The sequence below is a fragment of the Amphibalanus amphitrite genome, unplaced genomic scaffold, assembly GCF_019059575.1.
Source record: "Amphibalanus amphitrite isolate SeventyFive unplaced genomic scaffold, NRLGWU_Aamphi_draft 000387F_arrow, whole genome shotgun sequence".
NCBI lineage: Eukaryota > Metazoa > Arthropoda > Thecostraca > Balanomorpha > Balanidae > Amphibalanus > Amphibalanus amphitrite.
Window position 1 is genome coordinate 152,554 of NW_024881881.1, and position 107,908 is coordinate 260,461.

Here is a 107,908-nt window from a genome sequence, read left to right on the forward strand (position 1 = left end):
GTGGAGGTGGCAAACGCCCAGTAGACGTGTGGGCGGGCCCATGAACGTCCAGTAGCCAAGGCAATTAGCGTCCGTTATACCAGCAGCTACTTCTGGCGGATTTCACAGTAACCATCCGTTCAATAGGTCAATGAGTCATTAGCCTAGCTACGGGACGATAAGTAGCGGTGTACCAACTCAGTATCCGAGCCACCGAGACAATCTGTACCAATATGTACCAGTAGCTGAGTTGCCAATCCGACTCCCCCAGTCACGACGGTCGCCGGGTCATCGGTAACACCGGGATATCACCGCAGCGTGCCGGTAGTTTCCAAACCTATGGTGTCGGTGTTGGGGTAACGATCAGCCGCGCCCTGTCTGATCGCCCGGTGTGGTTCCACGGTCGCCTGTCTGTGGTCTGGTGCGGGGCGGGGCGGGGTCACGGTGGGACTAGGGTGGGGTTTGGGAGCATGACTGGGACGGATCAGGGATGGATTGGGCCGGGTAATTGTCGGACGAGGAAGGGGTGATATTATTGATGATTGTGACAAAGGAAGAAATAAATGGCTATGCTATGCTCGTACTGGTACACGGAAAAAAATATTTACTCCGCGAGAGATTTACATACTCCTTTTTTTGAAAACTCCTTTTGATGGTGTTCATATACCATTCATTTTGGAGTATTTCATGGCGAGGAAGAGTAATAAAAGTACCTCACTTTATCTGTCGGAGTAAAGGAAAGAGATTGGGATTTCATTTACTCCCCATGCATAACCGCTTGGAGTATACAAACCCGGTCGGAGTTTTGTTACTCTGCTGTGACAGTTCGAATAAGCTTGGAAGTACGCAATGCAGAGTAATTCACCGCAAAGGGAGTTAACGAAGAACAGAGAGGACAGTCAAAAGAAAAGAAGAGTAACTGAACTCCAAAAAAAGACCTGTAACTCCTCTTGAAAGAGTTTTGCCGCCATCGCGGCACTGATGCACGTGCGTCATTCGACGCCATTTTCAAGGCAGCAGTCGGTTGGCAGTTGCGCCTACAGTGAACATGCCGGTGGTGGTGTCAGTGGACTGTCAGTGGATTGTGAGAGTTTTCGGCGGAGAGCGGTGCAGGAAAAGGTGGGAGTGGTGACGATACGCTCGGAGACGACGCTCTCGCAGCAGCAACTATCATCTCACTGCATATAACTGACAGGATTTTCGAGCTCACAATTCAGGCAAGTCCCTTCTCGCTGCGACTTTGGAGATGCGTTCAACAGTTATATTTGCTTCGTGACATATTAAAACCAGAAGCTACTGCAGTGGAGGCTGTTTTTTTTTCTTTGCCCAAAATATTGACGTCCAGTACCTATGCCGGCTCTTCCCGGAATCATTCTTTTTCGGTAGCTATACACTTTTGGCAAAACTAGAGAATGCAATGAACGACATCACTGCTTGTTCCTCTTTGTCGTAGACTTGCCATGGCAGAATATACAAGGGTTAAAAACGAAAATTAATAAAATATTTACAGTTTTTGGAAACTCGGGGTAATGGTTTACATGTTCCGGTTTTTTGTTCTATTTTGCTCCTTCTTTGAAAAATAATCTGAGTACCTGAATGTCATTGGTTATCTGCGCTGCATAGATCCATGCCCCATATTCAGTGTAGCCTTTTCATAAGGTAATTTATACTTTAACCCTCGCCGGCACAGGCCATTTTGCGTCCTTCGACGGCACAAGGGGGTACGACCTCCCTGGCGTTTGGCCCCTGATAGAGCTAGAGCTTCGCGGAAAAAAACGAGCGTGCTGCCCTTGACGAGAGGAAGCCGATGATACCCAATTTTGAGGTCCTAGGTCATCGGTTGACCTTCTAGGTCAGGTCAATGACCCAAAGGTCGGGAAAATCGGGACCTGCAAGAACATCGTAAAGGGTGGCTGAGCTGTTTTTTTTTTTCGGGGCGCTGATCACGAATATCATGTTGGTTTTGATCACAGATGATGTCTTTATGCATGTAGGCCAGGTCAGGTCAGGTCAGGTCAGGTCAGGTCAACCAGTAAGGGTGCTGCCGGGTATTTGTAGTAGGTGTCAACCGCCTCTGACAGCCTCGTAACATGTTACGAAGGCACGAAAACTACTTTGTAAATGTTCAAATGGTTTTTAACCGAGGTCACCAAAGGTCAATGACCTGACCTGACCTTCTGGTGACCTTGACACCCATCCTAATCCATGAGACCAACATCATATCACATGTTTGAACGCTTGAAACCACGAAAAGACTGTAAACGCGCTGCTAATGCGAGCCGGCGTACGCCGAATCGCGATTCTGGCCAAACATGGTCTTGGAAAATAGGCCACAGGTCAAAGGTCATTTGGGTCAGGGTCATGAAATTATCGAGGTAGGTGTAAAATTGATTAACACGAGGGTACTGAAAGTGTCGTCGCAATCGGCCGCTTTTTGCGCGAGTTATTTGCGAAAAACCTGCCCCCCCCCCCCCCCCTTGTGCCGGCGAGGGCTAAACAATGAAACTAGTTTTAATGAAAGGCATATGAAAAAATAAGTGTATGTACATTGTACAATGTACATAAATTGCTTTATTAGAATAGGCCTATCTCAATTATTTTCCGAAAATTACCCGCCACATCAAAAGACAAATGCACTCAAGCGTGAATTCCGGAATTGAAATGTTTATGAAAATGTTAGTTATATAAAATGTTATACGGAAATGTTAAAAAGCTCAAGTTATCAATTGCAAAGGTTGAGCGCAGAGCAGAGCAAACATCACTCCTCGCCCAATGCAGTGACCTAATAATTGCATCAAATTTCATCAGATGTTGGGAATGTCCCTAGCTCCTAGACAAAGTTTCTTAGAAACCCATTGACCCCACCTATGCAGACTTAAAATATTGTCTTTTTTAGTCACAACGGAACATCTTCCATTGCAGATAATGCTGGCAAGCATGGTTGGCAAACACGCTCGGAAGCCCGTTGCACGACGAGGAATACGTTGGATAAACGAATAGTGTCCAACGCGTGGTTGTCTATTCATCCAGCACAACCCTCACGGAGACAGTGTGTGCAATGCACACTGTGCAATGTGCATGGATGCTAAGCCACAGTGTGCATATTGTATAACCTAAACCCTCCCCGGACCTACCGGTTTTCTGCATGCACCCAGGTCGAGGGGCGAATCCCCTTCCCATTTCTTTCCAACTTGAGCTTTAGAGGCTCACGGAAAAAAGGAGCATGTGTGCCGTCGCGAGAGGCAGCAACTAATACCGATTTTAACCCGCCCTGACCGGGGAGGGCGTTCGGACACCCCCCCCCCCCCCGTGGTTTTCGCAGATACCTCACAAATGGCTGCGTGGAGCCACCGTCTTCTTTGGCACACCTGCTCATGAATCTTTTCCCACAAATGTTGTTAAAATTTCAGATCCAGGTCGCCAAAGGTCAGGTCACCAGGCCACTTCAAGTGACCTCACCGCAGAAAGAATGCTCGTAGTAGCGACACCGACTGAATGATTGTATTGCAATTTTCGGCGATTGATAAAAGTAAAAGAATCTATAAAATATACCTATGTCTCAGAACTTTGATATCGATGACCTAATGCCAGGGCAATTTTGCGCAATCTCCATTATAAGTGAATGGGAGAAAATTGCAATGCGCATCTTTTGGACGAACGTCGCTCTAAACACTCTCTAACATCGATTGAGAGACATGCTAGAGCGGTAAAAAACCTCAGATGTGTTCAGCTTGACGAAAAGAATCGACCGATATGCAGCATGACCTTTTCCGGTCAAGTCATGACCTTGACCTTAAGTAAAATTTTCAAAATTACCCCTCAAGGTCAAATTATAGTTCATTCGATGCGTTTTGACAAGAGGAATATGATGCTGCCAACAGCAATGTCGTGACTCTATTGAGTCAAAAGTGATTACAGAAATACACTATTGTTTTCGTAAAACGGTTATTTGTTGAGTTCTTTTTTCTCTCTAGAGGCTAAACTGTTAACCTGAGGTCACATCTGAGGACACATAACGAAAGAGCGTTAAAATGGCTATCGGACGCGCCTTTCCGCGGTGCTGCGGCTCTTTTTGGTTCCCAAGTTATGCGCCGGTTTTAATAAACTATTGAAAGAGGCAAAATTTGACCTTTGATGACCTCTGGTGACCTGATCTTTGACATGATCTAAAAATGACATAATTATTTTCTTCATTATTTTTGACTATCGAAGTGCCATTTACCGCGTGTCGCTAGATGACCCAAGAGCCGAGTTAGACTGGGGCGCGAAAACGCCGTCCCCCCCCCCCCCCAGCACTCCACGGAAAACTCGCACCACCAGCACGGCGCTCGATATGTGTGTTTAGAATCACACCCCTATGACCGTGTTACAGTGTTATGGAGAGTCTCACATCTCAATTGTTTCTGCACAAAAATGTGTTAATTTTTTAACCCTCGCCCTGGCAGGGCATTTTTCATAACACGGCCTGGCAGGGGGGGGGGGTCGCATCGACCCCCCCCCCTTGCGATTGCCTCCTATTGGCACCTAGGAACACCAAATTTGGTAGGTAGGTGGGCCCCCTGGAGTTCTCGCTCCTGTGCAAATTTGGTTGCTCTAGGTCAATATTTAGGGGGGTTTTGGGGGTATATGTACGTGTAAAATTTTCGCTAAAACAGGTCAAACGTTTTCGCTTCTAACTTTTTATCTAATTAACCCTATTAGTGGCAGGGGGGGGGGGTTGTTTTTATCCACCCCTCAGGTTTTTCGGGAATATCTCCAAAACCGCTGGAGCTACGATGCTGAAATTTTCTGACTTTTCCTAAAACTAAATTGGGCACATTCCCTGAAAATTTCAAGTTCATAACTTTACCAGGGGCGGCTCCAGAGCACTGGGAATTGGGGGGTCCTTTTCGTGAAGCGAGTCATTTGGTCGAAACTCACGATGCTGCACCAGTTTTACGAACAGTGAATGAAAGGTATCATGTGATAACATATACAAAGTTATTGTGCATCCTCTTTTGACACGTTTTTGCTATAATAGGCGGATCCAGGCGTCCAAAAAGGGGGGTTATTTTTTACCTCCCAACATAGGTGCCCTGACACCGCCTATGCATGACCAATACAATTTTAGTCGTTCTCTCATAAGAAAATTGTAACATAACAAGACCATTGCCACCCTTTTTAGAAACAGTACCAACAAAAACCTTATTTACTATACTTTTTGTGTACCCCCAATCTCAATGATCTGTATCCGCCTATGATTTTTGAAAATGCATTATTTTAGGATCCACGTGAATTCCTGGTTCATTCTCTATCGATCGGCAAAAGTTGCGTTAAGATTGGTTCAGAAACCTGGCCGTGATAAACAGTCTAAAATGTATCTGCAATTTGCCCGTTTTTACCCCCCTCTACCCCCCTATTGACATTTTTTAATTTTATTTTTTTTAGAAATGTAGATCTCGTTGAGCCAAATCGAATGCCGTTTGAATTTTGAAAATCGGCCGGTTAGATCTCGAGATATCAAGGGGGGGTCGTAAACAGCCCCCCCCTGCCACTAATATGGGGTAGCCAGGAGCCTGCCACTAATAGGGTTAATATAGAACAAAAACAAAAGCACCAGTGAACTCAGCACGTCAAGGCGCGTCGAATGATGTATTTTTTTGCTTGCTTAGGTGTACTTACAATATTAAGCACATCCTAAGTACAACTTAAGTCTTAAGAATGGTCGAAATGCTTTATGTTGCATATCATTCGACTCGGCTGTTCAAGAGGAACAGAATGGTACCATTTTGAAAGCTTTATCTTTATTATGTGACAAGTTATCGGCACAAACGTCAGTTGACCTCATTTGACCTGACCCTTGGATAAGTACACGAAACAAAGAAGCACCAAGTGACATAATGTTAAGTACTGTGGTTTCAAAGCACCAAAGTGATAGAACGAAGCGGATATCTTCAGTATTTTCCGAATTGAACATTTTCCCATAGTCTTAACATTACGACGTAATGACCTCTAACTGACCTCAGGTCAGTGACATAAAAACCGAACAATAGGTATGTTATACAACTCGGTGAACTTAGTACAGCCTGAAAGTTTGAAGGAAATCAGTCCAAAACTGTGAGTTGGACAGGTGCATAAACAAATTGAAATTTGACCATGACCTTGTACCGGTTGTTCTGACCTGGTGACTTGACCCAAGGTCACCCGGACCTGAAATTTTCAGGTCATATGTATAAAAAGGTTGCCTTATAGGCAGTGCCAAATTTGGCGGCGCTGCGCGCCGCCATTTTTACGCTATCTTTGAAAAACCTTAGGGGGATGGGGTCGCATCGACCCCCCTGCCAGGGCGAGGGTTAACATCTATGATAGCTGCTTCGTTCACCATTGCTGTACTTGCTGGACGCTGCTATACTGGATGATACTGGATGCTGCTGCAGATTTTCTGTAAACCAGTGGCAAATCCTTGTGGCTCCTGGCCCTCTTGTGCTAAATTTGCTGTTACATGCATGATTTGGTTGACGAGAATACAGAAGAAATATTGTTTATAATCCAGTGTTTTTGTTGGATATGCTCGAGTTTTTTATTCGTCTGCTGGTTATTTATTACACTATAGATTAACTCTGTTTCCGAAATGCGCGAAAGAAATCAGACTGGTTCTTATTTCAGCCTCACAACACACTGCACGTCATAGCATCATAGTAACATTTTTGCAATGATAACGTTATAAATGATCCATATTTGTTAAAATTCCAGCTGGAAACGCTCTGATTATGTCAGTTGGGGCTTGTGCAATGTGCGTCCTGCCCAAAATTAGGAGTGACTCAACCCGTATATTTGGGGTGACATCACACCCTTTTTGGAAAACTCCAGAATGTTAACTTTATCTACTCTAATATAAGTACTGTATTTGGGATGAGTACCTTTTTGGGAGTTTTGGAACCACTTAGCTTGTCTCGTTTTCGGTGTGACATTACTCCACAGACAAATTTAAAAGAGTTTTACTTGCAGAACAGGAGTAGTGGAACTCCCTTTTACGATCATAACTCCGGAATAAGGAGTAGTTATTAAGGAGTTTTATTACTCCTCTTAGGTTCCACTACTCCCTATTATTTTTCACTCCCTAAAAAGGAGTTTCAGTTGCGTTTTACAAGGGAGTTTCAAAACACCAAGAGAGTAATGAATCGCCTTTTGATAGTTTTAGGGAGTTATGGATAGAACTCCAAAATAGGGCGAATATCTACTCTAATATAGGTACTGTATTTGGGACGTCAGAACCCCACGTAGGGGAGTAAATATTTTTTTCCGTGTAGTGATATAAACGAAACCGCTGTATAAGTCACAACATATATGGCATATATCTCTTTTCTAACGAGGGCATATCGTCTCTTGCATAAATTGACCCACCAACGACCGAGATGTTAAGAATATACGTTAATTGCTGTCGTGGATGATTATTACGATCCTCAAAGACGCACTTGGAGCGTAACCGCTTGCAACAGCAGCAGCACCAGCAGCAATAGAGCCCTGTTGATCCGACGGGTGCATCGCTCTCCGACACTGGCGCACAATGGGCTCATTCAGAAGTTGGTCTGTGATTGGCGCTGGAGATGTGGGGTGAGGCTGCGGCGACCGCTCTCGGTTGCAGTCGTGCAGTGCAGCGCTCTCTGAAGTGGCTGACTGTTCGGCGATCGGAAGTGGCGAGTTGTTTAGACGAGGAATGGCTAGAAGAGTCTTGTTGCTTCGCGGTGGTATGGTACCCAGTTTAAAGTCAAACCATTTAGACTAAAGTGTGCGTCAATGACATTTTAGAATTGGTATCTTTAGCACCGACCACAAGGCCTTCAGCAGATAACACTTGATTTATCTTCCAGTCTCGCTCACAAAATACCCAGTTTCAACTGAGAGCTTCAACTTCAAGCTAGCCCGAGTCCTTAACACCAACACCTTACACCACGCCCTTAGCCCTGCGCTAAGCACCTTGTTCGGCGCACACGGTGGATGACGCACGCCGTGACGCGGCTCGGCCCCCTCGTTACTTCACTCCCTTTCGTGTTACACAGCCGTCGTGTCGGTGTTAGGTGACCTGTTGCAGACCAGAAGACCGAGAAATGAGGCTGCTGACTGCAACACTGAATCCCGAGAAGAGCCGAGAAGCCAGTTCGGTGGTCGCGCTGTGACTAATGGTTCGATATTTCACATTTGTGGCTAGGATTTTGCAAAGGTTGGCTTCCAGGGTGATCTGACATAGTAATGGCATTATGGCTGAACTATTTCGGTGAGCTCATCTATGTTGATGTAGCTCTGTATAATTGTAAAATGATGCCGATATGGTTGAAATGATGGCTGTGAAGAAGAGCATTTAATGTTTTGCCCTAATAAGTGTCCTTTGAGACTGTCTAAAACGCCTGCATTGTTACTTCCCGCCATCTCTTGTACGGGCCTCAGCTTCGCAACCATAGTAGTTACTACCAGTCCCCACTTAAGCGCTGGAGAAATGGCACAACACGGCCTTTGCAGCATGCTATTCTGGACCGTCGACAGTGTTTGCTGCTGCATTACGCTGTTTGAACAAGGATTCAGACACTGTGGCATTGAGTGGAGGGCATTTCGTGGCCGAACTCAAACAACTCATACTAGGGTATGTCAGTATTACGATCTCACGACTAGGTTAGGTTGTTGGACTGATGTCCGTCTGGTTTATGTCACTCATCGTCTTTGTTCGTCATTTATGATGTCAAACAAGCTGAACTGACAGCTCCAGTATTTACGTGTATAGTGTCTGAAATTGTTCTCAGTGGTTGGAAAGTGTAAGGGCTCCGAGACCGTGCAAGCTATATTTCTTCAATGGATGTCAGGGCGTGCAGGGACATTTTGTGCACAAAGTGCAGTTTTCGTCTGCTGCAGTAATCCGTGTGCAGCTAGCAGTGCTTTACCAACGCCTGTGCCATCAGTTCAAGGTCCCAAAACTACATTTTTGCCCTCCACGGGCCACTAATTTTTCCATATCCAGCCGCCCTACCTATCCAGGTTTCTGTCCAACCTTTCTGCCTCGCTGTCTCCTCTCCTCTCCCTTTCCCATCACACTGAAGTGGCGGTAAGCGACAGCACCACTCCACCACACCCTCGATTCTCCCTCACGTTGATATCTCGTCTCCGTCCACCGCTGTCGCCGCCACGTCCCGCCGAGCCAGAAATCATTGGTTGGAGGCGGCGCGGCCGGCAGATGGACAGCCGTAAGTGGTCCGCTTCTGTCGCCCACTCGGGCGCAGCGATCCTCCCTGGGGGGAGGCTCGGCGCGAGTGGCTTGGCGGTAAATAGGCGACGGCCGTGCCGCCCACGTCATCCGCGTCTGGGTCCGACGCCAGCCAGCGTCTCTGCCAGCGTCTGTGCCAGTGGCCAACGCCCCTGCCCTGCCCGGGGGTGTGGCCAGTGCCCCTGCCCAGCGCGGCTGCACGTCTAGCCTTTGAGACGTGGCTGTGGCCAGCGTCTAGTACGAGCATGCCCTTCCCCAGCCCGTGGCGGAGGCCAGCGCCTGTGGCTAGCCAGCGCCCCTGCCCCGTGACTTCGACCAGCGCGTATGACCAGCGTCTTGACCATGACAACCACCTGTCACCAGCACATCCACGCCCGCTGGCCCGCCCCTGGCGCCCGCCCTCCTCCGGACCATCCTGTCGACGGCGACTCCGTCCAGGAGTGCGTCTGTTGGGTTGGTATCGATCCAGGTGTGATCAGGGGATAAATGGCCGACCGGGCCGGCCCCCCAGGGAGTTACCGGGGTCACGGGGCACTGCCTATTGAGCTGGGGGACTGGCGAGTCGGAGGGTGGACTCGGCGCCGCACGATGCTGGTTGGTTGTTGGTTTTGGACGCTAGTGGGTGTTGGAAAATAACGGCAACTTTAATTTATGGAAGCGTCATGCAATCCGGTATGCTACCGCGCATAGTTGTTATAAAATCAAATTTCAAAGTTGCGTGGTCAATTTCATAATTTTGCTATGTCAACTTTGCATGGTCAACTTACGACCTTTACTTGAAAGATGGTATATTTCTCTTGTTCGCTTACTTCTCTAGATACATGCATATTGTAGGTCTTTTTAAGAGCTGGTAGCTTCATGCATGGCTCATGGCTTGGTTCTTTGGCTTTTTCTGTCTGATTAGACTCATTTCCTTACTGACTGTCGTTTTTGAAACGTCACTGTTCCAGATATCTTCATGACCTGCAGAATGCCAACTTTAAGTCGGCAAAGTAACAAAATAATGGAGGCATCCCTTATATAAGGTCACGGAACACAATTATGCAGGTTAGCCTCTGGGGCAATTGCCTCTTCCTCGGCAGGTCGCAGGGGTGCTCGATGTTACCAACGAGGTCATGGGGCTCGAGCGTCGCTTCTGATTAGGTCACGCGAGTTGGAGGGAGGCGACCAACTTCGTAAGTGGACCCCTGGGACGACGAGAGTTGTTCCGCTGTTACTCGGGAAGCAGGTTGTTCGGATGGCCTTCGTCACCTGAGTGCAGAGGGATCTTTGTCATGGCTACTGGCAATTTTTAGCAGCGTGAGAATTCCTGCAGAGGGAATTTTGTATTTACCCATTACTGACCGGGGAATGTAAGGTTCCAGATGCGGTACTGGGTAACTAGCTGTGTATTAGGTATACATTCTGCTCTAGGTTGAGACATTAATCGTTTTGTTTGATTTCGATGCCTGTTGCTTCCTATTGCTCCGAGGCTGCTTCCAAGGAATATGCGACGTTGGAACGTTGTAACTCCGTGGAGGCACTCTCTAAAGACGCAGTTCAAGTATTGACCGTGCTCTGTGTCGCAATACTTCAACGGATTCCACCCTCGCGGTCTACGGCTCGTTTTTAACATAAACGTCATCCTACCGCGATAGGCGTTATCACAAGTGTATTCGCGGCCATTGGGGCGACGTAAGAAAAGAAGAAAACAACTGGCCCCAAGAACTTTAAATTATCAGTTAGCATGCACCTTTTCCTTGATGTATAGAGAATTTACCATTGATTGTTAAAGAAAATTGCATTTAAAATCTTCCATTTATGCGTTTTTCATCGTTTGCACAATATGTGCTTTTACTAAGCTAGAAACACTAATTAGAAATAGTTCCCGCATCATCGTCAAGAACAATAGGGAAGGCTTGAAGTGAATACAATAATCTAAACGGTTTTATAATATATGTGAAGACACTTCTTAAATTGCCTGTAAAAATATTGAAGGCAGAAGTTCAACTTTTTCACAAGACGGATGTCTATAAACCGATTTAACGTGTGACAACTCAGCCGGTATTTCGTCGCCTACAGCCCAGCTTTCCCTAGTGACCGATAGAGGCGCTGCTATCGATGTCCGCCCGTGCCGCCTAACGGATCTCTGTCCTTACTGCCACGGAGCTATCAGCTACCACCGTCGCTGCTACCGTCGCTACCGTCGATGCTGCTACCCGTAGAGCTACCGTCGGTACCGCTGCCCATGTCACACGGCCAGTCGATAGCTCCTTAACGGTACTGCCGCGTCCATTAGCTGGCCATTATCGGGTCTCTGTGCCGGCCTTCTGTCTTGTTGTATCGTATCGGACTGCCGTAGGCGGGAGCTCTGTGTGTCTGTCAATGTCGGCTGTTTCAACGTCTTCTATGCGGCGACGGGAGTCTATGGGGAGAATTAATGACGTCAGTTCGACCGACGCTAGTGGCGGCTGGCGAACGACCCCAGTTGCATCCATCCCCGCAGAAATTCTGCTGTTTGGGGAAAGAGGGAGGAGGGAGGACTGGACGACAAGCTGGCTGTTGATGATAGTTTTCGCCTCCAGTGACCGCATTTTGCGTCGCTATTTCCCGTAATGCGCTGGTGACCGTGCCGAGGTCGCATATTACCCTAAGTTTTCTGTTTTTTGTTCGGTCTTCGGTCGATTAGTTGCCCGTATGCGTGACGTATGCGCATTTCTTACCATCGCAACCCGACAACATTAGTGCATGCGTAATGACGGTTGGTCGCTCTTTGTGCCTTTGTTCTGTCCTTTCAGTTTGAGCTGGGGAGGGCTCGGAGGGAGGGGAGGATCAGTATCGATTGGACCGTCAGGGACACCGCCGAGCGTCGGCTGAGCTCTGCAGGGGCATCGCGACCGGGAGGAAACTTATCCAATTTAGATTATATTTATGCGTTGTTTACATTTAGTCACCTGCCTACCTGCGCCGATGGCCTCTGAAGTTCGGGCGCATATTCCGCCCCATTACATCTGCATATTGCGTTCTTTTCGTGGCTCGCTTACGTCTTTATTCAGTCCGATGTCGTTTGTCTTCCGTTTCTATTCCACCCGTAATCCGTTCTCCTGGAGCAACCGGTGGCGTCTCCGTCTCCGTCTCCGTCTCTGTCGAGTCAGCGGCCGCACCTGCGATCGGGCCATTTCTCACACGGTCCTCCGGCCGCGCGGGGATCGTGTCTCCATTCCCTAGCGTCGCCGACCGAATGGCTCGCTGCCGCCGGTGATAGGCGGTGAGCTGAGGACTCGCTGAATAGAAAGGAGCCGCCGCGACGGTTTGCGCCGCGACGTCAATGAACACCTCTCAATTTCCGTTCGGCGCGAACTGATGGGGTTCTGGGAGCGCTGAATGGAACGGAGATGGAAAATCGGCCGTCAAATCCGGCAGCTCGCTGGCCCGAGTGATCGGGTAACCCGTTTTGAAATTGATTCCCTTTGACACTAAGCCTTATAGATGAGCGGAACGCAAGTGAATCGAGGGATTCATTTACCTATGCGTTTCTCCTCACGCCAAGTAAAGCTATGTTGGGCTGTGGGGTGCTCGAACAAGCTATTCACGGTGTCTGAAGCATGGCATAAGCTCTCGGCTTATGTTTTCTGTGAAGGTAAGTACCCAGATTAGCACTATCTCGAGTACTGATATCGACCAATGCCCACGTGGTGCCTGTGAAATGCTGTGTTTAGCGTGTCCTGGGCTTACTATCTTGGAGAGCTACGTAGAGAGGCCATATGACACTGTCACGTGGTCATGTGACACGTGACACTGACAGGTCACGTGGTGATGGTTTTGCCTTTTTACAGTGCTGTAGTTTTACTACAGTTTTACAAAACTGTAGTGCTTTGCAGTTTTCAAGGCGTTCGCTATAAGATTCTTCACTGACATCGCCATTCTTCGTCTTGTTTCATCAAGCCATCACCCACCTCCAGGACCTAGTAGTTAAGCGTTCCTGCAATGCAATGCCTTCCGGTCCTCCAAAGTCCAAAATCCAAATAACTAAGTTTATTTTTGGTTGGTACGGTAATACCGTCAAACTTGCGTTGTTTAACTTGTATCTTTGATCTTGACCGTGCGGATCTCTTGTCGAATCTGTCTCCAAATCGAATAACCCGTCTCTGACTGCCCAAAGACCAGCCAATTTTCCTGCCGGGAAATTCTCCCGTTGGTTTCGTCTTTCGAATGGCTCCCTTGTGTGGGCCCTGTGACACCGACGCTCCGTGCCTCATTGCCTTTTGTTTGACAGCTGGTCAGTGGTCAGTGAATAGATGGTGACTATAAATGCTGGTCATTTTCACCATCGATGTCCCGCCTGCTAAAGCCGCTGGCCATACGCCGTGCGTTAATTCGTATCCGGATCGTTTTCCAGCTCAGTGGCGCGTGTTCTCTTGTCTGAGAACCAAAGACCTTGGAGGTGACGGCCGGCTGGGAATGAGGAAGGAGATTAGATTATATTGGATTGGAGTGGATTGGATTGGAAGATGGTAGTCTGCCGTGTTTTCTTGTGGCCTCGCTCCAAGCAGGAAACACTCTGAATCCACCATTTACGACGTCGTAAAGAAGACAGCTGTAGCGCTGGCTACTTTGGTTATTCGCTGCACACTCGGGTGAAACACTGGAACTGTCACCTGACCCCAGTGACCCCGACACCCCCGGTGGCTTCCATGATTGAACCACGTGACCTCTGTGACCTGACGCGACCCAGAATGATGATGAACTTCCGACGGGCACGCCATGTCCGGAAGTGGAAAGTCTTGCCCTGCCGACTGATGGTAGCCGCAATGGTCCTGTAGCTCGCGCCTGACCTTTGTGCAAATTACGGGGGCTAACGAACGCCTGGGAGCCATCTCTCCACCGGAAGCTGTCACATGACCGGAAATAACTGAATCTCTGGTTGGTTGATGTGGTGCGACCGGATGTCAAATTGCTCTCGGTAATGTTGTAGGGGTATCCTCAGTCATGAGTGTCGGGTGGAGTGGGGGACGCTCTCACGCGATACGAGGCATGATGAGACCGGATGGGATTAGATGAGTCGTGAGTCGTGTGATGTCACGAATGAACCTGTGCAGTGGTGGCTTAAACCCGTGCAGTGGTAGTGGGAACCCGTGCGGCGATGGGTAGCTGGTTGTTCAGCCTGAGCTGTGATGTTTCTGTAGTGATTTTTTTTTGTTTGTTTGTTAAAACAGTTGTTTCCTCGGTATTGTATGATGCAAGAATTACATACGCGATGGGAACACCGAGCGGGTGAACTAGTGTGTTATAGGTAGTTCAGCCTGATACATTTCTATAAATCGTATTACTAGTCCATTTTTGCTTTTTGTTTGTTTTAGACGTAGCTCCCTTGGTTTTGTTTTGATTTTGTGGACATATCTGGCGTCAACCTTTGCCGCCCAGTATTTCACCAAGCTCACCGCTCGACCGGACGGCGTAGCGACTCCTGCTTGTATGCAGTACCTTACCCACCCGCAGCCCGCCGACTCCACTTTTTACCCATCCTCCGCCGGCCGTGCGGCTCGTGGACACGTCACACCGGTTTCGGCGCTCCTGCGTCACTTTCGTCATCGTTCTGTTGCTTTCGCCGTGGCCTGCTGCCCCCGTAGCACGTAGTAGGCCGGATTAGGGCCGCGCCGATGGCGGAGGGAGGATGTTGTTTGTATTGGGGCTCGGGCCCGGCGCAATAAGCTCCTTGTGTTTCCCTGGCTGTTCCTGTTCGTGACCGGTCGCGACTGCCAGGTATTGACTGGATGGGGTAGAGAGGAGGGCGTGGAAGGAGAGAGGGTGCGACGGCGGCCAACGAGAGTCAAGATCCCAATCCTAGCTGGGCCGCTGGACTCAATTTTGGGAACTCAGGGCGGAGAGAAGGGCAAATGTTAAATCAAACATTTGACAAACAGCTTCGCATGGTGTTACATTTTTGCGCTATTGAATGATGTCTAAAATATGACTATTTTTGCGGTTTCATGCTGAAAGAGCTCCATTTGAGAGCATGTTTCCAGTCCACATCCCTCCAACCAAGCACTCTTTGCTATGCAGACCCCGCGTTTGATGATTTGTAGACCGCCTGGGGGCATCGGATGATGTATGCTGGGGTGTGGTGAGGTCACGCAATTTCCCTCCTTTCCTGGCTTCACAGTGGAGGGGCGACTGGGCTGTTCTATTACAATTACCGTTGCAAAACCTTGCTGCTGATTTATTTACATATGATTTTGGTATGCTCGCGCTACGTTGCACTAAAACCACTTTCCCAAATGGGAAGGTGGCTTTAGAACTTTGCCGCTGAATTGGATTTGAACGAACGGGAAACTCGATCACAATTTTCCATCATGATGTTACGTCTTGCAAAATATCTGAATGTGAATGTTAAAACAAGCCTGCTATCTTATTTCGTTCGTAAGCAAGCTAGCATGGATGCATTCATTTGGACTTTTCTCTGTCGCTTCCCTGACCAGCTGTCAGACTGATGACGTCATGAATCACGGTGACATGACGTCATATGTGGCTGGATGGCGGGCGCCATCTGCCGGAAATTGGTCTCGTCTCTGCCACAGTCCCCGTCCACCCCTGCGACCATGTCACTCAGCCTTGTCACGATTCCACGTGGCTCATGGGTGGGGGGGGGGGGGCGAGGGGCCGTGGGGGAGGACTCGTTAGGGTATGATGGTGGAGCAGATGGTACTTTCCCAACGAAAATTAATTGCCGTGAACTCGTTTTTGTCACAGGTGTAGGGGCCGGCTGCCTCGCTGACGACATTGAGCAAGCTGTGATGTAATGCGTCACGCACCGTGATGAAATTCGTCACGGTGTGACGGCGCTGGTCGCGCCGTGACGAGGTTTTTGAGGCGCGCGTTCCTGGGCCATTTCTAAAAATCTGGTTGATGCGGATGGCACCGTTGCTTTTATGAACCCACAGCCGTGCCTTACAGTTCCCTACGATCGATGGCAGGGTTCTGTTGTTGGAATGCACCAACAGACTCCCCTGGAGCTGGTCTCGGAAAAGTTTGCCGGATGTCTTATTTCTCTGGAGAGCCTAAACTGGACAAGGCTTCTGAATGTGACTGAAGCTCTGAATGGAAATCTGCTGGAGTGATTATATTTTGGGACATCTAGGGACTCACTAACATAGCAAATGCGATCCGTAAATGAAACGTTCATCATTCAAAAGTAATTCACGCTTGTTTGCGGTGATTTAAATGCTTCGTCTATTTGTGCATCATTTTGGCAATTTAATCTTGTGCATCCTGCAAGGGGATGGAGGAGCTTAACCGCTTAGCATTTATCACTTTCAGTTTGCTATTATCACTTACAGATGACTGCGAATCACTCACAGCTTAGCATACATCATCTACTGCTTTCATATAAATCCCAAACGCGACAAACCAGCTACCCGCTTCCTGCACTGAAAATCAGGCTAAATCCCAGCCCCGAACTCCGACCCTGAACTGAGTGCTGTTGGCGAGTATCGACCGATATGGGGGGGGGAGGGGGTCACAGGGGAAGGGGCGCGAATTCGTTAACCGTGATGGTATCGATCGCTCTAGGTTAAAGCCCCTCTCTCTGTCTCCCGCCCAGCCCATGCTGACAAGCTGCTCAGTGAAACGGAAGAGACAATCCCCTGTGTTTTCCCGGATCAATAAACTCAATAATGAATCGTGCTTTGCAGGCGAACTTGGGTAATTCTCCTAGATAAAATTGCTGTTAGTGACGTCGTTGATAATAACGTGGCCGATACGGCTGCATTGTCCTTTTTTGCCATGTCTATGTTATACAGCTTAGCTTGATCACGGTGGTTTCGGCCATCGTTTCAATGTTCAAAAACGTCAGCAGAACTTGAAATGCTACGAAATCGCTAAATTAAGTGGCATACAATAATCACTATCACACTATCAGTATCCATATATTTTTTCTTCGAACAGGTCTTTTGGAATTTATAAGACCATTTTCGCTCGGGTTTTTCTCCCGTTTCCAAGCTAAGGGTGCCCTCTTGCGGTTGGGTCTCCACAGCATCGTCTCGATCCAAGGCGAGAGGCCATTAAAAGTTTCCACCTCAGTGCCGTGCGGCCCGGTTTCTGGGCCGGCTGGCTTCCTCACCAATTATTCTGTTGTTTGTGAGATCGCTCTCTGACCTTTGAGATCTGTGGGGCAAGAACGAGAGCGGCGGTGGCGGGTAAATAGTGAACGCTGGTTTCTTCAGGGATGGTGGCTTGGTTGTTGAAATTTTGAAGGGAAAGTGGGGCCATGCATGAGGCTGTATGAAAATTGAGAGGGATTAGGGGTGATGCCTATGATCACTGCAACCTAGGCATCCTGTTAGTCGAATCATACTCGAATTAGGGATAAAGAGAGAAAGAGAACGAGGGGTAAAGTGAGAGTTATGAGGAACGTGATAAGCCCGACATGGCGGTTACGGTGAGGAAGAGCTGACATCGCGAAATAAAGATCTAGAGAAAATTCAGCCTCCATGGCCGTGACATTTAGCCGATTTCAGTACGAAATAATGTCCACAATAGTTAAGTCTGAGCTTCTCCGTCGTTGAGTAACTACGTTACCGTTGACCACGAGCGTCTCGGGTTCCAAATTCATCCCCCTGCTCTGCTGATAGCAGGCACACAGAGTTTCGACCGCTGACGTCGCCCCAGGGGCTCGGTCGGACAGAAGCGAGAATACGTCGGAACGGCCGCTGATCATAGGTGCGAGCGCTGTTATTTGCGCGGCGTGGCTTCACGTGCGCGGAAAATTACAGATATTTGACGCAGAGGTAGGAGTCGGTGATGAGGGGTTGTGAGGTAGTATGACTGGTGTTCACCTAGAAGTGAGCGAATCCGGTCACAATTTAGCGTATGTTTGCCATTTGGTATTCGCGGCGCGATATAGTCGTCTGAATTTATTTGAATCAGCTCTGGCTGATTGTTAGGTTGGTTTTTCTGTAATTCTATCCCAAATTTTTTAACCATGTAATACCCATAGGTAGAAAACATTCCATCCTCTATCGCAGCGTATTTGGTTGGCTGACAGCCAGCTTCTCTCGAGTCCCCTCCGAAGCTCACTATTGCTGCTCAGCTGAAGTTGATGTGTTACTTCCCCACATGTCACCAGCCCACGGCATAAGAGTCATCCCCTCACCCGGCCTGGCATTACCGGGACGTTCGGACAGGTCATGTGTGTTCAAACGTGCCCGGCCGCAGACTTGTAAACGACTCTGAGTTGATTCGTGAATCGACTCAGAATCAAACCATTTTTCGATGAGTCGTGAGTTGATTCGAATCACTTCATCGAGGAACTTGATGAGTCATGAGTTGATTCGAATCGATTAAATTTAGCATCATGAGTCATTTGATGAATCGATTCAAAATTTCCGACTCAAACAAAGAATCGACTCAAAAAAAATTTGAGTCGTTTACAAGTCACCATCAACACCCTAATAATCAATGCTAGATCACTCCCTCAGCTTTAGCCATCACTTAACTCCATATTTCAGACTTACAAGAGCCTCAGAGGCTCAGGCACAGGCGCCTAATGAGCCAAAAGCATTTGGCAGTTGGTAGGTACTTAGTCTTACCAAGCCAAGTGCCTGCTACACTACCTAGGTACCTACATTTTACATGTCAGAAGTCAGAATTGACACCTGCGGCTGCCTCCCCTTCTCCCAGTCCCAATTTGGTCCCAATAATCAATCAACAGCATAAGAATTTGGGCGTCTATAGAGTCAAATACGCCCAAACTACCTATAGCCTATAAACTACCTATAGGCTATGCTATAATATAAATAAACTCACCTAGGTCGGTAAAGCTGGCGTCACCGTCGCCTTCCCGCCAAGGTAGGCCGTAATGACCAAGGTCACGTATGTCAAACTAGTGACAGCTTCAGATCGCAGTTACCGTGCGATCGTACTAACTTACTGCAAATTTGTGCTAACCTGCTGCAGTGGAAAACAAGTAAGTATTATGTCCGTGAAGTTAGCGTCAGCAACAACAACGAATACAGCGTCGGATTCAGAATCGCTCAAAAAACTCATATTCGGTCAATTGGGGGACGGGGAGCAAGAATATGACCTTTATTTGGCCCTAGCTTTTATCCCTTACCCCTTAATCGGCCCTTAAAGGAAGGGGCGCGTCAAAAGTGCCTCAAGGGTTCGTCTGATCGCCAAAATAAGGGTCGCAATCGATTCCCCGGGTTAATATCTAGCCGCAGCCTTGGGTTCCAGATGTGTGCAACTTACCCCTTACCCCTTAATCGGCCCTTAAAGGAAGGGGCGCGTCAAAAGTGCCTCAAGGGTTCGTCTGATCGCCAAAATAAGGGTCGCAATCGATTCTTCGGGTCAATATCTAGCCGCAGCCTCGGGTTCCAGATGTGTGCAACTTTCCCCTTACCCCTTAATCGGCCCTTAAAGGAAGGGGCGTGTCAAAAGTGCCTCAAGGGGTTAGGGGTAAGTTGCACACATCTGGAACCCGTGGCTGCGGCTAGATATTGACCCGAGGAATCGATTGCGACCCTTATTTTTGCGATCAGAGGAACCCTTGAGGCACTTTTGACGCGCCCCTTCCTTTAAGGGCCGATTAAGGGGTAAGGGGTAAGTTGCACACATCTGGAACCCGAGACTGCGGCTAGGTATTGACCCGAAGAATCGATTGCGACCCTTATTTTGGCGATCAGACGAACCCTTGAGGCACTTTTGACGCGCCCCTTCCTTTAAGGGCCCATTAAGGGGTAAGGGGTAAGTTGCTCACATCTGGAACCCGAGGCTGCGGCTAGATATTAACCCAAGGAATCGATTGCGACCCTTATTTATGCGATCAGACGAACCCTTGAGGCCCTTTTGACGCGCCCCTTCCTTTAAGGGCCGATTAAGGGGTAAGGGGTAAGTTGCACACATCTGGAACCCGAGGCTGCGGCTAGATATTGACCCGAGGAATCGATTGCGACCCTTATTTTTGCGATCAGACGAACCCTTGAGGCACTTTTGACGCGCCCCTTCCTTTAATGGCCGATTAAGGGGTAAGGGGTAAGTTGCACACATCTGGAACCCGAGGCTGCGGCTAGATATTGACCCGAAGAATCGATTGCGACCCTTATTTTGGCGATCAGACGAACCCTTAAGGCACTTTTGACGCGCCCCTTCCTTTAAGGGCCGATTAAGGGGTAAGGGGTAAGTTGCACACATCTGGAACCCAAGGCTGCGGCTAGATATTAACCCGGGGAATCGATTGCGACCCTTATTTTGGCGATCAGACGAACCCTTGAGGCACTTTTGACGCGCCCCTTCCTTTAAGGGCCGATTAAGGGGTAAGGGGTAAAAGCTAGGGCCAAATAAAGGTAATATTCTTGCTCCCCCGTCCCCCAATTTACCGAATATGAGTTTTTTGAGCGATTCTGAATCCGACGCTGTATTCGTTGTTGTTGCTGACGCTAACTTCACGGACATAATACTTACTTGTTTTCCACTGCAGCAGGTTAGCACAAATTTGCAGTAAGTTAGTACGATCGCACGGTAACTGCGATCTGAAGCTGCCACTAGTTTGACATACGTGACCTTGGTCATTATGGCCTACCTTGGCGGGAAGGCGACGGTGACGCCAGCTTTACCGATACCTTAACTACTTTCAATGAGTCTCAACTCAAGATCATATCTGAATCCTGATTCTGAGGCCTGAGCCACCCATGCAAGGTCATGGCCTCCTCGTTTGCTCCTCGTGGCCCATGGAGTCCCTGCTGATGCTGAATGTGTCACAGGTGGGATTAATCCTATTTTTGAGGTTGTACTGTTTGAATAATTTTATGTGATAAGTAAGAAGTAGTAACATTTGTTTCATTATCATGTAGAAAAAGTTTGATTAAAAAAAACATGAATGCCTCTCGGAACTTGTGCTTTTGAATTTTCAAAAAGACTTTCTAGGTAATAATAAGAGATAGGTTACTATGCTACTCCTTAGTCCTCACTTATATTATAATTGTCTCTCAGAGTTACTTACAAATTTATCTGATATTGCACTGTTGACTGTTGAGTGTTGAAGATAGGTAGGTGTAAGGTAGGTACCTATGTACCTAGTCCTACTAGGTAGCTGCTTGAATCTTTGGTCAAGGCTACTATGCTGCTTAATACAATTGTGGATGCGGCATATTCATTTTATCATAGCTTTGAGTCAAATAATCAACAAATGCCTATAGTGAGTCATGGGTTGAATGAAATAAGTTCAATAAAAATGTCGTGTGAGTCATGAGTTGATTTGAATCGATTCATCAAAATGTGAGTCATGAGTTGATTCGAATCATTCCGTTGGCTAGTTGCTCGAGTCATGAGTTGATTCGAATCATTTTATCAAGGAACTTGATGAGTCATGAGTTGATTCGAATCATTTAAATTTAACATCATGAGTCGTTTGATGAATCGATTCAAATTTCCAGACTCAAACAAAGAATCGACTCAAAAAAAATTTGAGTCGTTTACAAGTCTGCCCGGCCGGTCACCCCTGGATGGATATCATGCTTAGAAAAGATGACCTCACATGTCTGAACACCAAACGGTGATCCCTGTCTACCTGGACTGCTTCAGTCGTTCCCTTTGACCCCTTGTATCCTGACTAGTGACCTAGTCATTTGTTTATGTATTTATTTAATACCATTCGCTGGGGTTACACGGATGTGGCTGCTTAATGTCAGGCTCAAATGCTAACGATCGGCTTCAGGCTGCATAATTTATGCATGCATGCACAGTTGCACGCTGCACAGCATGAACACATTACTTACATGTCCTTCACTCACACAGCCACTTTCGTTGTCACATATCACCTGCTGGTATATGAGTTACTCCATTGCTAGTTCAACAGTTGATGCTCCCCAATTCAGTTTTCTTTTGTTTCCAGCCCATTCCGTGTTCTGACATTGTATTCCATTCGACACCGTTACATTCCATTCCATTCCGTATAATTCCAGCCACGTGTCCGCATCTACTGTGCTATGCTATCTGATGTCATTGTTTTGCCGTATCCCAGTAACACATCAGATCCAAATTAGCCGAGCGGACGGCCGGTCACGCTCGCTGACCACTGGCGGCGGCTAACCGTGAGTCGTGAGTCGTGAGATTCACCGTGACTCGTGAGATTTCCGTGAGTCATGAGAAGACTGTCGTGAGCCGTGATGGTATTATTTTGCCACCGTCGGTTGTCCGATTGCTTGGAGTGATGCGCCAAGTTTAAACGACAGTCAAAAACAGCTCGCTGTTAAACGCATGGCATCTAATGTCATCCATTGGTCAGTGTGCATTGTGCCGGTTGCTGTGTCAAATGAGGTGCATTTTTTGTCCATTTTCCGGTATCAAATGTCCACTGTGCGGCATCCCACATCCAATACCTACACCTCAGCGTGTGTTGACCGGCCTCCTCGACTCCGTCCCTCCCCTCCGGTCAGTAACGGTCCTTCGTCCTCCGCCTGCCCGCCCTCCCCAGCGGTACCGTGACCCACACAACACGTGATCGCTAGTGCTCCCAGACGTGGGCTGGGCTGGACTGAAATGACGGGTCACGTGACCTCAGTGAAATGGGCCAGGGGTGGGTATTCGCTGCAGGTAGGCTGATGGACTGTATGAAGCTATTTCAGTAACGGAAGTTTTATGCAAACAGGATAGGTCGTTTTCGAAAAGTTGGGTATAACGGACAAATTCCCTGAAAACTGTATTGATGCTGCAGTGCTTACGATTTCTAATGCCGAGTGCGTTTCCTTTTTCACATAAATCTTGCCAACTGAACTCTGAATTCTACTTGATGACCTGCCGAAGCGTCCGTTCCGGGCTCACAAACCTCCATTGCGACACTGGGCGTCTCGAGGGACGCTCAGAATTTCAAACACCTGACGACAGGCGGCGTCAGCGCCGCGTCCGTCGGTCGCCGGGTCAGCGGTGTGGGGTGCAGTGGTCCGTATGGTGTCCTCAGTGGCCCCGACCGGGTGAGTCCGTACCGTGGGCGGCCGCGGGCCTCACAGAGCGCTCCGAGGCACGGCTGAGGGGAGAGGACGGGAGGGTGGGGAGAGGGGAGGAGGTGTGGCTCCCGCGTGACCTCGCGGCGGCCGTACGGTCGTCCGCTGAGCTTCCGACAGGTTAGAGCAGGGGGATCATGGCCTCCCTCCGCCGAGAATCCTCCGCTGAGTAGGACTAAAACCGGGTTTTGGTTCGTGCTGTGTGGTTTCGACTTTCGAGTCGGATGGGTTTTCCTGAACTGCGGGTTTGGGCCGCTTCCGGCTCGCGCATTGGTGAGATCATGCACCGCGCATTCCTGGCCAGAGCGGCGGCGCCTCAGAACCGGTTTGTCTCTGACGTACTCACTATTCAGTATTCCGCTACGATTCTGCGGTTGGAGCGGTATTCGCACACCCCTGCCATCTGGTGAGGCGGAGCGAAAGCTTTAGTGTGTGGTCCGGCCGTTAGCGGCGCTAGCGGTGTGGGCTTCTGTACGGTGCTGCCACCCTTTGGAAATGTAAAGAATCAGGTAGGCTGCCTTGTATTCCGAACAGTGAACACCAGCAAACTTGACATTGATAATGTTGAAGACAACCTCAACTTGAAGTTAAGATTTACCGGAAGATATGAAGAGAAGAGTGGCTGGAATCAATGGTTCGACTCTTTTGTCCTGATATTATCATTTAGAATCAAACGCTCATCTGTACAATACCAGAGCTCTATAGAGCGAAAAAGCCAGGCCATCATTTTCGTCAAATGTCTTCGGAGATTCGGTCCTTGACTTGATTTTCATAGAGATACAATTCTCTTCGAACATTTTTAGTTTGAATAGCTTCGAGGACCTCCCATTGAAGCGAGACCAGTCATCAAAATGATGGACCAGATAGGAGGTTATCGGTTATTCATTTGTCAAGGAACCTCGATTCAGCCTCTTTCAAAGGTTTCTGGTGAGCTGGCCTTTGGAAATTTCTACATCTCTAGCTATCTGAACTTCTCCATTTATTATAATGATACCTACTCAGAACACTACAATTCTTTTAAATTCCTTATGGTTTATACATACATCCCATTTTCAGCCCCATCTCGTCCCGTGCCCATCCCATTCCCCTCTCAATACGATGCCCATCCCGTGCCCATCCCATTCCCACTCCATGTCATTCCCATCCCTACCGTTCCAGTCCAGCGCACTAACCACCACGCGAATTGCTCCGCCCTCATCCGTTGTCATCAGTGATTGTCGAACTGCGCATTCCGCACCGTAATTGTTGACGCCGACGGTACCCGTATAATGGAACTGGACGTTACGGTGGGGGGGGGGGGCAGCGGATACTGTAATGTCTGCCAATTTGGCTAATTCGTGGTCTGGTGATGTCAATCACTTGTCACAGAACCAGCCAGTTGACCGGGAAATTCGATGGTGGCTGTATTGAGCGGAACGGAAACGGGCACCGACCCTCCCCTCCTCCCCTGTGAGGTGCCCCTCTGAGAGCTTCGCGGAGTTCTGTTCCACTTAAATAGACATTGCAGATATTGGAATAATAGATATCTTTCGCTTTAGCTATATGATTACTGGGATCGGAAAATGAAGTCGTTTTTTAGATTTGTGAACCGTTGCCATATTGCGCGTCCGTCACTCCCTCTTTTCTCTCTTGATCTTTTTCTCCATGTTTCCTTGAAGTCTTCTGTCAATTCCTTTTCACATCTCTTTATGTTATTTTTTTGTCTAGTTTTCTTGCATTTTCCTTCTTTTTTCGTCCCTTTCCTCATTTTGAAATTATTTATTAAATTTCCTTTCACCCCATTCTCCCTCCCCTCCCCGCTCGCTGTCCGTCGTGTTGCGTGCTGCGCCCGGAATTTTCTGTCGGCACGCGACCCATCGCCCGAGGGCACATGTCGGTGACCTCGGGCGCAGCACCCATTGGTCTGATGAAGGGCGGCGCGCTTTGATGTTGCCCGCGGGGCACGCCCGGCGCGACCTCGTAACCGCTGACTCACTGATATAGGGCGAATGAAAAAATGGGAAAATGGTGGGGGAGGGATGGGGGGTGGGTGGATGAGTTCGGAAGGATATGTTTGTATTGTGGTTAATATGTGCATGGTGAAGTTTCCGAACCAAGTGGATGCGGTGTGGAATGAGGTGATAAGAGGTCTCAATAATATGGTAGAATTTTACCAACGTAAGGGTACAATGGAGACCGAAAGCTTTGAAGTTTTCCTGCCCGCTTAGATTTTTATGTAGGTACCTACTCCTATCTCAACCCGATGCAGCTGAATGCCCGTGAAATCTCGACAGACAGCCTGACCTGAGGCAAATCGCACTATCCAGCTGTGTTGATTTTGGCTGGGTTCCGCCGACTCCTATTTACCTATAGCGACATTTGATAAAGACGCCGCTGTCACCCGAGTTTCCACTTATATACCAAATATATTTACACCTGTAAAATACAGTCATTGGCTACGTATTTAGTAGAAGCATCGCTTTCTGGAACACATTCAGAATATGGTCAGTTCCAAGCAATACAGCGTCAGTTATATGGTCATTCATATTGTGGCATACGGTCTCTATATATGGCCTTGATACGGCCTTGATTGTGGCTTAGAAGATAGTACTTACCTTACTTTCTTGGTTGCTTTCTTCAATGTCTAGCATTCTTGCGGCTTTCCCCGCTCACACGTGCCGTTTTCACTGTTGGTCCCACCGACCGAGTGGCTCGCTTCCCAGGCACTATTGACGTCCGGTCCGGTCTGAGCAGTGAGCACGGGTATGGTGGGTACGCGACCGCACTCTGAGAGTGGGCCACTGGCTCGCTGCTGACCGCTGAGTGCTCAGCAGTGACGGCTGACTTCTGATGCCTGACTGCTGAGAGATGAGGAATGACTAGTCACAATACTACGGTCGCCTTGATATACGAAGGTGGAGAGAAAATGTGGGCTGCCATTCGCATATCTTCATTGGTTTCGTTAGGCTCGTTGTTGCTTCCAGTGTTCTTCGTAGTTTCCGTTTGAACTCCTGTTTGTCAGGATTGGTTCCGTCTTCAGCTGATGCGATGTTGGCGATAGGACAGTCATTGCTGAACTGGTGAAAACTGTACGATCCGAGCTCAGAAATGCCAACATTATGGACCACCGACACTACCGTCAACTCTCTGTATGTTGTGGCTGGTCTCTCGTGGTCAGTCCAAGCTAGAAAGCATGTCTGTCAGGGAAATTGAGAGCCGCCCGCCTGCGGCCGGCCACCTGCTCTACCCAGAGAAATGACGGGGTGTGGCTGCGTTGGTGACGCTAAAGACTAGCAGTCACCAGCACCAGGTGTACGGGAAAATGTCCGGCAGTGATGCGTCCCCGAGCGGGTCAGTGGTGAAAACGAAACTGGTGCTGGAAATTGCTGAAAGAGCGATAAACAACGGAAGACAGCTGCGTACTTGCTGGCGACCCTCTGATTCAGTGTCTCGGATTGGATGGATCTAAGAGTTGGGCTAAAAGTCGATGAGTTGAACAGGCTGCATTGATTGATCGTACTGAATAAATCCGTAAGGGAGATATGCTCAGACAATGGGCTGGACCGGATGAAGATCAGCTCGGTTGACTGTGCCTAGAAGTTCAAATGGCTACTGGCTGAATCGATGAGTCTAACCCACCAAGTGAGATATCGGCCTTCATGCCGTCAGGCGGATTTCATGCGTCATTTGTCTGGATTTGGTGAGCTATTGTCATACTCTTGCCGATTGCCCGAGAGCGGACACTTCGTAGTTGGTTCTTTGACGAGCGAGTGCAGGTCGCTACGGTCTGCCCGCGGGGCATAGCGGACGTGCGTCGCGGTCCTGCCATGGGCGCACCAAGGCACCACACCTGGGGAGGCATGGTGACACCATCACCAGCTGCGCTGCTTGTGATATTTCTGAAGGATATTATTCCAAATCGTTTGTATACGAATGGAAGAAACAGAAAACTAGACGGATTTTATTGATTAATTTTCGACACGGCCATCTGCCACGCAGCGTTGTGTTTCGCGGCCTGCTGGGCGCGCCCCTGCGCGGCTGCTGGCCGTCGCTGGCTGCGCGCCGAGCGGCCATCCCTGTCCGATGTTCGTCGGTGTCGACGCGACGCTGGCCGACGGCCGACGCCGTGACGTCACGCGGCCGACGCCGTGACGTCACGGGCCGCCGGCGCCGGTGGGCGGCGCGCCGGCGGCCGATCCGCCGCAGTGCCGGCGCCGCTCGAACTGGCGCTGTGTCTGCCCACGCGCGCTCCCGGCCTGGACTGTGTGGCGCGCCCGACCGAGGTCACGCCGCCGGGCGAGGTCACGCTGCCGACCGAGGTCAAGGTCACCGTCGCGATGTACGAGATCCCGACGCCGGAGGTTCCGGCGTTTGACCCGACCGTGCTGAGCCAGATGGCGCCCTTCTATCAGATGATGCCCAACATGCTGCAGTATCAGGTGGGAAGAGCTGGGATATTTGGAGAGGGAGCAGAGTGTCTGATGTGAGGGTTTGAGGTTTGCTCTGATGGTAAACTTGAAGCGGTAGGGCTCGGTGGGGGAAGTGGGCGGGGTAGGGGGGGGGGGGGTGCGGTGCAGAATTGGGTCGCTCGCAGTTTGCTGGCCTTTGTTACCTTTTATTTCTGTATACCAGGATCCTCAACCAGGATGTGTTTTGTGACCTTTCTTCGCCTGCGCTGTTTTGCTGCGCTCCACCGGTTTTTGTTGTTTTTCATCCACGTGACTCGAGATACTGAGCGATGTGCTGATGCATCAGTGATGATGAGCTGCTCTTCAGGGCTCATAACGGAGGCTTTTCTGCGCCAATGCCTCGGCAACATGAGTTCTGGTGGTTTGCCATGCACGCCGATGATTCAGACTCTGTGTTCGCCAGCCGCGGCCAACTTTGTTACAATTAACAGGCAGCCTGTCCGTCCCATGACTCACGTTCGAGCCACGTGGCGTAACGTCACATAGTCACGTGGCGTCACGTCACATAGTCACGTGGCGTCACGTCACATAGTCACGTGGCCTTACGTCACGTAATCACGTGGCATGGTGTGACGTGTCACGTATAATTACTGCCAGCGGCTGGCCATCATCATTACAGTTTTTGTGATTATTTTTTTATCGGTGCCTTTCTTTGGTCGCGGTGCTCGGAGCATGAAGAATTCCTTTAGGGCTGGTCATGATCTGCAGGGAATTTCCTTCGATTCCCAACTGGCGAGGTCGTGAAGCCCTGAGGGCATTAGTCCGAACATGACGGGGCTTGTTATTCATGTCGTCAGCGGGCTGGGTTGCCAGTCACGCTTCCGCTGGTGTCTTGGCGTATATCTAGGTGTTTCCCGTCAAAGTGTGGCGGGAAATGCTTGAAATATAAATAAACCGCCCAAAATTGTTGGGTTGCGTATTTTCAAACCACTGCTCCTAACTTCAAGCGTAGGGCGATATCCATCATTAGGTTTGACCGCCGATTCTTCCGCCAGTCATCCGTCCACGTCATTTCTTCGTCCATTCCCCTGTCCCCAGAAGCCCCCCCCCCAGCTTCATTCCTTCCCCATCTGCCCCCCCCCCTGGTGTGTGAGTCCGTGATTGTCATCATCTGTGCGCCGGTCAGCGACGCCAGATGTACCGGCCACCTGTGTCGGACCTCGTCCCGCCCCCAGCTGGACACCAGCTGCATGGTCATGCCGCACGCTGGGCTCCCTCGCCTCCCCCCGCGGCCGGGTGGTATGCTTTTTACCCGTGCCCGTGCCCTGAGGACCTATCCAGTCCAGGCGCACAAACCACTAATCATTATCGAGGGACGCATGGTTGTCTGTGTTAGTGTCCTTGTGCTCCTGTGTCGTTAGGGGTTCATTTTATTAATTCCCAACTGTTTATTACGTTTACGTAATGCCATATTCTGTATCACTGGGGTATTTGCTTGGCTGGAGTATCACTTACCTGGTTAGAGGAAATATCCTGTATGGTTTCTGATAAGATCTCTGCGTATCTATTCGCCGTTATTTTCCAGTTTTGGCGTTCTGTTTCAGCAGCGCACTGATATCTGTATCAGCTCAGTAGCGCACTGATAAACATTCCCCTTGGGCGTTCATAATCTAACCTCAGCGTCGCATACACACCCAATACCAAAAAGGTCCATATCCCCGAGTGCTCTCCCCTGTCCTCACTACTTTTGTCCGCCACTCCCGCGCTGTCCGCGTGTCCTCTTGTCCCGATAGACACGTCCCAGCTGACCGAGGCAGACCGGACAGCACACGTCACACAGGAAATCGCTTCCGCCGACTCGCCCCGGCCACTTCCGTTCCCGAGCGCCCCGCGGCTGCCGCTCCGTGCGAGTCGCGCTACCATTGTCCATTCTTCTGTCTGCTTTCGTGATGTTCTGCGCGCTTGTCTGGGATTTTGCCTGTCGGGATGACTGCACGAATGCGTTTCTAGTTCAATGTGGTTGGCTGGGTTTCTGAACAGTTGTTTTGGGATGACTTCAAGGCGAAGTTTGAGATTGCTTGGGAGGTGGTTTACCTTAACGTTGGTATTGGGTTCGTTTTGATGTCTCGGTAGCTTACTTTATGACTGGAGTACTCGCCGCAATGTTCTGTGGCTCTCGTTTCTGACTGTTCAGTTCGGCTTCCTACCTTGATCTTTATTCGCGTCCGTATCACTAGATATCCGCCTCTGGCCTCCGTTTGTCAAATCGTGTCGTCTCCTCACCACCTGCGCGACCGCTGCCCGTCTGTCGTCCTACCATCATACTATCCAGTATCCTGCCACCATACCATCATACCGACCGCCATCTACCATCCATCCGTCCATCCATCCGTCCGTCCGTCCGTGCTCCCGCTCCTAGCACCCCGTCTCACTGCCGCCTCGCCGCCCCCGTGTCGGTGTCCACTGGAGCGGAACGATGTGCCTCCGTGAGACTGGGTGGGGTGCTGTGGGGATGGGAAGAGGAGAGGAGATAGGAGGAGGGGTGGGTAAGGCGAGAGGGGGTGAGGAGAGAGGGAGAGGGGGATAGATTGAGGTTTGTGTATGGTTAAGTGAGCGCGGGTGAGTTATGTGCGAGATTTAGGTGAGGGACGTGTGTAATAGGTCTAACGGCACGGGCTAAAATCGCTGCCGCGACAACGAGTACTAGTCTTAGATAGTCACTGGTAAGGCCCATTCTGGTCAAACCTGATGATCGGTAGTTAGATTGCAACTGTTATGCATTTTGAAGTTATTTTTCCGAAGATGACTGGGCGCAGACCATTCCAAGGACCGACGCAGCTCTACTCGTCTCTAACCACCCATGGCTCTCAGACAACATTGGAACACTGGAGCCAGTCAGGCCCCAATCTAACCCAATGAGGCTGTCAAATACCGTCAATGCCGTCCAGCATATGTCAATAGTTCACCAATTCATAGGGTCATCTACGGAATATGACCGTCATTGGACTTTTCTCGGGACAATTCCCGAACAATGATGTTTGAGAGCATGTCGACATCGTTGCAACTTGCAATGAAACTCGACGGCTTGATGAGAACGAGATTGCATTTGTGATGACCAGGGGACATACACGGCTCAATTTGTCATGACATGTCTCGACCGTCACTGGCGATCAGAGCGCTGTAGTGTTATCAGGCTGCACTGGGTCTCAATAAACGCAGAGGTGCGGACCAGCAACTCTGAGGTCTCCACTGAGCAATGCTGGACGTTCCGCCCACGCCGTCTTTTCAGCTCCACTCGGACGGAAGTGGGTCGCTTCCGGTCGACATATGCTGCTTCTCACGCCATAATCCAGACCGTGGACTCGGCCGAGATCGGTGTCGTTTCGCAGATGGACGGTCGGCTTTATAAGAAATATTCTGCATCGCTTCAGCTGCCCCAACACACGTCTATGGAAACTCGGTGGACGAAATAGAACGAGAGGCGGAAACGAGATGAAAAATGGCTGGATGGAAACTGTTTTTAAACGCTCTCTTAAAGGAAACAATGTGTGTAATGTGTATCATATGGTCTTATTTAAAGTAGCGGTAAGTTAACCATGATAGTGTCTACCACCTCCTGAGTCGGGGTATAGTTTCTGACTATGGTATTAATAACCGCCGGCATCAACCCGGCGGAAAATTTACCCCGTGTTGGATCAACAATATCCCCGACATCACGTTCCTTTGACGCGTCCATAAACCCCGCCCAACCACACTGCTCCGAATTCCCGAGCGGGGGCGAGCGTCGGTCACGACTCACGACACCGACGCAATACATCGTCGGCATCGACACAGTCATCGTCGGCATCGACGCGGGGTCGCGGGCGCGGCCATTTTCGGCGAGGCCACCGTCCCGCGGGCCGGAAGGGGCGTAATAGGGACGCCGACAGTGCGGAGATGGATCTGGGACAGCCCGGGAACCATCGGTCGCTGGACGATGGATGACACGTCCTGCTGCCTCTGCTCCCACTCTGGGTGGCTGATGGTATTGGCTGTCCTGGGATGACGCTGGTGTTGACTTCTGTTACTGCTTGGGCGGAACCAAATATTTGGTCAGTGCCTTTAGTTGAATGCAGCGACAATCTCAAGTCACTGTCCACAGTAATGTTTCAAACTTACTTTTCGAATGACACTTTTCAATCGCATCTTGACTTTACCTCCGGTGACCACTTTAAATAGGAATTTATTCTGAAATGGCTGTGATGTTTTTTCACCATCGGGAATGATCAATAATGAGAGTCGCTTTAGTCTGTTTTTGATATATTGATATGAGAGCTCTCTCGCGTCTTATTGCTGCTGCGGGGCGTGTTTTTGCTTCGCCGTTTGATGCGCTACCAACGGTGTTGATGAGGGTGGAAAGTGGTGTTTATTGTCGCCAGGGGCTTAAGTATCTTTTGATACACCCGGAGCGGCTTGAACTTTGAAGCGAGGTGGCAGTTATAAAACACCCCATTGAAGTGATGTTTTTCGCATAAACTGTTATCCGGCTTTAGCTAACCTGTCTTTTCTTTTGTTTCAGGTATGTACTCTCGCTTTAGTTCCTGGTAATGTGAGCTGACATGTCCGCGACCACGTGAGTACAATCACGACCCTTTCCCTCCCCCATTCGCGGAAGGAACACCTCGCACCGGACAGAACCGTCATCTGGAGCCCATCTGTCGAAAGGCGAGGGAAACCAGACTCCGTGGACAAATCCCCTCGGTCCCTGAGCTATCTGTGGAGCATCGATTTCACACAAACATGACTGACAGTGTGCGTGCGTTTCTCGGTCGCCGGTACCACGATCTTCCTAGCGTGTCAGCTGGAAAATATGGCGTCCCAGTTGATGGAATCCTCGGTGAGGGTTCTTGTTTCCACTTCTGGCGAATCCGTAACCCCTGCGGAAGATTCTGAAAGCGATAACATGATGCCCCAACCCGAGCCATGGAGTATCGCAAGGGTCTGGCATGGCGCCGGTGAAATTCTAAACCCAGTGCGGGCTGACCAGTGCTAGGGACATATGCGGGGAAAGACGGGGAATGATATCAGGGAAGGGTGTCTGCAAGGTGACATAATAAGACACCGGAGAGACCCCATAATAAGACACCAGGCCCCCGCGGAGAGCACGGGCCTGGTCGCTCGGCGGCAGGGAGATACGGAATATGATATGCGGGACCGAGGGCTGTGAGGATGCGGGACGTTCCTCTCATAAGGTGGTAGAGATATTGGATATAGCGTGATGTTGGTGCCTATTGCGTTTGTATGTGGGTGTGGGAGGCAGGGGACGGGATCACATTGGCGGTATTAGATTGACCCGTATAAATACGTTGGGAATTGAGTATCCTTTGAGCGTGATGGTGTATACGGTCAGAATGGACCACTTTTTTCGTTGCCTCTTGACACATTTTTAGGACGGGATATTTAACAGTCAAAGCACGCCCCGAGCACATTGTGAAGCCAGTTGTAATCGGCTACCGTCCAGCAGCTATTTTCCTCTGTTTGTCGGCTGTTTTTCTGTCGTTTGAAGTATCTACTCGTATCTTGTTTGCCCAATGGAACTAGCGTAACGACAGGAGCGAATTAACCCGGGCCCACTTGGGACGTCTTGTTCATTCGGTGCGAAACTGAACAGTCGACCACGCCGAGTTTCAGCGGGGTGTTTTGCGGGTGAAGAAAGCCTCCATTATCTCTGGCCTGCTACACCGCGATACTAATGGTCTTGTAATGGAGAAGTTCCCCGTTAAAAGCAAGAGCGCTGTGTTCAGTTCGTGTTTTTCTCAATTCTCACAGCTCTCCTGCTTTTCTAATCCTAGGTAATGGGTATCAAGAATCGCTGTTTGCCAATAATGAAATTCGAATGCGACAAAGGATGCGTAATCTGCATTGCGCAATCACTAGACAAGATACCATATCCACTATCCAGTTTGGCCCAGTTTCACCAAGCTCTGTTTGGGGTAGTTTCGCCGAAACTACCCCAAACCAGTTTCACCAAGTGGGGTAGGTTCTGATTGGCCACTTCCAAACTACCCCATGGGGTAGTTTTTATTTTACCCCAAATTTGCCATGCAAGCAGATGCTCACGGTCCGTGAGCATCTGAACAAGCCAATCAATCAGCTGTTTGCCGGCAATTCTACCCCAAATATCCCACCAAAATTACGGCAGACATTCGTGGGGTAATCTGTGAATATGATACCAATTGTGAGCAAGAATTGACAGTAAAATAGTAATAAGAACATAATTTATAAGTCCAATCACCTGTCATGTTTGAGTATGCATTATTCATAGCATACTTCAAGTTTCATCCAAGTATTTTATGCTGCATGTAGCCTGCGCCACCTATGCTTGTGATCTGCAACACCCAAAAATAGCACTATTGATGTCGCCCTAGCTGAATGCCAGAATTTTTACTTTTTAACTATTAAAGGTTTTCCTTCAACAGTGACCTTGAATACCGGATGAGGAAGACTTGAAATATAAACAATAAAAATGCATATTCTTCACAGTGGTTACATGCTGACGCTGTGCCTTGTTGAAATGATCATAGTACCTACTTCAACTTGTGTGATCTATTCAAATTATCATTTGAGGTACCTATACGCCTTACGGTCAATGTGCAAATATCCAGCAAATGTCAAGACGCTTACAACTGAAATCAAGATAAAAAATGCCGTACCTAAAACAGCAAGAGGATGTGTCATGCATAACTAGGTAATTCTCATTAGAAATAAAAAGCATATGGTGCAAGTAATTCGTAATAAGCAGTTGTTAAAAACACCAGGCCGAGTGGATTCGATACTTTCCATATCTATTTTTCATTTTTGTCGCTGTTGTGCATATCTCAATAAAGTTGTGTTAAATGTGCCGTGCATCTGTAAGTGGTATGTAATTTCCGCATTTTGTAATGCACATTAGAAATAAATAGCATCTGATGCAAAAGATTCGTAGTTAAAAGTCGTCAAAAATACCAAGCAAGGTGTATTCGATACTAAAACATGCACTAATTTACTAAAACATTCTAATTATAAAACACTAAACATCTAATCTAATCTAAAACATCTAATCAAACATCTAATTTACTAAAACACTAATTAAATTTAAAACATTCGATACTATTCGATAATAAAACATGCCTTTGTTCTGTAACCTATCCATCAAGATTCGTGGCTGTGCATTGCATTCCTTTCTCAATAAAGGTGTGAATCTTGGAAACTGAGGTGCCATGGTGTCATCGTTACCAAGGTGATTGGTAGACAAATACAAGAAGCCAAATCAAATGTGTTCTTCATTTCACGCCGTCGTGAAATGAAATTCTCGACCAATCAAAACGTTCCGTTGTTTTGCTGATGCTGCTTGCTTAGCAAACATTCACAAGAAACGCCGAAACTACCCCATGGGGTAGTTTGAGCATGGTGAAACTGGATTCTACCCCATGGGGTAGAATGGAAATCTACCCCATGCCGAAATTACCCCACTTGGTGAAACTGGGCCCAGTGGTGTCTGCCCAAACAGCGGATGGGGTCGGTTATCTTTTTTCTCTGTCCCCGGTCAATGTCCATTGCCCAGTTTAGTTACTCCCTCAATATGCTTGTGAGCGATAAGTGGAAACGTTGGTATGGTCAGAACTCAGAAGTATGTCAGGGTACCGACTTGGTTTTGGAATTAGAATTTCGCCATTGCTATTGCATCTTAGGCTTTAATGACATTCCCAACTTTTGTCAGGCACTGGGTTACTAGAAACTTTGCTCTGATGAAGATTTATGCTAATTTTTACCCCTTTTCTGAGCACTTGAAATGTCTTTAATGTAGTTCTGAATCCTTGAAGCGAATGTTGTGCTGTCAAATGTGCTTTTCTGAGCCGACTTGATGCAGAATTTACGTCACTGTCTGAGATGAAACAAGTTAATGCGCCAGTTATCCGCCGAAGTACTTTTGAAGTATGCATGCAAATATGTGGTGGAAGCTCCTTGATGTCCTGTGGAGTAGGTATTTAATCTCGAGTAGCTGCATCATAAAGCCACCCGTCCGGAAAGCATTGTTCCACATAGCGATTATACACCATGCATCGTCGACTGTTTGAAAAGAGATCACCCGCGTCGCCTGCGACCTTCTGTTTGTGTTCAAGAGGATTTAGTGCTCTTATAAGGTTCTTGAATCTCAAGTGCCCTGTACGGCCTGTATGGGTGACACCGGGGGATTCAAGTCACCCTCCCCGTCACGCTTCTTCCGTTGATGACGCTGGCTGGGCTCCTATTGAGACCCTGAAGCGCGTGAAGGTCCTGTTGTACCCCTTCACCCTCGGGGCATCACGCAACTCAGCGCATTGATCGGTCATCTGTGCGGTACACTCTCTGACAGTGGCGACCCCCGACACACCGACCCGCTCGTGAACACACCAAGGTCGGGTCCATTACCGGAGGAATGTCTGGACTCGGCGCGGTGCGGGGCGTGCCCCCCGCTGCACGCGCCGGGGTGTGGCCGATACTTGCCGTCACGACCGCCCACTGTTCAGTGTCAGAGACTGTACTCGGTCCGACGGCCGCCGGCAGCGACGACGATTTAGCGCATGCGCACTGACGCCCTCCTGAGGCCTTCGTCGAGTGAAGCGTAAACATAAGCTATCCGTGTGGAGGGAGTGCGCCCCGAGCACAGTGAATATCGTCCGGAGGTGCGGCACGCGCGTGTGTAACTCCTGTATCGCTGCAAATCAACTCCATTGGTGATAAGGGGACCGCACACCGCTTCTTGTGACGCCGTGACGGTTGTGGCGCACGTGGGACACTCGTGGTGCACTCGTGTGACGCTCACGACGCACTTGTGTGTCGCTGTGACGCTGCTGGCGCACTCGTGTGTCACTGTGACGTTTGTGACGCGCGTGTGACGTTCCCGGCGCAGTATCACTGCCATGTGGACACCAGGGGTATACCCGGCCGCGTCCTTGCCCTACTACCCAGTGGGAATGCTTCCGGCGACTCAGGTCAGTAGTTCGTCCACCCGCCGCCAGGGGCGCCGCACAGGCCAGCTGGGAGGTCAAAGGTCACGTGATATGACACGAGACCGGAAACGGCTGGTGGGTCACGGGGATGAGATGGAGAGGGGGGCGGGGAGGGCGGGGGGGGGGGGGGGGGTAAAGACGCTGGGTGTTGGATTGACAGAAGGCTGTGACATATTTTTGATAAGGTGACGAGTAACTTGTGCGCTGGTGGATTCTATTTATTTCTGCAAGGATCACCCTACAGCTGGACTGGAATACGAATGGTCGTACATGGAATTCATCCCCTTTCTAACTCTGCTTCTTGATAGCGTATTAATGACATTGAAAGACTTGTTCCCTGTGTTGATACATCGATATGAAAATCGATCTCCTGACGACTAACCGCTAGCTAACGATGTCTCGGATAGCGCTATTCGGTTTCATTCATATTGCTTCGCCTTTGAACTAAATAATTAATGTTCCGGTTAGGCCAAGTGCATTCATTCTAAAAAACCTCTTGCTCCACTGCATGTGATATTTACCTGACAGACCAACTAATGTAGTTGTTTGCTCTCCATCGTGAATGCATGTGCTGCTGAAGTGAGTCTCTTTAGAACCTCCGCTCCACAAAGCTAACTCCCCACGGCGGCTGCCGTGCTACCTGTCTGGGCCGTCGGAAGTGTCTTCCGCCTGCCTCTCTGTGAGCTATTTTCGTGTCTGTTTTGCGAAACGCTGGGTTTGAGAGGCTACAGCCCTTGCCTTGCTGTGATGTGGTCAGCTTGGTGTGCAAAGGGAGCGAGAGACAGAGAGGGCGTTTGACACCACAGGTGCCATTTGAAGTTACCCATAAGGTGAACCTACACTGAAAAAAATAATGACACCTAAAAGGGGTGTTTTTTGAAGCGTACCAAAAACGCGCAGTTTTCTGGAGTCCGATTACACCCGGAATCAGACACTTTCTAGGGTATTATGACACTGGTTGAGGGTGTATTTTTACACCGTACGTCGTCAAATGATTCCCGGAATCATACGCCTTATGGAATAAAAATACACCCCAAATCAGAGTCATAATACTCTAGGAAGTGTCTGAAGTGTCTGATTCCGGGTGTAATCTGACTCCTGGAAACTGCGCGTTTTTGGTACGCTTCAAAAAACACCCCTTTTAGGTGTCACTTCAGGGAGTAGTCGGATCTTGAGGGTGTATTTTGATCCCACACGGTGTATGATTCCGGGAATCATTTGACGACATGTGGTATAAAATACACCCCAAATCAGAGTCATAATACTCAAGGAAGTGTCTGAAGTGTCTGATTCCGGGTGTAATCTGACTCCTGGAAACTGCGCGTTTTTGGTACGCTTCAAAAAACACCCCTTTTAGGTGTCACTTCAGGGAGTAATCGGATTTTGAGGGTGTATTTTGATCCCACACGGTGTATGATTCCGGGAATCATTTGACGACATGTGGTATAAAATACACTCCCAACCAGAGTCAGATTACCTCGGGGGGTGTCTGATTCCGGGTGTAATCGGACTCCTGGAAACTGCGCGTTTTTGGTACGCTTCAAAAAACACCCCTCGTAGGTGTCACCTCAACAGTGTCAAATGACTCTTGGGATGGTTTTTCTATACCGGCTCAGAGCCTGTTCCTGTTAGCGTCATACATCAGCTAATATCAATATTACCGGTACTATTGGTCTCCTATATAAGAAATACCGGTAATATTCGAGTGTGGGGATTGGGTTGTGTGCAGGGGTGAGGGATGCACTCGAACCGAGCTGCGGCGAGGGTATAAAAGGTATATTCATCGCATCAGAAAAACAGGTCGCCTGGGCCCTTATCTTGAGACCAATAGTATGGTACAACTAACCAACATACCCATGGTTATGTACTAGCTTCTGAAGCTTATAGGAACGATTAGCCAGACTGCAACGAGACTTAAACCCTATTAGTGGCAGGGGGGGTTGTTTTTATCCACCCCTCAGGTTTTTCGGGAATATCTCCGAAACCGCTGAAGCTACGATGCTGAAATTTTCTGACTTTTCCTAAAACTAAATTGGGCACATTCCCTGAAAATTTCAAGTTCATAACTTTACCAGGGGCGGCTCCAGAGCACTGGAAATTGGGGGGTCCTATTCGTGAAGCGAGTCATTTGGGCGAAGATCACGATGCTGCACCAGTTTTACGAACAGTGAATGAAAGGTATCATGTGATAACATATACAAAGTTATTGTGCATCCTCTTTTAACACGTTTTTGCTATAATAGGCGGATCCAGGCGTCCAAAAAGGGGGGTTATTTTTTACCTCCCAACATAGGTGCCCTGACACCGCCTATGCATGACCAATACAATTTTAGTCGTTCTCTCATAAGAAAATTGTAACATAACAAGACCATTGCCACCCTTTTTAGAAACAGTACCAACAAAAACCTTATTTACTATACTTTTTGTGTACCCCCAATCTCAATGATCTGTATCCGCCTATGATTTTTGAAAATGCATATTTTAAGGATCCATGTGAATTCCTGGTTCATTCTCTATCGATCGGCAAAAGTTGCGTTAAGATTGGTTCAGAAACCTGGCCGTGATAAACAGTCTAAAAGGTATCTGCAATTTGCCCGTTTTTACCCCCCTCTACCCCCCCCCCCCTATTGACATTTTTTAATTTTATTTTTTAGAAATGTAGATCTCGTTGAGCCAAATCGAATGCCGTTTGAATTTTGAAAATCGGCCGGTTAGATCTCGAGATATCAAGGGGGGGTCGTAAACAGCCCCCCCCCCTGCCACTAATATGGGGTAGCCAGGAGCCTGCCACTAATAGGGTTAAATGTAGCTTACAATTGTCTTCACCCTTGTAGCTACAATTTTATCTATTGACGATGACGTCTTCTTTTCAGTCAGTCTTTATACCAGATATTGTCAAATGATTCTCGGAATCATAAACCTTATGGGATCAAAATACACTCTCCAACAGAGTCATAATTGCAGTTGTTAACCACGTGACGCAAATTAACAATACATGCATGTCATTTTTTATTTTATATGCAACAATAAATTCCAAAACATTTGGGCACGAAATGTATGGCGAAATCTAATGAAAACTTATCGTAAGGCTCATGGGTCCGTGACTCCATTCACCTTAAGGAATTACTCACATTTCAACAATGTTCCATCAACCGGTGATTATTGCTACTTACTTAGGTAGAGTTATTCTGCAGCTTAATGACATAAACACTTACCTCAGTCTCCATGGTGCGTTGCTATCTTGTCCTACTTCAAAATTTCGCCGAGTGCAGGGCGCCTCGTTGTTTAAATTAAATACGCATGTTGAGCAAATAAGTACAAATAATATCTGAAGTTTATCGTTAAAGCACTATTACTTGAAGTAAATCTACACTTACAACAACGTTTGGCGACATGAAAAGCGCGTTAATTCAAATAAGTTCCCCTCCCCGCTCACACCACACGCACCCACGTGGGCACACTTCCGGCAACTGAAGTCAACGGCTTTCCTAACGGTTTTCCTGCAAGGTCGAGCTATTTCATCTTCGTGGCGGACCGGCATGGCTAGGACACAAATGACGTCACACGACAATGCAGCTTGCTGATTGGCCGGGCATTGACTCAAACCACTGGACCTGAGCTGTGGTTCGCACCAGGGTTACAGAGTCAGAGTCAGAGTCGGGTGGAGTTGACAGTTGTGGCCGGAGTCAGAGTCGGAGTCGACGGCGACTTTGGAAGCCGGAGCTGGAGTCGGAGTCTGGGTCACCGAAAATCAATTGATACCGCAGCGTATCCGGACAAATCTTTGCATGGCATTTCTTCGTCGCGCAATTCTTCGTCCGCAAAACTTCGTCCGCGCATTTCTTCGTCTCCGCCTTTCTTCGTCTTGCATTTCTTCGTCTCGCATTTCTTCGTCCGAGCATTTCTTCGTCCGCGCATTTCTTCGTCTCGCATTTCTTCGCCTCGCATGTCTTCGTCTTGCATGTCTTCGTCTCGCATTTCTTCGTCTCGCATTTCTTCGTCTCCGTATTTTTTCGTCTCGCATTTCTTCGTACGCACATTTCTTCGTCTCTGCATTTCTTCGTCTCGCATTTTTTTTTTCGCAAAACTTCGTCCACAAATTGACAGTGCAGCCTGCTGATTGGGCTATTGCCTATTTCATCTTCGTAGCGGACCAGCCATGGCTAGCTCACACATGACGTCACTCGGGGCATTGATTCAAACCACTGAACCTACACCAGGGTTACGGAGTCAGAGTCGGAGTCCGTTGGAGTCGACAGTTCTGGCCGTAGTCGGAGTCGGTTGGAAACGACAGTTCAGAGCGCTATTGCATAAACATAAGATTTACGCCACCGGAGTAGATCTTAACTTTTTTACGAAACGGCCATACTCTACGAAACACCGTAAAACCTGTTGCATAAAGGCCGTGACCTACTTCGTAAATATTTGGAAAATCTAGGTATGACGTCATACATGAATGAAAATAGTGCCGGATCTCAGCACGAAATGCAGAAGAATGGTGACAATAATGAAAGCGATTAAAGTTCCAGTGTACTGAAATGTGTGAATCACGTTGTCTGGATAAGTGGTTCAAATCACCTTGAATTCATAGCGACTTTAGAAAACCTTTCGTACTTTTCAATATTCATGCGCCCTCCCACATCAAGCGGCGGTCGGCTTGGTAAACAACATCGATCGTGGCATCTTGGGAGTGTGGGATATTCTAAGATCATAGATAATTTGCCCTCACTATGGGTTTCAGTCGATATTCTACATAAATTTGCATAGAACTGAGTGCACTGTATCCGTCTAGAACAGAGCCGTAGCTGCTACTGCCACCTTTCGCCAATTAAGTAAGCTGAGATTTGTACACTCGCCGTCCGGTGGTTGCTAGGTAGGACACGAAAGTAAACAACATTCCAAAGAAGAATTTCAAGACAAGTGTCCAGCTTGGCTTGCAAGATCGAACAAGATCATCATTTGGTGGCTGAAAATGAAGAATTAAGATAACCAGGGCCCAGACTAACAAGTAAGTTTTCTATTATAGCGAATGGTTAGTGAACAATTGTCGGTTCATTGGCAGCACACTGCTCACTGCTCAGCCCTTTCAGACCAATCGTGAGCTTTTTCAATAGTTAATGGTTAAAGCTAATGCCGCTACAATTCCTGATCTATATTTTCTTTTGGTGTATTTTGAATTTGGCATCGTGTTTATTAGCCTCATCCCTCAATTACTCGCAACATTCCAATGTTCTGTCGCTTTTTTCTTCACCATTAGGCATTACCTATCTACAATTAGGTATGTTGAAATGCCATATCATATTGATATGGTGTCAGGTGTCTTATCATTAAAATCATTTAAATATCCACAAAATTACGTTTAATTATATATTTGCAAGCAACATGCTTTCGCGCGTTGAATTAGTAGGCACAAAACAGAATGCATTTAAGCTAGGTATTACAAGATGAATAACTACCTATTCGTCTGTGGGCTTGCGTGATGTTTTTCAGTTTCAAACGTAAGCATTAAGGGCATATCAGCATAGCATCTAGATACCTACTGGACTATTCTGAATCTGCCAGTGAATTGCTGATTAATTTCAATTCACAAGCTTTAATTAAATGACATGGCTAATTAAATTTAATTAAATGGCACTGGCTAAAATTGGTTGATTAAATTTAATTAAATGCACTGGCTAAAATTGGCTTTAAAAAGTCAACTTTACCAGTATAGCAGGGCACAGTCACAGACCTTTATGCTTGCATTCAAAGAAGGCTGAGAGCGAGGAGATGCATGGTGTCATAAAAAGTTCATTATTCGCTCGATTTACTTTTTCCGCCCCTGTCTATATAATATGTATCGCCTCTTTCCTGATTCCCTCAGTCCTCTCTCCTATTTCATGCTCTGTCAGCCACTGCCTTCGAAAATTATCTCCTCTCGATCCATTCGTTGTAGTCTTTCTGATACTTACCGACATCATTATTTCTGTTTCAGGAATTTCTATCCGACTTCGTGGAGGAGTATTCTGACCACGGCATTCGGCTGTTCTACATGAAGGTTGAAGAATCCCGCTGGGTTCAGCCGACAGAGGGCTCTGATAAATCGCCGATAGATGGCGGCTGCTACGCCAAGAGTCACTACCTTCGTTGAAATCGTCCTATCAGCAGCGTCTTATCCCGGTGTTGGCGCACTCGGGAAAAGTGAGGCTGTGCAAGCTCAGCATCATTTGTTCCTTTTTTAAAGCGCTCTGCGTGTTACGATTACAGTGACATGTCAAGTTTACGTGGGTCTCTAGCTCAACTTGAATCGCGGCCGTATTGGTGCACAGACGTTCTCTGAATACGTATGGTACATACGTGCTAGAATCTGAGGCGAGTGTGTTTGGATGTTCACTAAAATCGTCAACGAAATGTGGGAACCAGAAATAAACATCGACACGACTGATATGTTTGATGACTAATGCGTCTGCAGTTCCTCAAACGAGCTACGAGCGTGGTCTAACGTCAGTCACCACCGTTGTAGTACAATTGTCGGGTACGACCATGCTTATATCATGCTTTCGCATTGGTTGAGAAATGAGAGGTGCGGTTGCAGTCTTTCTATAAATTGTTCGAGGATAAGAAAGCATCAGTGTGTTAAGGAGTTACCTTCATATGCATTCATAACTGTATAAGGACTCAAAAAGTTGGAATTCGGCGTCAAACAGCTGCAATAGCCGACTTTCGGCTAAAATCTAAGAAGCCCACCCCCTCCGTAGAATATTTTACGATTTTTACACATTTGGCGCATCTGCGACATTTCCTGCGCGTTCCGGCGAACTACTTTTTCTTAAATCTTAACTTATATGCAACAGAAACCCCCAAAAGTTACGTCACGTGCTGGAGTAAATTCCTTGCTCTCCGTACTATTTTCAAGACCTTTGTGAAACAGAATGGCGTAGAATAAGTACGATTCTAAGACAATTCGTAAAATATCCGGTGTCGTAAGTTTTATGCAATAGCGCTCTGGCCGTAGTCGGAGTCGGAGTCGATATTGGAAGCCGGTGCTGGATTCGGAGTCTGATTCACCGAAAATCTCTTGACTCTGCAGTGTTGGTTCCTACCACTAGTGACGTCAAAACAATTTCTGTAATAATTTAGTGTTTTTTTGATACTAGTTGGTGTAATTTCACTCAGTTGAGCGTTTTCGTAATCCGTGACTCGCTTATTAGGTGTAATTTGACCCTCAGTGGTGCCATAATATTCCGGTGTCATTTGAACCCAATGGGGCTCAAATGACACCGGAATATTATGACACTACCGAGGGTCAAATTACACTCAATAAGTCATTTGAACGGAATATTAGGACACCACTGAGGATCAAATTACACCTTATAAGGGAGTCACGGATTACGAAAACGCTCAACTGTGTGAAATGACACCTATAGGATATAAAAACTCCTCATGATAGCGTCAAAAAACGCTTAGATGTGTTATTTTACACTGACACCGTGCAGGGTCTTTTGACACGACACCTAAAATGGGAGTCAAAATTTTGGGAGTCAAATGACCCTTGGGTATGTGATTCTGACCGAGATCAATTTACACTAGAAAACGGTGTATGGACACTGTTTTTCAGAATCGGATTACACCATGGGTGTCAGTTGATTCCCAGATAGGGGATCGTGATTCCCGGGGGGAGTAATTATTTTTCTCCGTGTAGCGAGACATTTGGACCGAAAAATACCAAGAACTTGACATGGAATATTCATGGTTCTCGCGTAACGGAGCGACGCCGAGGGAGATTTATAGTCGAAAGCATGTAACTCAGTCGGAAGCTGTGGCTAGAGGGTAGTATAACTTCTGAACTTCCGTGATCTTTTGCAAAATATCCGGAGAAAGGTGTCGTTACTTAGCCTCAACACCAGGGTTATTAGATTCATGCTGGTTGTTTAATTCAACTGTCTTCAAGTCCATCCTACCAGTCTTATAAGCAAGATATCACATGCGTTCTTGAATATATTCCCACCGTCTAAGGCTGGTTTCCCGCCTTAGCTTTAGCTCTTATCCACAGCTGAATTCTCTCGTCTGATAGGAAGGTGGCGGCGGCTGATAGCGAAACGGGTCTCATTTGACGTAATGGTTGGGTCCAATGACGTCATCAGTTCCTTTGGACCGCGCCTCCGCCGCAAAATTAGGATCGAGAAGAACCGTTTCAGAGCTAATGGTGGTCGATAATGGTGCAATAGAAGCGGTCAGCTCTTGCGCGAAAGGTTCAAATATTGGTGCCGCTACAACGTGACTACTGGTGACGTCCGAATCGCGAGTTTATATGGGGACTTTTGGAGACTTATGTGCAGTGAAATATTCTTTGAAAGTATGACATTCATTAAAGATCATTTCAAGAGCAAAGTCATTGGCTGACCGACCTTCATTGTCATCTCTAACTTTTTGCTTGAAATCGTTAAAAGGTGGTAGCACCATAACTTGATTAAGCTCATTAATCAGCCGTAGCAGAGAAAGTTGGGCAGCAAATGACATCTTGATTAGCAAAGTTTGCGTGCAGTTATCCGTCGGTTACGAGATTTATGTGAACGTGTTTCACTTAGCAATAATGAGTTAGCATGCCTTAATTCAATCTCCGATCTCGGCTCCATTTCAGATCCTCTGCCCCAACTTGCTGAACTCGCAAACTGTTATCGAGAATAGCATCAGTCTTCTTTGATCTCATTTTTGGCTTCTGTTAATTTGCGCCCCGTATCGCGACCCCATTCCACTCCTCCGCTGAGCTCTCTTGTGTCGCATTCCTCATACTGCTCGCTCGCTGTCCTCCCGGCTTCCTCTCGTTCCTCACGCTTCTGACATTCCTCGTGCTCATCCACGGCGAGTTTAGCTACTGTGTGTCGCCTACTCGGGGGGTCTGCCTCCTCCACGGCGCCCTCCAGGCCCCCACGATAGACTCTAGTTCTCGATTTATCTGGTAACAAACGTTGGTATTCAATACTCCGGTACAATAATAATAGGCGGCGGAACAAGGAGGGCACCGGGGCACCGTGCCCCTCTTTGATTTTGACATTTTAACATCAGCCCTATGGGCGTTGCATGGAAAGAATGGGATCAAAAGTCAGCAGTGCCCCCTTAATTGAAGGTGTTCCGCCGGTACTGACAATAATTACTCCAAGGCTGGGGGGATCCGTGCTATCGTAAGTTATATCGGACGTGGCTGCGAAACTTCTCTCGGTACGAAACTTCTCTTGATCGGAAGAAAATCGGAGGGATGAAAAAGAAAGAGGGGCAAATCGGAGCTACGTTGTACGTAAGTTGTTTCGCAGCGTTTAAATGCCAGTTTTACTACGATTTAAATGCCAAGCAGATCAGCTGACCTCGTAGTACCATGTCGATAAGGTCGAATTCCCCATACGTCTATAGTGTAAAAGTGACCCCTATTGCAAAGGGGCTATCAGGGACATCTCCTCCTCTGTAAATTTGGAGGGATCATGTGTCGGCATTCCCGCGTTCGTTTCGGAGTCCATCTGTTCCATTTGGAGCCCGTCAGTTGTCGTCGAGAGTTGGCGCAGCGAGCGCCCCGAAGACTGCGTCTGCGCACGAGGCTTCGCGATGGAGGAGTATTTTGACGAAATCGCCCTCGCTGCAGAAGAAATAGAGGGACTTGTTGAGAAAGAGGAGGCCGCAGTGTGCCGACGACTTTAAACTGTACGCCAACGCCAAGACCAAGGCAATCAGGGGGCGCTCAGATGATCGGGAGGTTTCAATTGATCAGGGACCCACCAGGTGACCAGGGAACCCTCTGATAACCAGGGGTCCTTCCAATAACCAGGGACTCCTTCAATAACCAGGGGCCCCTCAGTAAACGTGGGCCACTCAGGTTACTGCAAGAGACAGGAGTCCCTTATAACCAGGGACCGGCAAGGTCTCTCAGGTCCGTTTTTGACAAAGCTGTTATTGATGTCATATGCGAGCCCTTTGCCACCAGCAGAGGGCCCTTTCAAGCCTTTTTAGGGCCGTTTAACGTCTCTTGAGTTTCCTTTGAGGCTAAGGGCCTCTTCAGCAGCCGAGGGGTCTTTGAGGCCTTTTTGAGGGCCTCTTAACGTCAGCTGAGGACCGTTGGACGCCATCTGAGGACCGTTTGGGGCCTTCTGATGGCCAGTAGATGCCAACTGAGGGCTCTCTGACACCAGCTGAGGGCACGCTGACACCAACTGGGGGCCTCCTGACACCAACTAAGGGCGCTTTTATATTTGACACGAGCTCAGGGTCCTTTGACGCCCTTTGAGACCTTCTGAGGTCCGTTTGACGCCAGCAGAGGACCCTTGGGGGCATATGAGGGCCCTTTGCTGCCTTCTAAGCGGCCTTTGAAGCTTTTTGAGGGCCGCTTGACGGCACCTGAGGACCGTTGCGGTTGGACTCCAGTTACGGACCGTTTGAGGCCTTCTGATGGCCAAATTGCGCCAACTGAGGGCCGGGGGGCCCTCTGACACTAGCTGGGGGCCCTCTGACACCAGATAAGGGCCCTTTAAGGCCTTCTGAAGTCCGGTTAACGCTAGGTTAGGCCTCATTTGGCCTTTTGAGGCCAAATGAGGGCCCTTTGAGACCTTATAAGGGCTCCTTGAGGCTTTTGAGGGCCGCGTGACGGCATCTGAGGACCGTTGTACTCCAGCTGACGACCGTTTGAGGCCTTCAGATGGACTTTTGGCGCCAGCTGAGGAGGGCTCACTGACACCAGCTGGGGGCCCTCTGACACAAGCTAAGGACTCTTTAAGGCCTTCGGAGGGTCGTTTGACGCGAGCTCAGGGCCCTCTGACGCAGGTTTAGGGCCCTTTGACGCCCTTTACGGTCTTCTGAGGTAGGTTTAACGTTGGCTGAGAGCCCTTTGAACCCATCTGCGGGCCCTTTGAGGCCATCTTGTGGCCCTTCATTTGGCCATCTGAGGGCCCTTTGACACCAGATGAGGGCCATTTGACGCTAACCGAGGGCCCTTCGAGACCATCTGAGGACCCGGACCCCATCTGTGGGCCCTTTGAGGTCTTTTGAGGGCCATTGAAATTTCACCACAATACCCCTGGCTGCGCTACTGGGCATTTATGGACTCGTATGGGCCTGCTGGGGAACGAGATGGGCCCTCCCGGTCTTTTTAATCATTATTTCAGTTCATTTTACATGGTCTTCGGCGGTCTAAAGATTAGGGGCCCCAACTCGAATGGGGGGGGAGGCCCGTGTGCCCTCTCCTGTGTGCGGCCTTGCCGACACTACACCGCTTCCCCTCCCTCCGCCATAAACGCACCGCTGCACTGCTAGGCGCCGACAAATACGGACCGGCGCCGCAACCGGCTCCCCCGCGGCCTGCCTCGCGTTGACATAGCCCTTCCCGAACACCAGTGTAACCCCCACGCGGCCTAGGTATCGCCGCGCCCACCTGTCCGCGGCGCGGCCTCTGATGGCGTATCGGATCATTGATGGTGCGATACATGTTTTGGTCAGATTTTCGCAATTAACGCGAAAAATTGCCCAAAACACTTTTTAAACTTCAAAATTGAAAAAAAATAATTACAAAAATGACGTGAAAGTGACCGTTTTCAACGTGTAAATTTAAAACGCTCTAGCGCAGCCATTTTTGAAGAAATCGACTTCAAATTTTGCACACGTGTTCATCAACCATATTTGTTTAACATATATTTCGGTTTTGTGAAAATTTTGAAAATTTCTTATATTTTTCTCTTGAGAAAGAGGTAAAGCTTCGCTGCGATCGGCCTTCCGATCGACCGAGAAGATTCGTAAAGTTAGTTCGTATCTTCACCATTTGCGATACAACTTGCGTATCTACTTAGCCTACGATGTGATGGATCCCTCCAATATCTGTTCCGATTCAACTTACGTTTGATCGCAACTGCGAGGTGCCTTGCGATCACATGGATCCCCCCAGCCCAACAATACTCTGGTACCGTGTCCCGGTATTCCAGCACCATAGGTATTCCTGCGGTAGACTCCAATACTTCGCTACCATTCTCCGGTACTCGAGTACCCACACTCCAGCGCTCCGCTACCAGACTCCGGTACTCCGGCACCAGACTCCTGTACCCCTCCCTCCTAAGCGGCGCCCACGTACCGCCCTCCTGTCCTCGCCGGTGCCCGTTCCAGCGCGGTGGACCGAGGCGGACAGCCGGCTCTGACTGCCGCCTTGGCACTCAGTTCCGCCATGGTCTGACCACATCCTTAGGGAGGCACCCGGACGGGGACTGAGTGGAGGACACCACTGGAACGGGCTTGGGGAGACCACTGGAACGGCACCTGCGGGGGGCGAGACAGCACCGCCCTCACACCCACCGCAGTCGCGGCCCACCGCAGCCGCCCCTGTCCTCGCCCCCGTTTCTGGCCCACCCCGCCCCGCCACGCGACCAGCTGCCCCCCCCCCCCAATTCTGTCATTATTTCCACCTAATCATCCGTCCTTGTCCCATGCCCTCAGTTCACAGCCAACGATTTGGGTATCAACCTCACCAATACCATGTCTTTGTCAGTCTGCAGGTTAGGTTCGTTGTATCACAATTGTGCATTACTTGTATGTACTTGAGTCTCCATCTCTAGATTCGCCTTCAGAAATAGTATTTGTTCATAGCAATGCGTATTGTCCTTCAATTCATCCGATGCCTATAATGCCCACATTCTGTTCCCCATTGTCCCACCGATCCCTCCACTGCCGCTGCCTACCAGCGCTATGGTATGTGCGCCGATCACGCCTCGGTACCCCTCACCGCTTCTCTGCTTCCGCTCCACTCTGCCCAGACGTCTCTGCTCTGTGTCCTCATTAGGTTGGTCTGGAACCGCTCTGGATGGAGCCGGCGTGCGCTGGTGCACTTAGCTCGCTTTGGCTCACCCTGGCTCGCTCTGGCTCGCGCCAGACCTGCGTTGGCTCAGCCGGTCTCGGCGTGGAGCTAGTCGAGTGTAATGGAATGTCTCAGGATGACAATCACAGTGTCACGGACGGGTGGAGTGGTATGGGGGGGAGGGATGCCAGCCGGGGGTGGTACTCGTGTGTCGTGGGACGTCGTCACGGATGAAAGAATGACGGCGCGGTGATATTTTTGGTAACCGGTAGTTTTTGTTAGCAGCATCGCTCATGTGAGAAATTAGGGAAGACTTTTATTATTTTTAGCGGGGAGGGGTAGTGAATTGAAGTGGAAATTGGCAAGGACAACTTTTTATTCGCCTACTATTCCGGTCAAAAATATACATGACAAAACTTCCCCTTCCCACATGCTGCTGCTCTTCCTATTCCTCAGGCCGAGGCCTTCCCCGCACGCGGCGTGCTATTCTGGGCGACCTCCTCTCTCGCGAGCTCTGTTTGCCTGTCTTCCAAACCTGGTGGCTGGCTGCGCCCTCAGGGCATGCGGCCGCCCTCCCCAGGAGTCTGTTTTGTTTAGTTTACCTGGCACTTGCTTCCTCAGTTTCTCAGTTCCTCCACTCTGCAGTTTTTGTTGCGATAATGTGTTGCATCTCTTAACCTTTTCCCCTCCTTAGTCTCTCATTTCCATCTCACACATATACCCACCGCATTCATTTATCTTATTTGTTTCATTTTTTTTCATCCCTCCTCCTACCTACTTCTTCCCGGCTTCTTCCGATCTGGCTCCTCCATTGCACTGCATTCCTATGTCTTTCCTCTCTTTGTCTCCACCTCCCTTACTCTCGACGGAAGCTCTTTTCGTCACCTGGGCCCAATCTTACCAAATGCCGTGAATGCGCATTCACGGCATTTGGCAACATTCAGAACTATTTCACATTCACTTATTCATTCGTCCTGGCGACATTCATAATCATTAACGCTATCAAAATCATTGGACAAGATTAGCTGGAGGTAAATAAAAATGACATCTTTGATATCAGTGCCGTAAGCTCCGGCCAGTGCTGCCAAATCCTATTCACGGCATTGGTAAGATTGGGCCCTGGTTTCTGCTGGCGGCGGATCCCTTTTCCATTTCCCAGCGCGGCCCCTGTTTATTATCTCTCTCACGCGCTGTCGTGTTTATGGCGTCCTCCAAGGCACGGTGCTGGCGCCTGAGGTCTTGTCGGTACCGACGCGAGAGTGTCGGTGTCGACGGGAGGGACGAGGGGATATATAAGAGGAATTTGCAGGGATGAGGGGCTGCTAAGGTATGCCCGCTGGGTGCTTTGGTAGGTATTGGATTTCGGAGTGAACCATTGAAGAAGAATGCGGCAAGGTAGAGGGTGCGATGTCATTTTTACGAATATGTGGAGGTAGCAAGTGACACAGATTTTTGAACAATCAAGGATCGAGTTTCAGCTTTGCTAAAGCGCGATGTCCCGCTCTGCACTGCAAATGGACTGCCTATTTGGCGTGAATACTACTATGAACTAATGAAATTTCTTTGTAGCACTGCAATTCGCTCCAGGCCGGTTTGGATCAGTACTGTCGACTGCAAACATCGATGGTTTTTGGACCTGGGGCTGTGCCGCTGCTACCGGATGGTGTAACTGTTTGTTATCTCGGCCGTGACGTGTGACGTGACGTGACGTGGCTAGACGTGACGCGTGACGGCAAAGGCGCCACAACCATATAGGTGTCTCGGCCGGAGAGTTTGTGAACTTGTTTTGTTTAGTCTAACGCCTAATTGCGGTCGCTGCGTGGCGGCGAGAGCGACCGCGTCGCTGGAAAGCTGAAAAGCCTCTCCGCGTCTCCAGAAATAAGCGATATTTATTAACCATAAATAACCCGGTTTTGAAAATGGTTTGTTATAAGAGCTCGCCTACTCCTGCTTGACGTTGCTGGGGCTGCGTTTGATGTGTTTATATTAGCAATACCGCGAGCTGTTTGAACGTTCCACGCGCCTCCGCCATATTTCATTTTGAGTCTAATTTCTTCGGACTAGTGGGCGACGTTGACGCGCCATTTCTGTCGAAGACTCTACGAAATTAGTCACGCTAAGTACCATTTCGGTGCTAAGTGAATGCATGCCTAACATTCCGCTGTCAGGTTAAGTTAACCGTTTAACATAACGACTTCCGCTCCACAAACTATGAATATCGCGCGAGCCACTTGGCAACAGAGGTTTGGGCCTTGGGGCATCCATTGGATCCTCATCCTCAGCCACTATCCCTAGCGTTTCAGAGAAATCCCTGGGTGTCACAGAGACCCTCTGTTCTCTCTGGAGCTGACGTCGGAAGCCGCCTGGTGCGACGGCCGCCGCTCGCTCTGCCTCTACCTCAGGCCGGGACGGGACGGATGGGGGGGGGGGCGCCGCTGTAAAAATAAACTGTCTCCTATCCGGCGACGCGGCGGTGACGGCGTCGTTCCCAGGACGGCGGCCCAGATGTGCCCCGAGACGGGCGCGCCGCCGCCGCCCCTGAGCGGCGAGCGGGGCTCGAAGGCGCGCTGTCCGGATACGAGTTGGCAGCTGAGATCGAACGGAGCGAGCTGCCAGCCGGCGGTAAAGGCGTTTATGTGAAAAGGTGAAGTTTGTTTGTAAATCGAGGTAAAACTGAGCCGGGCATAGAGAAAGAGAAGCTGTTAGGTATTTGGTGGCTTCGGCTGGAGTAAAATAGAGGTGAAATTTCACTTTTGGGAATAAGACAGTTGAAATCTTTCCGGAGCTACTATGGACGTCAAACCCCTTGAGACCCCACTTTTTTGCGATAATTTTTAAATGCGTCAACTCTCGTTGACAATATTCTGGCAATGTGTGTTTCAGAACCTGCCGAAACTTTTATTACTAAGGTATTTTGACGCCAAACGATTATGAAAGGTACTTCTCATTCACTCGTAATGTTAAATTTCACGGAACGAATCTGCTGTTTGGGTAGAGGCTACGCGCTCATGGGGCGGAGCCACGTAATGACGTCAGCGCTAAGCTCCGCCCTACCCCTTCGGCGCTCCTTGCCCGGCGACCGGTCACTCGCGTCTCTCGCTCCATTCAGGCTTGATGGTGGGCGGTAGCTGGTAGCCGTAGCGGGCGCTGATAGATGGCATTTAGAGCAGATGGCACTGGTGGCGGGGCTCGAGTGTGGCCGAGCGCAAGCCTCTGCCCGGGCCTGAATTGACCTTAACATTACGAGTGAATGAGAAGTACCTTCCATAATCCTTTGGCGTCAAAATACCTTAGTAATAAAAGTTTCGGCAGGTTCTGAAACATGCATTGCCAGAATATTGTCAACGAAAGTTGACGCATTTAAAAATTATCGCAAAAAAGTTGGGTCTCAAGGGTTTGACGTTCATAGTAGGCATGCCTACTCATTTATGGAAAGGCGTAACTTAAAAGCGACAGATTCAATCCCCATACAAGGGGAAGTGTCATGAATTTGAAGGAGGCAGTCGCGGTCCGCATAACCCACATAACTAAATATTCCAGAATCAGAATCGCATACGGCATACCCTTTTGAAATTCATCTTTCGTCCCTCGATAGGAGTCTTCAATTCTGTCCGACGCCGAGAGACATTAGAACCACCACTTTTGTTTGACACATCTTCATCGATTTTCCGTCTGCGCGGCGGATTGGAGACCAGTCCTCGGCGTAAAACTCGGCTCACGGCTTCCAATCCACTCAGGGAGGGCCATGCCGGCTATGACAGTGCCTCCAGCTCTCTGAAGGCGCGGCTGTCCCAGTCGTAGCTGTGATTTCAGGGCGGCGACCGAGCCGCGAGATCCTCCGGCTCAGCGGTCAGAAATGGAACAGACTCCGGTGTCGTGCGCTCAGAGAGCGAGTGGGAAGATGTAGGAGAGCAGAGAGGTCGGCGAGGTCATGGGGCACGGGCTTTCAGATAGTGAATCAGGTGGAAGGCAGAATAGTGGAAGGGAAGGATATACCTACCTTATGAATGGTGATGCTGAAAAAGTAGCATGTGGGCCTAAATCGTCAGGTGTTTTATTGATGAGACGCATTTACGTCGAGTGCATTTAGGTGTTATGAAAATACGGGAAACATGGTTGTGCTGTGAGTTGTGAAAAGCCCAACCTGGTGACATGAAATATGCATATCTCACCAATTCCGATTCGTTATTAAGCTGACACACACAAACATATGGCGCACGTGCGCTAAAAGATGTTGAATAGCGGTATGTAACCTTGCATGCACGTTTTTCAGTCATTTGATTGCACCACTTCCCTACATGACCGCGATTTTGACCAGAACGGCATCCATTCGGTACAAATTCAGGGAACAATTTACATAGCTCGCTCGGCAGAGGGAAATGACTGCAATAAGCGGCTAACGGTCCGAGACGAATCGTCCATTGCAGCTGTCTGAGCGCGGTTATGGGCGCGCCCTGGAGCGGCACCGCCTCCGGGCGAGGGCCCTTTCTCTGCTCCGGTTCAGAGGGCTGGAGTTTTTTCTCGATGACTTGCTTTGTCGTTGTTTTGGATGCTGTATGATGCCGTTGTAATGTCCACTGTCGTTTTAAGCACCAAACCATAATGTAGACTGCTAATTACGTACAGGCAAGTCAGATCTGATAGCGCCATCAGTTTGCTGAAAACGGATTGATAGAAATCCGTGAGCTGCATACACCCCTTCAGACAAGCCTCGTGGGGTTGCCACTTCCCAAATACCCCCACCCCACCCCTACCCCACTCTTCCCTACCCCCACCCACCCCTACCCTACCCCCACCCCTTCCCCCACTCCTACCCCGCCTCATCCTTACCGACATCCGTTCCTGAAGGCATTTCTCGTTTCTTGTGACGATGCCGTCAGAGCTCGTCCGTCGTGCCCTGCTGGGATAAACACAGACGTTCCAGCTCGATGATTCACATAACCAGCTGCTGCCTTCTGTGAGGTCAACTGCACCGTGCACTGTGTGCAACTGTGCACAGCTCGCCCTGCACGGGTGCACAGCGCATCCTGCACGAGTGCATACGACGTGAACAGTCGCGTCGTCTTGCTAGTGCACGTCTCTTTTGTGGGCGCTCCCGTATCATCACTCTTTAGACGCTGTTCAAGTCACTCCGGGTCTTCAAGCTTCCAAGTCTCTCCAGGGCATCACTATCTCACAAGGCCGCTCCTGTGTCCTCAGCTCCTGTGTCCTCGGTAGCGACAAGTTGTTATTGGCCGGCACCTCGTCCGACGCTCGCTCTGTCACTCTCCGTTTGCGGGCCGCACGTGCGCTCGTTCATTCTTGTTACGCGTCCGCGCGGAGTTGTATCGTCGTTCGCGGCGTACGTTTCGACGAGAGATGAGGTCGCTGAGGTCCCCCGGCTCGGTGTCGACAGGTCGTATATCGTGGGAGCGGATGTTGCCTACGGTCGGAGGGAGTGTGCTCCCGTTTATGAGAGGTTTTACACACGCGGTGCTTTTCATTTGCGGTGGTTGGACTTGTCCTGGTGGCTGAAGTTATGGAGTTTGTTCGTTTATGCTGTGTGGGATGCCCTATATGAACATCTGGTCGGCTGTTGCACAGTGGTAACATTTTATCGTCAGCTTCTGTGTGCTCGGGATACACGATATCGGGTCGTGGCCTGCATCCTGCTGCAGCTCATACCATTTCTATTGGACACCTCATGACACAAACTCGTTGGAATGACGTTGCCCATGTCGCCTCGTTCCGTCCCCCATGCGCCATGGGTCATGCATCGTTGTCGCTCGAGTTTCGTTTATGATCTCATCCACATCAGTTGAGTGTTCTTCATAACTACCATCCGGCCCATCTGGCCCTGTTGACGGCCGGGCGCTGCTGCCCCTCCTTCGTTCCATTCGACCCCATAACGTTTGGGGGCTGTTACGTCGTAGGCTGTATCCTCGCAGCGGCGAATATTGTTCTATGTTCGCTATTGATCAGATGCTTAGGTTTGTAGCTTATTCATTGGCTGCTCCCTTCCCACACTTCTTATATTTTTTCTCTCTCCCTCTCTCTTTCTCTCTTTCTCTATCTACATCTCTCTCTCTCTCTCTCTCTCTCTCTCTCTCTCTCTCTCTCTCTCTCTTTCCCCCTCTTTCTCTTTTCTCTTTCTCTTTTTCTCCTTTTCTTTTTTCTCTTTCTCTACCTCTCTCTCTCTCTCTCTCTCCTCTATCTCTCTCTCTCATCCCTTTTCTCTATTACCCCTCATAATCCCTCTCTCCGTCCCCCCGCACCCCTCCCCTCCTCCAACCTTGCACGTCCCGCCCGTCCATTTGAGCTAGTTGTGCTCATCACCACAATTGGACGGGATGGCGGGCGACCCCTCCGACAACTCGGACACCCTCCTCGCCAGCGTCAGTGTCTGTGTGTCTCTGCCCACGTCATATACCACGCAGCCGTGCTGTGGCGTGCTTAGGACACTGACGTGTCGTGGCTTCCCGTGCTCCCTGACGTGGGCGACTTTGCCCTCCGACGTAGCGTTTTGTGAGCTCTGAAGTTTTTAGTGCTCCTCTGGCGTGCTTTTCTGCTGACTTTCTATCAACTGCTGGCTTTTGACGCGGACTCGCAGACTTTGAGCTGCTTTGGTGGACCTATTCAGATCTGCACGACTTTGACAAGCTTTAGTGAGCTCTGTTGTGTGCGTCTGAAGTTGACGTCTCGCCTTCGCTGCTCTTTGTTAAACTGCACTCGTCGAAACGCGATTCGGCTGCGAAGTTCCCGTGGCACCACTACCAGCTAACCCCGCCTTATCGACTCAGTTGCCTTACTGGGCAAAGTGTCTTTTTGGTCTGGAAAGCAAGCGACTGAAGCTGACTGAGATGGAGTGGGTCCTTGTGGAGGACATGCCGCCGGCCTGCATGGCCACCGACTTCTGTCCGCCTCCCTGGGTGAGCTGCTGAACATGCCGGAGGCTCCGGAGACCGTGGCGCCCGCTTACTATTGTCCTCACCTCTTACTGATTGACGTAATTCAAACAATCACTATGCGTCCAAATTCCTCTCCAATCACTTGCGTGTCTTATGCTTTGCCTATTTATTGTTGTTAAAATGTGTGTTTTTGTTTCTTATCATCGAGCGACATTACCTTCTTATTATTGATGAAGCTTTATTTCCATGTTTTCTCCATTTTATCTTTTTTTATGTATTTCCTTGAATGCGTTTCGGCTTCTCTTTATGCGTGAGCTGACCTCTCGTTTTCCGTCCCTGGCTTCGCTCCTTGCTCCCGGCCTGTTTCCTATTGATAGCCTATGCATAGTAATGAATCCAATTAGCAAGTAAGTCCATGTGTGCCTCTGCCTCTAGTGAGTGCCTTTTCCGTGTATTAATGAACAACGAGAGCGTAGTGACCGCTGCTCGATGCCATTCCATCTGAAGGTATTCCCCAGCCCAGGTAATGTATGCTGGCTGTGATTAGAAGCAAATTTGTCATTATTTGTTCACGCCCACGCATAGATCAAGGCCCCTGTAAATCACAAAAAAAAAGAGTGGCTCGGATGTGTATATTGACTGTCAAACTTGCTTCTTTCCGAAATTTGATGGTTTGTGAGATGTAACCCCCCAAAACAAATCACGATGAAATTTACAACGTCGTTGACGATCTGAGACTAAATGCAGAAGTCAAACACATCGAACGTCACGAGATTCTCAGAGCATGCATATTGCATGCCTCAGATCAGACACTGCTATCAGCGACATAAACGCCATCTCCGAATGTCATAACCCTCCGAACTTCATCCGTTACGCCACTTATGTAACCTCTCCTCAGCAGAACCCCAGACGAGTCCCCAGACCCTATTGTAGCTGGAAACGGCTACCAGACGCCAGACGCCGCCGCTGGCTCTGCATCTCTGAGTCTGGCCGGGGTCTGGACGTTTGGCCGTCTCACAAATTCTCAGCCTGCGCCCAGACAGGTGCGGGCCAGTCGCACGCGGCTCGTACGATTTCCGGCGGGAGCTTTAATAGCGTGCATCCGCTGTGTTTGTCAGGCTCGGATGGAAACAGGGTGATGGGAATGGGACAAGATGCGACGGAACGGAAATGTGTGGCTGCTTTGCTTGTGGTTGAGTTTTGAATTTATGAGTGTACAAAAACGACAGAGCAAAAGAAGATTGGGGGGGGGGGGGGAATGTAAAATCGTATAGATGATATGAACTATATGGCATAAATTCATGTCTGTTTATATTTTCGTTTTGAGAAATCATCATGACGTTTGGTAAAATGGCTGAAGTCTTGCTGCCTCAGATCATATTTTAGCAAACGACATATTACATCCGCTACTTCCTTGAGTTATCGCACCACCCTCTTCACGCTGGAGAGTGAAACCGGCAGTAAAAACCGCGTCTTTTTCCCACGCACCTCCGACGTGAGGTGACCGGAAGGGTTACCCTCCCCTTCCCCACCCCGTCCCGGCCACAACCCTTTCCGAGTAATGGTGCACGCTAATCCCCGCGGGCTAATTGCCTAATCAGAGGTGCGCTAATAGCAGCGGGGCGGCACTGACACCCGATCTTCCCAATCCGGGGCCTGGTTTTAGCGACTGTGAAAAGGACACTGACCGGAAACTGGCTTATGTTAACCGACCTATGGATAGCTGATAATGTGCTAATGTTTTGGGTTGGTGGGATTCGTCGACCATTTGAAGCACCAGCTGGGTGTTAGTTGGTTCAATTGGCTGAATGAGGAGTTTTATAAAATGGATCCCAGGATGAGGGGGACCCGGGGAAGGGGTCAAAGGGACGGGGTGGCGTCAGTCGCTCCTTGCCAGTGTAGGCGCGAGGAGTGGTGTGATCGTGTAGTCAGGTCAGAAGTCAGAGGTCAGAGGTCAGGTCATGGCCGAGCACCAGCCGTGTGATCTGTGTGACTGGGGTGTACCCGAGGGGACCCCGGCGGTGTGCCCCGCTCCGCTGGGGACTCTGATCGCCCCGTGGATGCTGAACGGGTGGGGGTGGTACGGCCAGCTGTGGCATCAGGTACGGCGCGCTTTGGAGTGGTTACGGCTGTTCAGTGTTCACGTATTGTTCCTTGAGATAATTGTTTAGCGTGATTTTGTCCTCCGATTTCATATTTCTCACTGAAGTAATTTACATGAAGCGTGTTCATGTGTACTTGAATTTGTGTTTGCATTCCTTCTATGAGCTTCCCTCAGCCCCAACCTGGTATTCGGTTTGATTTTTAAGCCTCGATGTATCTTTCTGGAAGTCTCATTCTAAAGCTGTTTTATTTTACTTGTTCGTCCTGACCGCCGAATGCGTCGACTGATCCATGTTTTTTGTTTTGTTCCAGGTATGTATCGAGATTGTCCGGCGCTGCCCTGGCCTACAAGTCTCCCAGCTATGGCTGAGTACCCGATCGCGACTGGCGACACCTTTTTTATTCGTCACTTTTTTGTTAATTTCCTCGTCACACTTCTGTGTATTTTACGACTGTCCCACATCCGGTTTTATTTCTTGCTTTGAACCTACGACCGTTTTTCTGCGCTGGCGCTATTTGCTGAATTAGCTGTAATTGCCCCTCTGGAGCTCCATGTCACATTTGCTCGCACGGCTCGTTGGCTTGTTCGCTCGCCCGGCTCCTCGTGCGCGCGCAGCCTCAGTCCAATTTTCGGCGCCCCGTTTCGGGCGCGCTCTCACGGCGATGCATTGCGCCGATGACACGGTGCTCGCGGCGTGCGAACGCCCTCGTTCCCGCGTCACGGACGGTAACGGGACCGTCACGGAGGTGCGTCACGCTAACCTCCGTCACCGTCGCCGCCGGAGCCACCGGAGCCGGAGCCGGAGCCGGAGCCGCCGAGCCGGAGCCGGAGCCGGAGCCACCGCTGTGGTTTTACGCAGTGAAGCCATGAGACTGAAGCACTCGGTCTACCAACTTGACGCCAAGTTGAGCCGTTTGCTCTCATGGACTCCCTGGGGTGGGCTTCGACGAGCTGAGGCGAGCGAGACGGCGACGGTGGTGGTGAGGGGAGCGACAAAACTGCGTCCGCCCTGGTCCGCTGCCCGCCGCCGCGGCCTCGGAACAAAGCACCGTCTCTAATCACCGCCCCAGGGCACGCCATGGGATCCGAATGGCTGACGTTCCAGGACGAATGTGTCGCCCTGGATTCGTCTGAGTGACATTTAGAGACAAATGTCTCACTGTGGATTGGACGAAGTCGGTGGTATTGGGCCTGGCGGTAGATTGCCGTTATCGACCAGCGCCGCACTTAGATTGGCCCGGACGCAGTCGATGTTTCTCGCATTAGGGCTGCACCACAGCTCGCTAGCCGCTGTTTTGCTCAGTCCGCTCTCCAATTATCCGGTGAATGTTGCGTACACGCGCCGATGCGATGTTCAGCTCGCTCAAATCAATACGGTGCACCGCTGCCTGGTGGCCTAAAGTGTGCGAGTGCAGTATTTATGGGAGTGGTTGAACTTTGAAAGGCGTGTGCGAGCGAGTAGCGATTTGATCGAGGTGGGGATCGAGCGATACGGCTTGTCAGATTGACTAACGATCGTGGTGGACCAACTATAAAGTAGCGGCCATGGTGGCTCCACACGGTTGTGGCAGAAATTAGGTTGAAGTTAGACCCAAATCATGCGTGCTGCTGGGTCCCATAACAAGGAGCGATCGCCCAGAGCTGCATGCAAGCCTCGACTTTGTGTGGTGCGAGATGGGAGGCATGACGTGCAATGTCAGACATTATCCAGGCGTTGTTTTGTCTGACCCAGTCACGCGCTGAGAAGCTGCGTGTGTCACGCAACGTCTTCTTGCTGCTTTGGAAAGATCGCTTTTTGAGCGTTCAGTGTCCACTTTCCAAGGTAACTTTCGTCTTTCCTACTTTCCCGGTTAGGTATATTGCATCCATACAAAGGCATACGTAGATTGTAGGTAGATGGACTTGAGTGCTCACGTATAATCTAGAAAATAAGACATCCGGGACAATTGATTATTAAAAAAAGATACAGCTTGATAACCGAGGGCTGATCTTCAACATCAATAGCACTCTATAAAATGGGACTGCTTACGCTCCGCAGCATCCATGATTAAATACCCACACTTACCCATACGGGACCTGATGCGCGCGCTTCTCGGGTGCGTAATAGCTTACGCAGCTAAACGAAACTTACCGCAATGTAGCCAAGAATACGACAAACTGCAGGTCGTACCGTTACTTCGCTCTCGTGAGTCGTGACATGACGTGACGTGACGTGACGCGCACGGAACGGAAGCGGCTGAGTCGTTACTCTCGGTAACCAATAATCACGGTGGTAACTGAGTCACGGGAGTTGCGTGTGAATCGTGATCCGTGGTTCGTGATCTGTGACTCGCTGTGCTGTCGTCGAGTGAGGGGGCGTCGCCAGGTCACCTCTTTCTTGATTCAGGCAGATTCTGAAGAGGCTAGGCGTTGTGCTCGCTTCAGATGTGGGCTTCAAGAGATTAAAGTTACTTGGTGCCATGGTTGAAATCCTACTTAGCGCTCGCTGTCAAGAGACCGACTTTAGGACCATGGAGGATAGAAAAGGAAGGGGTGGGGGAGCTTTTCGTTGGGCTTCTGGTTACTAGTTTATGCCGGTATGATATTGCTGAGAGGCTGTAGGGATCCTGTTTGAACAGGATCACGATGTGACCGTCCGCGAGGAGGGCTGACCCCACGAGCAGGGCCGGAGGGGCGACTTCAGTAGCGGCCGACCCGGCCGGCCGAGGGAACTGTTTGCCAGATGTAGCCAACGATCCGCGGAGCCCGACAGAGGCGCGTCCAGACACGGACAGCGAGGGGAGGGTGGGCAGGGGCGCACCCAGGAGATAATTCTAGAGTGAGAGCGGAAGGGGAAGTAGAGGTTTGAGAAGCGTGTGCTACGTTGATCCGTTGCGTACTTCCGTGGTTGAACAATGCGCGGTGCAAAGAATCTCTTCCTTTGTTATTCAGTAGGTTTCGCTGAAACGGGCACAGCTATGTCTCTTCGAAGATCGTTTATCAAAAGATAACTGTCTAAATACTTGCATTAGGTCAGTGGACCATAACTTCGCGTGGTCCCGTTTATCACGTGTTTACCACTACTTTTTGTCAACCAAGTGGTGTTGGCAGATATCTGAGCTGGGGAGTGTATTTATAGATCTCCTCCGTCCTCACTGTTACCTCTCGGCCCAGTTGTGCCAGCTGCCTGCCGTGACAGGCTGTCAACTGACATCTGTCACTGCTGGTGACATCTGTCACCTGCCCGCACCTATCACCTTCAATCATCCACGGTCCATCACAGACTGAGAATGTGTGACGCTGAAAACGTCTTCTGTTGTTTCGGGACGTTTGATTTGATGTGAAGGCACCCGGGAACATCTGTCCCGTGCTCCTAAAAAAGCACGCTCAGACGTTTTTATGCAGCGCAATGCGGGCCGTTTTTGCACGCCAACTGCTTGGGATGGCGTGCGGTTTCTGGCTCGCTCATTGAGGACCGATGGGCAAAAAGGATCTGCAAATGAAGGAAGGCTCGCCATGTCTGTCCTCACCAGCCACCAGGAGCGCTGCGGAATAGGCGGCGGCGGCGGTGGCAGCGGCTGTCGCGGCTCTATGGATTTACGGCAGGGTTGAGATTGGTGCGGGCTTTGTGACGGCTGGAGTGTGTGTTTTGCCAGGCTCGAATGTAGCAGGGGCTCCAGATGTGCGGGGATTCGTAGATCTGGAAACGTCTCGCAAAGTCTACGGGTTTATCGCGGTGAAGTTTTGACACGTCGGCTTTGTCGCTGAGTTGTGATGTGCACTAATTGTCAGGGGGAGGTCTGTTTATGCGGAGGGCGTAAATGCGGTGTAGTTGCCGCAAATTAGGAGATACTGATGCCACTTCACTGCACTTGCCAGCAGCTTCGATGTTATCAATAACCTTTTTGTCATTTCAGTTATTTGTTGCAAGAAGTTCTAAGTGGTTCAGTGCTATAATTACATACCTATATATGGTGAGAGAAATAGAAACCAACTGATATTTTGCCATCTGCAGCAACGGGCTGTTCCATTTGATTATTAAACGCCCATTAATTTTTAGTCGGGCTACTTTCTACGCACGCAAACTTTTAATGAGATTTCCATTCACATCCTGTTTGTATAATTTATGGATCCAAAATTGGCTTTATTTTCCTCAGACTTCTAGCGAAAACAAAGCTTTTAAGCAATGCATAACATCCTAAGGAGTTGCCTAACTTTTCCGTGCACTCAACGACCTTAGTTTCATAATGCATCATCCAAAGTTCCACTACCTGTATGAATGCGGCAACGGGCAACGTGGTGGCTGAATTTTTGGTGGATTAGGCATAGCAGCTTCTGCTGTGAGGCTTTAGCTAGTTTTCTGTCGCCACAACGCTGCCATTTTGTATATACAAGCTCCCATACTTTATTGCCTGAAGCGACTTGGACCATTGGATCAAAGTCAGCAACATTTACAGAACGATGAGAACTGAGCAGCCTCACATTTGCCGGCGGATCCTCCATCTGACAGCTGGCACCTCCCTGACATCTGCCGGCGGGAAAGGTAGGCGTCTAGTGCCAAACACTGCGGATAGATGGCAGTGTGCCAGTGCCACGCACCGTCCTCCACGGCGCCGTTCCAGGGCGGTGTCTCTCCGTCCAGCCGACCTGCTGGTATCCTGCCAGCTGGCTGGAGGCACTCTGACCTGCGCCGCACAGTTGTCTCCTGTTCCCCATGGCCCGCCCCTCCCCCTTCCCCCGCGCCCCCAGCGACCCCAGAACCCGGCTGGAGCGAGCCACGTGCCAAGTTATGTAACGGGCGTTTCGGCTGCGCTACTGGCACCACATAATTGTGAAACAGGGCTGACTTTGAAGCACGCGCTCTTCTGCTTGTGTCGCCACAAAGGACGCTTTGATATGTGACGGGGCGCTCAGGAGAGCCTCTTTCCGTCCGTCTGAGCCAGCCGGCCTGAGCCTGCCAATTTAGAGCTCACAGGCTGCATCCATTGGGCACAGGTGTGCTGAAATGTTACGGCCAGATGTGCTCGGAAGCTGGGCATTAGTCATGCTATGAGCGCCAGTCTTCCGAGCATGGATCGAGAGCGATATCGACATATGTTCCGAATGGTGTCTGATCATGACGCTTTTGCAGTCTGAATTTTCTTTGATCGCGTATGATGACCTTATATAACCCCATTAGTATTCGTCGCCCAACTTCTCATACTAGTGATGTGGTGCGCATATCTGCTTGCCCAGAGCCCCACTGCACGTCTGTGTGTGGCTCCCATATATCCCAGGAATATTGGAACAAATGAGAATGGACGGCCGTAGAGCCTGGTAGGTCACTGGGGGCCGGGAGCCTGTGTAGGGGGGGGGGGGGTGCAGGCGGTGGGCTGAGGGCTGGGGGCTGCATTGTTATCGTGCCTGTGCGTGTCACCACGTCCCCTGGGAGAAGGATGGACAGCGTTCTTGTTAGGACTTCCCTCGGGAAGTGTCTGGTTGTCTTGGCTTTGTCGTGAGCTTTTATGGGGAGAGGCAGATTGTGGGTGGGGGACGCGTAATGGCACAGGACGTAAGGAATCTTGCCATAGCTTGATAGGTGGGAGGGCTTCAATTGCTCGAATTTCATCCTCGCCTTGCAATGCCGATAGACCCTATCTAAAAAGAGAACCATTGAGGGGAACGGCTTCTCAAGACACGCTGGTAACAAAACTCTGAGAGTTGTGTTTTGGTATTGCGTAGAAGAGACTGGGACGCGCTTGCCACGTGGAGCACAAAGTTTAGAGAAATTGGTGAACCAGGGTTCAACCATTTCTCCCCTATTGGAGTTATAGCCTCAATGTCCCCGTTGTTTGACTGTTGAATTTCACTGCTGGATTTTGTTTCCAACGATTATTTCGTGGTAAATTGGATCGACATTTATAGGAAACCAATATCAATGGATTGTTTTATTTTTTCCGTTTTCCTAGAATGACGAACAGACGACATTCAATCTTCCGAACTTGGTTGCTATTATTTCGATCCTTTTCTGACATCACGTCTTCATTTTCTGTTTTCGTCTGACATAGGTTCAAGAAGCGTGAAATTGGAACTATGTAAGATCTACGGTGCATATTTCATCCTTCACCGATCATTTGGGGACTATTCATATTGAGCTATGTGCGTAGATCTGTGGCCTGTCTCTAGCTGGTTGTCGGGGCTGAGTTATAGGCTCTGGGGCATTCCACTATTTCCTATTGTGTTCGATTTTCCGCAGTTCTGCGAGAGGGAAGACCTGGTCATGGACAGCCTTTGGCGAAGCTTTGTTAGATGTTGATTGTCGATGCTTTCTTCATATATGACAATATTCATTGGGGAAATATTGCTAGGTCATTAAAATATGTTATCCTCATGTTTTTGATTGATATTTGAGAAAAGATTTCGCCTCTGGTGATGACGCAGATTCACTCTTCTGAGTTCCTACCCTTATTCCGCACTTTCAGCCAATTTTGTCCACTGAGACCTTTCACTCTTCCCCCACCGAACCTCTCCCTCTCCACATCAAGACCTCTCTCGGTCCACGGTTGCCCGGGCGGTATTTTTCTATGACTAAGACTACCGTTCGGTCGTGTCTGAATGGATCTCCGATGGATCTAGGCCCAATTTATGGGTCTGCGGGACCCGGGTATGTCCCGGGCGACCGCCCACGAGGGGCAGCGGCTGATCTGACTCGGCTTTTGATTGGGGCAGGCCGACTGAAAGCTTAGATTGAGAAGCTGATTGCACCGCATCTATGTTCTTCCCTGTCTTTCATCATGCTGCACAAATGTTATTGCTTTTCTTGTTTAAGGGAAAGCAAATGTAATTTATGCATTTTCCTCCTAGTCCTGAAATATGTAAATAACACTTTGGTAACATGCATCGCATCGTCACGTTCATTAGTTTTCATTGCATGTGTTGGTCTACTGCCGTTGAATAATGAATAGTCACTTCCTCTTGCTGGCTGGCTACCAAGCAAGCCCCGCAGGAATTGTTCTCCATTTATCTGTATTACAGACAACCATACAGTTCCTCCATTGCCTGACTAAAATACATCTTCATCTACCTCGGGCGGTGGAAATCCGGCAACTCTGCGCATATGGTGAGGGCTCAGTTGGACGAGGTTTTCATGTAGGACGGTCTGAGCCGGCTCGCTTGGCTGACGCTCTTTCTGCAGCGTCGTATTTTTTACGTAGATGTAAAAAGTTTTCTGCTTTCAGAAACTATCTTTATTTGATGGTGGCGGCCATTTGCAAGCAGTCATTCCTGCTCTGAATTGTAGCAGCATTTTACCACATAAAAGCTGTCTGTACGCGACCAATTTTCATCAGTTCCCATTCTGAAGCTCTTCAAACTGACAACTGTCAAACGGTGATTTCTTTGTACTATAGCCTAGAAAGTTAGCCTAGAAAGACCTGTTTCTATTCGCCAAAACACTCACATTATATCTTCTTTTGTATTCTCCCAGTTCCTTATTTTTATCTCCTTGCGTTTGTAAAGCTAGAGACGAGGATTCTACGAAAGGGACTTGAAAAAGCCGAAAAGGTGTGGCATGCCGGTACCGAATCTGTTCAATGCGTGCTTTCTGTACAAAATTCGGTTGTCTTCTCCTCCCCTTACCTCTCTCTCTCTCTCTCTCTCTCTCTCTCTCTCTCTCTCTCTCTCTCTCTCTCTCTCTCTCTCTCTCTCTCTCTCTCTCCCTCTCTCTCTCTCTCTCTCTCTCTCTCTCTCTCTTTCTCTCTTTCTCTCTCTCTCTCTTTCTCTCTTTCTCTCTCTCTCTCTCTCTCTCTCTCTCTCTTTCTCTCTCTTTCTCTCTCTCTCTCTCTCTCTCTCTCTCTCTCTCTCTCTCTCTCTCTCCACTGTTCTCGTTTCCATCTCATCGCACACATCTTCTCCCTATGGTGCTCTTCCACCCATCTCATCTTCTCTATCGATATTTGCCTTTTCCCTCATCGCCCATAAGTGCAGCCGGCCTGCCCTCCCTAGCCCCCCCCCCCCTTTCTCCCTGAGCCTGACCCATCCTCGTGAACCGATATAACACAGAGCATATTGCGCAACGGACAAGCGCATAACGGAGAAAAACTGCCCGTTATTTATCTTATTGTCTTAGTCTTATGCACATGTCTCTATACTTGATGTTTTTGCATCTTTTGTACTCTCATGCAAAGCGGATAAACACCGGGTGCATTTAATATTGCTCATCATTTGCTATATAATTATGTGCAGGAAATATTAAAGCTGTTATTCGGCGAATTTATACATTGGCTGCGTAAAACCATCTAGAAATGCCAATTGGAACGTTGAATGTTGCGAGATGATGAGCGATCCTGGTTTAATTTCAAACACGTCCTACTAAACGTTATTCGCGAGTCTGCTATTGAAGCCCTGATTGAAGTTTAATTGGGCGCTCCGTTTGAATCTCTCTGCCAAGTGTTTGCCTGCTATCTGACCTGTCACAGCCGCGTGGCTTTTGAGGTCGCCACCAATCCCAGTAATTGGGAACTATTTCCGCCGTGCCGATATGGGGGGGGGGGGCTGTCAGCACGCCCGAAACAGGTCACACGAGGGGGGGAGGTGCGGAAATTGAGCTGCGAGCTGCGTTCGTTGGTGGTTTTCGGGCGCCATTTGTGCTGTAATGACTCGGCTTTGACGGCTTGGTTAGTTAGGGCCTTGATGGATCGATCATAGTGAATTGCAGTGCCATGGGCGGATCTAGATCCATAGTTTTGGAGGGTGGATTAGCGGTCATTAAGCCGTGGCTCTTAAATTCAACGCGTTGTATGGTTTCCCTGTAATTCATAACATTGCACAATATTGCATTGCTCAACAATTCATTGTAATCTTCATAAATGATAGCACATTCAAATTAACTAATTTATCATATCAGCCATTCTCCCGAGCTAAACCCAGGTAGATCCCACCCATATGGATTGTATATCCTCGTGGCCCATTCAGCTAAATCCCCCCGACCCGCCACGAAGCGACCTCCTGGAAAGACGAATGGCCGGACGCGTCGAATCGATGCAGAAATGCCTGTCGGTTGGTGTTGAGTTCATTAATTTTCGGCCAGCAGCCCGAGCGAGGATTAGTGTCTACCGGGCGCCGAGCGATACCTGTTAACCGCCACTATTTATAGCGCTGATTTGAGTCGCAATGGTTTACCTGCGTTTTTTTAATCGTGTTTTTTTTTTTCTTATAGATAGAGATAACTCGGCGCGTTTTTTAGGCGATTGTGGTTGGTGAACTACTGAGTGAACGTTATTGATTATTCAGTATATGACTGTTTTACGTCATACTAATTAATATCGGTCCTTTGATAGTTGATAAACGTCAATAAATTCGCTTGTCCTGGGACTCGCCAGAATATTGGTATCATTAATCGTTATCCAAATGTTTTCCGGGCATTTAACATCTGTGACCAATTTGGTGGTGATATACTCACCTGGTTAAATCAAGCGCGATTTGATATTGATGAGTAGCGCGCCTGCCGCCGCCTACAATAGATATTACTTCAGCTACTTTTGATTGTCAGCTCGAAGCCACCTTCGATTAACCTACATGGAGCTCTACGCCTAACGGCTTTCAGATACTTGCTCAAACAACTTCAACAATCCACACCCACGCCACTATTGCAGCTCGTGCTTTTGTTGCCCTGTCAACGTCAAGCCTCCCTCCCTGCCGTTGCCGGCGGCTGCTTCCGCCGTGGTTCTGTGCGCTCCTGTCCACATTAGTGTGCCTTCCCTGCGCAGTGATCGATATCCCGGTGCCTGGCGCCTTTGTGCTACTCGGACGCACGGCATTGACTGGCCTGACAGGTCACCATTGACTGGGCTGACATACGGCATTGACTGAGCTGACGGGTCATCATTGACTCAGCTAACAAACAGCATTGACTGGCCTGACGCACATCATTGACTGAGTTGACAGACCAACATTGACTGGTCTGATTCAGGAGACAGACCTCACTACACAAGTGAACTAATTAGAGAATTGACGATAGTTTCTCATGCTGGCAAGATGTGAGTGAGGATGGAGCGAGCAGAACGCCGTGAGTTTGTTTAGGATAATTAACAGTGGTGTGAAGTGGCAGTGATGTGATTAATCCCATTAGAATCTGATTGGTGGAACAGCTGTAAAAATAGATCACCTTCCCGGATTAACGAGCTATCCCGTTCGGAAACCAATCACTCTCCAGCCTGGCCAGTGTGCCAGTTTTTGTGCCGCTGCTGAGAGGTGTAACGATCTCAGGAGGGACCGCCCCAGCTTCATCATTATAACAGAGACAGGCCCAGTTGACTGTTCACCAGCCGGGCGTAGTCGCTTCCTCTCATCGCTTCAAAGTAACAAGCCCTGGGCGGATCTGTTTGGCAGAAATCGCCCGCTGTTTGGCTTCTTACACTGCTTTTTGGAACAGTTCGCTGAAAAGTAGTTTGCGTCGACGTTCCCGATTGGTTGATAGATGAGAGCGGCCATTTCTGATTGGAAGTTTACCCTCGGGTCGAGTCTGGAGGGCCTCGGGGCGGTGTTGGCGCTCATTTAGCCAACCCCAGGCGCCGTTTTAATTAGCCGGAGTGCTAGAGGTGTCTCAGACGTCGCGGCATGTGTCGCCGAAATCGATGAACGCATGCAAACATCGCCAGCTAATGCACCAGAAAGCTGATTAAGATGCCGGCTGATGACGGCATACTGCTGGTAGCATGTTACCGAGGTGCTGTCTGGGTCTTAGACATAACGTGCTATCGTGAAATGAAGATACCCGGATCTGGCCGCTTAGTTGGTATTTGTTCTGCTATGAAATTCTGTGAAGTCTGTCGCGAGTTCTTTGTTGCCAACCGTGGCGATATATTGATATTTTGCGACTCACTTTACTATATTCGATGATGCGCTATGCAGGCTCCTTCATAATACCTAGGTCGTGTGAGATGAAATATATATGTATTTTAGGTGACTAGATATCGGCCGCTGTATGATTTCTAAACCCATTAGTATACGTACCGCCCTGGTATTTTTCTCATCCTGTTTGTTTATTCGGAGGTGCTTATTTATCTGACGACTAACGAACCCCGTCGGAGCTCGGTCACGTGCCGGGAGATGTGACGGACTCGTTCACGCGTCATGTCACCGGAGCGCATTCTTGGCACGTCGCTGCTCCTCTGTCACATGGAAGACGTCTCTTGACGCTCTGCTGTCGGCTCCGACGCTCTACCGTCGGCTCTAACGTCGGCTCCGACGCTCTTTCGTCGGCTTCGACGCTCGACCCCCCGTTGTGCACGCGTGAGTCGCACCGACGGCCGCCGTCACTTTGAGCGGAGCCAGCCCTCGTCAGTCGTCGGTCCCAGCGGGTGTCCCGGCGGGTGGCGGGACTTTCTGGGTTCGTCGGGTGTTGGCTCGCTTGTCGTGGGGCAGCTCCTGTCGTGTGCCAGGTCGTCGGAGGACGCTGGGTCAAGTGATGTTCAACGTTGAGCGCTCAAAGGGGCGTAGAGTTTGATGAAGAATTGATCCCTAGAATGAAGCCCTGCAATTCAGCAACGGCACAAGTTAAAACAGCAGTGTCTTCGTGCATTCATAAGCTGACTGTTCTGCTCATCATCTTTTCAACATCTGTTCTATTCAAGATCGAACGATGCTCGTATGGCTAGTATAGTATAGTGTATAGTGTATTGTTGAGACCATCCACACCGTGGCTATTCAAGTCTCCCGTCATACATGTTGTAAAAGCAAAGTGACGCTAAAATATCGACAAGTTGTACATACACATAATGCTACATTACACACGATAAAACATATGCTCGATAAAAACATGGTAAGAAAAGTGGGATGAGCTAAGCGTGAGCACATGACTAGGTGATGCATTCCCTTACTGCCAGTTTGAAAGCACGGTAGGTCGGCGCGTCGCGGGCGGCGCGCGGCAGACCATTCCAGGCGACCGCCGCTCGGTAAGTAAAGGCCTTCTGGCTTGAGGCCAGCCTGCAGCGCTGCAGGTGCAGGTCGCCGTCCTCCGATCCGCGGGTGTCCCGGGACGACACAGCGCTGCGGGGCACCAGGAGCTCCCGCACGCTGGAGGGCGCGCCGTCCGCCCGCAGCAACCCCCACACCTTTGCGACGTCCCGGCGCGCCACCAGGGTCTCGATCCTCGGCCAATCAAGATAATTTAGAGTCGGTGTAATGTGTTCGTGTTTCTTTATCCCTCCCACAATCCTGGCCGAAAAATTGATAACTTTTTGAAGCTTGTGCATCTGCCCCCTGGCCGCCCCACCCCAGACGCACAGACAGTAAGTGATATGTGGGAAAACATAGGCCTGAATGATGGTTTTGAGAACTTGACTAGTGAAGTAATGCCTGAACCTGTATAGAGAGAAGAGAATTTTGCTGCACTTTCGGACGACACAAGATATGTGCTCCTCCCATGACAGAACGGCATCTGCAGTGACGCCGAGGATTTTGACTGCTTTAGAAGGTAGAATTGTAGAGTTTTCTACAACGAAACAGAAGTTTTGTGTTTTTGCTACGTTATGTTTGCTGCCAACTATCATGAAGTCAGTTTTGCTGCTGTTCATTTTCAAGGAGTTTACTCCGAACCAGGCATGGAGCTCGCGCATGGTGAGCTCCAGCCTAGCTCGGAGCTCGGCCAGACCCGGTCCGTCAGGGGAGGAACAGTCTATGTGGAGAGTGTCGTCCGCGTATGAGATGAGGTGGCCATGGGTCAGATGCGCCGGAAGGTCCGAAGTGAACAAAATGAAGAGGATTGGACTGATGATCGAGCCCTGGGGCACGCCGCACGTCACAGGTAGGGTTACCTCGCCACCCCTAACAATCTGGCTCCGACCGCTCAAATAGCTGGAGAACCAGCCGACGTCGCATATCCCGTACCATTGTAGCTTGGTGAGGAGGACGTCGTGATCGACGCTGTCGAACGCCTTTGAAAGATCAATCGCCGTTACCGACGATACCAGGCCGCGGTCGGTATTGCGGACCAGGCGCTCGACAGCCCCGATCACGGCGCTACGCTTGGTGGTAGGATAATTATATTTACCATATGCCGAGATATCCCTTTAACATTAGCACGTGCATTTGGGAAATGGCTTCGGCCCGCCTCGGCTAATGTTGAAGGTATTTGGGAAACGATTGGGCCCTAGGGCTTTTTTATTTTCCCAGACAAAGTTTTACTGAATATTCTGAGCGGAAGAACCAATTTCAAAGAAGATATTTACGGATTGTGTGTTCACTATAGTTCGTTTTTCTTAAGTTTGCCCCTCACTGTAAACGTCTCTTTGAACACAGCACGAGAATTGCTAGCTGAATTACTGAGAAAACTGGTTAGCGCACATTGTATTGTAGATATGAATAATATTTTCAAAAATAAGTTTTGAACACCGACGATTTGACGTTATGTTAAGCACCGTGCAATTTATTTATTAGTTCAGACATAATTCTTGAGGAATCGTCTATCCCTGTGGGCCTGTAGGTATTGGCAAATACAATTTACGAGTCTGTGAAATAGTAAATAAATTTGATGAAATTGATCGTCTGTGAAATCTTGTCAAATCAGTGTGCGCCAACCAGTTTTCTCAGTAATTCAGCTAGCAATTCTCGTGCTATGTTCAAAAAGACGTTTACAGTGAGGGGCAAACTTAAGAAAAACGAACTATAACAGCAACAGCAAAAGTAAGTGGCTGCGTGTTTACATACTTTTGCTGTCAACGTACATCAACTAAACAAGGTTATCGTTCCAATGCCAATGTATTTATTGCTGCAGAACATGGTCGGAATAATCATTATTTCTACATAATGCACGCAAAAAACGAACAATTTAAATGCGTGAAGCATCTTAATGTGCCACAATGAAACATTTGATATTGTTCCATCTGGGATCCAAGACGCGTTTGATTCAGCGTTTCACCCAATTTTTAGTTTTCCTCACAGTTTCCTCACTCCTGCTGGACTCCATATCTTTATTCTAACTTCTGGCGTTTCACCATCTTCATCCTCAGCTTTTTCAAACCCTAAATAAGGGGAAGTAGGAATTTCATCTTCCATACTCAACGCAGCCTAATAATGAAAAACACAAACATATAATCACGGTGACTTTAAATATGAACATAGTATTAATATAATATTAACGCCATATTAAGATTAAAGTGTAAAATATCAAATGAATATGATATTAACTGTTGCGCCGGTACGGCATGTGGTAAATCTCTTCCCGTTCCCAACCTTGGGCTGTGAAAATGCAGTTTTATTCACCTCGGTTTTTTGCTTCGGACCGAGTGCCGGAGCGGCCTACGCCACAGCTGTGTCTCAGCAGCTCTTTGGTTCTTGCTCCACCCCTACCCTCCCCCCATCCTGCCCGACGACCTGGCTCTGTGCCAAATCACAGTCTCTCAGTGTTGGCAGCCCCTGACGGGTTTCCGACGGACAGGGCGCGGCGACGACCGGCGCGTCGGTACCGTCGACGGCACGTCGGGATCGACAATTTGGCGACGGCAGCCGGACGCATATTCATGAGAGAGGGCGGCGAGGGATGATGGTCGTTCGATGTCGGTTTGGTGAGCTGTAAAGTGATGTCGTTTTGGGTGGGACAGTGAGTATGATGGGCTGCAAATGTGACTGAACAGACTATTTGACGTTTGTTGGAGGATGATATTCTGAATTAGCGGCACAATGAGCGATCATTAACTGATGATGAGGAGAATAGGCTATCGGTTTTTCGGGAGTCAGTTTGGGTTTAATTGTTCCCTCCTAGATACTAGATACCCGCTTAGTTTTTGTTTTTAATTACTGGTATACATCTTTTAATTCGTACGTCCGATTGATGGAGACCTGTAAGCATAAGACAGATACAGACTAGTTGCTTGTCTTACACCGTCCCAAAACAAGGTAAACATCTCTCCGATCATGTTGTGCCACCTCTCTCGGTGGTCCTTTTTCTTCCATCCGCACCCCACACCCTCTCCTCACGCCTCAGTGTCAGACATGACAGCTGCACCCGTCACACCCTGCGCCAGCCGTCCGTCTGTCAACAGCGCCACTGACGTGTGTGACGTCATCGCCGATGACGGATGACGCCGGCCGATGACGGGCGTCATCAGCGCTGGCTCGGAGGGCGGTCTGATGACGGCATTGTGAGAATCCGGCCTGCTGGTGGCGGGCGCCGCGATTTATTGCTGGATTATGGATTATAAGTTTTGGGAAGAAACCTTTTTGCACAAAGAAATAACGAATCTAATGTACTTTTAGAAGTTTAATTAGTGTTACAGATTTGCCTGGGATGGATTTTCCTGGCAGTTTGATAATTCGTCGACGTTCGCTGTAGTGAAGTGTCAGAAGGTTTTACAAGTTCCTCCAAGTTAAGTGTTTTGTGATTACCAGTTCCTGACTCGACGAATTCGAAACTCGTCATATTGTATGGCTTCAACGCCAGAACACATACCGTCTTCACTGTTTTTCTGGCAAACATTATCAAGGATAGCATGCTCTGCGAGGTGTGTTCAATTAAAACATATTCCCTGATTGGGTAGCGAACATCTTCGGTACACCTCCATTTCTACCCCTAACCAGGGGTACACCATCATACCAATTCGTTTTCGTCTCGTTGACAGCAACACGCCGCGGCTAACCCAATTGTCCTGTCCCGTGCTCGATGGATCACATCGCTGGCGTCCACTTCTTTGTCCGATCTCATTTCCCGAGTAAGCTCTCCGCCGAATCAGTCGTCTCAGCGCTGTCCCGATCTATTTCCTGGCTGTATTTCCTCCTGTCGGTCTCAGTCAGGTTCTTCTCTCGTTATCGCTGTTCTCTGACTGTTGTTCTGTCGTCTATCGTTTCTCCGTCATTAGTCTGGTACTTGTAGACTGGTAGACCCTCGGGACTGTTTCTTTTCTTCTCAAGTTTTTATTTGCGGCCCTGGTGGCGCAGTCGGTTAAGGCGTCGACCCGCGGTGCGGGCGGTGCCGGGTTTCGGGTTCGATTCCCGGTTCCGCCCGTTCCGCGGGCGTCGTCCCCGGCTGTGTCACCAGGTGTGGGGTAGGCTCCCACTTCAGCCGTAGCCTGGGCGGTGTGGGAACAAGGGCCAGGAGGAGGAGGAGCCCTCCTGTAATTGGGCCACAAGTGCCTGTTGGAGGGAGGCCTAAATAAATAAAAAAATAAATAAAAAAAAAAAAAGTTTTTATTTCCTGATTGTCTTCCATCCCATTATGCAGCTGAGTTCTCCTTCTTTTGTTATCCCTCTTGTCTACGCCTCCATCTTTCTTATTTCTATCTCTGCTTCTGTCTATCCCTTTACACACACTTCTCTCTCTCTCTCTCTCTCTCTCTCTCTCTCTCTCTCTCTCTCTCTCTCTCTCTCTCTCTCTCTCTCTCTCTCTCTCTCTCTCTCTCTCTCTCTCTCTCTCTCTCTCTCTCTCCCCCTCCCTCCCTCCCTCCCTCCCTCCCTCCCCCTCCCCCCTCCTCCCTCCCTCCCTCCCTTCCTTTCTCTCTCTCCGTCCTTCCTTCACTTCTCCTCCCTTCCTTCCCTCCCCACCTCCCCCAGTCCCGTCTCTGCTCAATACCTCGTCCCTCGTCTGTGTTTGGTCGGTCAGACGACCGTATATGGTCCGTCGGACGACCGTAGTCATGCGGAGACAGATGACGTCCCGCCGCGTCGGCCGCGACGACGCTAACGACGCTGCGACGATGGCGGCGCGGCTGGGACGATGGCGGCGCGGCTGGAACGATGGCGGCGCGGCTGGGACGATGGCGGCGCGGTTCCGTCCTCCTGGGGGGCACAGGGGAGCGGTTGTGTGGAAGTGGTTGATCAGGGACGATCGTTAGGTGTTGGTCATTTGGACAGAATGCTATCGTGTATCGTCAGCGCTCGTTTTGGATGGGTGGTCGATGGTGGTTTGCAGTATTCAGTGGATAGTGGTTGTTATTAATGTTACTGTCATTAGTTGTCATTGGGTGCACATAAGTGCATTTGCCGTTGATGGACAGATAAGTCATGTTTATCAGTTTTTACCGAACACATGCTGAAAACGAAAACACGCACCGAACATTTGCAATTTGACATACTGAACAATGAACATATTGGAACGTTTTCTAGTTTGCTGCTTTTAAACTAATGAGTTTTGTCTGCCTCAAGGACTTGTTTCCTTTGTAAACTGTAAGACTCTTTGTTAAGTTCAGTGACGTTAAAAGCAGTCTGCACACGGCGATCAAATGGCCTATCCTGGATATTTCCGTCTGCGTATGATAAACTCTTATTATGCATGCATAGATAAACTTTGTTCGGCTGCGAGAAATGGTTTGAGATTATCAGGAAAGTTTTTGTAGAACTGCGTAAACAAGCAAGATAGCGACACAACTCTCTGTGAGCTTTAACTTGGCTGAAACGTGGCTTAGGGGCCTTGGAGGGGCTTTCAGATCGCCAGAAAAGAAGTCATTCAGTTAAGCCCGTTCTTTGCGTACTGGCAGCGACTCATTCGCAAGATAAAACCCAACACTGATCTTGAATCTGTAGCCGAGTTTGAATCCGGTTCAAGAAAAGAGCGACTGGAGTTCAAATCGACCCAGAAATCACTCGAGTTGTGCCGATTTGTAAACTCCATTTCCTTCTGTCGTTCCGCGCCTTGGCGCGACTGCGTGTCCTTCGCCCATCCCGCCCATATATCGGCCAGGGACGGGGCGAATCGACACGCGAAATTGACCTGACCACCACCCTGAGAAATGGCCCGAGGCGCACCGGCGAGAACGCTCACAAATCCCCCGGATTACTCGGCTGACAAATTCATGGCGAGCGGCGCGCTCTCCGGTCCGCCGGCGGAGTTCGAATGAGGTGTGGCCGTGGGGAGAGATGGGAAAGTGGAAAGGATAGACGGGGAGATAGGATGGAACGTAGGAAAGATGGAAATGAATGGAGGAGAAGGGGATGTGGGGAAAATATGAGACAACATAATAATGAGTCTAAATTCCTTGAGCCACCTGCCACAACATGTGCGTATTAGTTTGCGAACGTCATCGATGCGAACGGACAGAGTTTAGAATAGTGACATTTGGTGGATATCCAGCTGCTCTAGTCTGCTGTTAGAATTCTCATCCTGTCGATACCACTCCAGCTTCAACCAGCGGTAACCAGCAGCATCCTGTATCAACCAGCGGTAACCAGCGCCGGCCGGTGTGCGCCAGAGTGCCTCTGACACGGACCCAATCACCTGGGGGCGGTGCCGAGGGGTCCGACGGCGATGGATGGTCTGTCGCGGGCGGCCCCTGCTAATAGCCTTCAGTGCGTGACGTATGGTGCGTGCTGTGAGTGCCCACTGCCGGTCCTTACGTCTGTAACTGGATGCGGTGTCTCCTACCGCTAAGTTTCTCAGTATTTCGTCCGTCTAGAGTTTGTCAGAAACATGAAATATGCTAAATATTCTTCGTATAATTTTTTTCCTGTTCCCTCATCAATATCATCAATATCCATACCTATTTCCTAATATTTCACCTTCCTCGTTTTAGCCTGCCTCCTTATATCACGTCTACTCACTTTTCGGCTTCTTGTTTCCTCCTATGTCCTAACTTGTCTCTTGCCTTTCACCTCGCTTCCCTCCCTGTATTTACCCTTCATATCTCCTCACCAGCAGTCCAGTTTTCAGCGCTCGTCACATCGATTTCTCGTCCACTCCTCTGCAGTGCGGAAGTTTCACAGCACCATCCAACGGTCTCACCATTCAACTTTACTGTCCGGCTGATGGCCCTCTCTCTCCCTCTCTCTCTCTCTCTCTCTCTCTCTCTCTCTCTCTCTCTCCCTCTCTCTCTCTCTCTCTCTCTCTCTCTCTCTCTCTCTCTCTCTCTCCCTCCCTCCCCCCCGGCTCGCCGCGGCGTTATGAATTCCCCAAATATAAAATGTATCACCGGGCGCTCTCCCCGTCCAAGTGGGATGGCCGTGTCGCCAGCAGTGGCGCCCTTTGTGGTGGATTAACGTTGGCTCACAAAGCTCCCAGCGCGCTCCTAAGGTCACAGCAGGCGACGAGCAGACAATTCCAGTGGGATGTGACCTCCCTCAGAGCCGCACATCAGCCGATGGGCCCAGGCGACGCCGTTAGACGCTCGTCACGTCTCATGCGACACTGGCGACGCCCTGGCGACTTTGGCGACGCTCCGGCGGCGCTCGTGACGCTCCTGCGACGTTTGCGACGCGTCGGTGACGACTGTGCGATTGATCGGGTCCGACGGGCGGCCAGCGCTGGGTCTGACCGGCGCGGGGCAATCGATTGAATAAAGGATGGACGCTGGACCGGCCAGCCGACGCCCTCGGGTGCCCAACGGGCGCCCAGCCGGCGCCCCGCGCCGCCCCGAGGCGCCCGCGGCGCTCTAGCAGAGGTCACCGCACAGTGGCCCTTTTTCAGAATTAGCACGCATAAATTCAAAATATTTTTTTCTCTTCTTTTGAGTAAAAAGCAGTCTAATCGTGTGCAAAACATTCCAAACTATCCGATGGTGCCATTTTTACCTCCTAAAAAATAGTTGTCTTTCGTAAAACTGACCGCAAAATCGAAGTTTGTCGAGAGGCGCGCGGACACCACCGGCGGACCCTAAAAAGTAGGGTGAGATGAACATCAATTTGTAAGGCTTTCGGTGAGAAAATATTAAACATTAGTGGCATGACTGTGAAGCTGAGTTTACGTAGAAACCCTAGAAACCACAATTTTCATTGTATAAACTTAAATAGACCACTTTTGCCGAATATTGTGGACACAATAACAGAACAATTATCAACTGGAGATGGCGGCATACATATGAAGCTTTATGTTAAGTAGAACACTCTGGAACATGTCGTATTATACATCGTTCAAATCGCCGATCTCTTCTGACCATGTCCACCAAAGGGCATCGCGCCATTTTGCGCCATTTTGCTTCTACGGTGGATAACGTGAGCCAGTTCCGTCCACGAGCGGCTGTGGCTCCTGTTCGATACGACTATAAGCTCATTGACCTGGCTCGAAGCTGGTGTCACCTGGTGTGCGCCTAAATGTGGCTTGACTTTTGCCATAAGATGTGCTTATTGAAATGTCATGTAGGCATAACGCTGTGCTCAAGAAAAACTGTCCGATTTCTTGTCGCGTTTGATGTCCAAGCCGCACAAGTCCCGTGGTCGGCTTAAGATCTAACGCCAAAAGCGCCTACCTATGTGTTTGTATTGTTCGCGTCGCGCTGACCTTAGTTGCTGCCTGGCCGGGGCCGACTAACGGTGGCTGGCAACAGCTGTAGATGCGGTCACGTGACGCCCTGGGGCGTCCTGGCGGTCAGTGCAGCGTGGTCGGCTGGCGGGCTCGCCACACTTGCGTTCGGAGCGGCCTGGGCCGGCGGGCGAGCCGTGCGAACGTGCGCCAAATCTTGGGCCGAGCGGCCTGTCGCTGTTGGGCCGAATCTCCTTGGGCAGTTCGTTTCTTTTCTTCTCTTTGCATTGGCAGGGAACACGTCCTTGATCACGTGGTGATGTCTAGCACCACTTTCAGGTAATGTGGGAATTAATGCGTGCTAATTCTGAAAAAGGGCCACTGTGCACCGGTCGGGGGGTTCGTTCAAGTTACGGGGCCGGTGCCTCTCCTGAGACCTGTGCCCTCACCGAACTTGGTGATTGCGGTGTAGTGAGAGGTGATGGGCAAGTTTGGACGGTATTGGTCCAGAGAGCGCAGTTCTGTGGGTAGTGGATGAAGCACAGTTTGAGATCAGTGTGAGACTGTTGAAACTGGTGGGCTATGTGGAGCTCTTTGCGAACGCGCTCCGATCATGGCAGAGTGTGTTACTTGGTGTTACAATATTGATTAGTATTGCTACGTGGTAGGGAATCTGTGGTAACAGCTATTACTCCTAAGCGAGCGTGGATCAATCGAACTAACGACGCACCTAATCTCTTTTTGATGAACATGAAACCCTATATCCAGACTCCAGGGATATTTACACACATCGCGCACTCTGAACGCAAACTTATCCATCAACCCCCTGGGCATAATGGCACCATTTTACCAGCATCTCATCAGCGCATATACCCACATCATGCATTTCGCTATAATCACCCTTCTGCAAATATGGCAGCACGGCGCCGCTCATCTGGTAACAATGCTTTTGGGCCGCTCACGCGGCTGCCGTCAGATGTAATGGACGTCTGGTCGGGCGATAACGACCCGGGCGATGTGGGGCGATGTCTGGGCGATGGTCGCTACGTCGGCCGGCGCCGTGTCTGGTATGGTGGTAATGACATGTTCTGGAGATGGAAGGGAAAAGAGAGAGAGAGAGAGAGAGAGAGAGAGAGAGAGGGGGGGGTAGATAGTGGGAGCGAGTTAGAGGGTTCGGATGGGAGTTGGAGCTAAGGATCTCGATAGTGTGATGGGAGCTAAGCATACAAGCATTTGATGGTCTACTTCTTCGCATGTAATTCAACATTGCAGTAAGCGAAAAGCGCCTCTCATACCTATAGAAAACCTTTGGTGGATAATTAGATTGATGGCCTGCTTGGATAACTAAGTTACTCACTCCGGAACAATCACAGCTAATTCCAGATAATCACATGAACGCACCCAAGGAATGCTCGGATGTTAATCGGGTTTAGGCGATTAATTTGGTTACGGTCGCGGTGTGCCAGCGAATTAGCGGTTATGCAGATAAACGAGGGAACATTTGACCTCGTTAGCTCAGTGGACGTGGAGAGACTGAAACGTTCTTTGGATGTCTGATGGTCCTTTTTTCTTTTAACTTGTTGTTTTATGGGACGGAGGTTTCGAAAGACTTTTGACAATTTGGGAATAGTGGTAGAGGAAGCGTGATTAAAAGCATTCTTGTCTGTCAAGTTTCAGTGCAAGGTATGTATACGGATTAGGTTTCTGCGGATCGACCTGGCAGCAAGATCGCTCATGCAATTTCCGCCAGTGCCAAGAACCCTAGGAGAAATTGCTCTGACTTACTTCATATACCTTTTTTTAGAAAACCGGAACCGGAAGAGGAAGTTTCTAAGCCCTCTTCACTGCTGGCCTCGTTGAATGATGTACATCACCTACCTCATATACCAACAAATCACCGTGGTTAGGATAAATCTGAACTTAATTGGGTGTTAGCGCAGGGCTGAAAATTTCACGGCTGCTTTCAGCCGCCCATTGGCGAAATGGCCGGCAGTTTATTTCCGAACCCTGGGAGGGATGGGTTCATCGGCCTCAAACGAACGGCTGTCGGTCAGGCTGACTGTTGCTGGGGGAGGTTTCTTATCCGGAACAGGTGTTAGCTAGTCGGAAAGTCGGAGTTGGGACCGTATTTCAGTTTGGATTTTTTCCACTAAGGAGTGATTGTGGCCATTTGTTGGTGCCTGGTCGTTCCAAACACTATTTCGCTGCAGAATTAGTCCAGAGTGTTGATAAGCCTTTGAGTTGATTTGGTTTTAGATTACTCGTCACAAACTCTTAACATATTTTGAAACCAGATATCGCAGCCCATCAGCTGCGAATGTGACTCATAAAGGCCTGCCTTATAATGTCTCCTATATCAAATTGTTTAATCATCTATTTGTTGGTCGTATCATCCACAGTGTTTGCAAATACGTGTACCATTAATACGGTAAATGCGGTAGCATACCAGTATACCTTGTTGTCTTTGACCTCATATTCTCCATTCGAACCCCATTATTACCCCTTTGTTACCCCTTTATAACCCGTTTATAACTCCGTCTGACCCTGGATAACCCGTCTAACCTCGGCCGTTCTGTGTCTCCCCACAGCAGATGGTCCAGACTGCTCAGATGGCCGCTCCGTACCAGCTTCCGGCCACCAACGGCGAGCCGCCGGCCGCCAAGGCAGCCGAGCTCGCCAAGGAGGCGGCCCTCTCACCGCCGGCGGTCACCTCGCTGGCCAGCGGACAGCCGAACGGAGTCGAACCGCCGCCGACCACCGCCACGGTTAGTGACTGTCTCCGCCGACCTGCATGGGCCACCGTCCACCGTCCACCGCCTTTGCCCCAACTCGCTTATGTTTGGTGTGTCATTGAATGCTCTGTTGTCCCTGTCGGGTAAGGTTGCATTGTTCCATGTCTATTTCTGCGTTTTAATAACTCGCTCCATTAGTCTTATTCAGTCAAATTAAAAATTCAAGTGAGCCGTTTTTAACTGTGAAATGATTAGTGAGCGTTCATTACAAGTGTCGTTATGGCTGCCATTCATCATTTACTTGAACGAGGGCGGTTGTGAATGGTATTTTCATTGCTTAATTTACCAGCCTCAGAGGAATCTTTATTTTTGGGCTGTCGCTGTGTGCGATGTCTTTCGCCTGCACTTTGTGTCCATCTCTGTAGATGTATGTTTGCTCCACCGGTCGACGACTGCCTGTTTTTCGCGTCTGCCATCTCGCAACCGGACGCAGAAAAATCGCACTCGTGCTCTGTTTATCTCATTTGCTCGCCATATATGTCGGCGGTGGTGTCTTGTTTGCGCTCCCGCGTGGCTCAGATCCAGAAAGTGGATAAAAGCGGACAGAAACCAACGTATCAGACTCGACGGTTTCATTTCGTAAGGCAATTACGAGCAGGGTCTAGGCCGGGGCAGGCCGGTCTCGGCTGGGGGTTTTGATGTGCCGCTTAGAAACACCATTTGTGCCGTAATTCCGTTGCTAATTAGTTTTGCCGAATGGGTGATCGTTGGTGTTCTCGGTGAGATAAGCGGCGCTGATGGTCTGTCGTTGCGGTGAATTGGGGATTGTCGGCACCGGAAGATGTGGCACCGTGTAAATGCCCGAGTAAGGAGCGATTAAAGGTGGTCGAGGGCTCACGGTGGTCGTTTGGCGTCGTTTTCGTGGGCGGGGGACATGGTCGGGATGGAACTGGAACTAGTGTGTCATGGAACACACGGGAGAGGACTGGTGGCAATGGAGGTTAGAGAGAAGCGGAACGGAAATGGGACGGAAAATGAAGATGAGATTGACAATTAAATCGCTCGTGGGATGAACGGTAGCGGTGGAGGGCTATCAACCTTTGTTTGATAACAGCAAGATCACAAAAACGTCGCGTCGCATAGCTGCGCGTGGTTTAGGCTGAAGTGAACACTGATTGCTGTTCTAGCTGACGGTTACCGGGCGAGCCGCGTCGCCAGGCGCAGACCCCGTCCCCCGGATTATAAATGGTGACTGCGCTCCCTTTGTTACCGTCGACCTGGGAAAGTGGTTTTCCCCGCCGACCCCGTTCAGAGCTTCTCATATTTCTTCTTTTAAATTTTTGATAAATTGTCTTCCTCAGAGAAGCAATATCACTGTATTATATTCTCGTATAACCCCTGTGACAAAGTGTGTTGTGAAGTTGGCCAATATCTTCTCTTTGAAACGAGAAGCTGTCATTGCTTGAAGCATTACTTATTTTTTTATTTTATATCAGGACGAGGTTGAGACAGAATCGTCAATCTGCGCTTTTTTATTGTTTGGCAACTGCTTTCTTTATAACGCCAGCATAGCGGAGCTATTTTATGTCTGATCTTCCCCTGGCATCCTTTTTTCGAAGCTGATTTTCGGAATCTAATCAGGCATGAACGTTTAGTGTCTTTTTTCTGTCACAAGTGCAGGTCAGCCAACTTACCGAGTGACCAACTTTATATTCCTTGGGCATTACGGTCGTGGATAATGCTAGTTAGAAACTCCGAGGCTAAGATCATTCATAGCTCAAGCTGCGTAATAATTCCTTAATAAGCTAGGCAAAGTGGTGAGTAGGAACTGAGTTTTGGTCCTAGATAAACTATGACTGAAGGAGCGAATGCTTACATATTTGTCTGGCTTTGAAGCAACTTATGAAAGTTTTTCTGAGACTGAAAACGTTTGGAATTGGTGCGTGCTAAGCAGCTTATTTAGATATAATTTCGGCTTTTCTGCAGTCTAATTTGCTAGTTTACTGGTCCTTTGAACTGAATGCCGTAAGGAAGTTGGTCTTTGACCTTGTAGTCGGCGCGCCCGTAAGCCCCAATAAACAAAAAAGTTGGTCTTTGCTAGCAGATTAATGTTGTGTGTGAGTAACTGAAGGCGTCGAAAGACCTGCCGAAATCTAATTTGGCTTCTTTCAGCTGCAATTTGAAACGACCTACCTAATCTGACATGATTGTTGGTATTGTTCCGCAATTCGTTACATACCATATTTCAAATGCGTCTTCCAACTAGCCCCCGACTCCCCACCCATCCACCGCTCAGGGTACACCTAACACCTTCCGTGACCGCTGGGACCTCATCTCCTCTTGTACTCCACACCAGAGCGTGCTAAGGTCGCGGTCCAACGGTTATCACTCCTCTGAGAGCCCTTTCAGCGGCACTTCTGAGCACTGACCTTACAGATGTAAGTCACCCGACCTCAGTGACTGGCCGATGAGCGTTCCGAGGCGGTCTGAACCTCATTGTTCCTCCCATTAACACCATTGACCTCGGTGTACCTGACCTGACCTCTCAGAGTGCAGCTGAGTCGACTGCGGGTCTCTTCGTCTCAAATTTAACGTCACTTAGGTTTACCATTACCATTTCAGGAGAGCTGGCGTTACCTCAGCTGACCTGACCTGACCCTGTCTGTCCCCCAGACTGCCCCCGAGTCGGGCGCGGACCTATCAGCTGACCTGACCTAACCTGACCTGACCCCTGTCTGTTTCACAGACTGCCCCGGAGTCTGGCGCGGAGCCGGCCGGAGCGGCGGAGGCGGACAGCCCGGCGCTGCCGGCCGCCAGTGCCGCCGGCACCCCTCCAGCAACCAAGGAGCAACCCAAAAGGCTGCACGTCAGCAACATACCGTTCCGGTTCCGCGACCCGGACCTGCGAGCCATGTTCGGGGTCAGTACTGGCGCGGGACGGATGGGATGGGATAGGATAGGATAGGATAGGATAGGATTGGATTGGATTGGATTGGATAATATTTGATGAAATTATCCAAATGCCAAGTTATGAGGCTGACTTGATGACTGACAATAGGTGCAAATTACGGTGCGTTTCAAGGATATACTGTCTTTTTTGGAAGGCATTGCTCATAAAACTCACCATTACCATTCGCATTCATCGAAATGTAAATTTTGAAATTATCTGACTGCAAGCCCGTTTCCCAGCAGCTCACGCAAAAAAAAAGTAAAGCTTTTCGATAAAGCTCTGCCATACTTGGCTTATTGATTCATTTGACTTTGTCCTGATTATTTACCTTGCTGGTGATGGGCAAAATAACTTTTCAAAATTCACGTTCCGTTTCTGTCTGTTGACGGCATCACTTCTGAGACATCATTTATAAGACAGACTGCGCCATCGAAATGATTCATGTGCTTAAATGGCGCTGTCGTACCGGGGCTGGAATGTGCCATGTTTATCGTTACGGGGGGGGGGAAGGTAGGGGGAATGGGTTAATCGATATGGTACTGACCGGTGGTGCCTTTGTGACTAGCCATGCTATGACTACACAACTTATGTGGACAGCAATGGCACGTGACCCTAGTGTATGGTAGGAAGGCGCATTCTTTAGTTTGGAATTCAAAGTTGTGGGTCATTCTGCTATTTAGCTTTGAGTGCATAGTTATCGTTACGTGCCAATGAATCATTATTAGATACTTCGCTCATGACGCAAATGTAAGCCACTGCTTTTCCGTACTGTTGCGAGCATTTAACGATGTCAATATACCGTGGTTTGTGAGACTGACTGTGTATTTCATTTTTCTCTAACGGTGTTTTACCACGCTGTTTTCAGCAATTCGGACCCATACTGGACGTGGAAATCATCTTCAACGAGCGAGGCTCCAAGGTAGAACCCGGTGACGTCATTAAATTCTAAAGTTACATTTAATTGTCTCTTCTGTCCTGTTTGCTGAATGAAAGTTTTATTGGACTTGTTTAACGTTACACATACTTTTCAGGATGGGGAATGTAAAGTAAAAGTAATCAACAGTTCTTGTTAACGTAAATTCTTTTTCATATAGCTTTATTTTCTCCCTCAACGACACAAAGGTAGTGTGTCTTGCTGTAACCTTCCAAAGATTGATAATTAACCAACTGCCTAATCGTAGGTGGAAGAGTATCTGAGAATCCGTCAACGATAGCACGACTAGTGGAAGTGCCGTAAGTCGATGTGACATGCTTTTAAATACAGTCGAGCGCGCATAAGTCACCTTCACCGCCAGATAGTGCACGCCGTCGCATGGACAAAAAACGTCTGCCATTGGACATTTTATTAACAAAATCCAGGTACCTGGTTTTGGTAGCTAGCTGGCTGAGGAATCGCTCCATTGTAAACAACCGCCAACCCTCAAACGCCAAGACACTGGCTTGTATTTCTGACAGATAAATGTCTGGTTTGGAGCATTGCAATGGAATGCATTTGATGAGAAAAGCTGGACACACTACCTTGGGTCGTTTTTCGGGACTTTGTCTGCGCCTTACATGTCGGTGATGCGTGTTCACAGTGTTTGCCAATCGCCTAATATCTGCAGTTAACCGTAAGACTGGTTGCTATTGCATCGTGTCGTTGATCGTTAGCTGTTTGATCGCTGATGAGCCCTATCTTTGTGATCACTCGAGTTGATACACTGTGTGCCGAGACTTGTGACTGTATGATGATCCCGTACTGGGCCCCGGTCAGAGCGGCTCCCACTGTGACACTTGATGTGTGCGGTAGAACCTCCCGATCCTCCCCATCCTATGTGACAACATCTTGACCTCACGTAATACTTCCAGTATGTCCCTCTTCAGTATCCTACGCACTGATCTCTGGAAATCACGTGTTAAACCATGGTCCTTCCATTATGTCCCAATACAATGTCCCAATTGGCCTTTTCTCCAAATCTTCTCCTTTGTCCGCGGGCTATACAAGGCTCTATTCCTGGCCCCATCCTTTAACGAAATTCTGCACCCGGCGGCGTTGCGCACGTTTTGTGTGGCCCTGGTCTGGCGTTTTGCGCATGCGCCATGTGCCTGATAAATTACGTGCATTAGCATGTCGGTGTCCATCTCAGCGAGGGGTGAGGTGCCGCGGCGAGGGGTCCCCTCCCCTCAGCCCAGGCACCTCCGCCGCTCGCCAGGACGTTTAGAAGGGTGGTGGGCGGGGGATCTTAATGACCCCACGAGCTTCTGGGTGGCCCTGTTGATGCTCTCGATGAACCTGTGAGAGATCAGGGTCGCCTCTGTCTCTCTGTCTCGCTCTGTCACTATTTGAAATGGCCCGACTAAGCCTCGGTTGTAGGGAAGGCTGATGCGCGCCGCTCGCTCGTCGCCCCCGTTGACGCTCCCCCGGCTGGCAGCTAGCTGTATGATGTGTTGACTCGGTTGCCATTAACTCTCTGTACAGTACAGCGTGACCTTCGACGCCGGGCTCTCCGTTGTCCCTCTCCCTCACCCTCTCTCCGCAGTTTTCCCCTACTCTTCCTGTCCGTTTTTCCATTCACCCTTTTCGCATCCTCTTACCCACTTCCCCGTTATAATTGTTTCATGCATTGTAACGCTGATTCCCATCAGATAAAGTTATGAAGATAAAGCTCTCTTGTCTTTCGATGTCATAACCAGTTCATCTCCACAGTTTCAGCTAGAACTTCGTTTGTTAAAGTATCGTCTGACATTTCCTTTTCCTCTTTTTCGCTGTTTTGGGACCATTGGCCATGCATCCTGATGCTTATTTGCCTGTCACCTAACGGTCATGCTTCTCTTATATTATTCCCATCCCAACACTTTGAAGTCATCCCCATTCGTTGGTTTCAAAAATAGGTTCACCCATTCGGCTATCATTCCTGCCCTGCCCACATCCCCGAAATCCTTGTTCTATGTATTCCTCCTATATGTACCTCCCTTCATTGCGTTCCGTCCTTCTTTTGTTTCCTGTCTTCCCCTCTTTGTCTTTTGGACCCTGACCCTTTGACTTCCGTTCTTTGACCCTGTCACCCCCCGCCCCCCCCCCCCCAATATTCCTCTCAGTTTCCTGATAATGTCCCTTTTCTTCGCCGAATTTTTCACTTCCCTACTATGCCCTCCTTCTCCCCATTTCCCTGCCGTTTTCCCGGCCCGGGGCGGGCCAGTGAGTGCACCCCCAGCACCTTAGACAGCCGACCGCCGCGGCCGCCCGGCGGCCGCCCGACTGCACGCGTGCTCGCCTGCGCATGGATACGGCCGTCACTGACTGCCTGACTACCCCTCTCTCTTTGTTGCATGGTCTGCCGTCCGCCAGGGGTTTGGGTTTGTCACATTCAGCGTCAGCCAAGACGCCGACAGAGCGCGTGACAAACTTCACGGACAAGTGGTAGAGGGCAGAAAAATTGAGGTGCGTGCTGCCGACGTGTGTCCACCGAGGCGTACGGTGCCGCCTATAGCGGCCGGTTGCATGTGTTGTGTTCGGCGCCGATCGCCGTCAGCCGCGGCTAGAGCGCTGATTGGCTGTAGCGCGCCGTTCTGAGCGCTGATTGGCTGCCGGCGGCTGACGGCGGCCGGCGCCGAACAGCCGTTTGTTTGTGGCCGGGTCGCTCGGTCGGGCGTCGGCAGACGCTGCAGCATGCGGAATGCGGCGGCTCCGTGGGTGGCGGATCAACGGCTGCTTATTTGTGAGCTTTGAGAGTCATTCACACACACACCGACCCGCGGGGCGCCCCCGGCGGCGCCCGGACGCCCCCGCTGCGCCCCCGCCGCTCGCGAGCGTCTGCCGCCGGTGACCGAGCGCGCCCGGCCCGCCTGTGTTGCAGTCGGGCCGCTGAAATGGTAGCACTGGCCGGCGTGTCGCGCTGCCGGCTGCCGGCGCTGGGCTGCTTAGTTTGAGGAGGTAGATACGCGCCAGGTGCCAGGAGAATGCGTGCGTTAGTTCTGGGGGGTCGGCGGACTGGCCGGTCGGGCGTCTCGCCGCGAGTCCTGCCGGCCCGCCGGTCCCCCGTCTGATCTTCTATGTCCACTGTACAGTTTGGCAGAGTTAGTAGCTGTTCGCAACACACTCACTCGCAGGCATGGCAGAGCTAAACGGCAAAACTTGGCGACAAAAATGAAAATGAATAAGGAATATTGATCTTTTTGCAGAAGTAAAAAGTCAGATTAATTTAACTGTAATTAATGGTATTTTGGTACGCAAATAATTACCAGTCCGGGATGCTCAGAGGCTCAATCTTTGGTCCACTTTTTTCTTTTTTTCTTTTAGTTATTGTCTCGCCGCGCCGGTTTTGCCGGTTGACTCGCCGCCTGTCGCCACAGTGACGTCACACGGCTCGATGACGTAATGCGTGACGTCACCGGCCGGCGCTCTAATTCACCCCTAACACGGCCCGGAGTGAGCCGGTTCGTCAGCCGCGGCCGGGACACGCACCTCTTTTGGACTGTCTTCGCCTGCCTCCTTCCCTCGTCATGGTCCCAGGCTCGTGCAGTATCCTGACACTGGTCTAGTTTTCGTCACTCTTAAAAGCTGGCCGCAAAGAAAGCTCCTTCCTATAAACACCTCTTTCCTTCGTCCCATCTTTGTAAAGTCTCCCTGTTCAGGTTTGCTGCTGTCTCACAGCAGTCGTTTTTTTAGTGGGTTCTGCTGAGGCCAAATCGAAGGCGGAAAGAAACGGCCGCGACTGTCCCACGCCTGTCGCACCACTCTTTTCCAACTCGGGAGTGTGTTGACCTTTGAACAAACTCCAGAGTGAGTCGCCGAGGTCGAAGGCTCCCTGTCGCGAGGGTGTTCCACCGGGCTGCCACGCGGGCGCCGCCCGAGCTACTCGGCGTTTGAACGAGCGAATGAATCTACTTGGTTAGCAAAATATCGTGATTGAAAATTGAAGCTATTTACGTAGGCATAGAATCACCGGCTTTGCGCCATGGTTTGGATATGGATTGCAGTGCAGCTGTTCTGAAAGATGCGCAAGACATGTTTGCGTATAGCGCTCAAAATTCTGGGCTGTCATTTGCTACTACTCATATCGACGTCCCATATCTTAATCAGCATCTTTCGGTATCTTCTATATTATTAGAAAACTTTTCTTAATGGAAGTTTCCAAATTTGAAGATTATTCCGAAATACATTTAAAGACCTATACATTTGGGACTTGTTCTGCCTGGCTCTGATGGCCTTAGAATTTAAAGAGAGACATCGCAAAAGTTTAGGCATTTTGTCACTTCCCATTTCCAAATTTGCGTCAGTGTACCGCTCGCTCTGGGCGGCGCCCGCGGCGGTGCGGCCCGTGGAGACGCTTTCGGTCGGCGTCGTGATGATGTGGCCGGTCCCTCTCTCCTTAGGCGTTCGGCCGGTGTTATAGTGGGCTCGTGGTGCGCGTCACTGCGCCCAGGTGAGTGGCCATAGCTCCCCAGTGACGTCACTGGTCCGACGGGCGTGACGTCACCGGTCGGTGGGAGGCCGCGGCTGGCCAGCGGAAAACAGACGGGGAATGGAACGGATGGGAGCCGTGTGAAAACGGTGGAACTTTGTTGAACTGGAGAGGACTGGCGAATTGCAGTGGAGAAGTAACCGATTTGATCAAGTTTCAGACTGATTTGGACGCTGATTGTTTTAGAACTTTCTATGGAGGAATTTTAAAGAACTTCTCAAAATCGAATTCCCTTGAAAAGTTTGTTAATTGAATTCCATAAATGGACATCACATCTCGATTGTGATAAGCCAACCCTTTTCCATTTTATTTTCCTAATATTGACAGAGGGCGCTTTGTTGTCATGGCAACTAGTGACGTCATATCCAGTTCCGGGTCTGTCTGAGCTCCCCGGCCAGTCGCGGCTTCAAATTTAGTTTAAGTGCGAAACGCGGCTCTAGGTTAAGGCGTAGCGGTAAGCTCTCTAGGCTAAGTTAGTCCGTAAGTTGATATCGGTAAGTGTTACGGCATAACGGCTTTTGTGACTTGCAAAGTATTGACGCTTACTTTAACGACGGATTAGCGACAAACACATCTGACAATGTTTCAGTTCTTTTCAATTCAGTTCAGCTCACCATTAACCGACACCGTCATCACAGCACTGCAATATTGGAGCTCTAAGTAGCTTACGGGATCTTTAGCTTAGTTTCACGCAACCCTTATCAATTGTCAAAGACCAAAGTTCATCCTGAAATGAGTTTGGTGACAAGGTAATTCAGTTGTCACATTCGAAATGATTGATAAATTCACAGCGTCATTATAAAAAAATGTTAGAAACTGGCAAAGTTCTTGAAAGCTGCGAAATGCGCCTTCCTCGTAATAGCATTAGTTGTTTTCTTCGCTTTCATTCCACGAAACATTGACAAAAAACGTCGTCTTAGCTCCATAACAGGCCAAGTCATCCCATTTGCAATGTCCAGATGCAGTGAGCCGTTCAAAATGGCGGCGCCCTTTGCATTAGGGCGGCTGCCATGTTGCTTAATCTGCAGTCCGTACCCATGGCACAGGGTACGATCGTACCCGGCAGAACAGTTGCGTGCCGACCTGGCCTAACCTGGAAACAGAGATAAGCGGGTAATATGGGGTGTAATGGACCAAGTTGAGACTGTTCTCGCAAAAGTGGATAGTTTTCAGTGGATCTTTGAGGATATTAGACCAGGAAACCTGAGAGATGGAAGGTTTCTGTTTAATACCCCATCTAAATTTAATAAGCTAGTGTTTATCAACAATATCTTACATCTGCAGGTATTCTCAAATATCGCTTTATTTCATTCGAGTTCCTGCTTCTTAGTTCACCGCTTATGTACATCTCTCACCTACTACGCAATATGGCGAGCGGACCGCACGTATTTTTGTCAGCATGATTTTGAAGCTAGTTGGTTCAGTATTCGCATTACGTCCTTCACAGCCGTCAGGGCAGCCGGCTGTGCTGTTTTCACCTCGCCTATACACCCGTCGGTGGTGGTGTGGGGCTGAAATATATAACCACGTCGGGACACTAATGGAGGGAAGAGAGAGGGAAGGAGCGGGGTAGAGGGACGACTGGGGTGCTGATGGGAACGGTTGCACGTGTGAGGAATGGGTGTGGGAAAATGGATCTCGTTAGTGCGATCAACAACTTCTGCTTTGGAGGCAAATTTACCGGGAGCTCCCCATTTTTATTAGATTTGTTCGCATATTTGAAATCACTCAAGACGTATGCTAGGCATTTAACTTATGAAAACTTTTCGAGACTGTTTTTAGGGTTTAACCGAAAGGATAAGATTCTTTCCCTTTGATGAAAGGGTGTATTACATTGCCGACATAGCAGCATGTAGTTACCCTGGCTCCTTTAATCTCTCAGCCAAGTCAGTGTTGAATTTAAAGCGTTCGTTGCCAACATTATCATGTATTTTAACATTGCAGTGCTGTGAAAATATCCTTTTGTTGCGTGTTAAGAACGCTTTCAATACCCTAGCCTGTAAAAGGCGCCGGGTGTTTCAGTCTCGCGCTTTGTCCACCGCCGGCGGTCGTCGTCCCAGTGACGTCATTTGGACGTCATTTGGGGCAGTTATTCCACCACTAACGTAGCGGAATTGAAACAGGATGTTCGCGGGGTCTCCCGCGGGATAGCCCGCAGAACTGGCTGCCTGGGGGGACGGCGGAATCTGTACAGAATGCCGCGGACGTTTGTATGGATGACGCTGTTGGAATTCCAGTCACGGTTTGCTTGGATCCAAGTCTCTGGGGAGATGCTGTGAAAGCGAGTCAGATGCGTCCGGAGATAAAGATGTTTGAAGAGGGCTTTTAGGACAAATTGCGTCGTGCTAGCTTGTGTCAGGGCTTGCATGGATAAGTGAAAGGAAGAGCATCAAATGGACAAAAGATTGTTTTCTTTGACATATTTTTGACAAGAGGCTATTCTTAATGCTAGGCACCTAATGGATTTTACTTTTATTAGTCTCAAACGCTCTGTTTTGTCAGTTTTGTCTAAACGATATTTTCACTCGAGTTTGAACAGCATTGGTCTTGCGCGTAATAATAATCGGAAGTTAATTCTTATCTATCCACTGTAAAGCAATTCATGAGAGAACGCTGTACCGCCTAGCTTCCAATTTCGTCACTCCTCAGCAGTTGCGGCAGGTATTTCGGAGACAACCTAGAATTCCCTGCGAGCGGAGCGCCTGTAGTTATGCTGTGCCGCATGGTTTCGGCGTCCGGCGGGACAGTCTACCTGTCCAGGCCGGCTGGCGGTAGCTCGGTCCCGCTCGCTTTCTCAGAGCTCAGGGCTATACGGACGTCTTTTTATTTACATGCTTCCTTTAGTAAAAGGATAAAAAAGGCACGGCTGAAGACCACAGTACACACCCGTAGTTCGAACTACTGACTTACAATTCACACTTACGACATAGTAAGACACAAATCTAGCTATGGAGTCATGGACGCTTTGTATTACTGACTAGACAAACATCTTATCGACTCATACTTAGAGAGACACATGTATCTTATTGACTGATACTTAGAGAGACACATGTTGAGCTGATTTAATGTTATCTTCCTCAAAGGTAAGTTTTAGTTAAGGCAGCATATATTTAAGTTGACCCAGACTCGCCGTTTTCAGGATGTGTTACTGAATTTGTTTGATGTGCTTTGCTTCGGAACTCTGCTTTCTGTAGTCATATTTGCCAAAAGTTTTAAGTGATCTAACTTAAATCTACCATTAGCTATTTTCTATCGAACATTCGTTCAGGAGACGCTGTTGATACCTATTATTGTTGAATAACTAAAGCAATAAATCGTTAGTTTAAAGTTTGGAGTTGTGCTCTCATTGATTCATATATTTGATAATATATTTCTCAGTTTCATTGCGACTTTGTCGTGTTTGGACCGTATGACCTTTGCTGACCTTTCTGTGAATCTTGTGACGTCATAGGTGAACAACGCCACCGCCCGGGTACAGACAAAGAAACCGGCCGCCACAGCGTTACCTAATGGTGAGTTCCCCTCCCCGTCCCCCTGATGATTGCACCCTCTATACAATCCCTCACCCTCCAGAAATGTATCAGTACCGATGTTGAAATGCATGACAACTGCTTGATTGAATCTTCTATCTGATATTATCTGGGGGCTAAGTTACGTTTTCGTCGTATGGGGAAGTGTAGCGTCTTGTTGAAATGTGGGTGAATCTGCATGAAGGAACGGAAGGCGTTTGTGGTCAAACTGAGAGGGGCTGAGTTTCGGATGGTGCGTTTTGAGTTGTGAGCATGTTGGGTGCTTAAATGACAATGTTCGTTTGTCGAAATGTGTATGTGCGAGCATTGGATGAATGATTGCCGGACTATTCTAAACCTACATGGAAATTAATTTCGTGATTGTATTGTAACAGAATTGTGCACTGAGTATGAGTGAATGTATCCTCAGGTACGGGTACGCATTCATAAATTCGCTGTTTTCCTGCACACCTTGGCTCGAAGCTTACGAATTGTCGCATCACACCAGCCATGAGATTTGGCGATCCCTTCCGAGCATTTGACCTGTTTGTAATTAATGACTGTGGGGATTTTACTTTCACCGAGCGTGGCTACGTTTCTAGTGGTTACATGGGTCCAAACCACGCGAATGCTGTGCATGCAAATTAAAGTGGCGTGTGAAATTATTTACTTACTATTAATAATTTAATCTCAATGTACACCAAGGCCTCTCAGCCAGTGTTCTCATACAGATAATCAATTTCAAGAAGTCACAAATAGGTTTCGGGTTTTTCCAAACTGTCCTTACGGTTCCGGGGTCATGTCAATGTATGTCGTAGCTCTTCACTTGGAGTGAGTTTGGAGTTATACATCAAACACACGTCTAACTCGCACATCGCATTGCGTTCGCCTGTCCCGTACACTGTGCTGTCTGTCTGACCCTAGTCCGGCTCATCACACTTATTTTCTTCTACCGTGATGGTTCATATGTGTACCACAATCCTAGTTTGGTCGTGCCTGTCTGCCCTCATCTATCTCCCCTCTCCCTCTCCCTTTCCCTCGACCTCTCCCCCTCTAGCCACCCTCTCAGTACCCCCTCTTCCACCCGTCGCCACCCCTCGCGCCCCGCCGCGTACGTTCCCCCGGTGGCGGAGGCCGAATGTTGATGGTAGTTTTCTCCGGCGTAGCACTTCTGGCCAGGACCGCGATGCTTGCTACACCCCTGGGTGAGAAGGGTCGACAACCGGCTGGCCTGTTGCCTCTCTCACTCGCTCTCTAGCTCACTCTGTCGCTCTCTCTCCCTCCCGTTTGTTCGCCTGTTTGTCCGTGTTTGAAGCCTGTTTGTTTGTTTGTTTGTCCGGCGTTTGTGCGTTGTGTTGTGTCTAACCCAGCACCCCTCTGTCTGTCTCCCTGCACCCTGACGTATGCACTCGGGCACATAGCACCCTGCACCCATCACACCGCACCGCGCACCCAACCACTGTAAAATATTGCGGTGTGGTTGTTGTCGAAACAGTGAAAATGTTTCAATCATTGTTCGTTTGTTACTTTAATGTCGGGTATAACCCCCAGGCTAAATTGATGCGTGAAATTTCTCCACTAGAAATGAAGCGTTTGAATGCAATCCGCGTTTCATTACTTGAGTAATGTTACAAAAGTAAAATCAGCTCATGTGTTTCACTCGCATATGCAAGCAAGCATCAAATCAGTGGTGCAGATGGTAATTGTCGATGGCATTATAGTTAGAACTTTAACGAATAGTGCATTTGAGGGGCATGTCGCTAGTACGCACTAAAAAACAAAACTTACATTCGGGCTAGCAACTTGCAAAACTACAATAGTTTCGATTGCTTGCTATTCTCCGTTCGCTTCATTCTGATAAATAGTGAAGATCAAGCACCCTCGCCACGCGACTGGGTAGCATTTCACCCCGTATATCCCCTCGGCTGCTCGTAGGTTAGGCACGGCGGAATAAATTGTCTCGCGCCGGCCGCTCACGTAGCGTGCCCTCATGGGAGTAACATTACTGTCCGTGCCGCCGCCGGGGGACGTGTGTGTGGCCGCGAGCACCGACTGGTAATGCGATTAGCGCCGGAGGCGACGCGGCGGTAGCCTGTCGGTGTCGACGATGTGAGCTCGTGTCGCACAGATAAGGCTCCCTCGGAAAACAATGAAAGATGGGGTGGATGTTAGTCGAACAATTGCATCATGTTATTACAGCATCGACACCGTTTGTACTTTCGCTACACCTTTTCGCACTTTCCTGCACTTTCATCTTAGGCTTTCTGCACCAACGGTTGGCTTTTGATGTCGGACGAACGCTTTGGAGCTCTGCTGTATTGTGTTTGTGCGCATGTTTGTGTGGTGTGCGAGTGTTTGTTTGTCGTGTTAGTTAACCCGTAGTTGTACTACCGCGAGTGCTGTGATGTGGGGACGTTCGATAACAGCCATGTTTAACTTAGCTCCTATCCTCCTGATGCTGTTTTTCGGTCGTGCTCCTTATCACATTTTATGTTATTATGATTTAGTTTGGGTTGTTTGTTTCCATCTACTACATGCTTTTTAAGTCGTTCCTTGTAAGCGGAGCTACACTGAATGTCCACATGTTGGCCTTTCTGTATATTTATGATGTCGAATAATGAATTACCACCAATAATTTTGATGACCTGACCGCTTGAATTGTGACCTTTCAACTTCTGAACTACCTGTGTCCTGTATAATACATCAGAACTGTTCAGCTCTTTTGACATACGAATATCCTTCTTTCTTTCTTTCCGTCTTGTCGCCCTGCACGTGTGCATGTTTTTCGTGTCGACAGTTTGACCTGGGTCTGACCTCTTACCACACACTCTGTGCCGTTTCCCCCGTGCGAACCCCCGTTGGCCGGAGCGATGTGGCAACTTCCGGCAAAGTTCAGCGGCGTTCTGCCACCGCGCCCCTCCCGTCCCCCTCCCCCACCTCTCCCCCTCCCTCCCGCCGCCGCAGCGACCAGGGAGCTGAATATCCGTACATTTGGCTCCTTTATAAAGGCAGTCGGAAGCCCGCCTAAGCCGCGGGCCTGTCTCTGGGCCTATCAGCTGCCGTGAGCTCGTGCTTGGCTGAGCGCCGGCCGGCGCGGCGGCGGCGGCGGCGGCCGTTTTCAGGGACGGGTCAGTCGGTCGAGTCTGTGCCGGTCAATACAGCGACGGTCGCCTGGCGGCGGCGGCCGAACCTCTACTTATCACCCGGCCGCTAGATGGCTGTGTCTGCACCTGGTTGTGTCTGAAGCTGTAGTTCTCTGTCAGCCGCTAGATAATCTGTGTCTGTGTCACCAGCGGCTGCTCTGCGCGGAGCGGCCCTGCAGCGCGGCCGGGTGAGGGCGCTGCCGACGGCTGCGGCGGCGCCGTTTGCGCGTCATCCGGCGCCGATGACGGCGGCGGCGGCGGCGTCAGCGCTGCACGGATATACGCCGTGAGTGACGGGGTGACGGGGTATCTCGGATAGCGGAGATGTCCGCTCGGACGTGGAGGATTTGAGGGCATCCGTCCGCCGTTTCCATCCTCAGGACATTCAAACCCTTCTCTTCCATGCCGCAATCCCACTCCGGGCTGGACAGGCAACTTCATCTCATGCGGGCTGCTCCCTTGGAGCGGCACGGCCTGTCCCTTGGGACGGGCTCAGCCCCAGTGACTCTCAAGGGTGCCTGCGCAGACTAATGCCTCCTCCTAATTCCTATCATCCTCCCGGCTCTGAAATGGTCTTGTCAGACCGAAAGGGCCTAACCCAACAAAAAGTGGGAGCACTGTGATGGGTGCCAAGGCTAGCAGTATAGGCACGAATATATCATTTGATTAAGTTTGCACTGAAATCGAGTTACATTTAATATTAAGCTTCATTTTTACGTGATCATTTGAGCTTAGCTGTCAGTTTATCGGTTAGCCATTTGACGAAATCACACATGTACTTTTAAGTTTTTGAACGAGGCTGGACCTATTCTTCAATAACGGTGACTGTAACTAGGACTTTAGCGTCTTGTCATTCACCAACTACTGCTCGTCATTCGCTAGTTTCCTAATCGCCCACATTGCCCGATCACGTTCACGTCTGATATATTTCCGTCTCTCTGACCGACCAGCGCTGTGTCTGTGCTCTGTTTCAGACTCTACTATGACCCGGCGATGATGGCCAACTCGGCTATGGCTGCCCAGCTGCAGGTAACTCCCCGCTCTACCCCGCTCTCCCCGCTCTGTAATACACACTCAGAGGTCTGTATGTGAATTAACGCTCCCCGGCCCGGCCGGTAGGTGGCTGAGGGAGAGTCCGCGGGTGTTACCGCAGCCAGCGCTGGGGTGATACGAAAATAATGCGACGGGGGTGGCGGCGGATGTGTTAGCTCCGGTCAATGACAACTTATATTGACCATTAGTCCGCCTAGCAAGACAGGAGCACTTAGAAACATTGCCTTTGCATCAAAATCATGTCTCCTGGCTGTTAACAATTGTATTAGCCTGCAAACTATGACACGAAGACGATATCGTCAGTCTTTGTGAATTCAGCTCAAGTAAGGCTTCACGAGGTACCAAAACTCTACTTTTGTTTAACTCTGCTAAACCTAAGGCCGCTCTCCGTGGTGTATTCGGTGAATTTCCCCCTTGCTATCATCGGTTACCATCACCGTCTTTTCCGCCGCCGCCGTCCGCCGACTTACGAATGCTGCATGTCGCCATATTGTGTTGTGCTGCTTTTATTGTGCTCTGCCGCGGTCGCTGCCGCCGCCGCCGCCTGCCACCGAACCGTGTACATGGTTGGCACTGAGCCCCCCCCCCTCACCCCCCCCCCCCCCCCGGCATGCGTCCAGTAACCGTTACTGATCCTCCATCCCTCTGCACCGACCCCGCATGCTCTCCCCCCGGCTGCATGAGACAGGGGTAGGAGTCACCCCGGCAGTGGGGCACACAGGCCACCGTGACTGGTGACACGGCCGAGCCAGAACGCATGTGACGTCATTGGTGGAGACGGTAGAGAGCGTATGACGTCACTGGTGGAGAGCTGCAAATACAACTGACACCACTGTGTTATCTGGCAAGCCCCTTACTGTGGCTGGGTGTTAGCTAGGTAATATTAATTTGTCTCATAGTAGCTGGTTTAAAGGGGGCCTCATCACGAGCTCTGAGCAGGCAGAAAGGTCTTAAGTGGACACCAAAATTGGCAACGATTCTTATTTGAACGCGCACATTTGACTTACAAAGACGAAGATACTTTGAAGTCTTAATCTATTATTCACTCTGAAACAATCACACAGAAATGGGAAGTGAAGAAATTATGCTAAACCACAGAAGATTTAATAAGGGAATCACAGGGCTTTTGGATTCGAAGGCTACCAATTCGGTGTGAACCTTTTATACCCTAAAAATTAAAAATAATCTGCTCCGCATCTAAAGGATGCTCTGGATTGAGTCCACATTTAAAATGGCATATTCTCCCTTTTCCGCCAATCCCCAAGCCTAAGCGAATTCATTGTCCTGTTGGTATCGGTAGAGGTGTAATTGTCCGCCTTTTGGGAGTGCCGTCTAGTCTGTCCGACTGGGTGCTTTTGAAAACGAATTATGTTAGTTGGAATTTGAGCTTCAGGGGCTTGTCTTGTCTTGCTATTTTGTTTTATAAGCATTGATATCGTCATATATATATTCGTCATGGCATTGAAGGGGTGGGAGATCTGACTAGTGCTGATAAAACAGACGTAACACTCTGAATAAATTTGTGATCAGTCGCAAAATCTTACCAAAAGGGTTCTGGCTATCAATGCCTTCATTTCCTTTAAGAGAGGCACTTTAGCCGTTTTCAGGCCGCCAGAAAATGACAAGGCTAAATAAAACCTAAGATAGCTTTTGCTAGCTAAGGCAACAAACCAAAACAGGGACTAATGCGCATTGAGAGTAGGGAATACACAGTAAAGGGTTAAACTCGTGGCACCTGTGATGAATCAGAAGACGGATGGTATGCCGGGGCGTTTTGTGTTGTTTGCACCCATTGTTCTGCCCTCGCACCAGGTCATGCATGCTGTAATCTGCGGTGTTGGTTTGGGTCCTGTGCAGTGTCTTAACAGTAGAGCTTTGACACCGTAACACTAAAATGATGGCCACAGTGCGCCGTCCTGCAGGAGACGCCGCCTGCCGTATGTGTGGCCGCGCACGGCGGCACTAAAAATAATAAATGTGGCTGAAATTTATTAAAATTCGTTACGAGGCCTTGTAAATTTCATAATCAAAATTAGGGCGAAAACGTGTGTCGAAAACGTTCATTACTGGCTTCTGAACGTTTTCGATTAGCCTCTTTATTTCGTTTTTTTTTAATCAAAATTGTTGGTGAAATTCTGTTATTTTCGAAATTCTGCCAGAATGGGATGTATTCTGGCCGTCTTCAGCCGCCGGGAATATTAAAATGTATTTTATGTTATGATTCAAGGGCGTCATGCTAAATAGTCAATAGTGAACGTTAATTGTGTATCGATTTGTTTTAATAAGTGGTCTTAATATTTTAGGTATAATTGTGAATGCCCCCATAATATTGGCTGTGTCAGTAGCATTTTCTACAATCGTCAATTTTTGTATGTTTGTAGGATACGTATGGTTGCAACATAGTCATCTTTGATTTTTGTAGGCCTTAGGAATGTTCTGTCTCAGGAGTTGTGAGCAGTAGGGTGATAAAATGTGTTTTGGGTGTCCAAGTGTGAAATTTAGCCTAAGCGTGTTGACCGAAGAAGCGAAATGATTTCCAGACACCATTGCCTCGCCCCAGTTAGGACCCACAATAACAAAGTTACCAAAACATGGCAGGTGACAAGCAAAACACAAACACATGAAAACACGCCACCGTTCCACCGTCACACACTCGACCAGTTCGGAGAGGGAACTCTACAGAAATCCTCCCGCGCTCCCGGGACGGGGACCTCCCCTCCCCTCCCTTGGTGTCGGGGTCACACCGGGTCCCTCCCCGGGTCAGGTCGAGGTCGGGGAGTCGGGCACGGGACCCGCTTGTCCGGCTTCTGGCTCCTCCCCCGGCCCCCCGGCACTCCTCTCCTGCATGCGAGGCGGCTCAGTGTGCCCATGTACGCGGTTGCAGCCCGGCAGTGCGGCAGCGGCGGCGGCGGCGGCGGCGGCGGCCCAGGCGCAGCTGCTCAAGCCGCCGCCCCTCTCCACCGGCCAGCAGGCGGCTGGGGTGGCGGCCTACAACGCGGCGGCCGCGCGCGCCTACACGGTGGCTATGAGCGGCCAGCCGACCCACCTGGCGACGGCGGCGGCGGGCGCGGCGCCGGCGGCGGCGGCGGCGGCCGGCACCTATCCGGCGGCGGCGGCGGCCGCGCAGCAGGCGCAGCTCGTCCAGCAGGCTCAGCTGGCTCAGCAGGCGCAGCAGGCGCAGCTGGCCGCCCTCGGGTGAGTACCGGGGGCAGAGGTACAGAGAGGAGAGGGAGTTACTGCCCGGAGGCTATGAGATTGGTGTGTTATTTTGTAGAAAGGCGATGCGTTTGATTATGGCGGTATTGTGTAGATAGGACTAACACGGAAATGTTTGGGCATGTTTGTAAATCGGTGCATCGGTGGGAACAACATAACTTCAGGCATGATCGTTAATTATTTACACGCTCTTAACACTGCATTTTAACGATGGTTATGATTTTTGCTACCGGTTTTAGTTACATTCATCGCATGGGATGGATTGATTTATTTTTTTTTAATGTCACACGCGCTTGGTGTACTTCTGGTCCGCCGAGAATGAACCCGAGAATGATCTGTGGCATGCCACTGCTCACGGATTACGGCTGCGATGAAAACCACTGCGCTGACGCGACCGGTGTGGTTTTGTAGATGAGGCGCCGGCGTTCCGACGACGTCCTGAATGGCTCCGGTGACTTCGCCCCCCGGGCGTTGGTAGCATGTGTGAAGGCACGGCATGCACCCGGCGCCGGTGAAGGAAAATGACGGAAAACTGCTGCCATATGAGGCCACGATGCTTGAGATCTTCGATATTTAGCTCTCAATCAGCCTTTCAATTGTAACTGAATAACTTTGTTTCTGGCTCAAAATTATGTCGTATCTAATACCTTGCGTTTTAAGAAACATTGCTTGGTCAAGTCACGTTTCTCAGCAGCTCCTTCCCACTGGCAGTGTTCCGTTTTCCTCTCGCCGGCGCCGCTCGGTCGACCGTCTGTGTTCGTTTCTCCAGTGGTGCATGCCGCTGTACTTACCGCTAGGTGGCAGCACTGCCGCGTTACCCGGCGCCGGTCGCCGGCAGGGGCGCTCTCAGGCGCGCCGCGGGGGAGGCGCCATGTAGCGCGCTGGGGCCGCTTCTCAGCCGCCTCCGGGACGCTGCGACCAGCATGTTTGTTGACACGAGCATGTTTGTGTTCGTTGATGATGAGCATTGACACCTGTTTGTTGCCGGGAAACATGACACTTTCTGTTCTTGTTTGAGCCAGCTGCGATTCTGCTTGTTTATGTTTAGGTTTAACCGTTCTTCTTCCCACTTTTTCTATTGCATATAATGTTGCAATATGAATTGTCATAAACAGAAAATAGCATAAACAGAAGAAAATATCGTTAACATATTTTACTGGAATATCTAATTGTTCCTTTTGTATAAAATCACCTAGCATTATTCATCGCTTATATTCTAGTTTTTGCTCAAATAACTCATCTAAACCGCTCAATGACCACGCGTTGAGTTAACGTTGGATTTTCCGCATCAGCTGCATGTTCTCTAGACGAGCATGTGTCCCCTACTGTGTCGTGGAATGATTCCGTACGCCCTTGTCGACTCATCGCTTTTCAGAGGATGGCGCTGTTTCTGTACAGTTGGCTGCAAAACGATGTGCTTCCGTTTGTTTTCTCGGCACGTGCGGCCTAGCGGCGCGTGCCGCCGCCAGAGTGGCATGCCGCGCGTGTGTTGGTGTCGTTTACGGAGGCCGCCGGTGACTGAGGAGCTGCGTCGGGCATGCGCACATCGCGGCGGCTCGGTGTAATGATGTCTTACCAGCACGGCGCATGCGGCCAAACTGCATGTCAGAGTCTCGGGGCGGGACTGCGCAGTTCTGCGGAACGGGCATTTAGGCTATTTAGCCCCATTTTCACCTTGTGTTTCAATAACGAGATTTAAGAAGTTATGGTACATAGTGTGTTTTTCAGGAAATAATGGTTTATTTAGCACGTATTTGTAACGTTTCCTAAAAATGTAGGACACAACCACGAACTGCTATGCAATATTAGGTCTATTGCTGCTCTTCAGTCAGCGGATAAGACGCACATGTGATGTGTCCGCGGGTCCCCTACCCTTCCGTCCGCCTCGTGCGCTGTGACTGACGGCCCCCCGTGTTTCAGGATCCCCACATCGACTGAGTACGCGGCGGATCCGTACCTGGGACACAGCATAGGCCCGGTGGCTGGATACGGCGTACGTGAAACACGGGACTTGGGTGTCTAAGGGTGGTGATCAATTGAGTTTTTTTTTTGTTGATTGTTATTGCCTGTAAATGTGATATTTTAACATGAGTTCAAGCAGCGAAATCATATTGAATAATGAGCTTAGAAACGTTATCTTCGTTGATTAAAGTCCTCTGCTTCTAAGCAGTAGTGTCTTCAGGCATTCGAAATTAACCTGATATCCGCCTTTTGCGTGTGCTTTAGGCACCTTTATCCCAGTTCTGACACCATGTAACGCTCGCCATTGACCCCCCCCCCCCCCTTCCCCTTTCCTCCCGCAGGCCACCATGTACCGAGGAGCGTACAACCGCTTCGCCCCGTACTAGCGGCGCAGGCGGGCGCTGCACCTCGCTCCAGACAGGAGCATTCTGTTGCTCACCGGTCGGAGTCCGCAGTACCGGACTGCCCGAAATACTCAGCGCGACGGCAGAGAGGGCGCCGCCGACTCCCGGTCGCCGCGCGCGCCTGTGCAAGTAGAGAGGGAAGCGCCAGCCGCCGCGGTGATGGGCTCTCGGGAGCGCCAGCCGCCGTAAAGATAGGCTCGTCGTGGGAAGCGGTGCGGATGGTTGGATGTTGGAGGGGTTGAGAAGGCTCCGTTGGCGCTAGAAGGTACCGGAAGAGGCACGTTAAGAAGAGCGGAAGGTGCCGAATGGGAGGGCTGATGTGCGTGCTGGCAGAAGGACAAGTTTAGCGTGTAGAAAAGGGAGAGTGTCGCGAGTGAGAGAGAGTGGTAGATGGCGCTAGGGACCCGTCGAGTAGTGAGAACTGCTGGCTCTCACGCCAGCTGTAGGAGACTGCAAGAGACATGTATGTGCGCGGGTGTGTGAGTGCTGTATAAATGCTGATCGTGTTGTACATAGTTGGCTCGGCGCCCGCGGCCCGGTCCTGGCCGCCGAACAGGCCGGGTCGGCCGGGCGGGGCCCCGTAGTTGACGGTGGTGCTGCGGGGTGTGTGCCGTACCACACCGCTCGCAGCGGTGGTTGGACGTTTAGATCTGCCCTTTAAGCCGCCCGCACGTGCGTGCGTGCGATCAGGAACATGAATTTTACCCGGGTCTGCTCGGATTCCGAGTGGTTACAGTTTTACATCGCAGATTGGTTCAGTATTTTACATGTGTGCACCATTCTTTTCGACGACTGTTGTTCTTTTCGTTACGCGTCAAGGGCTGGCGTGGTTTGGGGAAGAACATGAATCGCCCTAAAGCGGCTATACTGGGTGTAAAACTAAAGCCATCGCCAGCCCCTCTCGCTCGCGTCTGCCTCTTAGTTGTGCGACCGCGTTGGGCTGACGTTCGCCCGTGCTGCGTGTGGCGATTCGTTAGCTTTGGTGCGCGTGTGCGAGTGTGTGTGTGAGCGTCAAACCTTGTACCTCGTCTCGCTCGCTCCGTGCGGTTAGCGAGCTGTTTTTTGTGCGGTCCGAACGCACAAAGGGGGTTCCGGGATGCGACCGAAATGCCCGGCGACTAAAATATAATCTCGTCCTGGAAGAGCAGTAAGTAAGACGCTCTGGTCTCGGGTTGGTACAGCGCGGCGCGCGCGCGCCAAAGTCGGTGTTTTCGTGTGCCGGTGGGTGAGTTGAGCTGTAGAGCCTCGGCCGGCCGGCACCGGACCAAGCAGAGAGCGAGAGAGCGCCGAGTCGCCCCCCCCCCTCCCCACACCCTGTTCACTGCCCCACAGGCTCCCACAGCGGCCAGTATGTTCCCCAGGGGTCGGCCGCCGACCCCGCCCCCGCCCAGTCCAAAGTCGTCCCGCTGCTGCCCGCCCGCGGTGGCGGCTCTGCTCTCCGCCCCTCCGCCCCTCTGTCCCCGCCCCCCGTCCTCTCGCCGGCTCAGATCTGCTGCTGACAATAACCGCGCGCTCGTATCTCGTCCCGACCTCGACCCTGTTTCTGCGCTCGCGTCGCCGATCAGCTGCTGCTCTGCGCTGGCGGCATCCTTCGGGCGCCGGTTCGAATCCGACCAGGCGCCGCGCTTTTCGTTAAATGTGTTCGCGTTTGAGCTGCTAACGTGTCTGGCTTCGTCGGGTGTTGTGCTTCAGCTTTGGACAGAATTTCTCCCTGGCGTGAATGCGCTCGACTTTGTTTTGCCCCTGTCTCTCCGCTTGCCCCGTCTAAGTTTCAATGTGTATCTTCGAATCGGCATGGCGTCAAGGCGCCCCCTATACTTGCCTGACATCTTCAATGTCGTGTACAAAATACACCAAGTGTTGTAGGTAATGTGTCTAATGGAATAAAAAGACCACTCAAATCGGTGTTGTTTACGAATGGGATCGTTCAGATTTACGCTAGATTTTCTCTTAAATTACGCTAGATTTGTAATAAATATTTAGACGCAATAACGCAGTTCACGAACATAGCACGCACTGCACAGTGCTTTGCATAGGTGAAGGCGTAGATAACATAAGGCGTAGCCTGATCATAACTGCGAAAAACGCAGCTGCAAACCGGTTCCTTCACAAACCGGCCGCATTGGCTGTGATATAGTAGATAACTGATAATGCAATCAACAGCGTGCCAACCGGAAGATCCTAGTCGAAGTGGGGCGTAACATTGGAAACGATAAATGCCTACTGAAAATGTATTATGTAGATCAGTGCTCCAACATGGTAGTCACAAGTCACTGAGCAATCACTCGGCCTGCATTATAACTGATGACAATTTTCTCAGCTGAGCGGAGCTTTGAACTGAGTTCGGCAGCCTCGGACAGTGAGTTTGGCCGGCCGACTCAGTGGGATGGAGCTAAGCAGCGGACACTTCACCGTGAGTTGGGTCGGCCCGGCTCAGCAAGATGCTGGGTTGAGCCGAATCCATGAATGGGGTGCTGAGCAGACGAGCCGAGCAGTCTTTGAGCGAGTTCGACAGAAAGGGGTTTGGGCTGACGCACACGGTTTCGACAATGCCTGCCGTGACACATCGTTGACGCTGGTACTGATTGGTTGCGGGCTGCGACATAATCTGAACTAATGCGTTCTTTATAAGCATTTGATGTGGCCCGACCCTAAAAGTAATACCCAGCTACTATCAGTCTGCCGGCCGCGCTTTTTACTATAGTCTGGCAAACCTAAGAAAGAGTGGATTTAGAGTGCTGTGCCGCTGATGCGTGTGCATTTATACCTTGGTTTATACCAAGAGGTTTATACTGTGAGAGCATATATCGGGCATATATTCTGTCACAACTTTTCACACAAATTTCTCCGAACCATACATTTCAAATGATCAAAACACGTGCAAAGTGAATCAGGCGCTTGAACTCCGTTCTTTCTTAGGTTTGCCAGACTATAGCTCCAATCCACGATACATTTTCAACGCTGGATACCTTTGTGTGAGAAAGTGCAGTCTCCGATGCTGGGTGTTATGTTCCTCGGACTCACCGCAGACCTTTGACCGCTGGATACCTTTCTGTGTGAAAGTGCAGTCTCCATTCTCCAATGCTTTGTGTTACGTTTCTGTGACTCCTTACAGTCACCTTCCGACCACATGGATATCTTTCTGTGTGACAGTGCAGTCTCCATTGCCGGGTGCTGTGTTCCTGTGAATTGTCGCAGTCATCTTCCGACCACATGGATATCTTTCTGTGTGTAAGTGCAGTCTCCAATGCCGGGTGCTATGTTTCTTTGAATCATTACAATCACCGATGTTCTCTGCCCCTGCCGCACAAGAGGTGGTATGTTTTCTTGGTTTGGGGAGATGACTATCAACATTTCCTGAGATGAATGATGCTCACAAGATCTTGTTGCACACTGATAGGCATTGATTGCTCTAAGATGGCATGCGCTGATCGGACTTCCGAAAGACTGGTAATAGGCGTGACTGAATAAAACAGCGGATTCCTGTCCCAGCACAAAGTTCATCTTCCTGAAAAACGCTGTGTAATTTTTGCAGAGCTTGTCAGAGCGTCCAAGCATCTAACTAGAACCACAAAGCCACCGGCGGATACAAGGGGCCATCTAAAGCATTTGTCCTCACAACATTCGAATTTGATTTTTGTTCCTATCATACAAAAGTTAACAAGTTTTGTTGGGAAAAAAAGTTTAAAGTGCGTGGCAACGCACAAGGAAACAAAATATTACGTGTTTTTAATTTGATGATTTTGGGGGGGATTATGTTCCCATGGCTCTCGATGCAACTTATCTGGATCCGGCAGTGACAAAAGCCTCCCCAAAACTCTCGGTTATAGGTATAAACGTGCGTTGTCTGCCTGATTACCAGCAGCGATACCAAGCCTTCTGGGAGTTAACCACGTGTGCTGTACTCGTGTGTAAGATCAAGGCTGATCCTGAATCAGTGTGACCTTGTCCCACTGCACCCGTTGCGGTCGCGACTTAGACTGAATAAACTGAAACTTAGTCCGGAATCTGCTGTCAAAGACTTCTCGGTATAGCGATAGTAAGCTGGTATGCATACTCGCATATAAGCGTACTCGTGAACTGAATGCTGCCCCGGGTTTTTAATGAGGTTCACCGATCGATGTTTTTTTTTTTGCATTGCTTATCGGTGGTTCATTACAGTATCATGTATGGATTAGGAGCATACAAGTTTGTCGCTCTGCTACCGACTGTTTTTTAAGCTTTCCGCTGCACATTTTGTCTTTCTTTGCCTTCGTTGTCATTTGACGCCTTCTGTGCTGAAATGATAGGGCTATTAAACTTGTCGATTGCTTTGACTTGTTGTTTGAAGACCACCTACCTTGTCGCCTTTGTCTATCCATTTATGATATCGAGATGACATGCTGTTTTCATTTCACATTTGCTTACGTTCAGCTGTTCAAGTGAGGTGTTCTCTCACAGTCCAAGTTTGGAATGAGTGATGTCCCCAAAAATTCCCGGGAAAATTCCTGGTCTCCTACAAATCACTTTATACCGAGCCGGACTCGTTTGGCATTTGTCGTCACTTGTAGACGCTTGGACACATTTTCCCCGCAATCGGGATGCTATCCAGAGATGCTATCATTCATCTGGCCTTCCGGGCCTTCCTTGGGCCTTCCCCAGAAAGTGAATCTGCTCTCGTGGTGACTCACGTGACTCAGTGACTCGTGACTCCTCCGCTGGGCGGTGAGTCAAGGCGAGTTGACAGCAGTTCCACGCTGGCACAACCTTGCTCTTATCTGATGGCCTTTCTCGAACGTTGTAGGGACTGCGGAGTTGATGAAGGGGATGGAGGTTTGGCTTACTACCCAGACAATCTCTCGTCTCGGACGTGGTTGTGGCACTTGTGGTACTGTTCAGCTCATTGTTCCCTGCAGTAAGAAACCACAAAATGAGAGGAGCTGGAAATGCAATATCAATGATGATTCAGCAATTTCTGGACGCCATACATCATCACTCTTGGCTGCCGATGGCGGCAAAAA

General features: G+C 49.6%; 1 protein-coding gene and 1 long non-coding RNA gene across 2 annotated transcripts; both read left to right on the forward strand.

Annotated features, from left to right (window-relative positions):
* Positions 1 to 27,381: 27,381 nt before the first annotated feature.
* Positions 27,382 to 104,809, forward strand: LOC122390221 (RNA binding protein fox-1 homolog 3-like). The gene is made up of 11 exons (XM_043382951.1): positions 27,382 to 27,605; positions 81,084 to 81,260; positions 83,974 to 84,147; positions 85,043 to 85,096; positions 87,506 to 87,598; positions 93,073 to 93,133; positions 96,424 to 96,559; positions 97,248 to 97,302; positions 100,211 to 100,521; positions 102,463 to 102,535; positions 102,846 to 104,809. The coding sequence occupies exons 1-11, from the start codon at positions 27,504 to 27,506 to the stop codon at positions 102,888 to 102,890; spliced, it is 1,281 nt and encodes a 426-aa protein (XP_043238886.1). The 5' UTR covers positions 27,382 to 27,503; the 3' UTR covers positions 102,891 to 104,809.
* LOC122390222 lies at positions 40,890 to 43,007 on the forward strand. Its single transcript, XR_006258107.1, has 2 exons — positions 40,890 to 41,594; positions 42,561 to 43,007. It is a non-coding gene; the product is annotated as an uncharacterized LOC122390222 (long non-coding RNA).
* Positions 104,810 to 107,908: the final 3,099 nt, after the last annotated feature.

Bases quoted from the DNA above. Each gene is read 5' to 3' on its own strand.
- LOC122390221 (XM_043382951.1), top strand. From the start codon at position 27,504: ATGTACGAGATCCCGACGCCGGAGGTTCCGGCGTTTGACCCGACCGTG. The intron at 27,606-81,083 runs GTGGGAAGAGCT...GTCTCCCCACAG, and splicing joins CCAACATGCTGCAGTATCAG to CAGATGGTCCAGACTGCTCA. The intron at 102,536-102,845 runs GTACGTGAAACA...TTCCTCCCGCAG, and splicing joins GCCCGGTGGCTGGATACGGC to GCCACCATGTACCGAGGAGC.